The following is a 126492-nucleotide window of genomic DNA, read 5'->3' as shown; positions in this document are numbered from 1 at the left end:
ATCCAATTGATGATTTCCTTCCACATAAAACATTGTTGTTTCCTCTTATCTTAAAAAATAAATAATCTTGATTTCAATGCTCATCCAGCTACTGCTGGGGTTTTGGGTCCTCTTCACAACAACATTCCTCTGAAGAGTTATCTATGCGTCGGTCCCCAAAGTTCTTTCCCCCCACTCTTGGTTTTCTTTTTTATTGTGAAATGTAACACATAGACAAAAAAACAGGGGAGGGGGCACGTAAAAAGAGAAGCAGGCAGCTTAATGATTTATCTCAAAAATACCCTTGCTACAACCATGTAGGTCAAGAAACAGCAGGTTAGCAAGAGCACAGAAGCCTTCTCCATGCCCCTCCCACTGCGCACCCCTGTCTGCTCCACAGGTAACCACCATCCTTTTACAAAAATCACTCCCTGACTTTATTGTTTTACCATTTAGGCATGCATTCCTAAAAACAAACAAAAACCCCCCCTGTACTTTAGTTTAACCTGTGGTGGGGTTTTTTGTGTGTTTTTTACCTTTACTGGAATAATAAAAAAAACATCTTCTGTGGTTGGTTTATTTCACTCAATATTGTGTTGGTAAAATTCACCCATGTTGACATATGTAACTGCATTTCACCTATTTTCATTACTTTATAGAATCGCATCCCAGCACTAGTTATCTATTGCTGCGTAACAACTTACCCCAAAAGTTAGCAACTTAAAAATTACATTTATTTATTTATTTATTTATTTATTTAATATATATTTTTATGATTTCTAAAAGGAAGGGAGAGGGAGAGATAGAAACATCAATGACGAGAGAGAATCATTGATTGGTTGCCTCCTGCACACTCCACACTGGGGATCAAGCCCACAACCTGGGCATGTGCCCTGACCAGGGATCAAACCTCTGACCTCCTGATTCATAGGTTCACTCAACCTGGTTCACTCAACCACTGAGCCACTCCACACCTATACTCTGAGAGTCAGGAATCATTTGTGGCTTAGCTGGGTGTTCTGGCTTGGGATCTCTCATTGTAGTTGCAGTCAAGCTGTTGCCTGAGGTTGTCATCTCTGAAGACATAACTAGGAGTGTAGGATCTAATTCCAAATTCACTCACATGGCTGTTCACAAGAAACTAGTTCCTCACCGCATGGGCCACTCCATAGGGCTGCTCATGTCATAGATTCCCCAGAGCCAATAGCCCAAGAGAAAAAAGAGAGCGCTCTCTCTTGTGAGAAAGCTTCCCAGACGGAAGCTGCAATGTCTTTTGTATTTTACATTGTCACTTAGTCTTAGAAGCGACACGTCATCACTGGCTATATGCGATTGATCACACGGACCTTCCTGGTCCAGCGTAGAAGGGGACCATCCAAGGATGTGAGCACCAGGAGAAAGCGTTCATTGGAGACCATCTTGGAGGCTGCCAACCACAACCTTTGTATAAACACAGAAAAATGTATTTATCCATTCTATTATCAGTTCACATTTAGGTTGCTTCTAGTTTGGAGCTGTTATGAACAGAACATCTGTGAATGGTCTTGTACGTGTCTATTGGTTCACACGCGCACACATTTCTGTTGGATAAATACCCAGACATGTCATTGCTAGATCACTGCCTATGCATAATGTCAACTTCAGTAACTAATGGCAAACTGTGTAACAAGTTGATATACAAATTTATAGTCCTCCCTGGAGTAGATGAAATGTCCAGTTGGTATGTATCCTCAATACCAGTTGGTATAGTCCATCTTTTCAACTTCTGCCATTCTGGTGAGCATGGAGTGATAACTCACTGTGATTTTAATTGGCACGTTCCTGATGAATAAGGAGCTTGAACAGCTTTTCATATATTTTTTCGGCCCTTAAGGTATGTTTTGTGAAGTAGTAGGCCTGGACACACAGCAGTCAGACCCTCCTTCAGGGAGGTGGTCAGCAGAGAGCCTTAGGCAGCAACTCCTCTAGGATCATCCAGAGAACCACCCTGTCCCAGGTCACGCTGTTCCCGGGAGCCCCTGCCCTCACTGAGCAAGGCCAAGTCAGCCTGACACAGGACACGTTAACAAGCAACATCACTCCTGGCCACAGCAGATTGGCCCAGACATTGCTAGGCCGACATCGAAGTTCACATCCTACCTCTGCCCAATCCTGCTTCCTCCCCTTTTTGTTCAGAATAAACATCTTGCACCACAAACTCCTTCTCAGGGTCTACTGCTGAATGACCCAGCCACCTTTTAAGCCTATTGTCCGTTTTCCTATTGAGTTGTCTTTTTTTTTTTTCCTTACCAATTTGTCGGAGACTTTACTTAGTACGGATTCAAGTGCTTTGTCAATTACATGTGTGGCAAATATCTTCTCCTGTCTGGGTCTTGCCTTGTTCATTGCTTTATTGTGTCTCTGAAAACCAGAAGCCCTTCATTTGGATGTAATTTAATTAATCACATTATTCTTTTACCTTTTGAGACATGCTCTTTGTATCCCACCCTAAAGTCATGACATTATAACATAATACATTGTCCTGTATTATAGTCTAACAGCTTTTATTGTTTTGTCTTTCAAATTTAGACTTACAAGCCACCTGGAATTGTTGGGTAAGGTATGAGATGGGGGCCCTATGTCATTTTTCCCCAGATGATATCCCATTGTCCCAGCACATTTTGAAGATGCCTCCTTCCCCCCACTGTTCTGTGTGCCAACTTGTCACATATGTCAAGTATGTGAGTCTGTCCCCACGTGTGGGTCGGTTTCTGGATTCCCACTGGCCCCTTTGTCTGCTCTTGTCCCAATACCATAGTCATAATCCCCATTCTCTTTCAAGCCCACTCAGAGTGGGGCTTTTGTCTCCAATTGTTCCACTGAAATTGCCCTTATGAAGATTAGCAACAACTCCTCTTGGCAAATCCAATGGTCGATTCTCAGTGCTCAGTCCGCTTGCCTTCTCAGCTGCAGTTGATACTGATACCCACTTCTCGCTGTCACAGGGTCTTCCAGACACCATTGGTTTTTCTCCACGGGTGCAACTGGGAGTGCCATTCACTTCAAATCAGAGCTGCAGAGAGGGCGCCGCACCAGTTTTCCACACACTCATACATGTTCTCCACACACACACACACACACACACACACACACACACACGTTCTCCACTCACACACACGTCCTTCACACACACGTTCTCCACATTCACACACACACATTCTCCACTCACACACACATTCTCCACACTCACACACACATTCTCCACACTCACACACACACACATTCTCCACACTCACACACACGTTCTCCACACTCACACACACACATTCTCCACACTCACACACACGTTCTCCACACTCACACACACAGATTCTCCACACTCACACACACGTTCTCCACACTCACACACACACATTCTCCACACTCACACACACGTTCTCCACACTCACACACACACACATTCTCCACACTCACACACACGTTCTCCACACTCACACACACACATTCTCCACACTCACACACACGTTCTCCACACTCACACACACACATTCTCCACACTCACACACACGTTCTCCACACTCACACACACACATTCTCCACACTCACACACACACATTCTCCACACTCACACACACACATTCTCCACACTCACACACACACATTCTCCACACTCACACACACACATTCTCCACATTCACACACACGTTCTCCACACTCACACACACACACATTCTCCACACTCACACACACGTTCTCCACACTCACACACACAAGTCCTTCACACACACACACACGTTCTCCACACTCACACTTCTCCACACTCACACACACATTCTCCACACTCACACACACGTCTCCACACTCACACATACAAGTTCTCCACACTCACACACACGTCTCCATACTCACACATACAAGTTCTCCACACTCACACACAAAAGCTCTGCACATTTACACACACACAAGTTCACACACACACTTAACTTCCCACGACAATTCTACCCCATGGCAGTGGCCTGAGGACTAAAATCCAGGAATTTTGTTACTACCCTCCATTTCAGCTCTGCTGCTACTAGGTTGCAGAGGGGGTGGGGGAGGCAGGCACTTGATTCAATGGGATTACAAAAGTACCTACTAACAAATGCAAAGGAAACTGCAAACCACACTGAGATGGAGGAAGACTTTCCTTGCTAGTGATTTTGTTCTCACTCTAGAAACTATTCTTTTTAACACACTGACACATTCACAATCTCGGTTTTGGTATTAGCAAACCTAAACCCATCTGAAATGCACTGTGCTTGCAGTGTCACTCCTGACATTTTGTGAGATACCCTGTCATTAAGTCAGCGCACTAGAAGGATGTGGGGGTTTCCGTGTATAAACGATGCTCTGAATCCTAACATGACTGTCTCACTTCCAAGTCTCAAAAGCATTTTGCTGAAAATCACATCCTTATAATTTCCATAATAGGCCTCGATCAGTGTGTTGTGAGGAGGGCTGGGGTAGATAGGGCAGGATCCTTTGGATCTTGAGACAAGGAAGAAGTGCAGCGTTCTGAACCAAGAGTTGGGGGAACTCCAAGACACCAGGAAGGGGTGTCTTGCCTCCCTTCAACCTGGGGCCCCTCCGGATGCTCCCCATCATTCTCTCATGTGTCGAGAAGAGGAATTGTAGGCTTTGGGAGAAATTTGGAAAGTGATGCACATGATAGCCAGTGACTGGAGTCCCAAGAACGTGGCACAAAATAAATGAAGTTGGGGAAATTTGGATGTGATTAATAAAGGAAGAGGACTAGTTTTGCAAAGATACAGATGCAGACTGATGTAGAAATGCGAGAGTCTATCGTACTCCAGAAATATTAGTGAATATTGCCTTGGGAATCTGCAATATAATTTAGAGGTCATGATTTTTTAAATCTCATTGAATTCTAGTCACATGCCTAATTTTTTTATCAAAATATCAGCAAATTTGATTGCCCTTTCTATTCACCTGCATCATCTCTAAATAAATACATTTTCACAGCTAGAAACAAATTTCCCCTCAAAGGATGATCAGGTGCCAGCATGACTGTTCAGAAAAATATTTCAGAGGGTCCTCAATTATTTCAACCAATGGGGGTTCCAAACACTCCCTGGCTTGGCAGCGTCTCAGGAAGGACACGGCTAATGGAACGGCGACTCTCCGACCAGGACTCAGACTCACTGGAGGCAGACAATCGGTTTGTTGGGAAGAGTGTGGAGGGTTGTTGTCTGGGGGAAGGACAGGCTTTGGGGTTGAGGTTTTGGGGAGGGATGCAGAGAGCAATAAAAAAAATCTTTTATGGTTACAATATACAAGAGTGTTCACTTTTTACACACCCTTTTTCCATGGTCATGCTGGACCAGTTTCAACTTGGAAAATTCTGGGTATTTTTCAGTTGGTGAGCTATCTTCATTTGTAATATAAAACTGTCTTGACAACAAGATAAGAGGCTTACATGCACATTATTCTCCAGGACGATGACCTCGCTGGTCCTCATGTTTGCTAAATAGAACTCACACCCTTTGAAAATATGTGCTCTGTATCTCTTTGTAAATACAGGTTCTATATATTTTGAACTCCAACTTTTGAGACAATTTCCGTGGATAGCTCATGTTTCTGTACACAGCTTTGCTTGCAGATCCTTTAGATTAGGTTTTCTGAGCTCAAAATTCTTCAGCTGTGACACAAACACACTGCATGTGCAGCGCCCGCCTGGGCTAATCCACACACACACCCCCAATGGAGCCAGGGGGACAAGAGGAGCAGATGGGGAATGAAGCTCCCTCGGCCTTCGGTGCCTCTGACCTGGGAGTGCCGTCTTCTGCCAGTGTCCGTGGCCCTGTGGTGGGTTAACTCATTAGCTTGCACAGAGTAAAAATCGCAGACCTTTCATAGTTCTTAAAAACATCCAAAAAATTTAAATTTGTAGAATAAAAGGATTTCTTTGTCCTACCTGACTTCTTACCTCTCTCAAGTAAACAATCTAATACAGTTCTGACACAATGAACAAATATGGATTGTCTCCTGTGGTTTGTTGCAAAGGGACTTAATGTTTCCAGCCAGAAAACCGAGGAGTTGAATGTATTAAAGGACACACATAGGAAAGGAAACAGTTATATAGGAATAACAGAGATTAAAGGAAAAGGAAATAATCCTAGAATTCAGAAATATAAATGCATTAGGAAGCATGTCTTAAATTGTGGTTCTTAGACCTACAAGCTAAACCATTCTCTACTTCTGACAAGTGCAGCCATAGCGCCCTCTACTGGAACCACACTGAAAACTACAGGTAACCATTTGCAGATGCTTTGTGGACTGCACTCCTCCGTGGCATCCATTGCTGCCATTATCCAGATTTTAACCTCAAATAGACAGACCTCGGAACCTCAGGTGTTCAGAGGTGAGAGGAACACAGTTCCGTTTGCAGACCCAGCTTGACAGGTTTTGCTGAACCACTTAGTGCTGAAGAGAGTGGATAGCCCTTACCACACTCACCTTTAATTTGTAGCAGCCACTGATTGTGGGGACCACTAACAGAGCTGCAGCCTTTGCTGGAAATCAACCACCAGCCCTTCTGCCCTTACCTGGCCCACTTCCATTCCACGGGCCTCTCCCTTCTTCCAGTAACCCCCATCACCAAGCCGGCTCAGTTCCATCACCAAAAGCATCGCTTTGCTCCTGGGCTACTGTAGGGCGAGACACAGTGAATGCCAACCCTTCAACTCCAGCAGAGCAGCACAACTGTGAACTCAAATGGTGATTTGCCAAAGGTCCAAACCTTAATTTTAGCGTAAATGTCACCCTATCAGTACTTCAGAGTCTCCAAATGTTTTTACCATGCATTGACATCAGAAGGAATAATACACCAATAAAATGTATTATTTATTTATAAATTATAGAAGTGTACAATTGAACAATATATTGTATACATTATAAAACACACAAAAATAGAAATTTTAAAGGATGAGATTAAATACAAATAACCATTTTAACATTTCCCCAGTGGACGGATCACCCCATGCCCTGCGATGTGCACCCCCACCTGAGACCACAGCCCTAGAGCCTGCCAATGACTGCTGCATTTGGATTTTTAGCTCAGGTTACAAAAATGTACAAGATCACAGCTTTTTTTTTTTTTTTTTAAGTTTTGCAAAACAGCCCTAGCATCAAGTTTAAATATGTAAAGATGCTTAATGTTAACTTCTTAAGACGTATTTGGATTAATCACAACACAGCTGGTAAAATGTCACATTATGGTTCACTGTTAGGCTGTTTCACTTTAAGGCAGACTATAATAGGGGATTTCAAGGAGTTGAGTAAGAATATTTGGGGAGAAAAATGCTTTAAAGAAAGGTCGAGGATTTGCTTTCTTTTTTAAGCCAATAAACAGCTAGCACCGAAAAATATAATCCCTCTGCCTACAGACTGAAAAAAAAGACATTCCAAACAATGGATATTAGCTAATGCTAAAGGATTAAAATAGATTGCCACACATCTGCCCTGATACTAGTGAGTCCTTAGGAACACAAATTCTTGCCCTGACTGGTTAGAGCATTGTCCTACACACCAAGGTGGCGGGTTTGATCCCTGCTTACAGGATATACTGCAATCAACCAATGAATTCAGAGGTGGAGCAAATGAATGTTTCTTTCTCTCTTTCTCTCTAAAATCAATCAATAAATAATTTTTTAAAAAAGAAAATACAAATTTTTTTTTCATAGCCCCAGTATCCAATCACAGACCCGGGCACATAGACACTCAGTAAATATGCAATGAATGATGATCAACAATCCCCAAAAACTATCTGAAGTGCTGAATTCCATTTGAAAGGATTGTTGCTAAAGAACGTTCCAATATCTGGTTTTGATTGGCTGAAACAAGTAACCGGATAAGGATTGTGGTCAAGAATAATATGCTCAGCCCCAGCCAGTGGCTGTACACCAAAAAGGCTGTGGGTTTGATGCCTGATCAGGGCACATACCGAGGTCACGGGTTCAAACCCTGATTGGGGTGTGTACGGGAGGCAGCTGATTGATGTTTCCCTCTCTCTCAAATCAATACACATGTCCTCGGGTGAGGAATTATAATATGCTCAGAGCCTCGTTGCATTCAACACCTCTCTCCCTTCCCCTCCCCTCCTCCAGCTCTGCTTCCCCCCAGGGTCTGAGCTTCCCCCCACAGAGTGGAGCAATTCGGATTGACAGGCTGGTCCTTCACCTCTCAGTGCAAGCTGAGAGAAACACAACAGAACATTTATTCTATACAACCTCATTCAATGTGCCCCTTAATTTTAAAAAACTGACCAAAAAATTTAAAGGACATGAACATCTGACTTTGAGATTGAGTTATGCACATAGAAGACAGCGTGGGGCCTCAAGTTTTGTAACCCTAACATTTACAACTGCTAGACTTTTAATTGTGGTTTCCCCTTGGGAGAGTTTTTTGTTTTAATAGGAACTTCACCAATTACAAAGATAAAAATATTATGCAACTTAATTTTATAATGTTTCACTTTGTATACCCACACTGTTTTCACCTATATGTTCATGTATCCTGTTGACAAAATGTCACTTCTTGATGGGAACAAAAACGGGAACTACACTCAGTAAGGGTTCCATTAGATTAAATGCAAACCAGGGTACATTTAAGTCAGTTCTCACTAGTAAATCTCAGTTAAGGGAAAGAAAAATGGGATGCAGTTTCCAGACTTGTTGGAAAGATGAACCATAACCCAAAGGCTCAAGGCTTTCATTACTGTGGTATGGAAAGAGTTTACTTAATGTACTCATTAGAGAAAAATGTACTTATCTTATTGGGAAGTACACATACAGGGTGGGGCAAAAGTAGGTTTATAGTCGTGAGTACATGAAACAGTTTATTATTGTATTATTTATTAATTATTGCATTATTTCCATATGAACAGCTGTAAGCCTACTTTTGCCCCACCCTGTACATCACCGGAAGGGCAAAGGAAAACGAGTGGTGGGTTGAGGTGATGCTGTTGTGCAGCACTGTGGGGAGTTACTGGGCTGTGAAATCATCCTTACTGGAGTCAAACAGAAAGAAGCCAGTTATTTCAATAAACTGATAAAGCCTCTTTAAGAGAAAACAGCCAATAGAATAGACATTCCTTTCTTGGAAGAACTTTTCACGAGAATCATGACCTACGCATGTTACACACTGTTTGGTTTGCTCACTTTGCCTTCATGCCACACGCGTTCTCTAGCCTCCCCTTTCACTGATGCTACAGGCTGGCTCACTCCCTTCCACCACCACCAGCTGCCTCCCCTGCCACCGGAGCTTCCCAGGAAAACCTGACTCAAAAATTAAACCCACTCCTGACTTGTAAAATGAAACAAATCCTCAATGGCACTCCTGCCTTCCAAGGAAGGGTCTCACACCTTTAAAAAAGAAAAACAGGTGATTAAAGTTCCAATGGAAAAACTACTTTCACTGTATCTCAGAAAAGAATACATCCTCAATTTAGAACCCCAAAAAACATTCATGTTTCTGGTAATTTTCAAGTTTTATTTCCAATTACTGCAGTGACAAAATACCAGTACTAATTCTGCATGGAAAGTGGCAAACTTTTAAATACACAAGGTCACAAATTAGTATTCCAATAGTACTTTGGCCTATGAAGATTTTGATAGGACAGTATTATTACAATCAGTCCTATAATATTAGAAACTTATGCTGCCTCCGTACCTAGTCATGAGAATATTCATCTTGCTTCAACGATTCATCACGTATACATTCCTACTCTTTATGAGCACTCTCCTAGGATGTAGTGTGAGAGGGAAAATCCTCCCGTTGGTGGTTTTTCTGTGTTATATAGGAAGAGCAGTCACTTCAGCAGTAATGTACAATATTAAATTTTTAGTTGGAAAATATAAGGATTATCCTATTATATCCTTTCTCTGGGAGTAAAAAGACACACACCATTACAAACGTAAAACGAGTCAAACTTCTATTTTATTGACAGGAGTCCAAAATGAATACAAAAAATGCCTCCTCTGCATTTATATATATTTTTCCTTAAAAGGCTTGTGATAAAATCAGGTAGATTAAAAGCTATGAATGTGTTTCAGCTTTTATAATGAACCTTTAAAAAAAGGTTTAATAACGTAAGTCACCACATCAGAGAACATATGGTCCCACAATCATTTTTAGATCTATAGCTTATAAAAGAACTAGATCCTGCATTGATCTGCTCAAACAGAGGCTTAAAAATGTTTTAAGCCATTAAAAGCCATTTTAATAATCTGTCTATTAACTCTGGGAAATTAAGAAAGGAAAATCCCAAAATGTAGCCCTCTATTTAATGTGGAATGTGAGAGAATGCCAACTTATGATGATGACAGCTAAAAATAAAAAGTTTAAAGCTATAGATGGAACTGTGATAAATAATCTTGTATCACTGCAAAATGTCAATAAATGATAGCGCTTACCAAGATGAAAACTTGAGCAGATGTTACTTAAAACAGAGTGATGTTTATCATACTTTGTTTGCTAAAACTAAAACTGAACAAAGAAGTTGCTCATTTATAGACTGTTTTTCTTGTACTTTTTCTTTTACTGGGACCATAAATTGATCAGATAATACATAGCCCACACTTCTGGACATTGTAACAAAGGGTTTATTATCATTTGCAGATGAAGTAAATGCACCCTCCCATACTTGAAAGGCTTTAACAAGCCTTAAGCATTTTTCAGACTGTACCAAGGCACCAGCACTGCCTATGTTATATTATGCATCCATTTCTAGGAAAGAATACCTCCCTCAACATCAGTTCTACACTGTTTCTGGTTTATTATACACTTCCAAAACAGCAAAAAAATTGCAAACATGTGCAAATATGGTCCATTTGTAGTCTTGCTTAGTCATCATCTTCCTCTTCTTCTTCCTCTTCCTCAAAGCTATCTTCAAAGCCCTCGCTGTCCTCCTGGTCTTCATCCCCCTCTATTGCTGTATCCCACTGTGGATGATTTTCTGGCACAGGCTTAGCCTCATGAACTTCCAACTATAAAGAAGAATTAAATGTAGACAACAGAAATGTTGATAGATATAACTGATTAAAAAAAAAAAAAAAAAAAGGTTTTCTTTGACCAAAGCAGTTATAAGTAACTAGAGGCCCAGTGCATGAATTCGTGCACCAGTGGGATTCCTTGGCCTGGCCTGTGGGACTGGGCCAAAACGGGCTCTCTGACATCCCCCAAGGGGTTCCGGATTGAGAGAGAGCACAGGCCAGGCCGAGGGACCCCACCGGTGCACCATCGGGGCCAGAGAGTAACGTAGGAAGTTGGCCAGTTGGGGAGGGACTGCGGGAGAGCTCCAGAGCGTGTCCAGCCTGTCTCGCTCAATCCCGATCAGCCAGACCCCAGCAGCAAGCTAACCTACCCGTCAGAGCATCTGCCTCCTGGTGGTCAGTGGACATCATAGCAACTGATCGACCAGTCGACTGTCTGCCCCCTGGTGGCCAGTGCACGTCATAGCGACTGGTCAACTATCTGCCCCCTAGTGGTCAGTGCATGTCATAGCGACTAGTCAACCAGTCAACTTTCTGCCCCCTAGTGGTCAGTGCATGGCATTGCCAGCGGTTGAGCAGCCTTAGCATATCATTAGCATATTACACTTTGATTGGTTGAACGAATGACCGGACAACCGGACACTTAGCATATTAGGCTTTTATTATATAGGACTAGATTTTATGGTCATAACTCTAAATTTGAAGTATTCATTTAGAACAGATGTTCATCCCAGAAATAAGAAGGTAAATCTATTAACATGTAAATATAGTTAAATTTCTGTTTGATAGTTTGATTTTATAGAAGCTATACTATTTATTCTGTGGCATGAAAGATTAATAACTGTAATTCCTGAGCAAGAACAATGAGTGATGTCTTCATGTCTTCTGCTGAGGGAAAAAAACTCAAAGAGGTATTTTGTAGCCTCCAGACTCGTGAAGCAAAATTCTACAGCCAAGGGAAAGACATATGGTACCCTTGTGGGAAAAGAGGTGTGCCTTTACTGGCTCCCTTTACTCTGGGACTCCAGTCCACATGAAATGATACTGTAGCACAATCTTCCTAAGCCAACAGAATGCTTTCACAAAAATCCTGCAGCGAAATAGTAAACACTAAGGGGAGTGTGGTTCATATGACACTTACACAGAGTATATGCTCTAAAATGCTAAAGAGTAAATTACTTTCAAAATTAATAAACAGCATTTTTATATACCAGTAATGAACCATCAGAAAAGGAAACTCAGAAAACCCCATTTACAATTGCATAAAAAAAAAAAAAAAAACCCCTAGGAATAAATTTAACCAAGGATGTAAAAGACCTGACTCAGAAAATTATAAGACACTGAAGAAAGAAACTGAAGAAGATACAAATAAGTGGAAGCATATAGTATGTTCATAAATAGGAAGAATTAACATCATTAAAACGTCCATACTGCCCAAAGAAATCTATAGATTCAATGCAATTCCTATCAAGATACCAATGGCATATTTCACAGAACTAGAATAAATATTCAAAAAAATGAATATGGAACAGCTGTCCATGAGGAAACTCCTAGCGATGGGGTCTTTAAAGGGTAGCTTTTACTCTTCTGTTTATTCTAAACAACTGTTGTCACTTAGAAGTCCCCACTATGAGCTCTAAGTCTCTGTGCTAAATGTTTTACATACTTTATTTTGACAACGTTGACCTTTATCTGAGCAACACCAGTTGAGAAATTTCCCCATTCTTTTGTGTTCTGGGAGATGACTAAGTGTAAAGGATCCTCTGCCCTCTTAAATGCAAAGGTAGGACCATCTCCATCTTTCCTCATGACCCCCATAAAACTTGAGGATGACACCCTTGTTTATCGAGAGCCCCTTCCTTTGATACAATGAACCTTTTCCCTATTACAGTAACCTAAATAATCTCCTTAAAAGAAAGAAAAATTAATAAACAGGCCAACAGAATCTGTGGGAAAACACATTATCCTTTTCTAAAGAAAACAGAACCCCAATAAAGTTACAGCACATTAAAAGGTATCACTTAAGTAATTTATAGTCAAGATTCTAAATTATTAGAGTAATTTATATTTAAGATTCTAAATCGTTAACACCCCTTTAACTCAACAAATTTGGTTTATTACTGAAAGAATAGTCCATCAAATGTATCATATAAAGTATGAGATGAACTCTTTTTCCATTACTCTACATTTTACACTTCTTCAAATAGATAACCACATTTACTGAAGAGTCACTATTCTTACCTTCAAAGGTTTTATCTGATCCAAACCCATATAGGAGTCTGATCTCAAAAACACTGTATACTGATAATTTCCAGGCTTGCCTGGTGCAGGAAACTTCAGTTCTACCTGGAAGAAAAATTAGCACTTAAAACCTGTATCTTGAGGAGTGGAAAAAACATCACAGCACTCCTAAAATTCCTTCACCAGAGTATTTAATAGCTAGGTGTTTACTCAGATGACAGCCTAACAAATGCTACAAAAGTTCTAACAACAGCAAATATGTATATGATATTTATGTCATACATTATATATACTATACAAAAGGAAATAAAATTAGGCAGAATTGATAGGGTTAATTTGTATCACCATAATTTAAGAAAGTATATTTAAAGCAACAAAGTTTTTTGTTGACCATCACACCCTGACAACTTGAAGAAATGAAGCAGGTAAGGTATAAAAGTAAAATGAAATGTTGAAATAAAATAGACTTCACCAGAAAGGTAATAATTCTTGCCAAATTTACTTATTTCTAAAATAAATGCTATGAAATAATAGAATATATATATATTGGTCCTTGCTGATGGTTCCTGGCACAGAGCTCCTCAAATCCCTATAACTCTCTAAGTGACAAGCACACTAGGAGCATCTTTTGTTCTAATATTGCTCTCTGACCCTGGTTCGTAAATCCTTTGAAATTTCCTGGGTGATAGGAATGTTTTATTCGAATGAGGTGACTCCTGGTGGACTCCTAGATAAGAACTGGTCACCAGAAAGACAAGCCATGATTAGAGAAGCTTGGAACTTTCAGTCCCCCACCCCATTCTCCAGAGAAGGGCTGGAAATTGAGTTAATGATCAATCACACCTATATGATGAAGCCTCCATAAAAATTCCCAAACAAGGGGTTCAGGGGAGCTTCTGAGACTGTCAACACATGGAGGTGCTGGGAGAGTGTATACTCAAAAAGAGCATGATAGCTCCATGCCCCTTCCCACATACCTTTCTTATCTATCTCTTGCATATGGATGTTCTTTATATTCTTTATCATATTCTTTTATAACAAAATGGTACACGTGTTTCCTTGAGTTCTGTGAGCCATTCTGGAAAATTACTGAATCCAGGGAGGGAGTCATGGGACTCTGATTTTTAGCCATTTGGTGAGAAGTACAAGTGACAACCTAGGACTTGTGAGTGGCACCTGAAGTGGGAAAGTGGGGGACAGCAGTCTTGTGGGACTGATCTTAGCTGGTGAGATCTGACACTATCCAGCTATACTGGCAGCATTTAGTTAAACTGAAGGACACTCAGCTGGCATGACAGAGAATTGCTTGGTGTGGGGGCAAACCACACATCTGTGTCAGAAGTGTTGTGAGGATGTTAGTAATGTGAATGAGTAAAGCAGAAACACAGGAGAAGTTGTGTTTTTCCTTTACAAATGCCCAATGCCTTAAAAGGTCAAGAAGATATTTTATTTCCTATCAAATCATAGCCTTCAAATACAGAGTTACAAAGTCTTAGAAGTTTTAATTCTACTTGGACAAAGGAAGAATACATATTTAAAATAACATTTGGAATTTCTGGTTATCTGCCTCCAATCTCCAAAATTCAGATTTTGTAGGCAAGATTATGTATTACAATATGCCATTAAGCCCCAATTGGGTAGCTTAGTTGGTTAGATCATCATGAGGATACATCAAGGTTGTGGGTTTGACTTCCTATCAAGGCACATACAAGAATCAACCAATGAATGCTTAAATAAATAAAACAACAAACTGATGTCTATGTCTCTCTCTCCCTCTCTCTCTCTTTCTCTCTAAAAATCAACTTAATTATTATTTTTTAAATTTTTAAAAATATGACATTAATACAAACTAGAAAAATATGATGGGAGAATCTCTTTTTTTATTGATCTCACAGTTTGGTCTTCCTAACAACTAACTAAAATACAAAAACCTAAAAATCATAAAAGAAAAATTACTTAATCACATTATTAAAAAACTCCAAATAAATAAATGGATAAGCAAATATGTATAATTTTGCTTGGTAAAAACAATCGTTAATAGTAAAACAAACTGGGGAGAAACATTTGCTATACATATAACAAAGGGCTATTTTCTTAACATTAAAAAAAAAAATCTAAAACCAATTAAAAGACCAATAACCTGACAAAAAAGAACAATAGTCACAAACACATACAAAATGAAATACAATTCAAACACCCTGATTTTCAATCTTCAGATTCACTCATTAAAACTACACTGAATACAACCAGCAGAGTAAAAATTGATGAAGGCAAGAATCATCAATGTATGCTGAAATGAGTGGCTAAGAGATTGTTGAAGAACAGGATAGTCACATGGTACCCAAGTATCACCTCCCCCGCCTCCCCAGGTTAGGGGGAAAAAAATAGCTTTCACAAGAGAGAAAAGCTGTAACTAAATGATCAACCATGATATCAGCAATATGGGAAGAACTGTTACATTTATGCCCTTGATGTAATACACTAAGGTTACAGCATCTGCATAGTATTTTGGCCAAAAATATTTAAGATGAATACAACCATGAGTAACTAATGAGAGAAATTCAAACAAAGGAATATTCTACAAAATGCCTTGCCTAGACTTGTAATATGTGATCTTTGATTGGATCCTGAATTTAAAAACAAAATTAGCCCTATCCCACGTGGTTGAGTGGTTAGAGCTTCAGCCCATGCACTAAAGGGTCCCAGGTTTGATTCCCAGTCAAGGGCACATACCTGAGTTGCAGGTTCAATCCCAGACCCCAGTCAAGATGTGTGCAGGAGGCAACCAATCGATGTGTCTCTCTCACATCGATGTTACTCTCTCCTCTCTCTATCCCCCTCTGCCCTCCCTTCTACTCTCTAAAAAGCATGGAAAAAATATCCTCACTCCTTGGGTGAGGAGTAGAAAAAAAAAAAATCAAGAATAAAAAAGAAAAGCGTTCCCAAGGGGTAAAATACGTTCATCACAACAGTGGCCAATGCCACATAATCAAAAATTCCACACTAAAAATCTAATCACCCATTCTTACATTTTTAGGAAAGGTATATAACTTAGCACTAACCACACATTTTTGTACAATGCAATGAAATTCTAGACACAGTGAAAACCTCCAAAAGTAAGTTGAAAACAAGTTTTTTCAAAGACTGACCAAGTTGCCTACCTTAGCCATTCAAACTTTATAAATTTTAAATGACCTTCCCCCAGGAGACATCAGAGAATAGTTTAAAATGTCTTAAAATGCAATAAGCCAAATATGATAAACTGTTTTCTAAAGACAAATTTTATGAAGCAGCATGATGATGAGATGCTGTACATTTGTAAAAACTAAAATACTATTGTTGGACAGTTACCTCTTCTGTATCTTTCAGTGTACACACATGATATGGCATAGATATTAGTGTCTGTTCCTTCCTATCTGCAATATAAAGCCACCACCATTCTTGTTTTTCCTGCAAACAAAAAAAGAGTATAAATCATCAGAAAGAACTAGAGAAACAGTTTTGCCTTGTTTCAATTAAGAGGTATTATCCTTGTTTTAGTCATTGCTGTATTGTACAAAATAGATGTATAAGAAATATTTACTGAACAAATAAATTTTTCTTATCCATTTGCAGATCTGCTCTCCAAAAGAATTTTGTATCGAACTTTGGGGTTTCCAATGGCCCCTTAGGCCTTATCAGTGGGCCTCTGTATTAAAAACCCCTGATTAACCTTAAGAAAACTAAAAAAGAAGATATTCTAAAAAAAGAAAACAGTATAAACTATTACAATAGCATCTAGCAAATAATCTTAGTAATCTCAGCTAGTAATAAGCAAAAGCCAGAAAGTAGGAGTGGAAGAGACTTGGGCAACCAAATGAGAAATCAATAAATTGAAACACATTACTCATAAGAGACCATCTTGAAATCTAAGAGTCTATACCTTTCACTGCACATGATTTTTATATTAATAAGTTCAGCATTTTTAGGTGTGCTTCATAAAAGATTAGAAACAGAAAAGGAGCTGGTTAAAAACAAAACAAAAACACCTGTCACCAGAAAGCACAGCAGGGACATCAGGGAGAACCAACAGAGACAGAAAAACTAAAAAAAAAAACAAAAACAGATGACGAAGCAGCCTGGAAGCACTGAACTCCAGTCTGCTTGTTACCATCACTACATTACAGTACATCAGTGGTTGTTTAGTCATCTGTTTAGGACAGATATCTTTATAAAATTGCTTAAAAAATGTTTTGGAGCCAACAATAAAATTAACTCTAGAATATTCTAAATACTTAACCAAAACAACAACGGACTATTCTAAATAATCATCAAAAGAAGGTTAAAAAAATAACTTTTTACTGAAGTTTCATAGGAAAAATGTTTGTGTTTAAGCTAAAATCACTTGCACTTCCCATTTTATTTTAACCGTGAGGCATTAAAATTAAAAGCTCTTTTGTTTAAATGACTTAAAAGCAATTTTAAAAAAGTAATATAACATTAATAAGCAGAATAAATAAATCACAAGAACATGTTACATGATTAACCCAACCTCAGCTTCACCTGAGAGTTAGGACGACCACAACAGGTATATGTGTATGTATGTAAGTTTATCTGTGTGTTTTGCGCACACAAAGTGGGTAAAAACATAAGTGCCTGAAAGTGGAGTATTACTACCTGGGCTTTGTGGGCTATAGAGTCTGTTTTAACTAGTCAACTCTGCCATTGTAGCAGGACAAGAATTAATGTGGCTGTGTTCCAGTAAAACATTTACAATAAAACTTCATTCACAAGAGCAGGAGGGAAGCAGATCTGTCTGCATGCTGCAGTTTGCCAATTATGTTTTAAAGCCACACAGGCCTGGATTATTTCATTCCTCTAACCCAGGGGTGGGCAAACTTTTTGACTCGAGGGCCACAATGGGTTCTTAAACTGGACCGGAGGGCCAGAACAAAAGCATAGATGGAGTGTTTGTGTGAACTAATATAAATTCAAAGTAAACATCATTACATAAAAGGGTACGGTCTTTTTTTTTTTTTTTTTTTTTTTTTTAGTTTTATTCATTTCAAATGGGCCCGCGGGCCGTAGTTTGCCCACAGCTGCTCTAACCATTGCTTTTCTCTTCTGTTCAATGATGAGTGCCTACCTCAGGCTGTGTAGTAAAGATGAACTGAGATCATACAAGTAAAATATGTTAGAATGTCTAGCATAAAGATAGTAATAAATAAGTTATGATTATTAGTGAAGTGAGGTAAAGGCCTCTGTTATTTAGGTAGTTGTGACATTTCACTGTCAGAACATGCATGTAACATAGGAAGCACAGAGATATGTTCAAGAACATGCATTTCTTCTTTACTTCTCCACTTGGAGAATGCCTCTCCCTCCCTTCTCCCAGGCTACTTATTAAAACGAGACTCATTCCAGAATATTTATTAAGAAGCATGGGAATATCAATCTGTGGCATGGCACCTGTGCCTAAACTCTGATGCACATCCTGAAAGTGGAAAAGATGCTCTACCCAGAGTTATTTGCACGTTAAAATTGTTTTTCTGTTGTGTATGATTCCCAACCATTCTTAACATATTAAATATAAATATAGTAAATGAGTTTCAATAACATGAAAGTCAATTATTAATATAAATCTTTAAGTGGGTAGTGTGGTAGTTAGGGTAGTTGGGTAGATACTTGGGAAGTAGACAGGTAAACATTAGAAAAGTCCTAAATAAATAGTATCTGATAAATGGTACTTTGAGATGCTTAACATGCAGATGCAGATTATATTGGGAAAAGGTATTTTTACTGCTAAAATGTTCTAAGAAAGTGAATGAATATTTTGCCTGTTAACTAAGCATGGTCTAAAATGAAACTGTTACAAGAATAAAAATTATGCAGCTTAAAGAATCCCATGGCACTTTTAAAAATAAATCACTGAGTGAACTTATTTGCTTGATTTCAGGAGCCCTGTGGTTGGCAGACGACCAATGCAATGGGAAAAAATGCCCCTAACAGATGGGCTAATGTTCAGGACATGCCACGGATCAGCGTGTGCATTAAGATGGAATCCTGGGCTGACGTCTCACCAAGTCACAACAAAAGTCTGTCAGAGCAACTCATTAATTATTAGGAAAGCCAAATTACTTAGGAATTTGCTTTTAGCAGCTCCCAGCAACTCTGCATTGACAGAGCAGAAAGCAGGGTTATACATAAAATCACCTGCCAAACATGAGTGGTAAACACAGGTTCTATGGCAAAGCTGTGAGGCAATCTGCGGAACGGCTTCCCTGAACTGAGGCAACTAGTTCTTAACCTCTAGCCACAGACAGAATCATCCACAGAAGTGAAATGTCAAGCAAATCCCATTCATTTGAAAGACAAATATAGCCTATCAAGGAGATCAAAAGTTGAGCAGGCCACAAGCACAAAGTAAACAAGGACAAGGGAACAAGCAGCATTGCAATGACCTGACCTGAGCCAGAGGCTCAGCCACACTCACAATTACTGACCTTTAGCTGGTCCCACAACTGCCAAAGTCTGAGGCAATTACTGGGAACACAGCAAGTTTAGTAGCTCTAGGTGGCCAGTACAGGACTCACAAAGAAAGCCCATAGGAAAAGTTTAAGAACTGTCATCCTATTTAAAACTTGACAGAAGTGAAAGATTCACAATAGCTACCTAGCTAGAGCCAAAATATGCATTTGTATGAGTAGCTGCCTGAACTGTTAATGAGAAATCATAAAACACAACCCTTAGTAATCTGCACACATGCACAGAGAACCACGAAAGTTCTTAAAAAGTTAACAATCCTCTTTTTAAACACATAATTCATATAGAGATAGATCCTTCATGGTTCAATACCCTATCAGGGCACAAGCCTGGGGTCTGGGCTTGATCCCCAATAGGAGGTGTGCAGGAGGCGGCCGATCGATGATTCTCTCATCATTAATGTTTCTATCTCTCTCTCCTTCTCCCTTTCTCTCTTTATAATCAATAAAAAACATACCTTAAAAAAAGAAATATATGCTTCAGAAATGAGGCCTATCAAGAACAGACCGCATTTAGCACATCTGAGCCAGTACCCACCACAAAAGGATAAATGGCAACTGAGAATATATGAAGAGAAAGTGAATGGAATAAGCAAAACACTAGGCCATGTGTAACTCACCTCGGGAAAGTAAAGACTATAAACAGGATGTGTTATCTTTGATTTGGTTTCCAGTAGAGCTCTTTCCTTTCGCTGTATACTTTGTTGTAATTCTTGCCACTCCTAGTAAAATAAAAATTAAATGAAGTCAAGTATGTTTTCAATCATTTTGAGGAGCTTCCATCTTATTCTATACTAGAGGCCCGGGGCACAAATTCATGCACAGGTGGGGTCCGGCCGGTCCGCCCCAGTCAGGCTGAGATTGGCCCAGGCTGGCCGGGGGGAGAGGCCACAGGTGGTTGGCCAGCCGGCCTCGCCCCCTAGTTTAACTCCTGGTTGAGGGGACAATTTGCATATTAGCCTTTTATTATATAGGACTAGAGGCCCAGTGCACAAAAATTTGTGCACTCGGGAGGGAGGGAGGGTCCCTCAGCCCGGCCTGTGCCCTCTCGCAGTCTGGGACCCCTCGGGAGATAACGACCTGCTGGCTTAGGTCTGCTCCCAGGTGGCAGAGGGCAGGCCCAATCCCTAGGTGCAGCCCCTGGTCGGGCTCAGAGCAGGGCCAATTGGGGAGTTGGAGCGCCTTCCCCTGTCATGCACAGAGCAGGGCAGATTGGGAGGTTGCAATGCCACCCTCAGTCACGCTCAGGGTAGGGCCGATTGGGGGGTTGGGGCACCGCCCCCTGTCACACTCAAGGCAGGGTCGATGAGGAGGTTGCAGCGCCACCCCGTCATGCACAGAGCAGGGCCAATCAGGGGGTTGGGGCACTGCCCCTGTCGCGCACAGAGCAGGGCCCATCAGGGGGGTTGGGGCTCCATACCCTGTCATGCACAGAGCAGGGTCAATCAGGGGGTTGGGGAGCTCCCCCCTATCATGCACAGAGCAGGGCCGATCAGGTGGTTGAGGAGCTCCCCCGTCACTCACAGAGTAGGGCCGATAGGGGAGTTGGGGCACCGCCCCCTGTCACACTCAGGGCAGGGCGGATCAGGGGGTTGGGGCTCCGCCCTCTATCACCCACAGAGCAGGGCCAATCAGGGGGTTTGGGCGCCGCCACTGTCACACTCAGGGCAGGGCCGATGGGGAGGTTATGGCTCTACCCCATCACACACAGAGCAGGGCCGATCAGGGGTTGGGGCGCCACACCCTGTCACACACAGAGCCACAGGGCGATCAGGGGGTTGAGGAGCTCCCCCCTATCAGGCACAGAGCAGGGCTGATCAGGGGGTTGGGGCACCTTCCCCTGTCACGAACAGAGCAGGGCGGATAGGGAGGTTGTGGCCCCGCCCCCTGTCACACACAGAGACACAGGGCGATCAGGGGGTTTAGGCGCTGCCCCCTGTCACGCTGATCCTGGTGCTGGGAGGCCTCGCGGCTCTGCTGATCCTGGTGCTGGGAGGCATATTACCCTTTTACTATATAGGATAGAGGCCTGGTGCAAGGGTGGGGCTGGCTGGTTTGCCCTGAAGGGTGTCCTGGATCAGGGTGGGGGTCCCCACTGGGGTGCCTGGCCAGCCTGGATGAGGGGATGATGGCTGTTTGAAGCTGGTCACACACCCTTCAGGGTGGGGGTCCCCACTGGGGTGCCTGGCCAGTCTGGGTGAGGGGCTGAGGGCTGTTTTCAGGCCGACTGAAGCTCCTAACTTCTCCTTTTTTTTTCTTTTTTTATTCTGGGCCAGGTTTAGCTCTGGCTCCAGCTCTGAGGCCTCTGATGCTGAAAGAAGGTATCTGGTTTGTTTAGGTTCTATAATCGAAACTCTGTATCAACTCCAGCTCTGAGATCCCAGCCGGCTGAAAGCTGGTTTCTGGGGTTTTGTTTAGCTTCTATATTTGTTACAATGTTTCTTAAACTGCAAGCTCAGAGGCTGGCAAGTCAGGCGGGGAATGTTGGAGTCCTCCGTCACTGAAGCAAGCAAGCCTCATGTTAGTTTCAAGCTGCCTGGCTGCCGGCCACCAACCTGGCTGGCAGTTAATTTGCATATCACCCTGATTAGCCAATGGGAAGGGTAGCGGTCGTACGCCAATTACCATGTTTCTCTTTTATTAGATAGGATTATTCCTGAAAATGCTAACTACTGCTAAGTTCAGTCCCACCAATCTGATCATGTCCCTGCTCAAAACTTACAACACTACTTTTCATGAATCAAATCTAACTCGTTTAGCATGACCACAGTTCCATTCACAATCTGACCTGGCCCATCTCTCCAGTCTCCAATCACTGCCTTCCTCCTTGCACTCTTTATTACAGTCATTTCAAACTACCTAGACTTCTCTCAACTCACAAAGCTATTTCACTTCTCCTAAACCAGCTGTGGGCAAACTACGGCCTGCAGGCCGGATCCGGCACGTTTGAAATGAATAAAACTAAATTTAAAAAAAAGACCGTACCCTTTTATGTAATGATGTTTACTTTGAATTTATATTAGTTCACACAAACACTCCATCCATGCTTTTATTCCGGCCCTCCGGTCCAGTTTAAGAACCCATTGTGGCCCTCAAGTCAAAAAGTTTGCCCGCCCCTGTCCTAAACTCTGTTTCCATTTTTGTTTTCCTCTTTCTCTACCTGAAAAATTCCTACTCATTATTCAGGAATATCTAAAGCAGTGGTTCTCAACCTTCCTAATGCCATGACCCTTTAATACAGTTCCTCATGTTGTGGTGACCCCCAACCATAAAATTATTTTCGTTGCTACTTCATAACTGTAATTTTGCTACTGTTATGAATTGTAATGTAAATATCTGATATGCAGGATGTATTTTCATTGTTACAAATTGAACATAATTAAAGCATAGTGATTAATCACAAAAACAATATGTAATTATGTATGTCTTAGGCGACCCCTGTGAAAGGATCCTTCGATCCCCAAAGGGATAGCGACCCACAGGTTGAGAATCGCTGATCTAAAGCCTGAAGTATAAGTCCCTAAGTTCCACCAATTTCCCTCTGCTCTCTCCTTGGTGCTATAACTGCACCCTGCTCTAAATGTGCATAATTTCTTTTGTACTCTAATGTTTTGTTTACCGCCTTGCCCACTACCCTACTATCATTCAAGGGCAGAAACTGTTTCACATTTGGCTTTGCCCTCCTGTCATCTAATGCAGTGCTTGGAATATGACAGATAATGGATAATTATTTGTTATTTGTATAATTTTTGTCAATTGAATGAATGCATTTTTGGTCATCTGAAGAGACTTGAATCCTAAGAATCTACTCTTCTAACCCTAATAAACTCAGAAAGGAATACGTAAACTCTTTCTCAAAGCAAGGCTGGGGATAATTTGATAGGTTTTAATTTTCTGACTATCAGTTTAATTCCCAAAGTATGGCCCAGCCTGCGTGGCTCAGTGGTTGAGTGTTGACCTATGAACTAGGGATCATGGTTTGATTCCCAGTCGGGGCACATGCTTGGGTTGAGGGCTTGGTCACCAGTGGGGGGCATGCAGGAGGCAGCCGACCAATGGTTCTCTCATCATTAATGTCTCTGTTTCTCTCTCTCTCTCTCTTTCTCTCTGAAATCGATAAAAATATATTTTTTAAAAAAACAATCATCGTTATTTTTTTCCCCACCACTCCCAAGAGCAGTACATTATTTCCTTTACTTTCATCCTTGCCCTTTATCTTTTCCTCTTTTTTTTGACTCTGCTTTTGCCTCAGAGATTATTCAGGGAATCTCTTTTTCTCTCCTAAACCACTTATTTTAGATAAATGGCTCAGTCAAAAAGAACAACACAAACATAAAGAAAACAGCTGATCAATTAGAGATCATTTACTGGGAATTTGTAATGACCATTATTTGTCCACCAAATATTCTTTTCTATTGTCCTCCCATAAATCATGTGCAACTTAATGCCATGCCATGAGATTTTTTTTCTATTCTCTATAACTTGACAATCTTATTAAGAAACTCCTCTTTCCTTAATGTCCAATATACCTCTTGAAATAAGGTGGCTTTCTATAAATGTTAGCATTTCCCTTAACCAACCTCTTCACATTAGAGTTAACAGTAATGTTTCTTTACCCTAACCATTACATTGAACTTCTGAGAGACTCTCCCCAGTAAACTGATACCTATTTCATAACCCACTTTTCTTTACTCATACTTCCAGACATCTCTAGAACTGAAAACTGCTTTAAGAGACTGAACTGACGTCACCTCAGACCCGGATCCTAATCTACTTAGCAATCTAAACTTTAAAAAAATTAGCCAGCCGGAACCGGTTTGGCTCAGTGGATAGAGCGTCGGCCTGTGGACTGAAGGGTCCCAGGTTCGATTCTGGTCAAGGGCATGTACCTAGGTTGCAGGCACATCCCCAGTAGGAGATGTGCAGGAGGCAGCTGATTGATGTTTCTCTCTCATCGATGTTTCTAACTCTCTATCTCTCTCCCTTCCTCTCTATAAAAAATCATAAAATATATTTTTTTAAAAAAGAAAATTAGCCAGCTGGTGTTGTTCAGTTGGTTGAGCATTGTCCCACAGAAGGTCACTGGTTCTATTCCCGGTCAGGGCACCTGCCTGGGTTGCAAGCGCAATCCCCTGTAGAGGGTGTGCAGGAGGCAGCCAAGATGTTTTTATCTATCCCTCTCTCTGAAATCAATAAAAACATTTTGAAAAATAGCAAGAAAATTAGCATTTCCAATCCTTGTTAGAAACTATTTTCTTTATAATTCTGACCACTATTCCTCAAATATATTCCTAAAAAACAATACAGGGTTATAAAATATACTGGAAACAAACTGACAAGCAAAGAAACAAGCAAATAAACAATAACAAAAACCAAAATTATCATCAGAGTTATAATTCCAATTATTTAAACCCCTAAGTCTTACTGCTTCATCATCTTTGTTTTGTTTTTCATCTTGCTCTCTATCGGAGTCTCTGTCACTACCATCCTCTTTTTCACTCTGGGAGTCTCTATTTTCTTCTTCTTCAGAATCACTGCCTTTGTCAGAAACTTCTTCTTCATCTTCCTTTACTGCAGCTTCCTAAAAGGAAAAAGCAAACACAAAGGTCCTGAGTGTCTCAATGACTATATGACTCCGAGTCCCTGAATGTCACTTATTTAATATAGCTCAAATCACAATTTCACTACTTCTGTAGAATTTTAGAGAATTATAAACATTCTTACTTATAAATATGTGGGAGTCAGGCTGAAAGGCTTTAACATTTGGCTTATCTGTCTATTGTTAGTCATTTCATTCATTTTTTATACTTTGTAAAGTAAAAATATTTTATTCCTATTTGCAAAGTATACTACCACAATGGCTAAGATGGCTCATACTTCAAAAACATACATTATGCAATATATTTATTTGAAGAGGGAAAATAGAAAGTTTATAGAAAAGTACTGTTTAGATAGTTCAATATTATCTTCTATTACTGATAGAGTATAATGCGGTAAGGAAAGCTAATATCCTAAACAAAATACTTACTAGTCTATTTCAAGAAGCAAAAAAAAAGAACAGCAAAATTAAACGCAAAAAAAGTAGAAATAAAACAGATCAGAAATCAATTAAAGAGGAAGCAGATATACAGAAGGGAAACCCAAACAAAACCAAGTTAGTTCTTTGGAAATATTAATAAAATTGGTAAGTGGGAAGCGGGGGCATGCTAGAAGGGGTCAATGGGAAACTATAGGGGATATATGTAATACTTTCAATAATAAAAGTTTTGGATAATCCATAACATGAATAATTCAAATACAGATGAGAGTTGGCAATATATCACAGTGATAATTTTGTATTTTTCATAAAGAAAACCAAAGTTCTCTTTAAAATAATAGTAAATAAATAAAATTGATAGGCATTATTAGGCAAGACTAACTGACCAGAGGGGAAACAGATAAAAAATACAAATTACCAACATTAGGAATAAGAGACGTAACTATAGATCCAAAAGACATTAAAAATTAAGGACATTATTACTAGCTTTATGTCAATAAAGTTGATAACTCAAGAAGAAATGGACAAATTCCTTGAAAAACACAATTTTGAAAATTGATATAAGAAAAAAGTAGAATATTTTGAGAATAAGAACTCTATAACTAAACCCAGATGGCTTCTCTAGATAATTCTTCCAAATAAGAAAGAAACAAATCCAATCTTACATATACTCTTCCAGGAAAAAGAAAGATAAACTACTTCCTAATTTGTTTAATGAGGTAAACCCAATACAAAACATGTGAAGGATATTACAAGAAAGGAGAATGATAAACCAATATTTTTTCATAAAAACAGATTTAGAAATCCTAAACAAATATTATCAAATCCAGATAAATATAAAAAAAGGATACTATGTTATGACAAATGAGATTTGTTCCAGTAATGCAATGATGGTTTAAAATTTTTTATTTGTTATTTTTTTTTTTTGGTTTAAAAATTTTTAACACATCGATATAATTCACCATATTAACAGAAAGGAAAAAAATCAAAAAAATTGTCTCATTAGATGGAGTTTAAAAAGCATTTAATACAATTCAGTATCTGTTCATAAAAATTCTCAGCATGGAAAGAGAAGGGAACACTTTCTTAAAATGATAAAGGATATCTACAAAAACTTTAGAGCTAACATCACACTTAATATGAAATAATGTTTGCTTTCTCCCCGAGATCAATAAGACATGGATAACCATCTTCACTTCTAATCAACATTACACTGAAAGTTCTAGCCAGTATGTTAACAGAAAAAGGAAGAGCATACAGATTTAAAAAGAAAAAAAAGCTAAAGTGTTATTTCCAGATGGCATAATTGTATACATAGAAAATCTTTTTAAAAACATCTACAAATGGTGAGAATTACTGTCAATTCATCAAGACTCTTTGATATAAGGTCAGTATTTAGAAAATAACTGTATTTCTATACATCAACAATTAAATATTGCAGAATGATTTATTTTTATTTTTATTTGTTTGGTAGCTTAAACCAGCAGAAGTTTATTGTCTTACAGTTCTGGGGGTTAGAAGTCTGAAATCCAGGTGCTGGCAGGGCCATGTTCTCTATGACTGTTCTATGCCAATGCCACACTATCAATTAATTAATTATGGTGGTTTTATGTTAAGTCTTGAAATATGGTAGTGTAAGTCCTCAAACTCTTCACTTCTTCAAAATGTTCTCGACTACCATATTTAGATCCTTTGCATTTCCAGCTAAAACAATTTTTTTTTTTTTGGTGAAAATTGATTTAGCTGGAAATGGCAAAGGATCTAAATATGGTAGTCGAGAACATTTTGAAGAAGTGAAGAGTTTGAGGACTTACACTACCATATTTCAAGACTTAACATAAAACCACCATAATTAATTAATTGATAGTGTGGCACTGGCACAAGAATAGATAAATAACCAATGAAATGATTTAAGAGTCCATAAACACATCTGCACATACACTGTTATAACCATTTGTTTTAAAACAAATCACCATTGCAATTCAGACAAGAAAGGATGATCCTTTTAACAGACGATGCTAGAATAACTAACTGGTCCATAATCCCTATCTCACACTACTCACAAAAATTAATTCAAGATGTATCACAGTACTAAATATAACAAGTAAAATAATAATACTTCTAAAAGAGAACAAAAATATCTTCATGTTCTTGGGATAGGCAGAAATGTCTTAAACAGGACACAAAAGAACTAATCATAAAAGACTGATGAAATAGACTTCATTAAAATTAAGAACCACCAAAAGCTACCATGAAGAGTAAAAAAGGACTAATATCTAGAATATATAAAGGAATCCTACAATTCCATAAGAAGACAAACAACCCAATAGAAAAAGAGGATATCCAAAATGATCAGTAAGCATATGAACAGGTGCTCAATATCATTAATCTGGCAAATACAAATAAAAACCACACACAGGGATACTATAACAGATCTACCACAGGTGGTTAAAATAAAAATAAAAAAAGATTGGTAAAACCAAATACTGGTGAGGATGTGGAACAAATGGACTCATTATTTGCTGGCAGGAGCATAAAACGGTACAACTTTGGAAGACAGATTCTTTCAATGAGTTAAAACACACACCAATTTTATGACCCAGTAATTCCACTGCTAGGTACCTATCCAAGAAAAATGAATGTCCACAAGAATAAGCATAGCACCTTTATTCATAATAGGCAAAAACTAGAAACAATCCACATGTCCACCAACTACAGAAGAAATTGTAGTATATCCATGCAATGGAATAACACACACACACACACACACACACACACACACACACACACACACACACAAGAATGAACTACTGCTATATATAATGCACATGAGTATCACAAATATGATGTTAAATCAAAACAACCAAACATAAGTCCACTTACATGAAGTTTAAGAACAGGCAAAACTCATCTATGGTAATAATAGAATAGGGGGGAGAGTACAAAGGTGGGTGGAAGGGTCACTGATTGAAAATGGGCACAAGGGAGCTTTCTAGGATGGTGGTAAGGTTTTATATCTTGATCTGGGTATCATGAGTACATACATATGTAAAATTTCAGGAGCTGCACACATAAGATTTGAACATTTTAGTGTATGTTATACCTCAATAAAGATAATTATACAGTAACAATAATAAACTTACATTCCCAATGACTCCATTTGCTTGCTTTTGTTTCTGTTGCTTTGATTGTGATAAGGGAATAGGTATAGGTTTTTTTTTTACAGTTTTCTTTTTTTTTGATTTAGTGGTTTTCTTGGGTCCTTTACTCTTCTGTTGCCATCCTCCTTTTGTCCTGTTCTTGTTAGTATCGCCTTGCTGTAAATCACATACACACTCAGAAATTATAGCAATAGTTTCATTTGGGAGTCATGGTAATTTTTAAATGGGAATGGCTAAAGTAAACGTTTTCATAAACTGAATGATTCTTCCACAGAAATGTAAATCAATCAGAAAACTAAACAAAGCATTCCTATCACCAGGAAAGAACTGTAAGAAAACTCAAGTTTTTACCACATCTTCTGCTGGCTGTTCCTCTGCGGCACAGATGGACTGCTCCTTTTCAAATACTTCCTAGAGGAAGCGAGAAGGAAAGTATAATCCATCAATCTGCACTCATCCTTCAGGTAAGCAAAACAATCTTTCAAATATATCACCAGTAAGTTTTTAAATTGGTGACAATCGAGGTGGAGGGAGGGAGAGAAAACAGGAAAATTAGCAATCACTAAATGATACTTCAGACATTACCTTCTGAAATATCTCACATCTGTCCTGAATATTTTTTGAAAAGTACACTGTACTGAAATTTATAAATGCAATGACTTAAGATATGTACACTCATTATAAACTCAAAAATATTTTAGTTTAAATTTTCACTTTTATTCTAATAGTAATTAGACATGACTATTTTAATGTTATGAAAATTTGAATATATTACATTATTTTCCAACATGAAAACTTCATGAGACTAATATTAGTTTATTCTTTATCGTCAGTGATATTGCTCATTGGGTCTATAACTAAGAAGTGGAACACCAAGAAAATCCCTAAAGACATCCATCCACCATACAATCCATTTAGAATCAGTACATTTAGCATTTAAATTCCAGTAAGAATCTACACGAGAAGATGACAAGTGATGTGGGTTGTGTTTCATAAATTCCTTGAAATTATTAAAGCTAACAAGTAAAAACAATGACAACTGTTAGGCTCTAAACTGTTTGCCTAATTTAGGGGTCTGCTTTTTAAACAGTTTATTGGAACACAATGCCCATTTGTGAGTTCAGTAGTTGCCACAGAGACTACATGGGCTATATCACAAAAAATACTTATTAATTGGACCTTTACAGAAAGATTTGCCAACTTCTTATCTAATTCTATCATCTCTGGTTCATTTCTTCATTTATTACTGGGTTTTAATTCTTAATTACTCTGAGGTACAGTTCACACAAAAACTGAATAAATAGTTGATTCTTTCCCTTCCTCCAAAGCAGTTTTGTTTTCTCTTCTACCAGTTATTCCAGGTACCAACAGCCCAAGGCCGATATTTTGTTCATTTCTCAGGCTGGGAACTCCAAAGTATGTAGGTAATATAAATTTGGATTCTAAAACCAATCCTGACCACTAACTTAGTTTCCTCTTCTCCCAGAAGGCACCTCTCATCCAGAATCTGTAACACAAATGCTTCCTTACACCTTGCTACTATAAAATCAACATATTTTGATTTGATATAGCTTACTACAAAAGATGATTCTCCTACCAGAGGTTTTAGACATAGAGTTTAAGTGCAGCAAATGTTTCCTACAGATGCTCACAGATCTCAGAGCAGAACAGGCTAAAATCTACCATTAGTTGAATAAACTGAGTTGAAATACTATAGTCTATTAAAAACAAATTACAACTAAAGTTATAACTTGGGAAGTAACATAAATGTAATAGAAACTGAGAAAAACAAGATGCAGGAAACATATTAATATGATCACATTTAATAAAGAAGAATGAGAAAAATACCAGTATATATGTATATACATATATGCACTGTAAAGATCCAGGTAGTAAATACAAATAGAACCAATGAAGAAACATATGAAAGGATATACACAAGACTAAATTCTAGTCATTGGAGATGGACAAGGGGTTTCCTGAGAGAAGTGAGAGAAGGGATCTGTGATATAAACATCATTTAAGCCCTGGCCAGTGTGCTAGGTGGTTAGAGCATTGGCCTGCGCACCAAGGACAGCAGGTTAAATTCCCAGTCAAGGGCATGTACCTGGGTTGCAGGTTTGATCTCTGGCCCTGATCAGGGTGCCTGCAGGAGGCAACCAATTGATGTTTCTCTCTCACATTACTGTTTCTGTCTGTCTGTCTGTCTGTCTGTCTCTCTCAAAATCAATGGAAAAAATATCCTCGGGTGAGGATTATAAAAAAAGAATTTAACTTTATGGATAGTCGTGCATTAGGATACCTAAAGGGGTGAGCTTCAAAACTGATAATATCAGAAGGGTAGGATTTTAAGTAATATTCACTTCTTCCTTTACTTTTTGCAGTGCCAAATTTTTCCTCAAACAGCATGAATTTTTCACATTAAAATTGGGTATTTTCATTACAATTTTTAAATTTTTTATTTAAAAAAATTAAAGGGAGTAAATTCTCTAAAGCAGCGGTCGCCAACTGGTGGTCCGCGGACTACTGGTGGTCCGTGAGGTCCAAAAGGTTGGTGATCGCTGCTCTAAAGAATGGACTGAAAAAGAATAGGTGATGAAATTCTCAACAATAATCAATAGTAAACTCTGTATTGCACTTAAAAATTTAAGAATTATACCCACATTACCGTTATTATAATGTTTTATAAGGAATTAAACCATCACATGAAGAATTAATTTATTTTCCAAAGTTTTCTTGTGTGAAAACTCATATGAAAAACTATGAGAGTTAATTTAAAATTTCAAAACAGCTAACATAACTTGCAAAATTAGATTTTGCTATTCAATAGTTTTAATCTGAGAATATATAACTTAAAATGAGAAATCTACACTAATAAAAGAAAAATGGTAATTGGCGCACGATGATACCCTTTTCATTGGCTAATCAGGGCTATATGCAAATTAACTGCCAACTATGATTGCGGTTAATTTGCATATGTAGGCACAATGCAGGGAGGCGAAAGGGAAAGCAGGAAGAAGCCCCCTGCCACTGACAGTGATCAGAAACCCAGGGGGGAGCTAAGAGCTGGGGGGCAGGGCAAAGGCGGCCCTGGGGCCGCCTTTGCCCTGCCCCCCAGCCATGATAGGAGAATCAGGCGCCTTTGCCGCCCTGGCCAGTGATAGCAGGAAGTAGGGGTGGAGCCAGTGATGGGAGCTGGACACGGTCGAAGCTGGCAGTCCCGGGAGCTAGGGGTCCCTTGCCTGGGCCTAAAGCGAAGCCCACGATCGTGGGGCCGCTGCAGCTGCGGGTCCCCGCTGCCCGGGCCGGACGCCTAGGCCAGAGGCGTTAGGCCTGGGCAGGGGCGGAGCCTACAACCGCGGGGAGCTGGGGGTCCCCTGCCCAGGCCTGACACCTCTGCTGGAGGCCTCAGGCCTGGTCAAGGGGCCGATCCGGTGATTGGTAATCAGAGGGTGATGAGGGTCAACTCCTCTGGCCGAGGCATCAGGCCTGGGTGGGGGGCGGAGCCGGGGATTGGGAGGATATGATGGTCCCCTTGCCCAGGCCTGAAGTCTGGGTCAGAGGCGTCAGGCTTGGGCGTGGGGTGGAGCAAGCGATCAGAGGGAGATGGGGGTCCCCTGCCCAGGCATGATTCCTGGGCCAGAGGCCTCAGGCCTGGGCGGGGGCCAGAGCCAGTGATCGGGGGGAGATGGGTGTCCCCTGTCCAAGCCTGACACCTCTGGCAGAGGCGTCAGGCCTGGGCAAGGGGCCGATCAGGTGATCAGAGGGTGATGGGCGTCTACGCCTCTGGCTGAGACATCAGGCCTGGGCAAGGGGCAGAGCCAGTGATGGGGGGAAATGAGGGTCCCCTGCCCAGGCCTGACGCCTCTGTCAGAGGCGTCAGGCCTCGGCAAGGGGCCGATCCTGCGATTGGAGGGTGATGGGGGTCAACGCCTGAGGGCTCCCAGTATGTGAGAGGGGGCAGGCTGGGCTGAGGGACACTCCCCCCACCCCCCCACCCCCGCCACCCAGTGCACGAATTTCGTGCACCGGGCCCCTAGTTAAATATAAAAACCTTAATACATAACTTTTCCCCCCTTTTATTATATTTACTAGGGGCCCGGTGCACGAAATTCGTGCACTGGGTGGCGGGGGGGAGTGTCCCTTAGCCCAGCCTGCCCCCTCTCACATACTGGGAGCCCTCAGGCGTTGACCCCCATCACTCTCCAATCGCAGGATTGGCCCCTTGTCCAGGCCTGATGCCTCTGGCCTAGGCGTCCGGCCCGAGCAGCGGGGACCTGCAGTGGCAGTGGTGGGTGCCGCGATCAGCGGGCTCCGCCCCTGCCCCTGCAGGACGCCTCTGGCTGAGGCATCCGGCTCAGGCAGCGGGAACCCGCAGCTGCAGCGGCCCCGCGATCGTGGGCTTTGCTTTAGGCCCAGGCAAGGGGCCCCTAACTCCTGGGACTGCCAGCTTCGACCGTGCCCAGCTCCCATCGCTGGCTCCACCCCTACTTCCGGCTATCACTGGCCAGGGCGAAAAAGGCGCCTGATTCTCCGATCATGGCTGGGAGGCAGGGCAAAGGCGGCCCCAGGGCCGCCTTTGCCCTGCCCCCCAGCTCTTAGCTCCCCCCTGGGTTTCTGATCACTGTCAGTGGCAGGGGGCTTCTTCCTGCTTTCCCTTTCGCCTCCCTGCATTGTGCCTACATATGCAAATTAACCGCCATCTTGTTGGCAGTTAATTTGCATATAGCCCTGATTAGCCAATGAAATGGGTAGCTCGTACGCCAATTACCATTTTTCTCTTTTATTAGTGTTGATTAGGGTGACATTGGTTACATAACACATAACCTAAAGCATAAAAATACAAATAGACTACTTACTGCCATTGTTTGCCTTGTCAATTTAACCAATACTGTAACTAGGGATCCTACTGTGATGTTGTTGCTGTCTTCATCATCCAATACTGTAAGATGAAAGAAAAAATTTGAGTTAAAAATTAAGCTTTATGTCAATGCAAACAATAAAACTTAACCTACCCAAATGAAGTTGATACTTCAGTATTTCAAATATGTTATATTTTAAACTTACTCAAAAAAATAATGTGATTGCCTACTTTGTATAAGGCCCTCCAATAGATGCCTTCAGCAATGTGCTCATTTAAACCCTTGAACTAGCTCTATGAAGGATTACTGTTACTTCTACTTTAAAGAGGAAACTAAGGTTCAGAAATAAAGTAAAATGCCTAAGGTCACATAATGGCTAAACTGGCACTGACACGTTTCAAACCCAGGCTGCTTTTTTTAAACAAAGTATAATGTGAGGACTACCATACCATAGCTTTCTCTCACAGTGATATTAAAAATAGGGTTATGTTACTCCATTGAATTGTGCAAACCTTACAGTCAAAAGATTTACCTGTATGATCAGTGCTGCCTATCAGAATAAACTAAAACTAGTATTATCCTATCTAATAAAAGAGCAATATGCAAATTGACCATCGCTCCAACACACAAGATGGCCACCCCCACATGGTCAAAGATGGCCACCACAAGATGGCCGGCAGAGAAGGGCAGTTGTGGGCAATCAGGCCAGCAGGGGAGGGCAGTTGGGAGGGACCAGGCCTGAAAGGGAGGGCAGTTGAAGGCAATCAGGCCTGCAGGGGAGGGCAGTTGGGGGCAACCAGGCTGGCAGGGGAGCAGTTAGGCGTCAATCAGGCTGGCAGGGGAATGGTTAGGGGGTGATTAGGCTGGCAGGCAGAAGTGGTTAGGGGCAATCAGGCAAGCAGGCAGGCGAGCGGTTGGGAGCCAGCAGTCCTGGATTGTGAGAGGGATCCCAGATTGGACAGGGTGCAGGCTGGGCTGAGAGACACGCCCGTGCCCCCCCGCCACCCCCCCCCCGTGTATGAATATCATGCACCGGGCCTCTAGTAAGCCACATAAAAAGGATTAATTTTTAAGGGAAGAACTTCAAGATATTTAAAACTACATTTTGCAATGCTTTTGCAATTAATTTTTTATATTTACTTTTTTTATTGATTTCAGAGAGGAAGAGAGAGGGAGGGAGAGATAGAAACATCAATGGTGAGAGAGAATCATACATCAGCTGCCTCCTGCACACCCCACACTGGGGATCGAGCCCACAACCCAGCATGTGACCTAACTGGGAATTGAACCATGACCTCCTGTTCATAGGTCAATGCTCAACCACTGAGCATACCAGCGACCTGCAATTAATTTCTTAAAACCATGTTTGCCACACACAGCCCCAAAAGTCTAATAATGAAATAAATTTTAATATTAAAGTAACATTAAAATAAACTAACAGTAAAATTAATATAACTTACCAAACATGATCCTGCATTCAAATGTATTCTTTTTTTTCCTACAGATTTTACCTATAAATGTTTTCTTCACTATGCATTTCTGCCTCCAGGTTTTTCTAAATTTGTCATGTGTATTTTACACAGCTTTAGATGAGCATACTCTGTTCTAGTCTGCACTGACACATCACCAGTTGGAAAAGAAGGCCTCCAACAACCTATAATTACTATCTAAATTACTGGCTGTGAAGTGCAATGGCTGGGCATCAAAAAAAGGTACAACATCGTTTCTTCTGGAAGTCTCCATTACCTCAAAAAAAATCTGGGCTACATATTCATCAAGATTGTAAAGCTGTATGTACATGAGCACTGCACATGAATCAACAGCTCTAACAGTGTCTACCTGCCTTCTGACACTTTAAAGCAGCGGTTCTCAACCTGTGGGTCGCAACCCCTTTGGGGGTCAAATGACCCTTTCACAGGGGTTTGCCCAAGATCATTGGAAAACACATATATAATTACATATTGTTTTTGTGATTAATCACTATGCTTTAATTATGTTCAATTTGTAACAATGAAAATACATCCTGCATATCAGATATTTACAAATCATAACAGTAGCAAAATTACAGTTATGAAGTAGCAACGAAAATAATTTTATGGTTGGGGGTCACCACAACATGAGGAACTGTATTAAAGGGTCGTGGCATTAGGAAGGTTGAGAACCACTGCTTTAAAGTAAAGAAGAGCTTACTCTATATATCCTCCAGCAATGTGGGAAAAGGGATCCACCATCTCCAACACTGGATCATGCAGATGCCCCTTTCTGCTTCTATAATTCTACTCTCTCTCCAGTAACTACACTACTCATATTATACATTTGGATCGCATAGTAAAAATATAAATCATCTATACAAAATACTATGGAAAGAAACACATCATAACGTTCTGCAGTAAGACAGAATAATCTTACCTTACCCATCTAATAAAGAATCTCTCCCATTGACCCATGAAACAAAGGGTCACGGGTTTGATTCCTGGTTAAGGGCATGTACCTCAGTTGCAGGCTCTATCCCCGGGCTGGGTCAGGGTGGATGTGGAAGGCAACCAATCATGTCTCGCTCTCACATCAATGTTTCTCTCTCTCTTCCACTCCTCCCTCCCTTTCACTCTAAAAATCAATGGAAAAATATCCTTGAGTGAAGATGAAAAAATAATCTCTCCAACATTCATTTTTTTAAAGCAGCATGTACTTTTTACAACCCTTGATTATTATCAAAGAGTATCTCTTCAGTCTCAAACTAGGTGTATTAATAGCTTCTAATTAAATTATTATAGTCCTGAATGAAGCTTTGTATGTTTAATGTTTGAAAACTCATGGGCCTACAAGGAAATTCTAACACCCCAACCCCATGAAAGCAGCACCAGTCTTCACTACATGTATCCTATACACCAGCCGAATTAAAACCAGATTGCAATTTAGCTTCCTTTCTCAAACACCCAATCTTTGAGAGCCTTCTATCTTGATTCCAATTAGAATGTAAACTCAGTAAGGCAGAATCTTTGTCATACCACGGCTTCCCCAGCACTCAGAAGTAGTAGTGTCATTCAATATTTGTTGAGTGAATAAATGCACAATGTCTGTGCCATTCACTTAACACTTAGCCCAAGATTCCTTATTTTAATCCTTGTTTATGACCTATATTCCCAATCCTATATAATAAAAGCATAGTATGCAAATTGTCCCCTTGACTGGGAGTTCATCCGGGGCCAGCTGGGGGAAGGGAGGAAGTACCCAGCCGGCAGCCAGTAGCTACTAGGGACCCTACCAGTGCACTAATTTTGTGCACTGGGCCTCTAGTTAGACTATAAGCCCTTTAAAGACTGAAACCATTCCTGATGCATGTTTGTATTCTTGGTCCCACAAGAATGTTAGCACAATAGTAGCTTAATAAATGTCAAAGCTCAGAACAATGCCATAATGAAGGAATGAAGCAGATAATCTCTAATTTGGTCATTTCACGATATTATTCAGCTATTGAAATGGGAACAAACAGGGCAATTATGTAGGTGAAATAAACAATCTCTATTTTTTTCACTCCAAGCACACACAGAGGTAAGTCAAGAAAAACACGTGCAATGTAGCACAGACTATGATAATTTTCAAGGCTTCATGAACATAAATAAGCTGGAGTTTTTAATTAATGTTTGAACTAAGCAATGTTTTTCACACTAATGGATACATTTTAAGTTTCATTACATCTGGAACTCTTTCATTCCCATCACGAGGATAATAAAAGTAGGACTCTGTGCTCTCAAAACTATTAAGTGTACATCATTTTCCATCACAGTAAATCTGACAGGTAAATAGGTAATTAGATTCTGTAAGTCTAATTACAAGTTATGTTATTAAATGAAGTGTTTGGAGCATCCTGAGTCAAGCAAACAAGAACCATTCTATCAAAAGGGAAGCAATATCCCACAAGGAAACCTCCCACTTACCTTGTGATTTTATGTCCATAGTTATATGTGGAAAACTCCCAAGGACAGCCATAACCTCTTCATATTTTTCATCTTCTAGGAAGTGCAATAGATATTGACGATCTGTTTCTTTTAAACTCACCAAATCCTGAATAGTCTTAATTTTGTACTGAATTTAAAAAATAAAAGAAAATAAATCCTAAAGTCATAAAACATTTCATAAAAGAAAACTATTAGCATGTTTACTAAAACACAATCCAAGAACTTGTAGAAAAATGTTAAGATTATATATATTTCAAAGCAGCAAATAACAGCTTTATAGCATTTCATGGCCTTTTTCTCCAAGGAAATTTAAATTTAGTATTTATTTATTATAGAGTTAATACAGGGTTATATTTTTTAATTAGAAAAAATAAAAGTTATAGGGAAAAATTAGTATTCATATAGAATCTTGACCCACGCAAGAACTACTGTCATTTCAGTGCTCAGTTTTCTGAACTTTATTCAATTTTAATGCTAAGAATATGACTTTATCTCCAAGTACAGCTGTATCCTATGGAATATTCTCATTTTTTTATTGTCTAAATATAGCTGTTATTACAGTAATATGTATCTTATCTAAATGGATACTTAGGAGTGTTCTTTAATTTTCAGGTGTTTAGTGCTAGTCACTAATTTTTATTTTCACAGACATGGATTAGATCACAAGGTATGTGAAATGCCTGCTTTTGGATTCTTAAATCTTCAATTGTAACCTAAAATGTGATCAAACTTATAAGCATAATAACACAATTAATCTAATGTACATCTTCTGCCTACTTTGTCTAATGCATACAAAGTAATGTTTAAAATCTACAAAATTACGATTTTGTTCAGTATTTTCTTGTGTTTCCTCAAGTTTTTCATTTATCTTAAGATTCATTATCATGTCTTTACTATAAACCGTGTTTTCTAAATAAGAATTATCTTGCCCAGCCGGTGTGGCTCAGTGGTTGAACACTGACTTATGAACCAGGAGTTCATAGTCAGGGCATATACCCAGGTTGCGGCCTCGATACCCAGTAGGGGGTATGCAGTAGGCAGCCAATCAATGCTTCTCTCTCATCATTGATGTTTCTATCTCTCCCTCTCCCTTCCTCTCTGAAATCAATAAAAAAAAGTATTTAAAAAATATATATGTATATTTTTAAAGCATTATCTTTATTTGATCTACTTATTTTTAATATATTTTATTGATTTTTTTACAGAGAGGAAGGGAGAGGGAGAGAGAGTTAGAAACATTGATGAGAGAGAAACATCGATCAGCTGCCTCCTGTACACTTCCCACTGGGGATGTGTCCACAACCAAGGTACATGCCCTTGACCGGAATCGAACCTGGGACCCTTGAGTCCGCAGACCGACACTATCCATTAAGCCAAACCGATTAGGGCTAATCTACTTATTTTGAACACTTATTCTGTTCACTCTAAAGTAATAAACCACTGCCCAACATTTAACCCACAAATAAAATTATTGCAAAGTATACAGTGCATTTTTACTTAGTGCATTTATTTTTAGTAACATAATATAAAGAACAAAGTGTTAACTGCTAAAAATGCACTGACCCCATACTAAAATCACTTACAGTAGTAAGATATTAAACAGCTACCTGACAGAACCACTTGAAGGAGTTTCAGAATGTTTAAGGTATTTTAAATCTAAGTAATTCATAGTAACAATTTCTAGAAAACTTTCATTCATGTTATCTTTAAGTGACATGACAAACTGCTTAAAACCAATTTTAAAGTAGCAAAGAATTACCTTTTTATGATTAGAAACCCTTCTAAGATTGTCCTCTTCAATGTGAGGGAGCTGCAGAAGGGGAGACTTGAACTGCTGAAGGCCTTGCACCGCCATCTGAGAAAGCTTCATGCAGTTTTCTAGGGATGCCAAAGTTGGAGCACGAAACTCCCTTTCTTAGAAAGAATAGGAAGAAAAGAAAAGACAGAGCTGGACTTTCTACATGTTGAGGAGTATACAATGCATGACAAACTAAGATTTACTATCCCTAACCCCTCAAATTTTAAAATCTTATTGTTGATTTTCCTTTAAACGTTATTGGATAAAATACCACACACACACACACACACACACACACACACACACACACACACGGTTAAATGCATATTATCCAGCAAAAACCATTGATTTAATAGAAACATTCTTGGCATTATCTCCAAAAACAGCAAGTTATCAGAAATTATCACTATCAAGAACATACTAACAGCATTCCAATAACTGACATCATCCATATTAACAAACAACAACCACTGCCTTCTTTTTTAAGGGCCTCTCTCTCCCTTTCCATTACAGACCACAAACTCCCTCATATTTTTTTTCCTCATGCAAAAAAAGCACTACATATCGGAGGAATCATCATTACATCACTTAAAGAATTATTTTAAACTCATTGTTAAAATACAGAATAACCCAACTCTAACAAAATCAGAAGAAAAGGATATTTTAAATTTTTCAAATAATAATAAAACATGAAAAAAATAAAATTAAAACATAAGTTGTGATAAACACTTACATGGTGGAAAATATAAGGAAAAAAATAAAAAAAAAACCATAAATAAATGTGAGAAAGCTGATTCAATTTATAGACAGAATTACGGGAAGTACCCATAAATCTTAAAACTATGAAGAGTAATCTACATATGCTTGCAAGAAAAAGTACGACATAATTAATTACATCTCCTCCTCACCTTCACGGCTCCGAGCCATTATTATTAGTTGGCAGATTACATTAACCATTTCTTGAAGTAGGGCAGGGCATTTTTTCAGCATAAATTGCTGATCTGCAAAACAATGAAAAACCTGACAAATCATTCTATCTAAAATTATAATTAAAACATCTTTATCACCTATAGTCCAAGACTAATACAAATTTAAGGTATCCTACAAATATTTCCCATGACCTCAGAATTTTACAGGTTGAACCTAATAGTATCTACTCAATATATCATCACAATCAGTCAGAAAACCGAAACTCAGATTAGATGTTTCAAAGACCAAATTTTAATATTATGGTATTAGGCTTTATCAATCAACTCCCTGCCCAATTAATCTTTAGCTCAATCTTACTATATTTAAGAACTTTAAGAATTTCCTTCTTCTATGAGTAGAATTATGGATAAATCCAAAGGCTAAGATTGAGAATAAATGCACAGAGAGGAAGAGGAGAAATGAGGGGGAGATGCTTTCATTTATCCTATATAATAAAAGCCTAATATGCAAATAGACCGAATGGCAGGATGACCAGCGGAATGACTGGTCACTATGATGTGCACTGACCATCAGGGGGCAGACACTCAACACAGGAGCTACCCCCAGCCTGCAGGCCCCAACGAGCAGCAATGGTGTGGGGCGGGGCCAGCAAGGGGGCAGCACCATGCCAGCCAAGACATGTGCAAGCGGGGGCCCCAATCATCCCACCGGTTGCCCCATAGATTGGCCCTGATTGCCGGCGAGGCCTAGGGACCCTACTATGCACGAATTTCATGCACTGGGCCTCTAGTACTGCATATAATAGTTAACCATTAAGATCATCCATTGGATTAATACTCAATCTAAAAAAATTTTGTTTCCTACTTCTTAGGTATTTGGTAAAAATGGAGATGGTTTGTATCTGTACAAAATATTAGAAACAGAATTATTATTTAACTTGCAACTCTAATAACAATGCTTAAATAGTGCTCCCTCATGCCATCATAAGCAAACTATCCTATCACCAATCACTGAGCATCAACTGGCCTTGTTTTCAGAGGCATTTGATTGCATTACTGACTTAAAAGGATCAATCAAAAAGAACATTTATTCCCTGAGAATAACTCTCTTTTATAACTTCAATTGAGCCCTTGTGTGGCTCAGTGGATAGAGCATCGGCCTGTGGACTGAAGGGTCTCAGGTTCAATTCCAGTCAAGGGCAAATGCCCGGGTTGTAGGCTCGATCCCCAGTGTGGGTCGTGAAGGAGGCAGCCGATCCACGATTCTCTCTCATCATGGATGTTTCCCTCTCTCTCTCTCTCTCTCTCTCTCTCTCTCTCTCTCTCTCCCCCCCTCTCTCCCTGTCCCCCTCTCTCTGACATCAATAAAAAAAATATTTTTTTAATATATTTTATTGATTTTTACAGAGAGGAAGGGAGAGGGATAGAGAGTTAGAAACACTGATGAGAGAGAAACATCTATCAGCTGCCTCCTGCACTGCCCCTACTGGGGATGTGCCCGCAACCAAGGTACATGCCCTTGACCAGAATCGAACCTGGGACCCTTGAGTCCGAAGGCTGATGCTCTATCCACTGAGCCAAACCGGTTAGGGCAATAAAAAAAATATTTAAAAAACAACAACAAAAAACTTTAATTGAAATGATACAAGTGAAGAAGAAACAACACTTGAGTTTATGACAGCCCTGGAAACACCACTGTCTCAATCTACTGCCTTTCTTTTAAGTAGAATAGATGGCTTCAAGTATTTATGAAGCTTTAACTAGAGATTAACCATTCTTTGGTAACCACTCCTAGAGAGTGGTGGGTGGAGCAATGGAGTTGAGATATGTATTGTGAAATCAATGTTTTCTCATCCCCTCCCTGCAAAACCTTACAAAATCCTTTTTTTTAAAAGTCATTAGGAATTATTACAAAATCTGCAACTGACTAAACATTTCTCATATATTCTCACTTTCACATTTTAACATTTGCTCTAACATCTGACTTACTTAGACCTTCAAAGTATTTGTGAAGTAATTATGTACCATGTCAATTTCTTTTTAAAAAGCCCTTGAGCAATTATTTGATTGAGCAAAAAATAACAGTGACTAAAACAGTGCACCATGAAGTCTAATTAAATCCGCATATCACAAATACCTTCTTCAAGGGTCTCAGGAATTTTCATTCTAGCAAGATGACACAGTAAAAGAACTCTCGCCTTCAGGCTATATGGACATGTAAGTGGAGGTTCATTCTTCTTTAAATTAATGCTGCCAATTTCTCTGATTAGCTAGAGTAAATAAAATAATTATTCAAAAATACACATCTAAAAAAAAGCATTAACTTTAATATGTAAATGCTTATCAAGGAATGTAGGAGATAGGACTAACCTGAGGTATTAGAATATTATCTGTTGGTCTGCTTGTGGCATCTTTATTATACTGAGGATCAAATTCAGAGGCTCCAGCCAAAACCATGATAAGACCTAAGGAAACAAAAGACATAAGAAGGTACATACATATATTTGCTCACTTATTAATTTCCCTGCTATGATACTTCATTAATCCTATGGTGAGGCAATGCTTACCATACACAATGCTTAAAAGCCATGTGAATTCCATTACTAACAAGTATTAATTTATTCCATAAAAAAAGCCTCACTTTTTAAAACATGCACGATGTTACCTATCGCAAGTGAATAGAAATATAAATCAAATTAAGGACCCCAAAGCAACTAGATGCATTAAAATCACTTCAAATAATGTCTGTTTCTAGACCTAACCATGTGTTCCACAGAAACTTTCTTTAGAGCATTAAATATTCCATGTGATATTAAGAAATGTTATGTGAAAAAAGGGGGCTCTATGGTTAAATATGGGAAATAATGAGTTAAAAAGAGTTACATGTTTCTTTGCTTTATGACTTCTCAGAGCCTTCAATAAACTAAAATATACTGTCATTTACAGAAACGTTTATTATAGAACTCTGGAGGGTTTGGGAGAATAATGTTCCTTGAAAAACACACGATTCGCAGCCTCATACAGGGTGGGGCAAAAGTAGGTTTACTGTTGTGAGTGGGTGGAACACAGAGTTTATTCAGTTTTATTATTATTTATTAATTATTGTATTTTCCATACAATTATAAACCTACTTTTGCCCTAGCCGAATATTAGCATTACTTTTGTAAGCCTATACAAGCGCTTTCATGACTGGCACTAGAGTTATCAATCTCACCTTACAGCAGAAAATACAATGTGTTCACGAAAAGCAGGACAACACAGAGGTTAAGCGCCTAAAACTCTAGAGCAGGGGTGGGCAACCCCTGGCATGTGTGCCAAACACGGCACACCAGTAACTTTTGCTGGCACGCAAAACCCTCTCTTATAATCTTCCATTTACAATTTTTTTCTTAATATCGACTTTTTTATTTTTCAGATAAATTCAGTGAAGGTGCATCTTAGATAAATAAATAATTTTACATAACAAGTTATCTTAAAGACCATAGACATGGATTGACGAGAAAGGGGAAGAGCAATTTCAATAGTGTCGAAAACTAACTATTGAGGACTTGGAATGCCATTCCAGAAAATTTTTTATGTTTAAAAAACTTTGCAACAGAGTTACTCTCCATGTGTTCATCCACATACGCTTGTGAATCTTTGTTCTCAGTGATGAATTTTGTTAAGTCTCGTAATAGGAGTAGCCTGACGGATGAAAGTAGTAGCTCGTGCATATCTCTGAAGGTCACGAAATATAAACCTGATGTAAAATCTCTGTCATCAGTGATGCAGCAGCAAAAGTCCCACTGATAATATCAAACGGAGTCATAAAGTTATCTGTCAGACTATCAGTGTACATGTATACATTAAAAAATAAATGTATTTTTCATTATCATATACTGTGTTTTTGTCGCTCGAGTGAATTTTATTATTTCTTCAAGGTTCTCCACATACGTACACCTTAAGAGATATCAAGTAGACATAACATGTTCTCAAAAAATTAGGGTTGGCACGCAGAAGAATTTTGAGTCAGAGATTCAGCTGGTTTTGGCACGCATTCACAAAAATGTTGCGCACCCCTGACCTAGAGTTTCTACTTCCTAGCTAAATGACCTAGATCAATGGTCGGCAAACTGCGACTCGCGAGCCACATGCGGCTCTTTGGCCCCTCGAGTGTGGCTCTTCCTAAGCCTTAGGAGTACCCTAATTAAGTTAATAACAATGTACCTACCTATATAGTTTAAGTTTAAAAAATTTGGCTCTCAAAAGAAATTTCAATCGTTGTACTGTTGATATTTGGCTCTGTTGACTAATGAGTTTGCTGACCACTGATCTAAATAATAGTCTTCACCTCTATGGGCCCTAGTTTCTTCACATGAGCCTGTACACAATAAACACAGTAATATGTGAACTATTACCCTTACTACCTCCAAATGTTTTCATGAAATTGTTCCTAAGATGGCCATATAAATGGTGCCAATGATAAAGTAACAAAAGATATATAACCAAACCCACCAGCTAAATAATGCTTTTTTAACAGACCAATTGTATAAGTCTAAATACCACCCTCAGAAATGAAACAGAAAAAAGATTACTGATGCAAAAAAAATTAAAACAAATAAAAAACATGAAACATCGACATAAGGAAATAGTTCTATATTAATATTTCAAGCCAGCATAAGGAAGAGTGGCATGTGTGCATAAGGGAGAGTAATGTTCACTTGCTCCTCAGAAATAAAAGATATGCTCATTCCTCAGGAATATAATCATACAGTCACATGATCCTGAGGAGTCTCTTTCTGATTATCAAGAGATAGTAAAATGGCAAATCCAAAATACAGAAAAGTCCACTTAAGTTTTGAAACAAAAAAATGCATTTTCCAATGAGGCACAATTTAAAACTTTTATCTTTCCTTTTTAAGGAGGGGAAGCAAGCAGGATGTCTATGATTTCTGCATAGCAGTGATTGTGAAAGACAATACTATATTACAGGGATAAAATTTACAATATTAGCTTTATGAGCTCACGGAAAGTATTTAGGCTGGTATCTCTTTTTTTAAGAAACTAGAGGCCCGGTGCACAAAATTCGTGCACTGGGGGGAGGAGGGAGAGACGATCCCTCAGCCCAGCCTGTGCCCTCTCACAGTCCCGGAGTGGGCCTAAGCCGCCAGTCGGACATCCTTAAGTGCTGCCACGGAGGCGGGAGAGGCTCCCGCCACCGCCACTGCACTCGCCAGCCATGAGACCGGCTTCTGGCTGAGTGAAACTCCCCTTGTGGGATTGCACTGACCACCAGAGGGCAGCTCCTGCATTGAGTGTCTACCCCCTGGTGGTCAGTGCACAACACAGCAACCAGTCGTTCCACCGGTCGGTCGATTTGCATATTAGTCTTTTATTATATAGGATTTTAAAGTAAGACTCTGAGAATGAAATATCCTGACAGTTTTCTTTCAACACACCCAAGACCTCTACTTATTTTATTACAATTAATACAGGATAATGTACTGGTTTATGGCTCAGGAACCAAACTGCCTGGGTTTGATGCTGGCTCTGTCACCTACTATGCATCCTTGAGTTCAGTTTTCTCATCTATAAAATGTGCTTACAAACAGCACACACTAACAGGGGCGTAGCAAATACTAAATGAGTTAATGCATGCCTGGCACATAACAAATACTCAAAAAATGTTAGCTGGTATTATAAAATTAGTCCACATAAAGCTTAAATATAAAATTTCTGAGAAAAAAATACATATATAGCTGAGTAGATGGAAATAATAGCAATAGATCAAGAAATGTGGTAAGGGTGTTAGCATTTTCCTCCAGTTTTAGGTACACGAATTAAATATCTATAAACGTAAAATAGAATTTCTCTATTTGAATGTGTATCAATTCCACATAAGTGACTCAGAAAATAATCTATTGTCATGGTTATTTAAATTTACTTACGTTTCATATCCATATTTCGAGTTTTATAAACAAAATATGTATAAATCTGTGTGGTGCGTATTAGAATCTGGTCTCCACTATAGCGTATTGAGCGATACCACCAAGACCCCTTAAACACAAATAAAATTAAATAAATAAAGCATAAAAACTATAATAAATGCTAGTTTAATAAGAAATATGTTTGTGGTCAAATTTTCTAAATGCTCATAAACCAATAAAAATTCCTCAGATTTAGAACAAATACCTTCAACACATATTTTAAATTATTTATTTTGCAAATATGTATACTGCCTGATGACTACCTAACTATAATTATACCATTAAGACATTTAAGTTTCAACTAGAAATTGTTTGAAGACAAAATAGAAATGAACCAACCCACTACTATAAGCAACAAACTGGTTCCTGATACATAATATGCCTTCAATAAATATTTAATAAATAAATAAAGAAGCAATTTTACTATTTTAATTACATTATTCCATACAATTGGATCCTCACACAAAAATCCTATGAAGAAGGCACACAGGTTAATTATTAGCCTCACATAGAACTCAAAAACTGTAAGAGCAAAAAGAACACCACCAGTCATAAAAGTAATAAACAGTAAAATCATAAACTTTATGGTATCTACATATTGAGGTACCATGTAGCTGTTTTAAAAATGAGATCGCTCTAAATGTCATGCCCCTTATAGTTAAAGCAAAAAAGTCAGAACAATACATATATTTTGTAATGTGTGTATAGAAAAATACAGGCTGGGGCAAAAGTGGGTTTAAGATGTTTCTATGGAAAATAATACAATTAATAAATAATAAAACAAGAATAAATTCTGTTTCATGTACTGTAAACCTACTTTTGCCTGAAACTGTATTTAAAAGGGAAATCACCAAACTTAAGCAGTGATTATCTCCAGCAGAGATGTGGAGGGAGGTAGTGAAGGAAGACTCATTTTAAACTCTAAATACAACTGTAGTATTATCAGTTGTGTCTAATTTTTGAATTGGGAGGAAATATACTTTAGCATACTCAAGTGATGTCGCCTTTAGAAGACCTTTAAAATATTGAATATAATAAGATTCTTAAAATTCAAGGATCAATGGACCATTGATCCTTGAATTTTAAGAATCTTATTATATTCAATATTTTATTCTGATACAAATATTATATTCTAGAATATACAATATTATATTCTAATACAAATTACAATCTAACAAGGAGACTCCAAAGCATACCAACAATTCCCTTTCCAAAAATATGTTAAAAAAAAAAAAAAAGAGCTAGAACTTACCACAACAACTGGAAGGATGACCATGAATGCCAATCCATATACAAGTAAAACCTAGAATTAAAGAGAAAAAAATTATGGTCTTCATCAGGCAAATTATAACAATATCCATGAACACTTATTTTGAGGCTTACATGGAGGAGGCACTATTAAAAGCACTCCTCATGTATTATTTTGTTTAATTCTTATTTTCAAATCCTCTGAGGAAGGTACCATTATTATTTTCCTTTGAAGATAACCTGCAGCATATATGTTTCATAGCTTGTCCTAGGTCACACAGCTAGTAAGTAGGTGAGAACCAGGATTGGCATTCCACCTACAGAAACTATGTTCTTTGCCACTACTAATAAATTACCTTTTCATTTGCTCTATAGATAACACCAGCAAAACAAATTATATTTCCCTTCCAGTCAAGTACTTACATAGTCACACCTTGGCAAGCGGTTAATGCCTTGGAAATAAATAATAATAGAACCCTGTTTGGTTCCTTTGTCTAAATATTGAGGACTGGTGCGGCGTTGGTGGTATAGTTGGTGAGCATAGCTGCCTTCATAAATATTGAGGAGTAACTTCATAATGTTCTGTTTGAAGTCTATTGGTCTCAGATTTTTCTCCCACTGCTTGATCCCTAATCTGGTAGCTAACTATGTTTCTCTTCTTTAGTATTCCCAGAATAAGCCTAGGCATGATAAGCACACTTACATACAGCAACTATATACCACTGAAGAAAACAAATGTTAATCTGCCATAGAATAACATTATAAATAGCCATTTCAAAACAAATTACAGACTATATGGATTTTAGTTTTTATTACTTCAAAGATAGCTCCTAGATCATTATTTTCAAGAAAGCGGGGAATCATCTATTCCTAAACAATAGGAATTCCTGACATCTTAGAGTTCAGAATCTATATGATTGAAGTCTGTATCCTACTGCCTCCTGAAGTACCATTTGGAATATATACCACTAATTTAGCATATATTATAATTAATTTAGCCTGGGTAAATGTGAAATGAAGGGTAATTTAACATTTGAGTACAACTTAGGATAAATACAGATACCATAAAAAAAGAGTAGTTCCAGGACTTCCAGTCAATACAGCGGCATAGATAAGTGCAGTATTTGAATCCTCCAACTCAACTACAGAACCATCATTCAGAGCCACCTAAAATCTAGCTGAATTTAAGACCTAAAAATAGGGATTTAAAGAAGCTACATAGAGACTGGTCAGAGGGGCAGAGACTTGGAATGGGCTAGTCCCACATCCACATGTGCTAGATAAAAATCAGGAGGAGTACCTCAGTCATGGTGGTCCCCCTAAGAGCAAGGAATCCCAGCCCCATACCAGGCCCCCCCAGCCCAGCATTCCAGTGCCAGGAGGAGAAGTCCCCATAACTTCTGGCTGTAAAAACCAGTGGGGATTGTGGTTGAGTGATAATGAGGGCTGCTGGAATCCCATGCAGTTCCTCTTAAAGGGACTGCACATGGATTTATTCGGACTCACTCCCTCTGAGCTCCAGCACTGGGACAGCAGCTCAAAAGGCACCAGGGACATACAGGGAGGAACTGAATTATCTGGCATCAGAGCAAAAGCTGGAGGAGCAGACAAATGTGCTGGCAAAAGCCATTGTTCTTTTTCTGAGACCCCCTCCAACCTCAAAGACCCAGCAAGTGGGTGTCATATCTCCATCAACCTGGCTCACACTGTTCATCACACTGTAGTGATTGCCTGAGACCCCATCCCAACTTGAGGGCCCGACCAAGCCATTTCCAGTGGTTTTTCCATACAAACCACTTTTCTTGGCACCTGCTACAGACTTTCCTAAAATCTCTCAAACAAGCAGCATCTGGTCTTGGCACGTCCTGTACCTTTCGCTAAGTGGGCCCAGCCCCAGCACTAGTGGCAGCCAGTCTTAGTTTGCAGCCTGGCCTCTCCTGGGCACTTCCAAACCCAGCACAAGTAGGAGCCATCTGCAGATTGCTCCGAAGCTCATGCCGGGTGGTCCCAGACAGGGCAAAGGCAGTGGATGACCTTGCACCTCCTGGGAGTCCCCAGGGCCAGTGCACCTGGTGGATAGCTTTAGACCATGCTAGATTACAATCTTACCACCTTCACTAGCAAGAAACTCTTTGGGCTAACTTGGTGAGCACAACAGCCCCACTGAAGTTCTATAAGGTTGGCTCCTGAACAACAGCTACTCTGCTGTAGTCACAGCAGGTCCTCACAGCCAATTGGCCTGGGGGTCAATCCCTTCCAGTGATGCCAACAGAAAAATTAAGGCTCAACTACAATAGGACAGTGCACACAGCCCACACAGGGGCGCACCAGAGTTCCCAGCTGGGGTAACTGGGGAGGCTGTGCCTCTGTGCCCTACAGAACACCTACTACACAAGGCCATTCTACTAAGTCCAGGAGACATAGCAGCTCTACCTAATACCTAGAAACAAACTTAGGGAAGCAGCCAAAATGTGGAGACAAAGAAATAGGTCCCAAATAAAAGAACAGCAGAAATTTTTAGAAAAAGAGCTAAATGAGCCCTGGCCAGTGGGACTCAGTTGGTTGGGTTGGAGTGTCATCCTGTACATCAGAGGTGACTGGTTTGATTCTTGGTCAGGGCACATACTTGGGTTGTACATTTGATCCCTGGTCAGGGCGTGTGTTAGAGGCAACCAATCTATGTTACTCTCTCACAATAATGTTTCTTTCTCTCTCTCCCCCTTACCCTCTTAAAAAAAAAAAAAAAAAAAAGAACTAAATGAAATGGAAGCAAGCAAGCAAACTACCATAGAGTTCAAAACAATGGTTATAAGGATGCTCAAAGAACTTAGTGAGAATTTCAACAGCATGAAAAAGGACACAGAAATCACAAAAAAGGAACCAATCAGAAATGAAAAATATACTAACTGAAATGAAGAATAATTTACAGGGAATTAACAGTAGATTTGATGAAGCCAAGAATCAAATCAGTGATTTGGAACATAAGAAAGCCAAATTACGCAATCAGAAAAGAAATCCAAAAAAAGGTAGTATAAGGAGTTTCTGAGACAACTTCAAGTGTACCAACATATGCATCATGGGATCACTGGAAAAAGAGAAGAAATTGAAAACTTCTTTGAAAAAAAATAATGAAGAAAACTTCCCTAACTTGGTGAAGGGAATAGACATACAAGTCTAGGAAGTGCAGAGAGTCCCAAACAAGGTGAACTCAAAGAGACCCATATCAAGACACATCATAAATAAATGCAAAAGATTAAAGACAAAGAATCTTAAAAGCAGCAAGAGAAAAACAGTTACCTATAAGGGAGCTCCCATAAGACTGTCAGCTTATTTCTCAAAAGAAACTTTGCAGGCCAGAAAGGAATGGCAAGAAAATACTCAAAGTGATGAAAAGCAAGGACCTATAACCAAAATTACTCTACCCAGCTATCATTTAGAATCAAAGGACATATAAAGAGCTCTCAAGACATGAAAAGGCTAAAAGAGCTCATCATCACCAAAGCATTATTATATGAAACTAGTGGCCCGGTGCACGAATTCATGCACATTGAAAGGAAATTAATTAGAAGAAATATTTTAATAACGCTATTCACCCTTTCTCTATAATAGAAGTATCAACCAAATTCACAATTGACAATGACAGATCAAAACACACACATGCGACTGGTGCCAGCAAGAGTTTTGAATGCACTACACATGTGCGAGTCAACTTAGCCTTTTATATATATGGAATATAGAATAAACTTGCTTAATTAGACCTGCTTTCTGATTTAGCTAAACTTTTTCCAGCCCAGTGAAGCATCCCAACTTCTCTTTCAGGTAATTGTCAGCAACACAGCAATAAATATCAACACAAAGCAGATTATTATTGTAGATCACGCAGAGAGAACAAAGGAAAAAATATTTAACTGCAGCAGTGTTTGACTATATTCTGCACAGTGAGAAAATCTGAAGTCATTTTCAAGTTCCACCATTTCTTCCTTCTTTTCAGTTGGGTCAAGTTTCTAAACTTTCTAAATCTTGTTTGCTGGCCAATGAAAAAAAAAATAGAATTCCACCAAGTCTCCAATCTACCTACTCCAGGACTTCTGTGAGGATCAAATGAGATGAGGCATGGGAAAACACTTCACAGACATTTGGTTAAAGTGTAAAATGTTTCCACCTGGCTATAAAGCAAGTCGTATTTCTGGGCTGAAAAAACTCCAAGGAGGCTAGTCACTAGGGAGAGGAAGCCGGGCATTGCTACATGACATCATTACCCGGCGCCCACAGCCACCGTTTTCGGGCTGGGCTGGGCTGTGGGCTGAATTTTGCACCATAGGGTCTCGGCAGTGTTAGCTGCAATTTGGTGGGGTGTCGCTCCAGCGTGGTGGCAGGGCCTGTGTTCCACTTGGGGAAGCCAAGTGTAGCTTTGTGGGTGCCAGGTCCCTGGTGCCATTTCTTTGTAAATGGCCAATGTGCATCACAGCAGCTCCTGCGATGAGCGTCTATCCCCTGGTGGTCAGTGTGTGTCATAGCAACTGGTCGGAGGGACACTGAGCATATTAGCCTTTTACATATATAGATGTTAAAGGGTCTTCTTTAAGAAAAGGGGATATAAAAATATGAACAATAAAATGGCAGTAAATGCATACCTATCAACAACTGAATATAAAAACCAAAATAAACAAACAAGCAGAAGAGAAACAGATTCATAGATGCGGAGAATATTTTTACCGCTGCCAGATAGGAAGGTGTTGAAGGGGTGGGTGAAAAAGGTGAAGGGATTAAGAAGTACAAATTGGTTGTTACAGAATAGTCATGGGGATGTAAAGTACAGCATAGTGCAGTGATGGCGAACCTTTTGAGCTCGGCGTGTCAGCATTTTGAAAAACCCTAACTTAACTCTGGTGCCGTGTCACATATAGAAATTTTTGATATTTGCAACCACAGTAAAACAAAGACTTATATTTTTGATATTTATTTTATATACTTAAATGCCATTTAACAAAGAAAAATCAACCAAAAAAATGAGTTCGAATGTCACCTCTGACATGCGTGTCATAGGTTCGCCATCACTGGCATAGGGAATATAGTCAATAGTATCCTAATAACTATGAACGGTGTCAGATGGGTATGAGATTTACCGGGATCAGGTCTAAGTTATATGTCTAATCACTGGGTATACACCTGAAACTAATATAATATTGTATGTCAACTGAATTGGAAAATAAAAATTAATGGCAAATAAAATTTAAAAAGCAGTAGTCGCCCAAACCAAGGGTATGACCTGATCTGAAACTGACTCCAAAAGAAAATCACATCTTTGTTTTAAGACTACAGTTAGAACACACTGTCCCAAACCAGCAACCTAATCATGGGAAAGAATTCTTTTCTCCATCACATAAAAAGTTTCACAATACACAGTTAAATTAAAAATAGCATACCAATATTTTCATTGTAATAGCTCTCTTTATGTCAAACATATTATAATGTGATATAAATAGACTCACCAAAATTGAATTTTTCTGGTCAACTATCCAAGCTGGCAGGGCTATTCCAAAGCTTGTGGCTAAAATAGAAAGAACATTTCTATACTTCCAGAATTTATATCCCAAAATTCTGCCTCTCATTCCCACCCTCCCCCCCCCCCAAAAAAAAACAACTGAGAAAAATCATCTGATTACAACGTATGTTCTCATTACACAAATTAATGGAAATAGTCTATATCTGAAACTAAATCTTTCCAGAAGGAAAAAAAAAATCAAAGTACATAAATTCCTTCTTAAAAAAAAATCTAAATCCTTTTATATTTCCTGAGTTTATGTAAACACTGTATGTGAGAAAATATTTAAAGTCAGCAAAAAAAACATTTTTGTCATTCAATTTTTATGAACTACTAACTGAATATGTGAATGACAGTGACTACTCTTCTCATCAAATCAATCTAAGTTTTATCTTCTAAACTATTTTCTAGAAAAAAAAATAGTTAAAAATTAATTAAAAGGAACTCAACTGACACATCTGTTTAACTCCCTGTGGCTGTTAAAATATTCTTTTCTATCTAATTAATATTTTAATAATATATATCATATCCCCAGTGTTTTTTAATAATCATTTACCCCACCTTGAGGTCCATCTGGATTTCCAAACTCTTCCCAATTTTTCCGGGACTCTTCATCAGTTAAACTAGCATCAAAAGAACAAAGTTTAATAGTTAGAAAGCCCCACCTGAAAAAAGTACTCATATATACAAATTCCATTAACCAACCAACTCATTTCTTAAAGATATTAATTTCAGAGAATCAAGGAAAGCCTCTTTGAAATCAGAAAAACAGGGAAGCTAGAAATTCTGGATTAACAGAAAATGTCAACTATTGAGCCTTGATACAAATTCCTGGTTGCCCCATGGGTCTTCAAATTTATCTACTTTAAGCCAGGAAGTGAAACTTTAAAAGCTAACACATTTTCTGAGAGAAGGCAGGAGGATTATTGGTGCCTTTTTTTTGTTCTTATATGCTCGTACATTTCCAAAATTTCTTCAATAAGCATGCTCACACTTCAATAATAATATAACCTATTTTCTAAATATAAAATTAATTCATAATAATCCCTCCAAAACTGGTACCATATTCTCAACAAAAAGAGAAGAAAAACACCTATAAAAGTCTATTGCTGTGTAAAAGGTCATTAGCACTGTACTGAGATCACAATTTTCTTCCTAACCCAGGCAATATGAAGTGACAGAGTGAATATATATTTTTAACACCTAAATATAAATATTACCTATGAGCTGGGCAATAGCTAAAGGCACAGAGTGAGAGTGGTTTTATTCCAGGTTCCAGTGTAGATGCTAAGAAAACATTAAAATAAAATTTTATTTCCTTCGAACACTTTATAATGTTGTTAAGGGAACAAGGCAGAAATACACCAAAAAAAAAAAAAAGACTAATAATAAAATAAGAAAGGCTTTCTTGTAGATTAGTTTTGGCAAAGATTATGTTTATGTCCAAATCCAATTTTGGTCCTATTTCTATTTCCCAGAATATATGTACTTAAGATACAATGTAGGTTCTAGTCAACCAAGTTCCAAGTTGAAAGAGAGAATGCAGAAGTACCTTTATAAAATAGCAAAAATTTTCAACAATTTGAAAATATTTTAGAACTTATCGATTTGATAATTTATAAAAATAAGTATCCTGACATCCTTAGCCCTTATTTAACTGTATCTCTACTTACACTATTTGAACTAAGGTCACAATAAAATACAGGAGCCAATGGAAAGCATAATTAGAGAGATTTCAAGTTAATAAGAAATGGCGCTAAGATTCTTTTCTGTTGAGAGATGTTTCTCAAAAAAGTTTGCCCCAGTTTCCTTGTACAACTGTACACCCCACCTAAAGCTTCAGCTATTGTTTCTCTCAATATTCTGTCTTCTAACTAGATTCTTTTCCACAAAATAATTATCTCTGACCCCTCTGCCTTTCTGTTGATGGCAGCACAATAAACTGCTCTGTTCTTTATTCAATGCCCTCAGATTTTGCAAAATAAAGCACAGCTCACATGATAGAAGCACTTGATTTTTAACCTGCAACCATACCTGATTATAATTCTATTAATTCATTCATTAAACCAACTTGTACAACCACTGTGATAGGCACCATGCTGGATACTGAAATAAAAGGATTCATCAACTTTTTAAAAAGTCAGTGATTTCTTTGCCACTTACTAGTGCTTTAGTATAATACCATTCCTAAGACTTAGTCTCTAGTAAAGATATAAACAAAGAATCATAAATTTTCACAGGAAAAAGTATAAATATGCTAAAGAATATGAAAGAACATGCTATAGGTGATTTGTTAATTCATATAAGTTTAAACAAGCCCAATAATGCTAACATAATGTTTTTTAATTCAATGAGAATAAAGTTTCCTAAACATGATTATATCCCCTAACTTTGGAGGGGATAGAAGGTTGTATCACAGATCCAAGTATAAATTTAATGGAATCTGTGCCTCTTTTGCTCTGGAATATATACACATTTAAATATATACATAAAGCCCTGGCCATTGTGGCTCAATTGATTGGGTGTCATCCTGGGCACCAAAAAGTTGCAAGTTCGATTCCTAGTCAGGGCACATGCCCAGGTTGCAGGCTCCATCCCCAGTAGAAGGCATACAGGAGGCAGCCAATCGATGTTTCACTATCACATCAATGTTTTTCTCTCTCCTTCTCCTTTCCTCTCTCTAAAAATCAATAAAAAACTTATATATATATATATATATATAATATTCTGTATACAATTTCAAGGACCCCAGATTATAAATCTGATCTAGAGAATGCTTTCACTAAATTATATATTCGTGACACTGAGTTGGCTATGTAAAGCTAAGTTACATACTCATGTGTACAAACACATGAAAACATATTTTTAAAAACTGGAATAGCTTTAAGGTTACATCTCTGCTGCCCACTTGTTAGAAAGTAGCTTGATCCTAGGTTTTATACCTGAAAGTCAAATCCCAACTGTATCCAGAAGAAAGAAACAGAAAATTGAATAGTTTCTAACTCCTCAAAAATAACCAGACCACCTTTTTTCCTCTAAGTTAAAAATCTGGTATGAAGAAATAGGAATGACCCATCTAGTTTATTATAATAGACAAATAAGGGAAGAGAAAATATCCTGAATAACCAAAGCAAATTCTAAAAAGCTTTATAGATCGAAGCCTATAACTTTTGCATTCCAAAAGCTGCTTGAGTTATACTTAGGCTGCTAGAGTTATACATAAGATGGGAGCTTCAATTCAATCAGTCAGAACTTATATTTGGTAAAATGTACAGTTTTATCAAATCTAGTTATACTTGTACAAGTTACAAGATCTCAAAGTCTGGGTCCCATAATCATTTACTTCTCAATTTGTGTTATATAGACCATCAACTAAGACATCTTACATACAAAACATTCTGTATCTCGATCATGTAACTGAGTTAAAATGAAAGGCCACATTTTATTATTCTGTACTTTTTAGAATAGTGATACATAACAGTCAGATTTCCAGTAACTTCAGAACAAATTCAGAAATTTGAACATGTTACAATACCTGAAGACTAGGGCAGAAAAAAAAAACTACACTAAAATTAAAACTACTAATTAAGTAATACTGTCTATCTGATTTCCTCTGAAATCTTCAGTTCTGAAAATGGCAACTAAGGCACCGCAATACTTGCACAATTAAATTCTTGAAGGAGACACAATCAAAAAAAGGGGGAAAAGGAGACACCAATAGAAAGACAGTAATTTGAAGGACATTAGCTGTACAGAAAAGAAAAAAGTGGTACGGACTTCAGATGCTCCTGAATTACAAAATCACATTCATACAGATAACAAGCAATCCACAGGAAAGGGGGAAGAAGAGACACAGTCAATGTATTTTTACTGAGAACATAAATAAGATAGTATGTCCCCAACTTTTATCAGTTTGTTATTGTATCTGAGTATCCTAATATTTACTTATATTTTATGTCATTGAATCCTCAAAAAACAGACATCTTGTTTGTATTTTACTCTTTTTTTATATATATATTTTATTGATTTTTTCCAGAGAGGAAGGGAGAGAGATAGAGAGTTGGAAACATCGATGAGAGAGAAACATCGATCAGCTGCCTCCTGCACATCTCCCACTGGGGATGTGCCCGAAACCCAGGTACATGCCCTTGACCGGAATCGAACCCGGGACCTTTCAGTCCACAGGCCGATGCTCTATCCACTGAGCCAAACCGGTTTCGTCTGTATTTTACTCTTTAATTCAACTTAAGAGCTATGTAGAGATATACCTATCACAAGTCCTAAAGAATCCAGCTAACCTTTAACTCTTGTAATAGTAATGCTCAAGGAATAACTACTTCTAATTGTATATACTCTATCCTGTTTCCCCAAAATTAAATTGGTCTTGTAAAGAATTTAAATGAGACAAGCTACACTGCCAAAACAAGAGAAATAAATCTTACCTTATAAAAAAAAAAAACTAGAAATGAAAACGGGAATAAGTATATCCTCTTTTAATTAGGATGCTTAGAAAAAGGTCAATTAACACATCACTACTTAATCTAACCAACTTCATATGGCAAATGCACTACTCTAAGTTACTTAAAATTAAGGTTTTAGTTAGATTACCATTTTAGCTCTGCCAGGCAGTTCTATAAATGACAGACTCTGCATATGAGGTCAACAAATAATAAAAATGTATGACAACTGTTTTATTTACTAATTTATTCAAATAGAAAACTATCTTTACCACTCTTAAAAATATGTAATGAATCCTATGATACTTACGCTGCATAAGCTTTTGCTATCCTCATGAACATAACTTCATCACCCCCTTTATCTGGATGATATTTAAGTGACAGCAAACGATATTGTTTCTTAATTTCTGTTACTGTTGCCCCCTAAAAGGAAAAGGTTTGTTTTAGTAAAAGCAAGCACAATGCCATAAAAACAAAACCCATCTCATTTGGAACTTAAGATATTAAATACTCAATATTTTCAGAAAGAGAAAATGAATTTTTATCCTATATATTTTGTGCCATAAATTCCGCCCCATGTACTTTTTAAATAAAAATATATTTATTTTGTCGGATATATTTATTATATTGAGCACCTACTATGTGTCATGCAGTACACTAGGCACTGATGATACAAGAATGAAACCATGAACAGCACAGATTTGAACTACACAAGTTCATTTATGTATACATGGATTTTTTTGGTATTCAAGGATTTCACATTGTGGAATCAATTAACCGCAGACTAAAAATACTGTGATATGAAGGACTATAGAGTCAAAAGCTATACTTGAATTTTTGACCAGGCAAGAGCAGCACCTCAACCCCCATGCTGTCAAGGGTCAACTGCAATGATGTATTTAAATAAAATAAAAGGATTGTCACATTTAAATACCAAAGAATGATCACGGTAAATCAAGTCTGGCTGAAAAAAACCTCCAATCAAAGCTTAACTTCCTAAGAAATAATCTGAAGAATATCTGGTTTCATCTGCTTGTCAATATTTTAATATTAAATTCTCTCTCTCTCTCTCTCTCTCTCTCTCTCTCTCTCTCTCTCTCTCTCTCTCTCATCTTTCCTATCTTGTATTTCATGATTTTCTCTTCATAATATCTCTTGGAAGCAACCAATCATTTGGCAAATTGCATTGGAATATTAAGCGCATGATATTTTGTGGTAGAGTGTACTGTGTTCAAACAAAATGTTTCTCATTGTATACCCCCCACTTTGTCAGCAAAACTTTCATTCAAAAACCACTCTCCTGAGCACCTTCTGGCCAGTGGGCACCATGTATGTGCTATAGATTTCAATAGCAAATGGGGGCCTTAGAAGCTATTCAATAAGTCTGTGAATGAATGCGAAACCTCAGGCAACCACTAATGCTGATAGTTTTGGGGAAGCATATGAGATGAGATTAGACATCATACCTGTAAACCCCTAAAGATAACATGGAAGCATTCCACAGAGGATGGTGGTCCCTGCCATAGCAGCCCAGATAGAAGCAGACTAAGTGATGGATAGCAGGTCTTGAGTAGCTTTTAGAGATAGTGGATAAAACAAATTCACTCCCAAGCATGGCTCTTTGATGATGAAAAACCTTTTGGTTGGAATGGCCACCAAAGAGGGGATTTTTCCAGCTCCAATTAAACATGATGAAATTATCCAAGTGAGCTGGGAGTACTAACACCATTTTGAGATGATTGGAGGGGTCAAACGTTAGCTCTGTAAAAAGACCATTGATATCGTCATCATAGAATGTTATAATTAATTTAGAAATTTTTGAGAAGATATATTGCTGATACAGCATGTGTAGTAATGGAAACTTTTGGCTTAGTTTCCAGAGACTATAATTTAGGCCTGGTTCTGCCACTAATTTTGTGATCTTGATCAAATTAATTCACTTCCCTGAATTACTGAAAGAGATCTGTTTCCTCCACTAGAATGAGAGAGCTGATTAATCTCTAGGTCATGCCTGTATAATTCTCTGAGTCTGTTAGCTCAGTTGCTTTTTCCTCCCGAGTGTTTCATGCCTTTGCAAGACTTGGACAGGATGGTTTGGGTCAATCTACTTATCACAATGGCTATGTTCTATAATATTAAAATATGTTAGATGAGAAAATGTAAAAATATATATATATTTTAAAATTAAGTAAATACTTAATAAGCTTACTTTAGTTGTTTCCTATTAGATTCACTTTCTATTAATAAGTTTTTCATGACTTTCATACCATCAAATTGGCCCCAAACCTTTTAATTTTTAAAATTTCTTGATGACCATGATCATCACAATCAAAGAAAAACAAATTATAGAAATACTTTGCTTCTAACAAAGCAGAAAACTGGAAGATAAACACATTCCTTACTTTGTATTATATGAATCTCTGGGTCAAGTCATCTACTAGTACTGAGCAGAGACACTAGAAGTAAAAGAACTGGTTTGGGGAAAACATGGAAAGAGCACTAGATTTAGTTTGACTCCTAAGAAGTTATAGGATCCTGGACAATATACAAATTTTTCGGGTCCCATTTTCACCATCAGGAAAAAAGGCTAGCTGACCTCTAGCATTCATTTCAGTTCTAACTTTCCACTGATAAACCTAAAAGACTAATTTTCTGTTGGGACCCAATAATCAAGTTCAATTAATCAATCAAGAGATCACCCAATGGGTCACCCAAAGTTAATGTGAATTTCTATGACAATGACACCAGTTCTTTAAAATACATAAAGGGTTAACACTCTACCTTAGTGTCAACTAACACAGGGACATAAGATTTTAATCATCCAACTAACATATATAAATCTCCTGGTTTTAACTTTGCATTAACCCATCTTACACATGTGTTTAAAAAATATACCCACTCACTAACTTTCCACCTGATCTTCAAATATTCTTACATTTTAGTAATTACAAATCAATTCTTAATAGGATGGCAATCATCTGTAGCTTAAAAAACATATGTACATTAGAATAATAAATAATGGATTAGATAGCTCATTTTAATAAAAATTTTAACTGACCACAGTTTTACTTTTAGGCACAGTCCAATTTCTTTTAGGATGTGGACTTACAGTGTTTTTATGGGATCATTAAACTAATGTGCATTATATAAAAATACTACTTACAGGATCCAAATTTAATACTTCATAAGGATTATATTCCTGATATTCTCGGTCGGTTTTAGAAACTTTGTACGCAAGGAATAAGAATAATGCCCATCCTGCAAGCAGAATTATTTTCCTGTTTAGAAAAAAGATAAGTGAAATATAAATAAATACATCTACATGGTTTTCCTTTAACAGTCATTATGGCATGATCAAGGCATAAAACAATCTGAAGTGGTCTCATAACACTATGCCACTGACTCAAATTCTAAACTCCTGTTATAGCAAGAACAGTGTCGTTTTCACCTTTGAATTCTCTAGAATATTGTATAATGCCTGTCATTTCATATTCTCAGTTACTACTTACAAAACTGTAAGTACCAAATTCAACTTATTAACTTATTGGACTATTACATTCAATCAAAATACATGAATGCCAAGAATTCAGTAAACCATTTAATATAAAAAAGAATTGTTCTTGACCTTGCAATAACACTTTTAGAAAAACAAACTACAAAAAATAATGGGTCAATTGTGCAAAGATGAATACATAGCCATGTTTATAATGGTAAAACTCTGGAAACAACTTAAGTGTCCTTTAATAGGAAACTAAGTAAACAAAGATAGAACCACACAATGAAACATTTTTTAGCCAATAAAGATATAAAAAAATGTACATACTAGTTTTTAAAAAGATATAAAATAACATTTAATTTGGGAAAAAACTAATTTATTCTCTCTGATATGTTCTATTTAGTGAAAATATTTTAGAGATTATTACCAGTGTTGGAGAGACTAAAGAAAAAAGGAGCTCTCACACACTCTATACTCTGAAGGAATATCTGGCAATAAGGTATCAAAAGACCTAAAGAAGTACATACCCTTTTAACTGTCCATCTACTTTACTTCAAGAAACTTAAAAGGAAATAAACTAGAATTAAATACATAAAATATAAAAGGGTGGTTACAGATATAAATAACAGCAGAAAACATATATGCACATAAATGCCTATCAACAGAGTACTAGACAAATAAATTAACAGTGAAACACTGTATACCTATACAGTGAAACACTACCTGGCCACTAAAAACTTGTGCACTGGAAGATTATCTACCTTGTGTTATTAAATTTAAAAAAACCAACAACACAGCTTTCAAAGCTGTATGTACATGTAATATAATCCTATTTTTGTAAATAAGTTTATTGCAAATAAAAATATAGAAATGTAAATCATCTTAATAGTGGCTATCTTTAAGTGATGAAATTGAAAGATTTATGAAATATCACAATCTGTTACACTGAATAGAAATTGTTAAACCAAGACAAAAAAAATCATAGGAGGCCTAATAAAAAAAAAAATTGGGGCCGAAACCGGTTTGGCTCAGTGGATAGAGCGTCGGTCTGCGGACTGAAAGATCCCAGGTTCGATTCCGGTCAAGGGCATGTACCTGGGTTGTGGGCACATCCCCAGTGGGAGATGTGTAGGAGGCAGCTGATCGATGTTTCTCTTTCATCGATGTTTCTAACTCTCTGTCTCTCTCCCTTCCTCTCTGTAAAAAATCAATAAAATATATTTAAAAAAAAATTGGGGTGGCCTGTCTTCAAAGACAGAAAGAAAATGTTCCATGTGTTTAATCTCTCTTGTTAGGAACCTAGCTTTGGAATGAGACTAATCTAGTTCCAACCCACCTGCTTACCTCTATCATGCTGATTTTTCAAAATCCCCTAAGCTTGTCCCACCATCACATTTTTGCTCTCTTGGATCTTTCTATCTAGAATTCCCATTTCACATCTCTGCCTATCCAAACTCTATTTCATTCTTCAAGACTCAACTCAGCTTATTCACCCTCCAAGAAGCAGTCCTCATCAACGGGGAGACTGTAACTACTGTCACAAAAAAGTAGAAACCGTGACTTTCCTCCTCTGACTCGATGCAAGCTCCTTGAGTCCTGGATATGATCTTAGTTCAGTTTTAACTAACTTCAGAGTAGCTTAAACTGTTAGCACTGAGATGCAAATTTATTTCCATCTGGTCAAAATAACGCTATACTCTTTATTAAGAGCATAATAAGTACTGCAAGCTGCTTTCCACACTATCTATAGGCCAAAAGAAGAAAAGGGAGCCCTATCTGGAGTGCTCCCACTCTTACCTGGCTATCTAGGGAGAGGTACTTATGAATATAGGCTCTGGAACAAAACTACCAACTAAGGCCAAATCCCTGCTTCACCACTTATTAACCAAGAGATCTTAACAAGTTGCTTAGCCTTTTATATCTCGGTTTCCAACTTTTAGGGTAGGTTTGAGAATCAACTGAGATTAGGTATGTAAAGCACCTAGAAAGTGCTTCAGATATCATAAATAATTCATACTAGCTATTGGCTGTTACCAGTAACTCCACCCAAATCTCAGCTCAGACCTCATTATTCAGGGACACTTCTCTGTGTAGAGCCAGAGTTATAAGCCATTCCTCTACTCCTTCATGGCATCCCCCTTACTAAACTCTATTATTACTTGTTTACTTAACAGTATCCCCCAAGACTGTAAGTAGCTGAAACATGTCTACTTATTAATCACAGTATATTGGCACCTAGCATAATACCTGACATATACATAGTAGGTGCACAATAACTATTTATTGAATTAAAATAAAAATAATTTAAAATAGTAATTTTAACTCAACTCCAAAGTTTGCTAATTACCCCAATATCCAAAAGAACACATGAAAATATACTTTATTCCCACACAAATAACTCCGCATTGTCTTTCTTTTTTTTAAATATATTTTATTGATTTTTTACAGAGAGGAAGGGAGAATGATAGAGAGTTAGAAACATCGATGAGAGAGAAACATCCATCAGCTGCCCCCTGCACACTCCCTACTGGGGATGTGCCCGCAACAAAGGTACATGCCCTTGACCGGAATCGAACCTGGGACCCTTGAGTCTGCAGGCCGACGCTCCATCCACTGAGCAAAACCGGCTAGGGCTCCGCATTTTCTTTTACCAATTCTCCCAACAGGCTAACAAAGGTCAGAAAACAAAGATAAAGGTGAAATTGAAAGCCAGATTTAAAAGCAAACAAGGGCAGAAGGAAAAGGAAACAAAACACCTAGGATATGTTATGCCCCTTGTTAGATGCTTTACTTGTAGCATCTGACTCTATAAGCCAAAGGGAGGAGAGCAGAGGCTCAAGACAGAACCCACCAGATTGATGAAAAAAATTACCACAATCGATAAAACCCTGGTCTAATTTCCCGAGCCAAAGCAAAGGTGGAAACAATAAACTGCATCATGCTCTGTGACCAATTTTTTTAGAAAGCATGTTTGGTTCCTCTAAAACAGTGGTTCTCAACCTTGGCTGCACATTAGAATCACCTGGGAATCTTTTTAAAATCCTGATTTCTGGGCCTCATCCTCCGGAAATCCTGTTTCTCTGTTATGGGGTGGGGGCACAACATTAGTAACAAAGAAACAGAATTTCCAGAGGATGAGGCCCAGAATCAGGATTTTAAAAAGATTCCCAGGTGATTCTAATGTGCAGCCAAGGTTGAGAACCACTGCTCTAAAAAGATAAGCATTTTCACTACAGTGGGGCCTTGACTTACAAGTGTCCCGACTAACGAGTTTTTTGAGATACCAGCTGTCTCTCTGCCGATTTTTTGCATTGAGTTGACAGAGTAATTTGAGTTAACGAGCTCCTTATCGAGCTCGGTCTCGTAACGAATTAAACTCGTAAGTCAAGGCCCCACTGTATATATAGACTCAGTAATTAGTTAACTTGTGAAGTCTTGTATTTTTCTTAAGCACACTTTAAAAGTTATTTTGGAAGCAACTTTCAGAAATTAGAGTATTACACAATGACTGCTTAATTGTAAAAGAATACTTCAGGATTAAGTAGCAAAAAAGGTTTTGATGTTTCTGACCTTATCTAAATTGTTACCAGTATCAATGTAACCCTTCCTTACTTGAACATACTTTAATCTGTACTTCCAGTTAAGTAAATCAGTTTATTAATCATTGAAGAGAATTTCATAGAGTTGGTCTGCTGTTTTTTTCTTGAAAACTAAGGTTCAAATACCTACAAAGTGTTGACCAATTTTATTATAAAGGATTGATGACTTAGGGCAGCGGTTCTCAACCTGTGGGTTGCGACCCCTTTGGAGGTCGAACGACCCTTTCACAGGGGTCGCCTAAAACCATCAGAAAACACATATATAATTACATATTGTTTTTGTAATCAATCACTATGCTTTAATTATGTCAATTTTTAACAATGAAAATACATCCTGCATATCAGATATTTACATTACGATTCATAACAGTAGCAAAATTACAGTTATGAAGTAGCAACGAAAATAATTTTATGGTTGGGGGTCACCACAACATGAGGAACTGTATTAAAGGGTCACGGCATTAGGAAGGTTGAGAACCACTGACTTAGGGTGAAGATCCAAAGCCTATGCTCTAAACCGGCATATCCCATAGCCCAGTGGTTGGCAAACTGAGGCTTGTGAGCCACATACGGCTCTTTGGCCCCTTGAGTGTGGCTCCTCCACAAAATACCACGTGCGGGCGCGCACGTACAGTGCGAATGAAACTTCGTGGCCCATGCGCAGAAGTCGGTATTTTGTGGAAGAGCCACACTCAAGGGGCCAAAGAGCCGCATGTGGCTCGCGAGATGCAGTTTGCCAACCACTGCCATAGCCTCACAAAATCAAATAGGCCGACTCTAATTAAACATGGTAATGGCCTGTTTAAGCAGATAGGCCTGCCAAAACAAAGAGTAACTAGGTCTCCAATCCACCACTTCCAGCTGTATGATCTCATTCAAGTAACCTCATTTTTTTAGTCTCAGTTTCCTCATCTGAGAAAAAGCAAACACATCTACCTTGAAGTTAATATAAAACTAATGAGATAACTTACAAGGCCCTAGCACAGCACCTGGCATACAGTATGTGCTCAATAAACTGTACAACATGAAATTCAAACTTGATCATGTCACTTCCCTGCTTTTTTTATAATCTTTTAAAGTTCTTCTATGTCTTTAAGACAAAAATTCAAATACTGACACAAGATGCACAAGGTTTTCCTTTAAGATTTGACTTCTCTTTCTCCCCTTCTCCTTTGAGTCAGAAGCACACTCTCTCCTTTCAATTTGTAAACAACTCTGTTCAGACACCTCTCAAATTTACTATTCACATCTTAACCATACTAAGGTCACAATTTCTTTACAGATACATGTTTTATTCATTATTATACACCTATTTTAGATGATACCTAGCAAAAAGTAAACACTAAATATTTTTTTATTGAAACCAATTACTTACTTTATTGTAGGAATAATATTTGGCTGGGGCTTTAATAACCGTAATCGATACCACATACATCTTCCATATACTTTTCTGATATTCTTTAATCGAATTTGCTCTGTCAAAAAAAAATAATAAGGGGATAAGTTTAACCATTTTTCACAGTAAAGGCAAAACCAGAGTTAATACATTACTAACCTTCATTAGCATGCTAATACTTTATTGGCACAAGAAAATACTGCCTACTTAAATAACATTTAGGAAAATTTCACAAGATAGGTTAAATTTTCTGCCACTTAGAACAAATGATCTATTTGGGAAATTTTATTCAACTACCAGGGAATCATTTTCCACGTGAGACCTAAATACTTCTAAATGAAATATGTAAAAACTAACTTGAATCCAAAATACTTAGTCACATAATCAGTAATTTCTGAGATATTCTCTCCTCCTTTCCCTTCTACTATAGAAAGAATAAAAAGTATAAAGTAGTTGAAGTATGTGATTTATTAAGGAAGCTAGGCAGAAATTATATTCTTCAAACATGAAAGTAATTATATTAAATTAGAAAAGTCACCCAAATCCATAAGATGTTAAAATGAGTCCATATAAGTTATGACAAAAGGCATTATTTTAGTCCCCAGGAAAAAATTGAAAAGAAATTAAACCAAGGCCAAAATATCATGTAGAATTTTACTATAATAAAACTATAATCACTTGATTTGGATAATGCTCCCACCTTAAAAAAAATGTTTTAAGTTTTAAAATAAAATACCCTTTCACAAAGATGGCATGCAGAAAGCAAAGAAAGAAGCCAAGGCCGAGAAGGCAGGTGCTATAAGGCATCCACAGCCACACACAAAAAATTATCCACATGTTATTCACCTTCTGGTAGCCCAAGACATTCCAAAAGCAGCCCAAGTATCCTCAAAAGAGCAACAAGCTTGACCACTATGCCATCATTGGGTTCCCCCTTAGTGCTGAAGTCAACCATGAAAATAGAAGACAAAAACACACTTGGGTTCATTGCCAACGTCAAGGCTAACAAGCACCAGACCAAACAGGCTGTGAAGAAACTCCATGACAGCCCTGGCTGGGTGGATCATAGTTAGTTGGAGCACCATCTCATACATCAAAATGTTGCAGGTTCGATTGCCGATCAGGGCACATATAGGAGGCAACTGATTTATGTTTCTCTCTCTCTCCCTTCCTCTCTCACTAAAATCAATAAAAACATATCCTCAAGTGAGGATTAAAAAAAAAAAAAAAAAAAAGCTCTATGACAATGACACAGCCAAGGTCACACACTACTCAGGCCTATTGGAGAGAAGGCATATGTTCAACTGGGTCCTGACTATTTAGGATGCTTTGGATGCTGCCAATAAAACCAAAGTCATCTAAACTGAGTCCAGCTGGCTAATGCTATTAGGAAACTACAAAACCACAGTCCTTAAATGAGATGTCAAATAAGTAAAAGAACTTTATAGATAATAGAATGCTTCAAAGCCACCATGTTAAGAAGTCCAACTATCCTGTTAGCACCATGCTTTGAGAAAAGCATCCACAAGGCAGCTTAGCTATATGGCAGGAGCTACCAGAACCAGATATGGTAAAGGAGGATCCATGTAGTTGAAGGGGAGGTGGCAGAAAGGGAAATCTGCAGGAAGACTGACCAAATAATATAGGAGTGAGCAAACGTGGATATACAGTTGTTAGTATACAAAACACAGTTTATTCTTGTATATTATTACTGTTAACCTACTTTTGCCCACCCCTCTAGAGGTAACTGGAATCAGTTTTTCACTGTCAGAGAAGGCACACACACACACACACACACACACACTAGAGGCCCGGTACACGAAATTCATGCACAGAGGTGGGGGGGACGGAGTGTCCCTCAGCCCAGCCTGCACCCTCTCCAATCTGGGACCCCCTCGGGGGATGTCCGACTGCTGGATCGGGCCTAAACCAGCAGTCAGACATCCCTCTCACAATCCAGGACCGCTGGCTCCTAACCGCTCGCCTGCCTGCCTGCCTGATCACCCCCTAACTGCTCCCCTGCCAGCCTGATCGCCCAACTGCCCTCCCATGGCGGCCTGATCGCCCACAATTGCCCTCCCCTGCTGGCCTGATCACCCACAACTGCCCTCCCATGCCGGCCTGATCACCCCCAACTGCCCTCCCCTGCCATGATCCACTTCCTCTGCCAGGACCAGCCTCCTCCGCGCGAGGCAGCGGAGATGCCAGGACCAGCCTCCTCTACGTCACGCAGAGCCATGGTGAGCCAGGCCTCACCATGCAGAGTGGCCGCTGGGCCCCACTTCTGCTGTCCGCACAGCCATCTTGTGACAGCCACCTTATGATGACGTGAGGGCTATTATTAGTATAGATGTGTGTGTGTGTTATTCGAGTAGAATTGAAGGTCTCAGTATGAACTAATATTTTTTAATACAGAAGTAGCTCAATACTCATACATACATATTCCCTAGCTCTATCTAATAAGTGAGGCTAGAACACTGACATCTCAATAGTAGTGAGCACACCTAGCACTCAGATCTTGGCTTCTAAATATCGTTCTCCATTAAGAGGAACCAGGGATCCAAGTATCTTCCCACAAAAACATTACAAAAGAGAAAAGAATGATTTCACAGTGGGGAAATAGGCTGAATAATTCCCGTCCCCCCGCCCCCGCCCCCCAAGATGTCTTCATCCTAATACCCAGAAATGGGACTCTACAGATGTGATTAAATTAAAGATCTTGAGATGAGGCAGTTATCCTAGATTATCTGGGTGGGCCCAATATAATCACAGGGGTCCTTATTAGAAGGAGGCAAGAGGACCAAAGACAGAAGCACTGATAGGGCCTCGTGCAGGAGGCAACCAATCAATGTGTGTCTCTCACATCAATATTTCTGTCTTTCCCTCTCTTCTACTCTCTCTAAAAATCAATGGAAAAATATCCAGGGGTGAGGATTAAAAAACAAAACACACCAGACATTCCAAATTCAGGTTCATTCTACAAAATAATCTTTAAAATCAAGAAAAAAGCTGAAGAATTGTGCTGCACTTAAAAAAACTACAGAAACGTGTCAACTAAATGTAATGTGTAAGTCTGAATTGGATCTTCTACTATAAAGGACATCAGTAAGATAAGTGACAAAACTTGAATGGGATCTGAAAAGGAAATGGTAATAATGTTAATTTTCTGAATTTCATAATTAAATTATGGACACTTCTGAAAATACCACTGGTGATTTTTTTTATCTGTATTTCATTAAATTAAGGCTCCACAATCTCCCATTTTCAGGCACAAAACCAAGGAAACAATTGATAAGATTATAAGAACAATGCTGAAGTCTATTAGCCAGACAGCCTGATCTATTCAAAGAAATGATATTCTCCCAATGTCTCTGGCCAAAAGAAAAAAGTACACATGGTTTTCAGCCTCCACAGTCTTGTACAATATGTACATTATGTTTCACTCTTCCAATCCAAAAATTAAAATTCTTAACCTTTTAAGAGAAATTTAAATTAGTCAATAAGTATTACAAGGTATGGTTTATCCCACAGTACAATGACATAGACACTTAAAAGAATAAAAAAAGCTGTTCACTTTTTAAACTTCCAGTTTATGAAATTACTAATTTCATGGTCAGTAAAAATTATGTTAGTAATATCATTAACATATGATATAGTTTCTTTAAGAAATTATCCATATTTATAGAAAAGGGAAATTACAAGGTCATAAAACAATTCTGTAGTTTAAAAAACAGCATAATAACATAACATATTATGATTGTTCTCAGCAGTTGGACGTAAGGTTATATGTCTGTGGGAGTAGTTCAGGTTTGGGGGAGAGCCATTATGGTTGTGCTATACAGTGCCTTTGCTAAAACAGTCACATCCATCTGGTCATGCCATGATAATCTGCCAAAGTGTAGTATAACTGAATGAACTCAGAGCACCATATTCCTAGAACCCAAAGAGCTGAAAGAATGGTTAGCCAGGTCTGAAGCCTTCAAACCTGCCTGCCTGTTTACCACAAAATTTCATTAAAATCATGTACCTTCTTATAGATCTCTAATTTGGCATAAAAAATGTTTCATCGTAAGTTTGAAGAGTTGCAAAAGATGCCATTTCTGACATAAAGTTGACATTTTAAAATAAAATAGTTCCATTGCTGTTAAATGTACCAATGGCATCTAAAAATCATAGTAATTTCATACCACCATCATCCATTTATAAAAATTCATGAACAAGCCCATCATTCTACTTCCCCACATAATTGTATCCTAATGTACTTTCACCCTGGTAAGACATTTCTTATAACACTGACACATACTTCTAAAAATTAAGTTTTTAATCCCTGTGACTACTACGGTTTTCCAACTTTATATTTCAAACATTTTCAGGCCTTCAGCATAGCTAAAAAATATATATTAAAATAAACACCCTTCACCTAAATTCACAGATTTTGCAGCTTTTACTTTAACTCTAGCTCCCACTTTCCCTCCCCCTCCTTTTTATCTGAATTATTTTAGAGCAAGTTGCAGACATCAAGACATTACACCTATAAATGCTTTGGCACATATCACCAAAGACTATTACATATCATAAGTTTATATATCATACTTAAGTTTAATATCTATAAGGTTTTATGTGTTAAAATATCTGACATTACATTTATGTTATCAAGGCAACATAAATATTACAAATTGATAAATTATTAAAAGAAAAATATGTATGCTTTCATTAATAAGCAACTTGTAAATATTCTATATGTCCAAAAAGAGTTAAAACTGTAAATACTATAACTTATTTTTAAAAATAAAAAGTACACTCTTGCCCATATGGCAAAATATAAAGACAAAGACAAAATGGCTTTATCTTCTACTTTAACCATATTTTGCCAAAACTTAAAGTTGCAAATTACCTTGAATCATTCAATTTATAGAAAATATATACTGTGTAACCTAACTGGCAAAAGCAGTCCTGTTAAACCAATTAGGCAAATGAAACTTGGTCAGAAAAGTCTGACTTCATTTTTCAGTTCAGATAAATATGTCTATAAATTTTTATATTTTGAGGATTAAATTTTAGGACATGCCTTTTAACAAAGATTATTAAAATTAAAGCCAAATGATATACAGATAACCATTTATTTAAAAGAAAAAGATGTTCCACATTTCTCTTTCCAAAATTCAGAAACTCTTAAAACTATTCCTAAATCCTTAAAAGGATCCCAGAAAACAGTACCAAGAATCAAAAGTTATAATCAATATTCCTAAAAGTCTAAAAACATTATACATCAGTTTTCTAGCTATCCAAAGTCTATCTGCAGTTAGTTGAGAAAATCTCTCACCAATATGATACTGGTTCACTCATTGTTGGGACAATCAAGCTGGGGAGCTTGATAACTATTTTAAAAGACCAAAAAGCCAAGCAGCAACATCAACAAAACAAAAAAACAGCCCCCTCTTCCTCCTAAAATCTCAATGGTAGTTAGGCATACTTAGAGATCATCTGAAGGCAATAACAATAATAATAATTTCCATAATTATCCCAAGGAGGTATGTATATCTCACAATTACAAGTGTTATCTGTTACTGTAAGCAACCTCTGTAAAGACCACTTTAAAAATATAGCAAGTGGCTACATTATGGAAATTAAAAATGCTGTAGGTTATCTAAAGTATGATCAAAATACCTAATCTATATTATAAAAACCCAGTGGCCCTAACGCTGTAACGACCAAAGACCGGTCACCAAGAGGCTGCGTGCACAGCAAGGCACACGTGGGTGGGCGGGGACTTGACTGTGGGTCTCATGTGATTTCCCACGGGTCTGGGTCTCACGTGATTTCACACACTGTGTCACTAGTGTTACATAATGACACACTTGTGGCTTGGGGAAAAATGTCCAGTGATTGTATCATATTCAGAACCCAAGTCCTATATCCCAAGCAAATGTAAACAAAACATATACACTGAGTGGCCAGATTATTATGACCACCTGACGTTTGTAGGCAAATTAGCTATAATTTCATGCTGAGGTTGCTAGAGGGCCAGACCATTATTATAAATAGGGAAGCAGGTTGTTTACCACAACAGTAGAAGAGATTTTTTTCTGAAGATATGGGTAAACAACACAATTTAACAGTCTTTGAACGTGGGATATATATACAGTATAATGTATTCTGAAATTTTTGAAAAGAACTATTTCCTTGCCAAAACCTGAAGTTGCAAATTACCTTGAATCATTCAATTTATAGAAAACTAGAGGCCCGGTGCACAAAAATTTGTGCACTCGGGGGGTCCCTCAGCCCGGCCTATGCCCTCTTGCAGTGTGGGACCCCTTGGAGGATGTCCACCCCAGTGGGGACCCTCACCCCATGGAGGTTTGGCCAGCCTGGGTGAGGCGCTGATGGCTGTTTTCAGGCTGGCCACACCCCCTTTATGGTGGGGGGGTCACCACTGGGGTGCCTGGCCAGTCTGGGTGAGGGGCTGAAGGCCGTTTTCAGGCTGGCCAAGCACCCTGGCGACATAAGCTCCCAGCCTCTCCTTTTTTTCTTTTTTCTTTTTTTAATTCTGGGATTTATTTACCTTTTATAATTGAAACAGATACCTGAAACCTAATGTGTCTGTCCACCACCCTTAATTATAGATTTTGACCATATATATATATATATATATATATATATGTATATATATATATATATATATATATGTATGTATATATATATATTCTCCCATTCTTCATTCGCTGTCACATAATTTTTTCCATTTGAGATTTTACTGTGTTTTATACAAGTCCTTTATATGGCCTAGTATCCAATTCCCACCACCCCACCCTGCTGCATTTTACTCATAAAATTGGAAATGAGAGCCCTGACTGGTTTGACTCAGTGGATAGAGCGTCAGCCTGCGAACTGAAAAGTCCCAGGTTCGATTCCGGTCAAGGGCATGTACCTTGGTTGTGGGCACATCCCCAGTAGGGAGTGTGCAGGAGGCAGCTGATCGATGTTTCTCTCTCATCGATGTTTCTAACTCTCTATACCTCTCCCTTCCTTTCTGTAAAAAACCAATAAAATATATTTAAAAAAAAAAGAAGAATGTTTTCATCTCATTAAGAAATACAGTAGTGCCGAACCGGTTTGGCTCAATGGATAGAGCGTCAGCCTGCGGACTGAAGGGTCCCAGGTTCGATTCCGGTCAAGGGCATGTACCTTGGTTGTGGGCACATCCCCAGTAGGGAGTGTGCAGGAGGCAGCTGATCGATGTTTCTCTCTCATCGATGTTTCTAACTCTCTATACCTCTCCCTTCCTTTCTGTAAAAAACCAATAAAATATATTTAAAAAAAAAAAAAAGAATGTTTTCATCTCATTAAGAAATACAGTAGTGCCGAACCGGTTTGGCTCAATGGATAGAGCGTCAGCCTGCGGACTGAAGGGTCCCAGGTTCGATTCCGGTCAAGGGCATGTACCTTGGTTGCGGGCACATCCCCCATAAGGGGTGTGCAGGAGGCAGCTGATCGATTTCTCTCATTGATGTTTCTAACTCTCTATCCCTCTCCCTTCTTCTCTGTAAAAAATCAATAAAATATATTAAAAAAAAATACAGTAGTAAGTCAGACCTTGTCACTTCTCTGCTTATAAACTTTCAATAGTTTCCCATTGCATCTAAAATAAAATTCAAGCCTCTTACCCTGGCTTACAGATATGATGTATCCCAGCTACCTCTCTGACTTTATCCCAGATTATTCTCCCCACCCGCCACATCCCTGCCACTTTGGTCTCCCTTGTTCCTGGAATATGTACACTGTTTCTTGCTTTACTAGTAAAAGCTTTTGTACATAACTGTTCCTCAAGCCTGAAATAGGCTTTACTCATCCAATTCATGTCTTTGAATGGCTGACTCTCCTTTGTCACTCAGTTCGAAGAAACGTTCTCAGGAAGATTCTCTGAATACTCTACTTCTCTACACAGTATTTATCACTATCTGATATTTTTTATTGTTTATATGTTGTATGTCTCCCCCACATTAAGATGTAAGCTTCAAAAGAACAGGTATCTCATCTATATTATTCACCCCATGTTCCAGTGCCTAACACAATGTCTGGCAAATTGGAGGTGCTAATTTGTTGAATGTATGAATTATCTCATTTAGGACACTCCCCTATCACCCTGGGGGTATGTATGTATTATACTTTTTTTTTTTTAAACGCTCCGAGAGGTTCAGTAACTTGCCCAAAGTTACAGATGGTATCAAAGGAGTAGCAAGTAACCACTAAAGAAAAGAGATGAGAATTGTGCCCAGGTTTAAACTCATAAGCCTGTGTGATTAATCACTATTTTAACTGCCTTTCTCTTCTAAAGGAATAGCTAGATTGTCTAAAATACAGTGTCCCTGTTCTCATTAATTTAATCACACCTATCCTAACTATATATCCAAAGCAGAAAATGTAATATGTAAGAAATCCAAGTCAAACATTTTAAGAACGAGAGGTAGCTAAAAACAACTTATCAGATGATACCTCTAATAAAAAGTCGAAATAGAATTTTACAAAAAAGAAAGTGCAACAAATAAAACTGCTGCAAGGACTTCAGTTCTATTTGTGTGGGACAGGGCAACACAGCACATAAATTTCAGGGGGGAGGGGGATGGCAAACCAGTTCTTTCTCGTTTCTTTTTTCTCAATTTGCTATAAAATGTCAAAGTCCAAAAGAAAAGCAAACACCCAGTTTATTATAAAGGACTGTCTCCTCAGAAGAGTCCCAGAAGTGGAATTATAAATTTTTAAACATTTTTATAGCTCACTAAAAAAAAAAAAAAAGAACTATACATTCTGTTGTGCTCTGAATATAATAATTTGTGTACTTATCTAATTATAATCCTTCCACTCCACCCTGATTACAGACTTATCAAAACGGGACTATATTGCATTCATCTCTATAGGTGTCTGCTGCTCCTAGTACAGGCAAACAGTGAAATGTTCAACCAATAACTACTAGATTTAACTAAACAGGCAAAAATCTAAAGCCAAATGATTTGAAATCTATATGAGAAAATTCCTTCATCCATACCGACACAAACACAATTCCACAATGTTAAGAGAATGAACATCACTTTTCAAAGAAGCAATGTGATAGTGAGATGGCAACATTTCTTATCAATAGTCTGTTAATAGGAAACATTTTTAAAAAGGAAGTCCAGGTACAATATGGATATATTTGTTATGACCTTTATGTCTGAATAAAAAGTGTGATTAAGAGAACATCTGAGGAAACAAAAATAAGCCTATCTTTGTTTTTTAGATTCTCTAAGATCAAGCAAGTATGCAATATGACCTTTAAATAAAAACAATTTTACACAAAGCATTTACTAACCCAATGTTTGTCACCACATCTATAAAGCCTAAATGCTGTAATATAATTCATACTGCCAAGTACTCAGCTGGTTTCCTCTACTGTGTAGGACTTCAGTGTGTCTATGCTACCAGTCTAATACATACCCCTTTCTGTCAAGATGGAACACAGTGGGAATGACTTATTTTAAAACAACTCAAACTTCTCAGATCTCTAATATCCCTTTGAGATCTAAAGTCTTAGGAAGACTATATGCTCTAAATCACTGGTGGTCCGTGAAGTCCGAAAGGTTGGCAACAGCTGCTCTAAATTAAATATGCACACTCATAAAATATATTCCTTAGAACATAAAGCTGATACTAGCCAGTTTTTTGTTTAAAAAAACACACACACACAAATAAATCTATTCAAGAAATTGAGAAAACTACTGTAATTAGAAATCCCCTAAAGTAAATCAGTAAGACCAATATTTCATTTTAAATAAAAATGTTCATACCTGTCCTTTGCCCTGCACTCAATCTTCAAAACTGACAAATGTTAATAGGTTATTATTGGGCCAATCACCAAGTAGCTTTTAAGAAAAAGAGAAATAAGTAAAAACAGAGATGAGTGAAAATTCAAAATCTACATTCCACTCTCTCATTCTCTCTGATACTTATATTCCATAAATAGCCCAAGTTAACTTAGAATTCTCTTTCGAATCTGCCCATTCCCCTACATCCTGATATCTCAGTGGACTAATAAGTCTGTGAAATGGGCTCCTTCTCCATCTACTTTTTTCCCACCACCCCCACTTCTACGAAATCATTCTTCATACAATGCTCCACAAGAGCAAAACTATGTTGTTCCCCTACTTTAAAACCTCCACTGTTTATGCAATAACGTACCAAATAAAGTATGAACTTCCTAAAATGGCTGATATGCTCCTAAGTGTCAATGACATTAAATTTTTACCCTTTCTGAACATCATCTTGCTTTTGCATATGCTTTCCCCACATCTAGAATGTTCTTATCCCACTTACCTTTTAAGACCTATCATAAATCACCTCTCCTGTGCATTAAACACCTAAATCCCAAAACAAAATTATCCACTCCTTCCTCTGTCCTCCCAGAGCACTTTCCACTTGCCATTTTAATACTTATTATAATGTTATATTAATTACAGGAGGCAGTATAGATTAGTGGCTAATAAGTTAAGCTCTGGCATAAGACAGATTTGGGTCTAACACCCAATCTTCTACCTAGTACCTATATGGCTTTAAGCAAGTTAGTTACCTCTCTAAGGCTCCATTTTTTCATTAATAAAACTGAGATAATACATGAATCTAGCTCAAAGTGCTATTGTGAGTGCATTTAGTATTACCCACCTTGATGCTAGTACACACTCAATAAACAGCAGCAGAGCTGATGAGGAGGACCACAATTATCTCACTCAAGACTGGAGGGGATGTGAGGCCTATCCCCACAAGAGGAGGAATTATGTCTAAAGTCATCCCCACAGGGGGAAAACAATGGGGTTGCATACACCAAAATATTTAATTAGCCATGGGTAATTTTTGTTCAGTTCCCTTATGCTTCTAATCCATTATCTAGAAGATGCACCTAGCACAAAGTTAATGCTCTATAAACATTTGCTAAATGAAGCAATTTCTACAGTGCACAGTTTTGCTTGTTTATATGCATATATTTATATGCTTCTCATAATCACTTGTTGGGTAGGTAGGGCAGGTTTTTATTACTACCCCTACAAAATGAAGCTGTGAGTTCAGAAATAACTAAATAGGGACTAGGTTGGAACTTAAAACCAAAATGTCTAACTTTTCAAATTTAGAGTTTTCTTACTCTACTTCTAAGCACTAAAAGTGGACTCCTACTGACATTCCCAGGTCAGAGATGAAACACTTGACATTTGAGAGGGAGTAAGCAAAGAAGAATAAAGAAATGTAACCTTTTAAAAAAGTTTCATTAATCCTTCCAAGCAAAAATAAAAATCTGAGTACTTAAGTTCCCAATGAAGCTGTTCCAGAAAGACTATGTGACCAGCCCAGCCAGAATGGCTCAGAGGTTGAGTGTTGACCTATGAACGAGGAAGTCATGATTCAATTCCCAGTTAGGACTCATGCCCAGGTTTCAGGCTCTATCCCCAGTAGGGGGCGTGCAGGAGACAGCCAATCAATTATTCTCTCTCATCATTGATGTTTCTATCTCTCCCTCTCCCTTCCTCTCTGAAATCAATAAATATATATATATATTTTTTAAAGGATAGGTAACCAGCAAAAACAGAAGGCGCTAACAGCCCCACTATGTGCCAGACACTAACACTTTACATTATCTATTTGTTTAATCCTGACTTTAAATTCTATGAAACAGGTAACTACGTTCTCTTTTACAGATAAGTAAACACATAGAAGTTAAATAGTAATTTGCCTAAGATCACACAGTATTGAAAAAGATCAAGGAGTAAGATCAAAAAGTTTTCAGCAATTTCACCTCTACATATTTATCTGAAGAGATCCGAAAAACTAATTAGAAAAGATATACGCACCCCTATGTTCACTGCAGCATTATTTACAATAGCCAAGATATGGAAGCAACCTAAGTGCCCACAGGTTGATAAATGGATAAAGAAGATGTAGTATAGGCCTGCCGGTGTGGCTCAGTGGTTGAGCGTGGACCTATGAACCAGGAGGTCATGGTTCGATTCCCAGTCAAGGACACATGCCCAGGTTGCAGGCTTGATCCCCAGTAGGGGATGTGTAGGAGGCAGCCAATCAATGATTCTCTCTCATTATTGATGTTTCTCTCTCTCACTCCCTCTCCCTCTCTGAAATCAATAAAAAACATTAAAAAAAAAAAAAGATGTAATACACACACACACACACACACAAAATGGAATTTTGCTCAACCATAAAAAATAATGAAATCTTGCCTTTTCAACAACATAGGTGGATCTAGAGCAGGGGTGGGCAAACTTTTTGACTAGAGGGCCACAATGGGTTCTTAAACTGGACCGGAGGGCCGGAACAAAAGCATGGATGGAGTGTTTGTGTGAACTAATATAAATTCAAAGTAAACATCATTACATAAAAGGGTACGGTCTTTTATTTCAATAGTTTTATTCATTTCAAACTGGCCGAATGCGGCCCGCGGGCCGTAGTTTGCCCGCAGCTGATCTAGAGGGTATTATGCAAAGTTAAATATGTCAGAAAAAGATAAATACTGTATGATTTCACTTATATGTGGAATCTAAAAAACAATATAAACAAACAAAACAAAAACAAACTCATAGATACAGAAAACAAATCATTGACCACCAGATAGATGGGAGCAAGGTTGGGCAGGATGGAAGAAAAAGGTGAAGGGATTAAGGAGTCCAAACTGCCAGTTCCAAAAACAGTCATGGGGAGGTAAAGTACAGCACAGGGAATATAGTCAATGACATTACAATAACTAAGTATAGTGTCAGGTGGGTACTAGACTTATTGGGATGATTGCTTCATAAGTTATATAAATGTCTAATTGTTATCAAAGTGGGGTATCCACCAGTGGATGTGGAGAATCGCTTTTCCCAACTGAGTGCTAGGGGGGAGGTCCTTACAATATCAAGACAAATGATCTTCTGAAACTCTCACAAGAGGATGGGAGACTTATGTGGAGTTACATCCCTCTGTTTGCAAATGGAGATTCAGCAGAGCTAGAAACAAAACTAGTGTCCAATTTCCAGTCCTGGTAGTGCTGGGTCAGGCTAGTTACATTCCATCAGTCCATTGTGGGGGGAGGGGGGGGGAGGGACACATGGCAGTGGGCCATGTGGGCAAATGCAGGAGCATGAGAACACCACAAGCCAGGAGTCAAATACGAGCAAGCAGGAGAGAGAACTCCTCTGTCACAGGGGTGGGCAAACTTTTTGACTCAAGGGCCACAATGGGTTCTTAAACTGGACCGGAGGTCCGGAACAAAAGCATGGATGGAGTGTTTGTGTGAACTAATATAAATTCAAAGTAAACATCATTACATAAAAGGGTACGGTCTTTTTTTTTTTTTTAGTTTTATTCATTTCAAACGATCCAGCCCGCGGGCCGTAGTTTGCCCACGGCTGGCTAGGAGCTTAAGTATCTTAAATCTTCCCACACTTGCTGTAGCCACACCTACTCTGGCCAATGACTTGTTCCTAGGTGTGACTAACAGACAAAGTACCTTCCCTATTTCACCCAGACTTTATTGGGCATGCCTATAATATTTGGCCTTCTTTGCTCCTTTCCAGTTATTAATAACTGGGTTCATTACAATATTATCACCTTCAACTACTAAAAGGGGTATTAATTATAAGCCCACTTAACCCAAAATATTAGACAAAACATCAAGGCAAAAGGATCCTACTGATAATGTTTTGGATAACAGACTAACTTCAATTAACATGCCAAATATGCCAATGACCAAGCTATTTCTATTTCTCAAATCCTAGATTTTACAATCTGTGAAATGGTGCCATATTTTCTGAGAGCCCAATAATCCCAAATGAGCTACACTAAAACAACTATTAACCATGAAACTAAAAGCCCCAAATATGTCATCTTTTTAAAAAAAGCTAAACAAAAATTACTTAAACTAAACTTTAAGGTTGTATAATTGCTGGCAAAGAAAATCTTTTCATGCTTTCATACAGAGGATATCCCTGAAAAGTCAAGACTGCCATAAGAACTCTGAAATTCAGACTCATATGCCTAATTTTTTGTACTGGCTACTTACAGTTTCACAGGAAAATTAAAAAATGTAAGCTTAAAACTCAAATATTAAAATATCCTATTGTGTTATTCAAAAGTACTATTACAGGTCCACATCCTTTATTCAAAATCTTTGAGGACAGATATACTTCAGAATTTCTCAGATTTTAGAAAGACAGTATATTTCTACCCTAACAAGCCCTGGAGGTCTAAAACAGCGCCAATAAACAAACGAAGAAATACTACAACAGCAAAATATGATTTTTTAAGTGAGATGAATAAATATTATAAGTAGCCTCCTGTCAGTACCAGTCACCAAATTATTTTGCTGCAAAAATATGAAAAACTATTTTTTTTCAGAGCTTTGGTGAACCTATAATTCAAGATTTCTCTGATATTCAAGACACTTTGGGGGAAATGTCACTATGACAAAAACATCCTTTTAATACCACTGCAATTCTAAAGAAACGACTCTATTCTAAAGATACACACCAATTTTCATGATTAGAATAGAATTTAAGTATCCACCTTAACTTTTATAATGCAATGTGAGGCAAGACCAAACAAACATCAACATAGGCACACTTACTGGCTAAGGCAAAGGTGTGAAGAAAGGGCAGATAAACATCTAACTTTCTATCTAGCAATATGGAAATAACAGAGGGACTGGAAGCTAAACTGACCTGGCTCAACCACACCACACAGGAAAGTTACTTAAGCTCTCTAAATTCCAGTTTCTGCATGTAGGAATAAAGGTGATAATAATAGTACCTACTGCCCTAACCGGTTTGGCTCAGTGGATAGAGCATCGGCCTGCGGACTCAAGGGTCCCAAGTTCAATTCTGGTCAAGGGCATGTACCTTGGTTGCGGGCACATCCCCAGTAGGGAGTGTGCAGGAGGCAGCTGATCGATGTTTCTCTCTCATCGATGTTTCTAACTCTATCCTTCTCCCTTCCTCCCCGTAAAAAAAATCAATAAGATATATTAAAAAAAATAATAGTACCTACTTCATTGTATATTTTTGAGGATTAAATAAAGTAACATTTGAAGTCCATATTGACTTAGTCAATATTAATTCCCTACCACTTTTCCAAAGACCAAACTATATGAGGGGGCTCAAGTATGACCTGCCTATGATATGTTATCAGGCAAATTTTATCATATAAAACCCATCACGAAAATATAACTTTCAAGCCCTAGCTGGTTTGGCTCAGTGGATAGAGCGTCAGCCTGCAGACTGAAGGGTCCCAGGTTCGATTCCAGTCAAGGGCACATGCCTGGGTTGCAGGCTCAATCCCATGCAGGAGGCAGCCAATCAATGATTCTCTCTCATCATTGATGTTTCTATCTTTCCCTCTTCTTTCCTCTCTGAAATCAATAAAAATATATTTAAAAAATATTATATATATATATATATATATATACTTTCAAATTTCAAAAATTCAATGTAGACTAAAATGACTAATTTCTGAAATCCGGGCAGCTTCTTGCAGCACATTCAAACCAAACCTACCTATTCTCCCAATACCATTTTGTCTTCCACACAACCAACTACACATACAAATGGGTGATAAGTGAAAATAAACTCTATACTGAAAAATGAACTCTTTTTAATTGAAATAAAATTACCAAAATGGCCTAGGATTTGAAGATAAAGGGAAACAACAGACTTTACAACTTATACACAACTACTGTCCAAAGAACCCAGAAATTTAAATAAACTTAGGAAAGAAAAGGCACAAAAGATCAAAATCCAAATTTCATAAACTACCCACTGAATGAGAAAACTGGTAACTTTGATTAGTATTCTGCACCTAATGGATATTTTAATTACTGCTAAATGTACCAAAAAAATGGAACCCTTTGCTATTATTTATCCTACATTCAATTTTAACTTCTATAACTCAAAGAATTTTGGAAAGCAATAATCAGCCTTAAAGCATAAGTTCTGGACATATTCAAATGTTTGTGTTAACATTTACCCCAAAGTACAGTATATAACCTGGACAACCTAGACCTCCACCACACCTAACTTAGGGGAAAATTTAATCAAGTTAGCAAAGCTCTTGTGAAGTAGAAACTTTCCCTAAATGTTAGTACTCAAAACCTACTAGTCACTGTTAACGCTTCCATAAATAACCTATTAGGGCCTTACAGTTCCATCTGCATTAAGAATAGCACCTGCCATATGCCCTCAGAGAGTGCAACAAATGGAATGCACGCATCGCCCACACATAAAATACCTTGACAAGAATCTATATTCTGTGTTCTAATCCAATGGTCATTTAATGTGAAAAGATTTGGAACTAAAGGCAAATGAACCAGCTACCTCATAACTACCTACAAGACGGACTACCTCCAAGCCTTAATCCTTCGCACTCGCACTTTTTCCGCCACAAACAGGAAACGCCAGAAGAAAGGGAAATAGAGAAAAGCCTATTTTTGCTAAGGGGAATGAATAACCACCGCAAGTGTGAGTTAACAAATGGAAAAGCGAGGGGGGAAAGGGACGGGGGAGGGACGGCTGGTGAGCTCCGCTGGAATCCTAAACACGCCACCCAGCTCAGACGGCACCTAAAACATCTGTACCGACAGCTGCAGCTGGGAAACGGGGGTGGGGGCAGAGGAACGGGGCTGGGGGACTGAGAGTTGTGCCTGCACCTTCGGCTACCGCCTTTGCCAACTCTTCTCTCACTCCCCATTCCCACCCTGCTCCCTCCATAAAGAAAAATAGACAATAAAACCAGAGGCCGAGAAGACAAAGAGACAGGAGGAGGCTGCCGAGTGTCCAGAACAATGGGGAGAGGGGGAGAAGCGAAACTCCCCACTGTAGGAGGACAATGAAGGCTGGTGGAGAGGAGCCCGGACGGGCACCGAGATGAACACCGCCGCGCCCGGGGCCCGCGAGCGGCGGCCGCCTGGACGCCAGACCGGGCCGCGCGGGCGGTATCACCCGGACGCGGCGAGCTGGGCTGGGCCCGAGCTGGCGGGAGCGGCGCGGCCCGGAGGGGCCGGCGGGGCCTCAGCAGGTCCGCGGGCAGCTGCAGGAGGAACTTACCGGCATTCTGGTCTCGGGGCCAGAGGTAGTATGTGGCCGGGATCACGATGAGCCCCACGAAGGAGGTGAGGAAGTAGAAGAAGGTGTTCCCGCTGTCATCGTACTGAAACTGCTGCCCCGCCATGGCCCACCCTCCTCTGCCTCCCTCTTCTCCCCGCCGCCCCCACGACCCCGCTCAGCGCTCTGACGCCCAGCGCTCCTGTCCGGTGTGGCGTAGCTCGGACGCCGACGCCGCCTCTCCTCCCCGCCCCCACGCTACTTTCACGGACACGCCGCCGCCGCCGCCGCCGCTGCCGTCGCCTACTCTCGCGAGAAGAGATAGTTCCCGCCCCGCTCGGTTTTTCCCTCCCCCTGCCTCTGCTTCACACGCTCGCTAAGGGAGACGTGGCGCGCGCAGCCGTGGAATTCTGCGAGGCCCCGCCCCTTGCCCCGCCCCCGGAGCTACAGCTCCGCCCCCAGAGCTCCCGTGGGCCCGCCCCCAGGACCTGGCTCCTGGTCCTGGAGTCCCTCCACCCTCCTTCTTTGCCTCCTGTCCCAAGACCCACTCCCGGCCCAGGGGCGGTGAGTGGAGCCCCAACGACGGCTTCCGCGCCCGCCGAGCAGTGGGTGCGGGCTGGTCACGTGGTGGGATTGGGGGCGCAGAACGTCCTTGTCTCTCCCTCTCTCCTACCCCTACCTCACCCAGTTCTGCCTTCTCGCTTTTTAATTTCCATGGCGGATAATCATTTTCTTTAGGTTCCGGATCCGCTCCTCCAGCCCCAACATTTTGGAAACAAGGGCCACTCAGAACAGGGCGGACAAGGTTTTGTTTGCCATGTAGTGCTTGTTATTAAAAGACTGGGGTCTTCCATGCGCCCATTTTACAGCTGGACATTCCCCGAGCCGGAGAGGCGGCGACCTGCCCGTCCCCGCCGCCAAGCCAACCGCGCTTTCTCCGACCCAGGCAGTAGGCGAAGACCGTGATTTCTTTATGTCCTATTACATAGTACACTGTATTTTTAAAAAGCCACTTTAAGACTTTATATTCTATTTACTAAGTTCCTTTCCATATACTTGCCGTCGTTGGAAGAGAAATCTAGCCTATGTCATCTTTTATATCATGTCCTCAAAGCTAGTAGTATCATTATCAGTAATGCTTTCCTTTGCCATAGACTATGTTCACACGTATTCTGTCTTCCCTTTGAAATGTCCCATTTTGAAAGGAAATGTCAGGAAATCATTTTCTCTGTGTTTCCCTCCTCACTTTGTTCTGTATAAAGTTATCAAAGACTATATTAGAGGGGGGGAAATAAAACATAGACATGAGAGGAAGAGGACTGGACTATGAAGTCAGAGCAGTATTGTGATCACCCAGTGCTAAGATGCTCAGAACTATTGGCCTGGCTTCAGAAACAAAAGTTGGCTCTGCGGATATGGGTAGGATCCTCGTTTCTTTTGTTAATGTTGAATTTGTTATTAAGTCTTCCCAGCTATTAATAATGCTGAACTGGTTATTTTTTATTGTTCTGATTACATGTTTTACTCAGCATTTGTGTAAAGATAACACATCAGTTTTATAATCTCGTGGCAACGTAAATTGTTGATAATAAATACTTCATTTCTGACTTTTTTTCTGCGGTAGTAATCTTTTCACTGCAGCTTTGGGGTCATGCATAAGAGTGGCTTGAACAGAACTGAACCATGAAACAACATTTTGAACAAATCACATTTATTTACTAACATCCAGACCAGTCTAAAATATGATTTTTTTTTACCAAAGCAGATTAAAGATTTGAAAATGTATTATATTTCCGAAAGTATAAACACATTTCACCCTAAAACTTAACTTTATTGAACATAGATAAACTCAAATCATCCAAATTTTCTCCAAAGCAAATCTGAATTATACCTTTAATTAATCACAATTTTTAATTCACTGTGATGCTTTTAAGCCAACACAATAGTTCCTTTCAAGAGATCATTTTAATGAAATATTTAAAAGTAAATGAGTATGGTAGAACCAGAGCTACAACCACGGTTTCTTCTCGTTCTAATGGTACATGTTAAAAGGCATTTTTGTGTTGTCTCTATATGTGTCTATAAATGAATATTTAATTGCTAGGCAGATATTTCCTCTCAAGTGTAGAAAGCCTAACTATTTTTAGATTCCTTTTAATAATTTGCTTTTTCTTTAGAGTGACTCTTTTCTTCGTTGCAAGTCATCCTTGTACTACTGGTGTTGACTTACATTTATACATACCAAAATACATTTGTGTAGGCATAATCAACATTATTTAATTTTCTACTTAATGGAATTAGCCTCAAAAAGACTGGAAAGATTGGAATTACTAACTAGATACATACAGTGTTTCAGTCCTTTTTCCCCCCAACCTTACAATAACCTTCACTGCCAAAGCCTAGCAAATCACCCTTATTTTGTTTCAGAGTCCGGATTTTTTCCCATTAAAAGCTAAATCTTAGACTGATGAACAGGGACAGATCCAAAGACAGAGAAACAGCTATCAGGCTATTATTCCCCAGAGGGAAAGAAGGGGAGGGTGGGGGTAAGGGGAAGAGATCAACCAAAGGACTTGTATGCATGCATATAAGCCTAACCAATGGACATGGACAACAGGGGGATGAGAGCATGAGTGGTGTGGGGGGAGGATGGGGGTTAATGGGGTGGAATGAGGACACATTTGTAATTCCTTAACTAATAAAGAATTTAAAGATAAAGAAAAAAAAAGTTAAATCTGCCCAGATGGTGTGGCTCAGTGGTTGAGCATCGACCCATGAACCAAGAGGTTACCTGTTTGATTCCTGGTCAGGGCACACACCTCCTGGTTGCAGGCTTGGTCCCCAGTAAGGGGTGTGCAGGAGGTAGCCGTTCAATGTCATTGATGTTTCTATCTCTCTATCCCTCTCCTTTCCTGTCTCTATAAAATTAATAAAAACAAATTTTTTAAAAAAGAGCTAAATTTCTTCAGGTTAACCAGTTTCTTTTATTTGTCTCTAATAAAAACGAAAAGTAACCTCCATCATAATGACAACAGTAAAATCAACAAAGTAACATTTCTACAACACTTATGATTGACAAAAAGCTTTCACAACACTTTTTCAGTTGAAATTTCAAATTGTAGCCTACATGTGGAAACTTTGACTAGGTAAAAGGAACTAAACAATTGCAATTCTTTCATTCCCTATCCCCCTAAGGCCCTTAGGACCCAATGAAATCCCAATCTCAGACTTGGAGAGAATGTGAAGGGAGGTGTGAGTTAGAAAGACATTAGAACTTGTTTATGCTCCTCTAAAATCATGAAAGCAACTTTAAAAGAGGAGTTGAGGTCTATGTTTTTCCTTTAGTATTGGGAGCAGATTTGTATTTTGGCTCCTCAGTTTTCATTAGTATGTTGGACTTGTCAATACTTTTGCGATTACAAAGCTGAAAATTTATTGTCCTACAGCAAGTTGTCGATGAAGTATCAACAAACTCAGGTCATTTCTTTATGAATTAACTTTATGCATCACCAATACAGCTAAATTGCATGGTGAAAAAGTAATGATTGGCATTGCAAAGTAAGCCATAAAATAGCACTTAGTGAAATTTCCCACCCAGATTGAATTATAACCTGGAAGAGTGCCATAAGTCAACAGAAGAGTTCACTCTGGGCAATTTCAAAGGCATAGATATTTGAGTAAGAAGAAAAAAATCTCAGTAGAGATTAGAACTTCAGTAAAAACATAAATCATCTTGTTAAAAAGCAAATATTTCTGGGTCCTGAAGCTTATAAAATTGAAGATCTCTAATTAAGAAAAATACAAAATTATAAAGTTAGGTACAAAAGTTAATATTTACTATGGACTTTGGGTGGTAATGATGTGTAATGTGGGTTCATCAGTTGTAACACTTGTACCACTTTGGTGAGGGATGTTGATGCGGGGGCAGGAAGGATATGAGAAACCTCTGTACTTTCCACTTTATTTTTCTGTGACCCTAAATCTGCTCTAAGAAAGAAAGGTCTACTCAAAAAGTTAATATCTATATTATAAAAGCCTAAGCGACCGTTACGGCGGAACAACCAGAAAGACCGGTCGCTATGTCAATGCAGGAGCTGCCCCCTGGTGGTCAGTGTGCTCCCACAGGGGGAGTGCTGCTCAGCCAGATGCCAGGCTCATGGCTGGCGAGCACAGCAGCAGTGGCAGGAGCCTCTCCTACCTCAGCGGCAGGACTAAGGAGCAGCGAGCAAGTGGTAAGGAACAGCAAGCAGGTGGGTGATAAGGAGTGAGGAGTCCCAGACTGTGAGGGGGCTTAGGCCTGCAGGCAGACATCCACCAAGGGGTTCCAGACTGCGAGAGGGCACAGGCCGGGCTGAGGGACCCCTCCCCCTCCCCCCGCATGAATTTCATGCACTAGGCCTCTAGTTTATAATAATTGTGATTGCTGTAAGTTTGTATTCTACAAACAGAAAAATTCTGATAAATTCTATTTTGCATGATTCCCATCAGAATTTTTAAAAAATATGATACATTCATAATTGTATGCACTGCATATTGAGTATATTCTTACTAAAATAGATTTTCCTTTTTGACAAGGCTCAATGACAATCAAATCCTCTGCTTACAAATTTACCATCTAATGAGTAGAAGAATTTTCCACAGAATAGTTTCTGACTCCATACATTTTAAACAATGTTTCTCCTCCACTACCTACATACTTAAGGTGCCAGGCCTAGTGAGATATATTCATATTGTGAATCAAAATGTATCACTCTTGCCCTAGCCAGTTTGGATCGGTGGTTAGAGTGTCAGCCTGAGGACTGAAGGGTGTCAGGTTTGATTCCAGTAAAGGGCACATACCTTGGTTGCAGGCTCAATACCTGACTCCTGTTGGGGCGTGTGTGGGAGGCAGCCAATCGATGTCTCTCTCTCACATCGATGTTCCTCTCTCTCTTTGTCCCTCCCACCCTCCCTCCCTCCATCCCCCTTTCATTCTCTGAAAAATCAATGGAAAAATAAATAAATATGCATATATATATAAATATAAATAAATATATATATATCCTCTGGTAAGGATTAGCAACAACAACAAAAAAAGATGTATCACTCATGTTTCAATGCTGGGTGAGTTTGCTGCAGGGGGTGGAGGTGGAAGGGGCATTCCTGGAAGTGATAGCAACTATACATCAAGTAACTGTAAACCACGTAAAAACATCATCAACTCCAGAATGAATGTACCTCCCAACCTCCAAATATACAGATTATTATAGACTCAGTCACTCAACATTCAACATTCTCAGAGCTCATACACACTGTTAGCCAATGTGGGGAGTACAGGAATGTTTAAGACAGGGTCTCTGACCTCCAGAAACTCACCTACAATCTAATAAGGAGAACAAAATATTTCAGTAAGTGGACAAAACCCAAAAAAGAAATTGTAAATATTATATATAAATAAATCATTTATAAGTTCATAGGAAAGGGTCATTTCTTCTGACAGAATCAGAAGGCCTCAAAGAAGAGAGAAGGCAATTGAGCTAGGTCTTGAAACTTAACTAGAAATGAAAGAAAAAAAATCCAGGTGGAATCATCTCAGAGCACATTTGGAAAATAGCATGAAGTCCAGTCTGGCTGTGAATAGGAATAAGAGGTGGGAAAATACTTCTCAGTCCAGCTTCCAGGTTACAGTCTACACCAGTGATGGCGAACCTACGACACGTGTGTCAGAGGTGACACGCGAACTCATTTTTTTGGTTGATTTTTCTTTGTTAAATGGCATTTAAATATATAAAATAAATATCAAAAATATAAGTCTTTGCTTTACTATGGCTGCAAAGATCAAAAAATTTCTATATGTGACACGGCACCAGAGTTAAAGTTAGGGTTTTTCAAAATGCTGACACGCCGAGCTCAAAAGGTTCGCCACCACTGGTCTACACATTAGCAATACTTCCTTTAAAATGAACTTTATTAAAGGAGTACATGAGTGAGAGACATTGCAATCTCCTTTGGATGCTGAGAGAGAGAGGTGGTTTTTATGGCTTAAGTATGTTCCTGCAGTAAACAAGAGGGTGAACTAGCTCACCATTTCTACTAATTCCTTCTTTCCTCTTTACTCAGAATATAGTTTTCACTCTTGGATATCAGCCAAACCTTTTAAAGATCTAGTACAAAAGTTATATCCCGCCCAGCCAGCGTGGCTCAGTGGTTGAGCATCGGCCTATGAACCAGGAGGTCACAGTTCGATTCCCGGTCAGGGCATATGTCCAGGTTGCGGCTCAGTCCCCAGTGTGGACTGATAATTCTCTCTCATCAATAATGTTTCTATCTCTCTCTCCCTCTCCCTTCTTCTCTGAAATCAAGAAAAATATATTTTTAAAAATAATAAAATAAAAAGGCTACGTATCATTGGATTCCAACTATATGACATTCTGGAAAAGGCAAAACTGTGGAGACTCTAAAACTATCCATGGTTGCCAGGGTTTAGGGAGGGATGAACAGAACACAGAGGATTTTTAGGGCAGTGAAACTATTCTCTACTATAACGTTAGATACACATCATTATACATCGTCAAAGCCCATAGAATAGACAACATCAAGAGTTAACCCTAATGGGAACTATGGACTTTGGGTGATTATGATGCACCCATATAGGTTCGGTGGAATCAGGCCCAACCCAGTGACCTTAACGTTTCATGAGCAAAGAAGCCTTTGAGGACCTGATGAAAGCTCTGGACCTTTTTCTAATTTTTTGTTAAGAAAAATGCATATTTTACACCCCAAATTTTGCATACACCTTTAGGGGGTTCACAGGCACTCTGAAGCCACAGGCACTGGTCTCGGGCATGTCGCAGTAAAAAGTGGCCTACTTAGAAGGCCCTTCCTTCTCTCCACCGAGTGATTTGGGTGATTATGATGCACACATAGGTTCGCCATCAACTGCAGCAAACATTTCACTCTGGTGCCAGATGTTGATAGTGGGGGAAGCTGTGCATGTGTGGAGGCAGGGGGTATATGGGAACTCTCCGTACTCGCCACTCAATTTTGCTGTGAACCTAAAACTGCTCTAAAAAATAAAGTCTATTAAAAAAAAAAAAAAAGTGAGCAACTGGCCCTGCAGAGTGATGCTTGGTAGCTGTGCAACCGTCCTCCCCGGAAACAACTGCCCAAGGTATGTCTCTGAGAGGCGTGTTCTCTGGAACTTTGGCGTGATTCTCTGATATCATCATGGGCATTAGAATATCGTTCTCTCTGAGGTTGCAAGAACTACTTAAATCAAGCAATAGCCAGGGTGTTGCAATCTTCCTGGGAATTTTTACTTTCTAGTATGGAGAACCACCAGCAGATGGCAATCAAAGACTACAAAACCTGGGTTTATCCCATTCAAAAAGATTTTGATAAACAGATTTAAGAATAATAAGGTGATAAATTTAAGGTAAGCAGAATTGTGGTTCTTCACAGAGCCATAATTTCTGTTGCTCAAAGTAGGCAATTCTTCCACCAGTGACTGAAAGAAATGTCTAACCTCAAAAAGGCACCAGGGACAAATTCTTAGATTTTTTTCCTCAAATGACAACTTTGGTTAATGTATGTGAAAATGAATGAGAAGAGTTTGTTGTTTTTATTTAGATATTGTCTTTTATATTTTCTGTTTATATCATAAATGTTCTTTGGTATATAAAAATGACCAGTTGTGTTAATGATTTTCCAATGCAACTGTTGTAGAATAGGGCTGCAAAATCACCATAGGGAAGGAATTTGCTCAAAACAATCCAGTGTGTGTGCATGGGGGAGGGGAGTAGGAAGGGATTTCCACAGAGAGAGCTACAGTGTAGTAGAACCTGCAAAATATAAATATTGCTATTTTGTTAAGTTGAAACAAAGAAATTTCTACTTATAGTTTACAGTTCAGGCATATTTGATGACATAACAAGACTCCTTTACACATGGATGGTAGATCATTGTGGAAAATGATTTTTTTATGAGTTTTTTTTATTTTAATTAAATCTTTATTGTTCAGATTATTACATTTGTTCCTCTTTTTTCCCCCCCATGAAAATGATTAACCTGTTTTTTTAATGACAACATTTTTATGAGTCGGGGGGGGGGGCGGTGAGGGCGGGGACTCATAAGGCATTTTTAAGAAAACAACATTGGACCTGGAGAGTTTTGGAAATACTCAGTGTTTAAGAGGAGCTAGGACAGTAAGTATTTTTTGGACTCCTACTAAGCATTGGGCAATATTACCTCAAGTCAGGTAAATTATTTAGCACCACAGTTACACATGAAGGCATTCAGGTTCAGAGGGGTTCGTAATTTGTCAAGGTTACATAACTAGTAAGTAATTGGGCTGGGATTTGAACGCAGCCCGATTTGGGTAAATATAGGCACCGCACTGTCATTGTTGGTCTTATTCCAACCAGTGATGTTAAACAATTGAAACCTCCTAGCTAATTCAGAAATGTAACCACATCACCTGGGGAAGTTGTTAAAGATTCGAGTTCCAGGTCACACCCCTAGAGATTCTGATTAAGAAGGTGGGGGTGGGGGGAGCCCCGGAATCTGAGTGTCCAACACGCTCCCCCAGTGGTTCTGCTGGAGGTCCTCTTCCCTCAAATACTTGGAGAAAACGGGCCCAACCCAGTGACCTTAGCCTTTCATGAGCAAAGAAGCCTTTGAGGACCTGATGAAAGCTCTGGACCTTTTTCTAATTTTTTGTTAAGAAAAATGCATATTTTACACCCCAAACTTTGCATACACCTTTAGGGGGTTCACAGGCACTCTGAAGCCACAGGCACTGGTCTCGGGCATGTCGCAGTTAAAAGTGGCCTACTTAGAAGGCCCTTCCTTCTCTCCACCGAGAGATGTCACGCTTCAGCCTCAAACAGCCTCCCACAAGACCAGTTGTTTTCTTTTTTCCTTTCTCATCAAATACAAAGGGAAGAGTTTTCCAGGAAAACGAGTTCACTGTTTGCAAAGGAGCTCCCCCTTGTAAATGGAGCCCACTCTGGCATAGTGCTTCAAAACATTAAGCCGAAGCAGAATGGTAGTGTAATCTACAGTCACGACAAGAGTCCCTCTGGAAATAAAGGTGTTGTGACTCAAACCGACAGTGGGGACCACAGATTCACTGGGTACAATCAGAGCAAAGGAGCATGAAATTACCTTCCCGCAAACCCCTTCTCTAACTTCTTTTTCAATCCCTAGGTTTTCTCTTAGGTCGCCACTATCAAGCTAGCACTTGCATTGTTAAATAACTCCAGACTCCTGCGGCACATCATTTGAAACATGAACATACAGAAATAACATGGACACAGAGTCCTCCAGCACGTCCCTTTAATGAGTTCTGAATTCTGCAAGCTGGAAAGATGGAAGAGAACACGCAGTTCTCGCTGTAGGTCCTGGGTTGGGATAACCTGATGGCGAGGAGTCAGGGAGGAGTTCCGCGAACACCGATGCTATACATAAATGTCGCATGCTCATGTCGTTCTTTTCTCAGAAAAGAGTCCATGGCTTTCATCAAATTCTTAAAGGAATCTTGGGCTAGAATTTAAAAAGTAATTATTTATAGGAAGAGTCCTGTCTCACATGGGCTGACTAGACAAACAAGGTGGGCAGGGCCCAGCCAGCGTGGCTCAGTGGTGGAGCATCTACCAATGAACCAGGAGGTCACGGTTCGCTTCTGGTCAGGGCACATGCCCAGGTTGCAGGCTCAATCCCCAGTGTGGAACGTGCAGGCAGCAGCCAATCAATGATTCTCTCTCATCATTGATGTTTCTCTCTCTCTCTCTCTCTCTCTCTCTCTCTCTCTCTCTCTCTCTCTCTCTCTCCTCTTCCTCTCCCTCTCCCTCTCCCTCTCCCTCTCCCTTCCTCTCTGAAATCAATAATAAAAATATATTTTAAAAAAGAAACAAGGTGAGCAGGATTGTGCGGGGCAGGCAAGCTTGGGGCATCTTCCTCAGACATAAAGTGGGAGGCAACATTGTATATGTTGTGTATGTGTTGTGTGGATACAACATTGTCTGCCTCGGGTTTAGACCTGGAGCACTGTGCCAGAAGGTCCGCTCCCCGCTAGGCGTCCTTCCTGGTGTGAGAAGAGAAGCACATTAGAGGGTCTGCAAGACCTCTGTCAGTGAGAGGGCTGATTATACACACTGCTCTGACTCCTAAAGTGCTTGCAAGTTAATAATCTCACCTAACTTGTCAGGTTTGGGGGGCGGGGCGGGGAGAGCAGGGGCGTGGACATGAAAAACAACTGTAAAGCTCCAAGCACAGGGCCTGGCACAGAGTGGGCACTCAGAAGGTTTGCTGTTGTCCCTCTTCTTCACCACCACACTGAGATCCCCCTTACCCCCCACCCACCCCCACTCCTCCAGCCACCCCCACCCCCACCCCCATGGCAGCAATGCTGACCACTAACTAACTGCTGCTCAGCTGGGCTGCACCTGTCAGACTGCCTGGAGTCTGGGCTGGGCAACCTGAAGGAAAACAGGTTTCCTTTAGGAATTCCCATTCTCTAGTCTCCCCTCCATCTCTGTTGCAAAGGTGAGCAAGGACTTCAGGCACAGAACATGCTTGAGGATCACAGGGAGTCCCAAGGGATGAAAAGACACAGTCCCTTGTCCTTGGTGTTGCTGGGCCCTAATAGGGCAGATAATACCAAAACTCAATGAGCAGAAGTCACAGGCTGAGGCACTAACATATAAGCACAGATATTCTGAGACCTGAAAACAGGTTATAATAGAAAGGACAAAGCCACATGGAATCAACTTAAGAAACAGTTATTTAAGTTTACAGTCATGAGTATGCAAAAGTTTATTCTTGTATTATTTATTCATTATTGTACTATTTCCATATGAACAACTGTAAGCCTACATTTGCCCTACCCTGTATTTCTAAAATGGGGGAAGAGCTATGACTTGGGAGCAAGAGGGAGTGAGCTAAGAAAGGAGAGAGATGCCCCAGGTACTGGCTTAGGAGGGAGGTGGACGGACATGGCGCAGGTGTTCAGGGCAGCAGGGGAAGCCTTGCTTGAGGGCCTGTGAGAAGATGACAGCAGTTAGATGTGGGGGGAGGGAGGCAGCTAATTGGTAGAGACCCTTGAAACCCATGATTAACAGTTTTAATTTCATTCAAGAGGCAATTGGTACTGTAGGCTTCTAAGAAGGGCAGTGATGTGATCAAAATGCTTGAGGACAGTGGCTCCTGCTGCTGTGAGCAGGATGAATTGTGCGAAGACACTCAGGCAGGGAGGCTGGTCTGAGGCTACTTCATGATCCAGGGTGACAGGGCCATGGCCTAGCACAGGGCTCTGGGGATGGGATGGAGGAGCAGAACTGGAATAGATTACAGAGGATAGACATTCATTTGTTCTTCTTAGAACCAGGGACACCATGGGGAACAGGCACAGAGGTTGGGACAGGCAGAGACAATTAAGCATTTATCATGTGGTGTAATAAGTGCTGTGACCATTGAATCCGAGAAATAGGGGTGGGATATAGGTGGTCAGGGAAACCTTCCCTGAGGACATGCTGTTTAAACTGGGAATTTTATGAAGAATCAGAAATTAACTGAGTGAAAAAATCACCAGGTGATACGTTCTAGGCAAGAAGCTCCCAGGTGAAAGGGCAGGAGTGGAGCCGTGAGGGAAAGAATGGTTTTAAAAACTGAAGTTAGATTGAAACTCTCCTCTGTTGAAACATTTTAAACTCCCCATATCACTCAGTAAAATCCAAAGTCCTTATAACGCCCACAAAGTCCAACACCACCCAATCCCCCCACTCTCCCCCCCACCCACCCACCCACCCACCCACCCACCACCTCCTACCTCTTACCCTCACTCTGTTCCAAACACACTGACTTGCTCCTTGCCACCATGGGACCTCCTTCCACTGCTGTTTCCTCCAGCTGGTGAGCTCTTCCTCCAGGTTTCCACTTGCTTCTCTCCCTCACTTCCCCAGTCCCTGCTCAAAGTCACCTTCTCACAGAAGCCTGTCCTTTCCTGCCCAACCCAGGATGCACTGGCCTTCCCTTTCTTGCTTTCTTTTCTTTTTTTTTTAAGATATGTTTTATTGATTTCAAAGAAGAAGGGAGAGGGAGAGAGAGATAGAAACATCAATGATGAGAGAGAACCATGGATCGGCCACCTCTTGCATACTCCAGGAATTGAACCTTGACCTCCTGGTTCATAGGTCAATGTTCAACCACTGAGCCATGTCGGCAGGGCACGGACTCCCCTTTCTTCACTCCAGGTCCCCTTGCTGGTTTTTTTTCTCCCGTAGCACTTATGTACTTACTTGTTTATGTATTGTTTGTCCCCCCACTAGAATATCAGCTCCACGAGTGCAGGATTTTGGAGTGTTTTGTTCACCGCTGAGGTCCCAGCGCCCAACACAGTACGTGGCGCACAGTCTGTGCTCTGTAAATATCTGGGGAATCCATGAATACCTGTGGAAGAATTTTAAGCAGAGGAGACCCATGGTCATATTTGTGGCTTCGAGATAGTCCTCTTAAGGGGGCTGAGGCTGAAACAGGAAGATGGGCAAGAGGTGTGAAAGGTCTTGGCACAGAGAAGGACTAGATTCTAGAGGTAGTTATAAAAAGCACAGAGGTCAAAAGACGGTTTACAGACTGACTGAGATTAGAGATACCACTGAAAGGTAAGTTCCATTTGACCTACTGAGTATTTAGTATTTGCCGTGGGCAAGGGATCATGGGAGGGAGGCTGAGAACATGGACGGGGAAGATTGTGCCCAAGGTGAGTCGAGGGCACACGAGAAGTTTAGCGCAAGTGCTGGGACATTGGAAGAGGAAGACACTTGATTTCCATCAGAGGGGGAGAGGAGAGAAGATTCAGGGAGTGTGTAAGCGGGGCCTTGAAAGATGGGTACGGTTTCAAGGGCAAAGACTGGAAAGGTGATATTATAGATTGTGAATTTCACCATCTCTGCCATTACGGACAAAGCTTTTGATGGAGTTGCTAATGACTTGAGAAATAGTTCTTTCCATACCCCATAAAATAAAATGTTTTAGAAGAGGGTGAAGGACACTGAGAAGCAGAAAGGAAGAGTCGGGATAATTCACCACCTGGATAATTTGGTCCAGAACATGTGAATCATGCCAATAAGATTTTAAGAAAACAGGGACAAAAATCAATTCCTTGCTCAGATGCATCACAGAGGGAACAACAACAAAAAGTCCTCCAAGTGAGGAACTCTGCTGACTCCTGGACTTTGTCCTGGGAGAACAATTTTCTGCTGGTGGGATATTGTTTTACAGGCAATGTTAAGATCCTTGGTAAGCAGGATTCCTGCTTAAAGCTGACAGTCATGCTGGCTTGCAAAGCTTGCCTACATTTTTAATAAAACTGTGAGATTAAGCAATGCCTGGCTATAGTATATTATTAATACAGATTCTTACCTGTCAATTAGTTAACTGGCTAGTAAAAAGAACTGGTTTATAAGATTGCTGCTAATGAATATAATGCTTTGTTCTCCAGAAAAACATCTGCTTTGGATATGCATTTTGAAAAAGTGCCCCCTTTCTGCTCCCCACAGGGAGAACATGTGCAGCTGAAAAAAGGAGCTTATTATACCTGTGAGGGGTCAAGGCCTGTGGATCTGTGGCTTATGGTATTATGACAGATTACAAAATTACTCCATTATTTTAGTCAGTCTGTTCCCGAGCACCTAGCCAAGAGCTAGCTGGGCACTGGCGGCTCCGAAACAAGATTCCCATCGGTTTTCATCCTCAGGACTTGTGACGGGTCAGCTGTTGTTGACATCATCCCATGGCTCACTCACGTGTCAGAGCCTGTCTGTCTGACCTCTGCCTCTGCTGCAGCCACACTCTCCTGGGAGAGTCAGCCTGGGCCTCAGGCCTCAAGCAGCTCCCAAGAAGAGTTAGAGAGGATTGTGAATACATGGGCAGCCCCATCACTTGTGCTAACAAGAGGGACCAGGAGGCAGAACACTGGAACCCCATGTGTCCTTTGTTCTGACTCTCCCTCTCACCCTTCCTCCAAGCCCTCTCTTTTTCTCCTCTACTATTTCCCTGGTTCCCCATCCCATGCCCTCTTCCATAGGCATATGCCTTCTTATCCTATCTAATAAAAGAGTAATATGCGAATTAGCCATCACTCCGTCACTCCATCACAAAGATGGCGGCTGCTACAGAGATGGAGCAAGCAGGAGGCTTGGGTTGGCCCCGGAGACAGAGGAAGCCAAGCTTCCTGCCTGCCCTGGGCTCCGTTCAAGGCTACAAAGTTTCAATTATAGAAGATAAATAAATCCCAGGGGAAAAAGAAAAAAAGGAGAGGCTGGGAGCTTGGGTCACTGGGGGGCGTGGCCAGCCTGAAAACGGCCAACAGCCCCTCACCCAGGCTGGCCAGGCACCCCAACGGGACTCCCCCCCCCCCCCGAAGGGGCTGTGGCCAGCCTGCAAACAGCCATCAGCCCCTCACCCAGGTTGTCCAGGCACCCCAGCAGGGACCCCCACCCTGAAGGGGGTGTGGACAGCCTGCAAACAGCCATCAGCCCGCTGAGGGGTCCCAGACTGCGAGAGGGCAGAGGCCGGGCTGAGGGACCCCCCCCCCCCCAAGTGCACACATTTGTGTGCACTGGGCCTCTAGTAAGTCATATTTAGAGAAGAGAGCAGCTAGTTGCAGCCTTTATTTTGAAGTCTGTTGTCACATGAACTACAAAACCATTCCAAACTCCAGAGGTTAAGAGAATTTGCCTGATACTCCAGAGAAGTGGTTTTAAGGAACGTCAGAGGAATAATGACACTTAAAAGTTTTGCTTCTTTATACTTCCACTTTCCCAGGGTGCCCTGCCATTGGCTGGATGGTACTTGTGGGAAGGATGGGGGTGGGGTGTCTTCACTCCTACCAACTTTTTTTATTTTTTTACTCCTACCAACTTTAAAAAATACTTTTAAGTAAAACTGAACCACAAACACAGATATGATTTCACCACCATATGTTTGTAAAGTAAAATGGCTCATTATTTTCCTAATTTCTAAAAGTTCCATTTTGTAATTTGCCCAGTGATTTGTTTTCTAGTGGCTCCAGAGGTGGCAATGTCTGCTTACAGAGGTTGCTTTGGACTGTGTAGGCTACTCAAGTTATTTTTCAGATGTTTTCTCATGAAAACAAGATTGCACGCTAGGTCGGCAGTGGCACTTAATCACTCCTGCCTCCCAGAGGCTTATGTGGTAATTTACCTTTTCCTTTTCTTTACAATAACAAACTTTTTCTGAGTTAATGAGTGTAAAGTATTCTCTGAGAGGAAGCTACAGATTTTAAAGTTTTTCCTTCTTAGGAAATCAAGAGATTATCAAATCATTTATCCTTCATTTCACCTAAAATACTTTCCTCACAAATTGCTTACTTCCTTTTTTAAAAATTATTTTATTTTCTTTATTGGTTAAGGTGTTACAAATGTGTCCTCATTTCCCATTAACCCCCAACCTCCCCGCCCCCACCCCCCACCCCCCCAACTCATGCTCTCATCCCCCTGTTGTCCGTGTCCATTGGTTTGGCTTATATGCATGCATACAAGTCCTTTGGTTGATCTCTCCCCCTTACCCCCTCCCTCCCCTACTTTCCCTCTGGGGATTGATAGTCTGATCGCTGTTTCTCTGTCTTTGGATCTGTCCCTGTTCACCAGTCTATGTTGTTCTCTATATTCCTTTTAATGGAAAGTCTGTGAATAATCTGAAATAAACACAACTGATAGTGGCATGAGCCTTTGTCCATCATCACTTGTCATTATCTGCTGCAATTGGAAATAAGTGTTTGGTTCCTACTGATATACTATTCATGGATTTCAAAAAACAGATGGTGATAGTAGGTCTCATAAGAAATCTGTCTTAATCATTGAATCAGCTTTTCATTTGACCATCACTTACTAGTACTTCTCACTTGTATGCTCTGACAGGCGCTTCTTCTCCCTGTGGCGTGAAGGAATTCAGCGGTGAAGGCCGAGCCTGTCCTAAAGCATGTTTGAAGAGGTGACATGGAGGAAAAGCGGATGCTGGACTGCAGGACAGAACCGCAGAGCTGGCCTGCAGATTCCCTTCAGCAGGGTTACGCTTGCAAAGCAGCGCGAGACAATAAACTTCTAGGAGTCCACAGTAAATCAATAGAATGAATGCTTAACCAGATTGAAATCTAAGAAATCTTTTTTAGCAAACTGTGGGCAAATCAAAGGTGTTTGGCAGAATGTTGAGGAAACCAGTTTTGCTCATTTTCATTCTTATACTAGTAATTTTTGCTTTTATAATTGTAAAAGGAAGAAAAACAGTAAGATGAGCCAGTCAAGGCAGAAAGAATAGACTGAGAGAACAGAGTGATGGAAAGAGAATGGTGAGAGATAACAGAGCGTATCAGAGAGCCCCAGTCTGGGAGTCAGGGGACCTGCGCACAGTGCTGGCTCTGCCTGTTTGGATAAACCACTTTGACTCATAATTCCTACACCTGAGAAAAAGGAGGCCTGTAATAAAGGATGATTAAGGTGCCTCTTAGTTCTAACAGCCTATCATTATAGCACATCCTGCTTCTAGTAGGAAAAGGAAGGAAGCTAGGAGTAGGGTGCATCATTCTTGGATTCACAGCTGTCAAGAGAGTGACTTCAGATTTCCCACGAGGTCCAGCTCCGATGGCAGCTCAGATCATCGCATGGGCAACTGAGGCTCTGACTTTTCTCTGGGGAGTTAAAACATGGTCAGTGGTTATTGGGCCGGGGGTGAGGGCAGACCCAAGGCAGGGCTTCCTGTTTATAACTCATAAGTGATCTGATCTCCTAGGCAGAGAGAGCAGAGCCAACTTAATCTTCCTCTTCCCTCCCCACCCTCTTCCTGCCCTAGGAGGAATCCTGATCCGCACGAAATCTTACCCAGAACATAGCTGGAAGCCATCCAACCTAGCAAGGGCAGCCTGCCCAGCAGAGACCTGAGCAGACCAGTTTCACACAGGAAAATGCAATAGCCCAGTGATGGTGAACCTTTTGAGCTTGGTGTGTCAGCATTTTGAAAAACCCTAACTTAACTCTGGTGCCGTGTCACATATAGAAATTTTTTGATATTTGCAACCATAGTAAAATAAAGATTTATATTTTTGATATTTATTTTATATATTTAAATGTCATTTAACAAAGAAAAATAAACCAAAAAAATGAGTTCACGTGTCACCTCTGACACGCGTGTCATAGGTTCACCATTATTGCAATAGCCTGTTATTACCGCAGCCAGGGAGGCAGGGGAGGGGCAGTTCCACATATCAGGGCAGTGATTTTAGCAGGAGAGGTGAGACTGGGGGAAGCATGCTCCTGCTCAATAGTTGGGGTTGAAGGGAAGTGTGTGAGAAGAAAGTTTTCTTCTAGCTCTTTTCAACTGTTTTCCCCGTTTCTACCAAAATGGTCAGCAAGGATTTTCTCAGTTCTTAGAGTTTTGAGAAATGAGATTTGGCACATAGTAGGTGCTTAATATTTATTGAATGAATAAATCAATGAATGGATGGGCAAATCTGTTGGTCACCATGTTAACTCCGTTTCATAAACAACATGGAATCTGATCCACAGAAGAGAAGGCATAATAAGGTTTAGGAGCTCCCTGCAGGCTGCTATCCCCACTGCAGACGACTATCTAGGCAGAGTCATAAAGGGTCAAATCACACAGAGGGTATTTCCTTCAGTCAGGTGCTATTTTGGGCCCTTCTTATGGGCCCAGAATCATGTAGATGTTAGTCCCCGACTTCTGAGACCTTGCAGTCTAACTGAAGAGACTAGTGTTAGCCCATACAGAACAACAATATGACTCATATAAATCAATAAATAATCAGTCTTAAGTAATGTAGGGAGAACTATAATTGCAACTAGAGTTAGAGAGAGAGAGGTGTGTGGGGCTGGAACAGTCTAAAAAGCTCCACTGAAGTGGGATTTGACCTTGACTCAGAGAACGGGTGAATGTTTGTTCATTTGAGGGGAACTTGGATTGATTTTCTGAACTCTGATCCCACCTGAGTCATCACAATGCCATTTTCCAGATGCACGGCCAACCCCCTTCCGATTTTCCTTGCAAAGTCTGCCTGGCAGGCGAGAGTCATCACCATTACAGCAGAGGGGGGCTTCACCAAGAGCAGTGCAATCTGAGTGCTGATGAGGCCAACGGGTTTGATTCTGAATGTTGTCATCGCTGCCAGGCTGTAACCTACACATAGAGATTTGCTGCTTCAAATGTTCCATCAGGAGAATCCGCTGGGGAGCCCTAATCCTAAGTGAAACGGTCTTGATGACAAAGGAAGAAATGACAACACCGTATTGTTTAACTGCTGAAACCTACAATGGACACAAAGCAGCAGTGAAGTTCCCTGCCTGTAATGCCACGGTTTGAGCAGTTACATTTTATTTTAGCTGAAATGGCTTGTTCATTATAGCAAATAAATAGGTAATGTGTGTGATTACTGAAAGGTCAATTAAACCAGTTATGAGCATTCTGTTGTTTTTTTTAACTGATTTAGCTTGGTATTTTTCAACAGTTAGATCTAAAATACACTCATTTAGCGGAGATTAAGCAGATGGGATTCTTGCCCAGGAAGGGTATTGTATATGATTCGAGATGCTGGTTTTAAGGGCAGCAATCCATGATACTCAGCATTGGCCTTGCTGGATTCTTCAGTGCTTCAACTGGAGGGTTTCTAAATGGTAAAACAGCACTTTTCTCTTTTCATTAATTAGTGACGCTTTCACCATTTATGCTTTTCATGGGCAGCTGAAGAACTTTAATTCAAGGTTGCAGACATCCTTCTGCAATGACAGCTATGAAGACACCTTCCAACGCATTGTGTGGTTCAGGAGTGTATTTCATCTCATTTACATGTTTTCTCCAAACAAGTATTACTCTTGACTCCAAAAACCATTCATTGAACTAGGGATACAAGAGGAAAAGGAGATATAGTCCCTGACCCGGAGAAGATTACAATCTGGTCAGGAGGGGAGGGAGAATCATCACAAACATAGGAACCTGGGAGGCAGTGTGGGAGGGTGATCAATCAAGTGCCAAGTTGCACAGGACAGTTTGTGCACAATGCAGCCCACGAGGAGACGACGTCTTATGGAGCAGCGCGGGGCTCTTAGCATTGGCCATGACACTGCAAGCTCTTCATATACTTAATCTCATTTAATTTGCACAATAATCTTGAGAGGCTAGTGTTATTACCTTCGATGTCACAGGTGTGAAAAGGGAAAGCTCCAGTAAATTGCTTGTCCAAGTAAAGGGACAAGCAGGAGTGTAAACCCAGGTCAGACTTGAAAGCTCTGGCTTTGTCCTTTATGGTAAGCTGCTTCTTTAAGAAATGTTAGGAGTCAAAAGCAGAAGAAAGTCATTTAAAAAATGTCATGAAAGAAGTGGAATTGGGTCTGAGGGAGAATGTTCCTTCAATCCAATTTAAAAATAACGAAAGTCTCTAGCAGTACCCATTTGACAGTCAATTCAACTTCCAGCAACAGCACAAGAAAACCATTTTATCCAGACAGTGCAATGATCTTAAAACATTTTAACTCCAAGAATCTCGACTTTCATGCCATTGTTATGTTTTAAACCCCACAGTGCATTACTGTTATATGCTGTCAATATTTATTTAGATTTATCTATAGATTTTTACCCTTCTCATCAATCTTTTCTTCTTGCCCCTCTGATTTTCCATCTAGGTTCATTTCACTTCTGCTTGAACACCTGTCTTATTTCTGTTAATGCAGGCCTATTTGTGATAATTGCCTTGATGTCCAGAGATGCCTTTATTTCTCTTTTAATTTTGAAGAACGTGTTTTTGTTGTTGTTGTTTTTGTTTTGCTGGGTATAGATTTCTAGATTGTTACTTTCTTTTAGCACTGTGAAAATTTTTCATTTGCCTTCTGGCTTTCATACATCTTTTGAGAAACCAGCAATAAGTTTAACTATTGCTCTTTTGAAGGTAATGTCTTTTTTCTCTAGATGTTCTGTAAAATGTTTTTCTTTGGTCTTCATTTACTGTGAATGTGACTAGGTTTTTGGGGGGTTAAGTTTGGCTTAGGCTTCATAATCTGTGACGTTTTCACCAGTTTTTGAAAATTGTCAGCTATTAGCTTTTCAAAAAATTGCTTCTGTCCCATTTTCCTCTCTTCTTTGCTTCAGGGATTCTAAATACATTTAAATCATCTTACTGTGTTCCCTATTTCTCTTACACTTCACCTGTATTACTAAAATTATTTTCCTAAGTGTTTCCCTCTGGAGATATTCTAATATAGTCTTAATTATCTATCTCTATGTCTTATTTGCTACAAAACCCTTCCATTGAGTTAAGTTCACTACTCCCCTATCCTCCCTTGGGAACTTGATTCCTTTTTTGTTTTCCAAAGTTATCAATTTCATGTTGTTGTTGTTTTATCTCTTAACATTTAGAGGAGTAGCACAAAACCTTCCTGTCCCCTGGTGCCAGGAAAAGGTTGGCTGTGGTGGTGGAGGGGTGCAGGAGTCACCCCATTTGTGACCAGGATCCTGCACTGATACTGTTCTGCTGCCTATGAGAGAGGAACAGGGAACTCACTCACTTAAGACCCCCATTACAATGCAGAGTCTGACTGCCACAAGGAGAGGAAGGCCCACACTTAAAGTTTAACCCACTGTATGCTATAAGTGTCTGTAGACACAAGCGGCGGACCTTTCCCACACGCCATGTTTTCCCTAAATGGCAGCCCTGACCAACTGTAAAATCATTTTTCGTGAGAATTTTCAGCTGAAAATATTTAAGAACACCCGATTGTGAGTAAAATATTTATTTTTTATAATATTCATTGCAAGTTGATTTTTTAAATTAAATTCAAAATATCATGATGTGTGGGGATGGTTTCCATTTTGGATGTGTAGCAGTTAACTAGTTAAGAGCACAGGACCTGCATGAGACTGCGGCCCCAACTACAAGTCTTGCACAAAGAAGCAAAAGATCTCTACAGCTAGGAGGTAGATAGGATAAGTGAGAGATCGCACTTTTGTATAGATGTACAGCCAGCTGAAAGCTGAGGGAGAAGCAGGAACACTGAGGAAAACTCTGGCATTCCACACACTAAACATAAAGTAGCAGCAGCCCACCACTGAAGGAATTTGAAATCTGTGTTATATTGAAGGTCAGCAATAAAACTCAAATACAGATCAATTACTGATGAGAGTTACCTGGTCCCCCTGACATTAATGGCTAATAGGAGAGATTTGCCCATTTGTAGGTATATATATATATACTATTTATACCAGTTTCTACTGTTTTTTTTCCAAATGCAATGTCTGACATTCAATCACAAATTACAAAATACATTAAAAGGCAAGAAAAAATGACAATGGCCCATTATCAAGAGATAAAGTAGTCAATGGAACTAGGTCCAGAGGTGGCCCAGATATTGATACTATCCAATAGGAACTTTAAAATAACTGTTGATTGCCCTGGCTGTGTGGCTCAGTTCGTTGGAGTGTCCTCCTGTGCACAAAAAGGTCGCAGGTGCAATTCCCAGTCAGGGCACATGCCTGGGTTGCAGATCAATGCTCTCTCGTGTTGATGTTTCTCTCTCTCTTTCTCTCTCAATCAAAAAATTAAAATGACTGTGATTAGCCCTAGCTGGGTTTGCTCAGTGGATAGAGCGTTGGCCTGCGGACCAACGGATCCCGGGTTCGATTCCGGTCAAGGGCATGTACCTCGGTTGCAGGCTCCTCCCTGGTTGGGCATGTGCAGGAGGCAACCAATCGATGTTTCTCACACATCGATGTTTCTCTCTGTCTTTCCCTCTCTCTCTTCCACTCTCCCTAAAAATCAATGGAAAAATATTATTGGGTGAGGATGAACAAAACAAACAAAAAAAGGTAGTTCCAATAAAATGACATGTTAAAAATAAATAAGTAAAATAACTGTGATTAAATTTCTAAAGAATCTAGTGGAATGGATGGACAGCAAGCAAAAACTGATGGGAATTTCAGCAGAGAGACAGAAACTATAAAAGACTTAGAACATAATTTTTTCCATTTTAAAATGCTACATAGGAATCTTTAGGGTTTTCTATGTACAATATTATGTTATCTGTGAATAAGGACAGTTTTACTTCTTTTCCAATTTGGGTGCCTTTTATTTCTTCTTGTCTAATTGCTATGGCTAGCACTTCCACTACTATGTCGAACAGGAGTGGTGAGAGTGGGCAACCTTGTCTTGTTCCTGTTCTTAGGGGAAATGGTTTTAGTTTTTGCCCATTGAGTATGATGTTGGCTGTAGGTCTGTCATATGAGGCTCTTATTATGTTGAGGTATGACTGTTCTATTCCTACTTTGCTGAGGGTTTTTATCAAGAAAGGATGTTGGATTTCGTCAAATGCTTTTTCTGCATCAATTGATATGACTATGTGATTTTTAATTTCTGTTTGTTTATGGGATGTATCACATTTATTGATTTGTGGATATTGTACCATCCTTGCATCCCCGGAATAAATCCCACTTGGTCATAGTGTATGATCTTTCTAATGTAATGCTGGATCCGATTTGCTAGGATTCTGTTGAGGATTTTGTCATCTATGTTCATCAGAGATATTGGCCTGTAATTCTCTTTCTTTGTAGTATCCTTATCTGGTTTTGGGATTAGAGAAATGCAGGCTTCATGGAAAGAGCTTGGATGTATTCCTTCCTCTTAAATTTTTTGGAATAGTCTGAGAAGGATAGGTTTTAGTTCTTCTTTGAATGTTTGGTAAAACTCCCCTGTGAAGCTGTCTGGCCCAGGGCTTTTGTTTGCTGGAAGTTTTAAACTATTAGACTTAATAAATAAATTCAGCAATGTAGAAGGATACAAAATTAACACCCAGAAATCTATTTTTTTTATAAACCAATAATGAACATACAGAAAAAGATATTAAAAAAACAATCCTATTTACCAATGCAACAAAAAAATTTAAGATACCTAGGAATAAACTTAACTAAGGAAGTAAAAGACCTGTATTTGGAAAACTACAGGACATTGAAAAAAAGAAATAGAGGAAGACATAAACAAATAGAAGAATATACCGTGTTCATGGATTAATAGAATCAATATCATTAAAATGTCCATACTACCAAAAACAATCTACAGATTCAATGTAATCCCATTAAAATACCAATGGAATATTTCACAGACCTAGAACAAACTCTCCAGAAATTTATATGGAATTAAAAAAAAAATAGATGCAGCAATCTTGAGAAAGAACAAAGTAGGAGGGATCTCAATGCCAGATATCAAGCCATTGTCCTCAAAACTGCCTGGTACTGGCACAAAAATAGACATCTAGACCAATGGAACAGAACAGAGAACCTAGAAATCGACCCAAGCCATTATGCTCAATTAATATTTGACAAAGGAGACAAGAGCAAACCATGGAGTCAAGACAGTCCCTTCAATAAATGGTGTTGGGAAAATTGGACAGACACATGAAAAAAAATGAAACTGACCACCAACTTACACCATACACAAAAATAAACTCAAAATGGATAAAGGACTTAAACGTTAAGACGGGAAACCATAAAAATCTTAGAGGAAACCACAGGCAACAAAATATCAGACATATATCATAGCAGTATCTTCACCTATACAGCTCCTAGGGCAATGGAAAATAAGGAGAAAATAAACAAATGGGACTACATCAAAATAAAAAGCTTCTGCACAGCAAAAGAAACCATCAACAAAATAAGAAAATCCACTGCATGGGAGAAAATATATGCCAATGTTATCTCCAATAAGGGTTTAATCTCAAAAATTTGCAGTTGTCATACAACTTAACAAAAGGAAGATAAACAATCCAATCAAAAAATGGGCAAAGGCTCTAAATACACACTTTTTGAAAGAGGACATACAGAAAGCCAAGAGACATATGAAAGCATGCTCAAAGTCACTAATCATCTGAGAGATGCAAATCAAAACGACAATGAGGTACCATCTCACACCTGTCAGAATGGCTATCAACAAATCAACAAACAACAAGTGCTGGCGAGGATGTGGAGAAAAAGGAACCCTTGTGCACTGCTGGTGGAAATGCAGACTGGTGCAGCCACTGTGGAGAACAATATGGAGTTTCCTCAAAAAGTTAAAAATGGAACTCCCATTCGACCCAGTGATCCCACTTCTAGGAATATAGCCCAAGAAACCAGAAATACCCATCAAAAAGGATATATGCACCCCTATGTTCATAGCAGCGCAGTTTACAATATCTAAGATTTGGAAACAGCCTAAGTGCCCATCAGCAGACGAATGGATTAAAAAATTATGATACATCTACACAATGGAATACTACGCTGCTATAAAAAAGAAGGAACTCTTTTTTTTTTATTGCTTAGAGTATTACAAAGGGTATTACATGTGTGTCCTTTTTTTTCCCCCCGCCCTTGACAATCACCTGACCTCCCCTACCCCCCAGTGTCTTATGTCCATTGGTTATGCTTATATGCATGCATACAAGTCAAGAAGGAACTCTTATCATTTGCAACAGCATGGATGGGCCTGGAGAGCATTATGCTAAGCGAAATAAGCCAGTCAAAGAAAGATAAATACCACATGATATCACTTATTTGTGGAATATAATGAACATAAACTGATGAATAAAAATAGATCCAGACACAGAGAATCATCGAACTAGCTGTCAAACCTCAGAGGGAAGGCAGGTGGGGGTGGGGGTAAGATATCAACCAAAGGACTTGTATGCATGCATATAAGCATTACCAATGGACACGGACACTGGTGGGGGGGGAGGGTGAGGGCATGTGATGGGGGGTGGGAGTGGCTGGGGAGAGGTCAATAGGGGTAAAATAATATTGTAATAGCTATGTACAGGCTGGGGCCGGGGGAGTACTTGAAATATCAGGGGGACCACTCTGTAAACTGTATGATTGTCTAACCACTATGTTGTACACCTGAAACTAATACAGACTAATATGGAATGTGAAAAAATAAAAAATAAATATAAATAAATAAATATAAATAAATAAAGTGTTACATAGGTTACTACTATATTTTTGCATTCACAATTCATTGCTGGTGATGCCTATTATTTACCTGTAGTTGGGTCAGAAATGCAACCCAACTTCAATGTTGTTCTGGGAAAACATTTCATTTTATAAGGAGTACTAGAGGCCCGCTGCATGAAGAGATTCATGCAATAGGCCTTCCTTCCCCTGGTTGCCAGCACCAGTTTTCCCGGCACCTGGGACCCAGGCCTCCGCTCTGGCCGCAGCGGAGAAGCCAAGCCTCTTCAGTCTTCAGTCGTCTTCTTCAGTCTGCAGTCTTCGCTCAGGCCGGAGCCTTCAGTATTCGCTCCGCACCTGCATATGCAAATTAACCCCCATCTTTGTTGGGTTAATTTGCATACTCATCCTGATTGGCTGGTGGGCGTAGCAGAGTGACACCAATTTGCATGTTTCGCTTTTATTAGTGTAGATATTGCAGTAAAAAGTAGAGCTCATCCATAAAACATCACAAAATACTGGTTCCACCTGGCCAGTGTGGCTCAATGGTTGAGCATCTTTTCATGTACCAAGAGGTCCCAGTTCTCCCAGTCAAGGCACATGCCTGGGTTTCAGCCTCAATCCCCAGCAAGGGGGGTGCAGGAAGCAGCCAATCGATTTTGATGTTTCTCTCATTAATGTTTCTCTCTCTCTCTCCCTCTCCCTTCCTCTCTCTCTAAAATCAATAAAAAGGTATTTTTTAAAACAATCAAAATACTGGTCCAATTGGAAGTAATATTTACCAACTATGCCCTGGTGTTATTTATTGATTTAGAGTTACACTTTAAGGTAGCGGATGCTATTCCTACTTCTCAAATCCAACAACAACACAAAATCCAAAAGTACATTTTTATTTACAGCAAAATTATAAGATAGATGGTACTTTAAAGTAGATATTTAAACTCAATACCTGAAAAACTGAAATATGATGTTTAATTACAGCTCAAATTTTAAAAAGGAATTTAAAAAAATCAAATATGGCACTGCAATTTCCTTAAGCTACTTTGTTTATTTCAAAGTGTCAAAAAAACTAAAGATGTTCTTGTACACACAAATGCTATGTGTCTAAGAATTCAGAACTATGCAAAGAATTTCTCAATATGACTAAAAAATGAAATATTTACACACTTTAGTATAGTACTTAATACATCTCTTTCTGATGCAACTTCTAAAGAGCAATGACTCAACCAGAAAAATAGTAAAGGCTGCCTTTTCTTTTTTAAAGTGCTTATTAGCAAACATTTCCAAAAGCGATGGTTTTTAGAAATACATAATATTCAAAAGTGCTCCAAGTCACTACTTATAGAATCGAATATGCCATTCTGTACCTTTGCACATGTAAACTGGTTCATCTGCATTAATGAAAGATTGCTTTCAATGGCCCTCAACTATATGCTTCAAATCATAATAGTGCTATTAGTATCAGCAGCGGGAACAGTAACAACAGAACAAACCCAGCACATTTTTAATGGATCACAGCAGACTAGACAGTTACAGCTTGTGGATATGTTACACATCCAAGAATGAGCCTTCTCTTTCCCTCTGCCTATACGGTAAACATTTAAAAACAAAAACACCTTCTTGTCTCTCTTATAGAGTATTTTACAGTACACAAAGATATTCAAATTCTTATAACATTTAACCAAACTCATTTTAATACAAAGCTTTTTTCCACCAAGAAAGTAACTAGGAATTAACAAATGAAATACCTAACACTAAAAACCTGAGGGGAAAAATTGTAAACAACTCAGAAATGAAGCTTTTTAAAAAAGACAGAAACATTCCAAATAGAATGTTTTCTGAGAGTGAAGTATTTGACTTCATATCAATCATATCACCTTTATCTGATTTAAATAATTTAGAAAAAAATAAGCATCATCTTAACTGCTTTCTGTATCAGCTCATTCTGACTCATGCCCCTAGTATAAACCATTTCGTGGTCCTATTGTGAGCATCCCCACAGGTCCCTGTCTATTGTCTGAATCTTACGCTTCTTTTTACTGCTCCTGTATCTCCCTTCCAAAAATCCCCAAATATCCTAAGAAAATCTCCATTAAAAAGTCACAATTTAAATACAGTGTGATAATGCTACATTTGACTTAAAGTAGTAATAAATTATAAATTGCCAAACAACTTAATGTAATTCACAATGCAAAATCCCTGGTATAAAAAGAATCCATCTTGCCCTGAATATAATAAAGCAGTCCAATGATTTCAAATTACTTATGAAATAAAGGCAAAAATAAGGTGTAAAATAGTATTTATAAAAGTCAAGTAAGAAACCAGTTACCATAATTCTTTTTACAAAGATAAATGTAATGGGTCTTTCCACTTTTAAAAATTGTTAGGGAGGTCTATAATTAGTGGTTTCAAAAATGACTTTAAGAAAACTAGAGACTGAATTACTTATTATTTATAACATGACATATTTAATATATAAGTAACAATAATACTGCCATGGTAATGTAAATTAATCTTTGGATCTGCTACTTTTTGGCAAGTATATTTCTTTTTCAAAGTCTTTGATATAACTGATTAATTTTTAAATGTCGGTTTTCAAAAACTTATTAACTTATTGTTAATAAGATACCAGAAGTCACAAATAGTAATATGCCTACAAAATAAAACAAAGATTGTCCTTGCATATTTTGTTACTATAATAAATAGACTTTAAAATAGACAACATTGCTATGCCTGTAAATTAAAAATACCCAAAACCTTTAAAAGGGGGTGGAAAAGGAAAGAAAAACCAAAAACTCTTATTTTTTAAAATAAATCAGAAGTCCTTAAATTTCTTAAGAACTTTATCTTCTTTTGGACCAAGCTGTATCTTTCACCATTCATCCATGGGATATGATGTTAATTCTCCATTTTGTAGGTTTCAGTTTGAATTTTCTTGAAAGTTTGCAAAGCTGGTACTGGACTTGAGACGTTTGGCTATATAAATCAAAAGTATTAACTTAAACTTAATTCTCTAAATATGATTATTCATTATTTTAATGTAAACTATAGTATTTTTTTTTAAATATAGTACTCATCTATTAATGCTATATTTGAATCAGAATAGGTTCAATCTTCTAAGAATTAAAACCCAAGTCTATTTTTTCTATCAAACTCAAAAAACATAACTTTGTTAGAAGCAGTACCAAGTAAAAAAGACGTAATTTATATCATATTGAACATCACAATCTGAAATATGTAATATAGGTGAAAGTACTCACAAATGGAAGTGCTATAACGTATAATAAAATTACATATTCAAAAGTCTAAGTTAGAAATCCAAATATAAATTTCTCTTAAAAGAATCCAGTTCAGCCGTGGCCGGTTTGGCTCAGTAGTTGAGAGAGTCAGCCCAAAGGGGCGAGGGTTAAATTTTCAGTCAAGGGCATGTACCTCGGTTGCAGGTTCGATCCCCAGCCCTAGTGGGGGCACATGTGGGAGGCAACCAATTGATGTCTCTCACTTCCATGCTTCTCTCTCTCTGTCTCTCTCTGTCTCTCTCTGTCTCTCTCTCTCTCTCTCTCTCTCTCTCTCTCTCTCTCTCCTCTCTTTCTCCTTCCCTCCCTCTCTCCCTCCTTTCCATTCTCTCTAAAAATTAATAGGAAAAAATGTCCTCGGGTGAGAATTTAAAAAATAATACTTCAGTTCTTAGGCACAGACAATAGTATGGAGATTACCAGAGGGAAAGGGGGGACAAGGGGTGGTAGAATAGTGTATGGGGGTGGGGGGGAAGGCCTAACTTTTTTCTCCAAAAAACATTTTCTTTTTATAAACTAAAATTACTAAAAGAGAAGCTCTTACTTTCATTCTGAAAATAAACAAGCATCTCAAGAGACTTAGAGGCATTTTCCTTCAGCTAAATGGGATCTTCTAGTTAGTGCTTTTTCTGTTCTGCCCTATTTGATGGGAACAAAGGAAAGGTATTAATTTGTATTGAGTACATGCTATATGTCAAGTAATGTTCTTGCAACTGCAATTTCAATTTGTTCAGAAATAAACTGTGTGTAAACTATCATTTATCCTTGCCAGCTGCACTCTCAGGTGCTTCTGCCACGGCTCCAGTGGGCCTAAGAGCTGTCTCTATCTCCCCACTGTGGCCATTTCAGGTCTTCAACATCTTTGTTGCTTATTTCCCCGCTGTTGCCAACCTATTCCAGGGAATCTAGCTTTTTCAGTTAAAGCATCTGAAAGATACTGTATGTTGACTGTTGATGATCTGCACTTATAAATTTCTTATACATCTCTTTCATTAGTAAGCATAATTGTGAAATTGGAAGTAAAGAATTATCTAAGGTTAATAAACTTTGAGTTCTCAGAGTATATATCATTTTTAAAACAGGCCTAAATTTTTATTTTTATTTTTAAAATATATTTTTATTGATTTCAGAGAGAAAAGGACAGGGAGAGAGAGAAACATCAACGATGAGAGAGAATAATTTATTGGCTGCCTCCTGCATGCCCCCTACTGGGGATCAAACATACAACCTGGGCGTGTGTCCTGATTGGGAATCAAGCTGGGACCACTTGGTTCATAGGTCAATGCTCAACCACTGAGCCATGCTGGCCAGGCCAGGCCTAAATTTTTAAAATACAATTTTTTAACTAAATAAATGAACAATTATAAAAAGACACTTACGTAGAATGAGTTTTCGTTTCTTTTGTTCTGAGTGAAGAAAGCTACTAAGGTAGAAGACCACAGGTAGAAAAAGGATGAACACAGAAACAGCGATTACAGGCACAGTATCACTGCAAGGGACCGAACAATTGAAAGTTCGACTCCAAAGTTTTCGAGTAATGTTCATCTGGAAAAAATAACAAATAATATTACTCTATTTTATATTTAGTTTGTCTTCAATTTCTTTCTTTTTTTTTTTTTATTGCTTAAAGTATTACAAAGGGTATTACATATGTATCCATTTTATCCCCCCGCCCTAGACAGTCTGTCTTCAATTTCATACAATTATTTTGTTAATAACTAAACAAACACTTAGAATTTAGACTAAATATACATGGTAAAATAAATCTATGGATCGTTGAGTACAATATCTTTTGCTAGGAAATAAGGTGGTTCACAATTAGTCATTGTATAAATTTATATCCATACAAAAATTTCATATTCTAAATTCATGTTAACCTTTATGTCCAAAATAATGTCCTAATGTCCAAATAATGTTGACCTTTCACAGAGTTGACACAGAGAACTTGTGTCAATAAGAATATAAGACCATGCTTCATCCATTAAAAAAGATTTAAAAGGGTACCTATATGATGTGATGGATGTATAAATTAACTCGACTGTGGGAATCCTTTCACAGTGCATACATGTCAAATCATCATGTTATACACTTGAATTATATTATAATTTTGTCAATTATACCTCAATAAAATGTGGGGAATGGAGCGGGGAGAGACTCACAAAATTTTTTTCCCTGTTACATATGTAATCTCTAATCTAGTTGCAATATTTTTAGATGAAAATAAAAATATCAACTTTATAGGGCTTCTCTGTTTATGAAATGCCTAATATTTTATCTGAGATATATGAAAGGTTCATACTCATGGCAAATATATTTAAGTACATAATACCCAATGAGTCATGGAAACTTTCTTAGACAATATTAGTATCTTATTTAGTAGCATACAATAGATACAAGTTAAGGGCAGCAATATCTTACTTTCACTGAGCTCTTGATTTCTGTCAGTCTGATAATACAAGGAAATTATCAAATTTAATATAGAAAACTGTTCTTCTCTGGATTTTGTTTACTTGAGTTATGGTTTACAAATTATACATTGTATGTTAACTGTAAGTTTTTCTTATTGCAAGAAGGATGTTCTAAAATAGGTGGTCATGTTGATTTCTTGTGTAATTCCACTTATGTCACAGAACCAATATTCATTTTCCTTCTTTATTTTAAAAACAATGAAATAGACTATTGTTTTAAAAACATATATTTATTACTTATTGAGAGTCTACAAGAAACCAGGTACTGCCCTAGCCAGTTTTGCTCAGTGGATAGAGCATCGGACTGAAGGGTCCTGGGTTCGATTTTGGTCAAGGGCACATGCCTAGGTTACAGGCTCGATCCCCAGTAGGGAGCGTGGAGGAGGCAGCAATCAATGATTCTCTCTCATCACTGATGTTTCTATCTCTCTTTCCCTCTCCCTTCCTCTCTGAAATCAATAAAAATATATATATATTTTTAAAAAGGAAAGAAATCAGGTACTATTCTAGACATTGGTAATAAAGCAGTAAAAAAACCCCACAAAAATCCCCAGGGTGCATCTATTTGAAATGCTTTTTGCCATCCTGAATATTATTGATCCACTATAGTTAACTCTGGGCTGCTATGATAATTCATATTCATCATTCTCAATCATTAAGTTTATCAATTTTGACCCTTAGTTCTCTATGTTTAGCCAGTAATTACTCACTTTCCTCTAAGCCTCAATACTCAGACATCATATTCCCATAAAAAGGCATGATCGCCATCTCGTGGTGCCCCATGAAAAGGCAGGCTATACAATGGAGAAAAAGCTTTTTTGTTGACCATTCATTCCATCGATACACATTACTAAGGGCCTGTTATATGCCAGACCCTGTTCTAAATACTAAACAGAAAACAAAAAGGGGCATGAGGTCCTTTTATCCTCATGTGGCTTATACTTTAGTGGGGGAAGACAGACTGTAAATAAATAAACAAAGAAAATTTTCAGATAGTAATAGATATAAAGAAATAAAGCAATGGGGTAGGAAGTAAATGAGGAATGGCTTCAGAAATACATGACAGCAAAACTTCTTGAATCAGCAACACATGAATAAGAAACTGAAATGTAAACACATAACAAAGCCCACACAACTCAGAAAATGATACAAATTATCAAACTTAAAAATCAAAATGTACCAAAGTATCAACTCAGTTATGAAGACCTGATTGATTTCCATTTTAGTTTGACAGATGATATTCTAAAACTTTACTACTTTATAATTAGTTATTTCTGGTTGAAGACAAAATATGAAGATTCCAATATACCTCTGAAAGGTGTAATAATACTGAAGGCATATTCAACAACACTGTAAAATATGTATCTTATTACAAGCAAAGTACTTACTGCATCTTCCACATCAATGCATAAATGTGTTCCAGGTTCGGCCTTATTCTCATGTTCATTCCTTTTTTGCATTTCACTGTACATACTACTCAGAGTTTTGTACGCATTGCGACAGTTTTTGCATACTTCTGAATAATTTCTTAACTGCAGAAGACTGTGTATGCTCTCCTAAAATGTCAAAGGCACATATAATAGATACAATAAACATTACATCTCCTTAATGTAAGCTATTTGCCCTCCTAGAAAACAGGAAATAACAGAGTATGGTAAGTGCTGAGCTATGATGTTGGGCAGGTCACTAAGTCACTCTGAGCCTCGGTTTCATCATCTACAATGGAGGACTACACTACCTGTATTATAGGTCCCAAGGATTAGAAACCTGGCATGTAAAGCACATAGCAACATATTTTGGCACTTTCCAGTTACCTCTAAATTCTGAAAACTACTGCACTACCCTCTGTTAACTGAGGACAACAAAAATTTCCTAAATTATCTTACCATTTTACATATTTGCTCTTATGTATCCTACTTTCACCGCATAAATCAAATATGAGCTTGTCTATGTTGACTTCAACAGACAGGACTTTATTAATGGGAAAGGAAAAGTAACTAAAACTACATCCCACATTACAAACCTCTTACCCCAAGGTTTGTAATCCAGGCCTTTCTACTCAACAAAAAGGGACTAACACCAAAGAATTCTTTAACCTAAAATGAAGGTAATGGATATAACATGTAAGATAGTATGTTAGTGAATCTCAGTCTTTTTTACTGAGGACTAATGCTGTGTTTTCTAAAGAGTCAGTTCACTTTATTCTTCCCCTAGTGGCCTGGAGAAATGCTATGTTAACTGAATATCAGAATGAAAGAGAAAGGAATAATAAGAGGATTTAACATGATATAGCCCCCACATTAGCCTCACCATCTATTTGACAGAGAAACTAAGACTCTAGTTCTGTCACAAGAAATGGCCCATTGCCTCTTTTTCACAGAACAACTGTGCATTTAGCTAAAAGCATTCAATCAAAAATTGAGCACAGACCCTTGATAGGAGAGTGTAATTTAGGCATTTATATTAAAATTTTAACTTGTATACACACATATAAGCCAAACCAATGGACATGGACAACAGGGGGATGGGAGCATGAGTGTGCGAGGGGGAGAGGTTGGGGATTAATGGGGGGGATGAGGACACATTTGTAATACCTTAACTAATAAAAAAATAATAAAAAAATAATAAAAATAAAAAATTTTAAATGCACATATATTTTAACATAGCAATAAAAACCACAAAGATACTAAAAGAAATCATAAGAGAATTTTAAAAAATAATCTCGAAGTGGGAAAAGGCCTTCTAGTGTGACACAAAATTTGCAAACCATTAAATATTTTTATAAATCTAACATAAAAATTAAAATTCATTCATAACAAAAAGAAAAGCACAATAAAAAGACAAAAAACAAACTAGGAAAAATATTTGCAACTAACATTCCAGGAGAAATGCTAATTTCCCTAAAATGCATTCATGAGAATACTAATCTCTTAAAGTAAAGAGTTTCTGGGTAAATAGGTTTAATATACAAAAATTACAATTTAGAGTTTTGCAACACACATTACTCCACTATAATTATGAAGTCCTATAGTAAAGTATTTCCCAACCTTATTAGTACAAAGGCTATCTACTAACATCCTTCAGAACACAGTTTTTATTATTGTCAGGAAAATTCATAATTCTGTGTTATCATGAGGAAATCATACATATCTATATCCTAAATATGTTCACATCTACTTGTGGGGATTATTTACTTGTTAAGGGAGTTTCAAAATTATAATTTTATCAGAGTTCCAATCTCATCCTCATCACCACCAAGGAGGTTCCAATACCAACATTCAGAGATCAGAGTTGGACAAACTGAAAACCACTAGGGTAGGTTTCTTGAAGGCTACCTTTTGTATTATTAATTCAATACTCAAAGTTACCTACTAAACAGTGCCTTTTTAAGCAGGTAAAATATATGTAAGTGAATACTGACGCAAAGAATAAGCTTCCTATAAACACACAGAATCATATGCATTGCAAAATACCATACTGCACAAAGGCAAAGTAAATTACTGTCCGACAGAACATTACGTTTACTAGTAAGTTAAACAATCACACGTCTCAGTTAATGTGTTCATGTTCAGTATCTCACTGGGTCCTCACTACAAAATACTTGAAGGTAGGCTGGGTAGATCTTGCTATCCCTGAGGTACAAAAAGGAAACTAAAATTTCTGTGATTTGCCTAAGGGCTAGTAATGGAAAAATTCAGCAGACATCCAGGTCCGCTAACTTCTCTACATTGTGTGTATAGATTAATGCCATAAGAGTTGGAATTATTTTTTATTCATTTTAATTTCAAGTATCAGATATAAAATACCTGAAGGTTATGCTCAAAGCAGGTCAAGGTGTTATTAAATTGATTGAGGAAGTTTAACGTGCTAATTGATAATTCTTCACTTTTGTTCGTTAAACAATCTGTCAAAAAAAAAACGCAAAAAAGTATATTAATATATCTCAAGCAACAATTATATATTGCCATTTCTCTCCCTCAAGCTATCATCTTCTGTTTCACACTATAGTAATTCTTTATTTAAACAAGCTTGAAGTGTTCCATATAAGGGAATTTCCCACATACATAAAGTTTACCCCTTTTAGTTTCCAAAAATTATTTTTTATATCATAACCATTTTCATGAAAATCTTAAAATAATCACATATTCTCCTTGCTTTATAAAAATAATATACCAATCAATTTTTGTCGGCACGTCTTAATCATGAACATCAGTTATCACATGTTTCCTGAGTAGGATTTAGTGCTGTTTAGGTATAAGACTGTTTATCCTGCATTATTTTTTCCTAAATTCATCTGCTTTTTTATCCTTTTCTGTATCGAATTTAGTAGGTCTGTGTCTCATCATCACTAGTGGGTCATTTGTTGCCTCTAACAGGGTAACATTTTTTCATATGCCCTTTGGGAGACCAGAGAAACAAGCTGGTGGGAATTTTGCCTGAAATATTGATAAAGAGGCTTCAAGTATGGTAAAGCATGGGAGAGAAAAAACAGAACTGTTTACACGTCTTAGAAAATCTCACATAAATGATATTCCTCTGTAACTTGCTTCCCTTGCTTAGCATTAGCTCAAGTTCATTCCTTTTCACTGTTTTCTATGTTGAATGTAGCCCAATTTACCTATTCTCCCTTCTTCAAGAAACCTATTCTTTATCCTCACTTTGTTTTTACCTCTCCGTGTTCTCAGTTTACCCTCTCGTCTGGTAGGTTCAAGTGCCTAGCTTCACATCCTAGAACTCATGGTCAGCAGTTTCAATCTCACCCTCCTAGAATCCTGATCCTCTTTGTGTTCCACATACAAACGTTTTCAACCCTAGACAGACTCCATTTACCTTCTTGTCTCCAATTCTGGTTGTAGAATATTATTTTAGAAAATTCTAAAGTTAGAGTAAACGAACTCAATTCTAATTCTAATTCACAAAACAATCCTTATAGATGCCCTACCAATTACTCTACCAAGGATGTTCCCAATGTTTTCTATTCTGTAGCAATCAACCCCACTCTTGTCCCCCTTAATTTCAACTGGTAGCTGTATTATATACCCCCGCAGGGCCACCTATTATGATAACTCTCAACTGGGAATGGAGGGACAGAATAGCAGGCTATTGCAATTATCCAAGAGAAAGGTGGCAATGCAAATGAAAAGAATTCAATGGATAATAGAGACTGAGTAGGCAGTGAAGGGGACCAGGCTATGCCACCTCAAAATAAGCCTCTATAGCATATGGATTATTTTGAGCTAAAGGCCATTGAGAACCAGCAGATGCAGGAAAACTCCAAAAGCAGGGCACAAGTTTTAATTTTGTAAGTATTTATGAAGGAAATTTCCATTTGCAAAGATGTTTGCCTATCATGTAAAAGGAAGAAGAGGACTCAACAACTCTTACCAATGGAGAGGCACTAACTTCAATCTCTGTGACGAGCCTTACTATACAACCCTTGTTTACCATACCTTTCCTGGTCATCCTCCCCTAACTTGTCTTCTCCACCCAGAAGCCCCAAGTCCCTTTTCTTTCATTAGCCTACGATGGCATATAAACCCAAATTCTAACCATCCCTTTGGGTTACTCATCACTGGGGGCTCCCATGTATACAAGTGCAACACATATGTTAAAAACTTCTGCTTGTTTTCTCTTGTTAACCTGTCTTTGGCCAGTCTAATTTGCAGAGTCTCACCCAGAAAACCTAAAACAGAGGAAAAAGATTTTTTTCTTCCATACAGTAGACACTAGGATATGACACACTATGAGATATGCATGTAGTATGATAAACAACAATCATTACAATGAAAGCTAACATTAACTGAGTACTTGTGCTATGCTTGTGCTTTAAACACTTTTTTCCCCATTTCATTCTTACAACAATCCCATGAGGCAAGAACTATCATTATCTCCATTTTCTAAATAAGGAACTGGGGCCTAGAGGAATTAAGGAAGTTGCCCAAAGTCATAAAACTGTTAAGTGAAAACGAAATTTCTACTGTCTGATTCCTGAGCCTGCAGCTTCAAACACTAAAAAATAACTAAATATTTACAGATAAATTCTAACCATTAAAGTTCAATACTCAGAGTCAAAAAACACCTGCCACATTCCTCCCTCCACTGCCCATAGATGTCTTACACGATGCAGAGATTCGGTCACTACCAAATGATCAGTGTTGGTGCCTGAGATACAAACCTAAACCTGGTGAATGGGGCAGCAATAGCAATTAAGACTTCTTTGTGCAAATTTTAAAAAGACATCCCCTCTGGGTAAACTAATTACCAAAAAACAAACAAACAAACAAATAAACAACAACAAAAAACCCCACCAACACTCCTGCTTCCAGGGGCTGAGCTGGAACTGGGCCCCATTCACCCCTCACACAATCCCCTAGGTACATGGGTTGGTCTGCACCTTGTGTACATAAGACCCTGCTAGTGAATCTATTTCTACAGTCTTTCCTTCTCTCAACTCATGTACCTATCTATATTCCCTGCAGCCTTTTCTTCTCAAGAATGTGAGTTCCTTTCTAATTGTTCACATTATCATTTAAAAAGCTGAGGGATCACTTGATAAATTAGCAAATAACCAGAGAAACAAAGTGGCACATGGGGGAATTATACATCAAATTAGTAAGGCATTGAAATATAAAATATACCTTCTAGACCAGCCGTGGGCAAACTACGGCCCGCGGGCCGGATCTGGCCCGTTTGAAATGAATAAAACTAAAAAACAAAAAAAAGACCGTACCCTTTTATGTAATGATGTTTACTTTGAATTTATATTAGTTCACACAAACACTCCATCCATGCTTTTGTTCCGGCCCTCCGGTACAGTTAAAGAACCCATTGTGGCCCTCGAGTCAAAAAGTTTGCCCACCCCTGTTCTAGACCCTCAACTAAGTATCTTCTTAATTATGCCACATTTTCTTTACTATTTAAAACCTGTACTCCATCTGTCAGCTTTCAAAAAGTTCACATACTGAATTCTTTAAAATAGATATAACATAAACCTCCCCCCTTAATCCTGATTTAACATCATCACAAAGTTGCCTTGAATCATTTTAAGCATAAGGCAGAGTACATATAAATAAAAAGAAACACAATAACAAATATGCAAAATATTAGTATATTGGGCAAACAAGATTGAACAGGTTTTCCTATACAGGGAATACAATTGCATCCATGGCAATCTGTGTTATAATAAGCCAAGTCATGCAACTGACATACATAATATAGGGATAGATGAGTGTGTGTGTCCATCCCTGTGTTGCCTACAAAAGTAGTACATGAATAATTGAGAGCAATGCTTTCATTTCTTCCATATAAAGTATGTAAAATTTCTTTATAAAAAATTTGTAGAATTATAAAAGGCAAACAAAAGAAAAAGTGATTTATAAAGGAAGCTTCTCTGAACAACAAATTAATCTCTTCTATTTCACTGACAGCCATTCCTTTTCCCTTAAAATAACTGGAACATTAAATTAAAAGTTAGTTATATAGACTGGACATCTTGTTATATACTGTATTAATACAGTACCATCAAATTTTTCAGTGATCATTAAACAGTGGCATTATACAGCATAAATTCATTTATATAATGAGGCTAAAAATGTCTTCATTATTAATGAGCCCTGACTTTCTGATTTAAAATAAAGGAACTCCAGTAAAATTCCTTTTATCCTTTTATAGGAACTGGGAACATGAAGTTATAAACAATAAGAGGCTATATATTTTAAAAATTATTAAGTTAAGGAATATTGATGATAATAAAGCTTCCTATAAGCACTAAATGAAGTGGTCATTATGAATTTTCCTCATCTCAGATAATCAATGCAGCCTCATCAAGGTCACATTAGCACAGCTTCTTTCTCAGTGAGGGCTGAAGCATCAGCTCAAAAGGTATTCTTAAGGGTGTTAACAATTCAAGTTAAGACCTTCATGGAAACCTACTGAATTATGATAACAGGAATTATACATCTTTCGTAAAGTATTTGGCATCTAATAGGAATTTGTATAAAGTATCTGCTGTTTTTCAAAACTAGTTTTATAGAGAAAATAGAGACAATCACTAATTTCTGAAAAATAGGACAAGCTTCAGAAAATATGGTATAAACTAAAGGAATTTTGTACCTGGACAACATAAGTTTAATAAGTATGAAAACTAAGACATTTTAAATTATAAGATACAAATGAGTGAGTCTAGTGCTTAGTATATTACCATATAGATAAAATATGGGAAAAAGGGGTTCTGGTTAATTGACCTTCAGGCTAACCATTAAATTTTATTATTGATTTGTAAAGAATCAAGATATAATAAGCGAAGGGTATCAGAACATAGACCTTTCTAAAATATACCTCTTTGCCATAAGAATGATTTTGAGCTGAAGGCACTTGACACAGCAGATGCCGAGAGCAGCTTTTTGTGATTCCCCTTATCTGCCTAAAGACAGATCCTCCAAAAGAAACTCAATTGTCATAAATCCCTTCCCTGGGAGTTTGATCAACTAGGGAAGATTGACACTTATCACCGGAATAGAAATCAATGGAAGAGAATCAAGAGTCCAGAAATAAACCCTGACATACAGAGTCAACTGTGAGCTGAATACATAAAAACAGAGTCAACTGTGGTTACCAGGCGTTGGGGATGGGAAAAATGGGGAGATGTTGGTCAAAGGATACAAGCTTCCAATTATGAGAAAGTTCTGGGAATCTGATGTAGTAATTATAGTTAACAATACTGGATTAAGTACTTGAAAGTTGCTAAGAGACTAAATCGTAAATGTTCTCACCACAAAAAAGAAATGGTAACTATGTCATGTGATGGAGGTGTTACCTAACATAACACTACAGTGGTAATCATTTGCAACATATAAGTGTATCAAATCAACACATTATATACCTTAAACTTACACAATGTTACATGTCAATCATATCTCAATAAAGTTGAAAAAGAAAAAAACCGAAGAACGAAAACACTTAACCATAAAACAATTCATGGTCTCATCAAATCCAGTCGTTCTGCTAGTTATTCAAATGTCACATGCATGAGACAACCAAGAAGCATCTCAATAACAAAATTATCCCTATGTCCACAATGCACTTCTGTTAACAGCTTCAAAGTTCTGCACAGGAGAATTAGTTGATTTATTTTCTTTATTTCTTAGCAATCATTCTCCACAAGAACTAGTTTCCATGTTATTTGTAATGCAAATTGAAAGAGTTGAGCTCTTTCTGGTATACACTGAGTAGTCAGATTATTATGACCACCTGACGTTTGTAGGCAAATCAGCTATAATTTCGCACTGAAGTTGCTAGAGGGCCAGACCATTATAAATAGGGAAGCAGGTTGTTTACCACGACAGTAGGAGATATGGGTAAACAACGCGATTTAACAGCCTTTGAACGTGGTATAGATGGATGGATAGATAGATAGATAGATAGATAGATAGATAGATAGATAGATAGATAGATAGATACAGATTATGACCACCTGATGTTTGTAGGCAAATTAGCCGTACACTGCATCGTATAGGACAGGGGTCCTCAAACTTTTTAAACAGGGGGCCAGTTCACTGTCCCTCAGACCGTTGGAGGGCCGGACTATAGTTTAAAAAAAAACTATGAACAAATTCCTATGCACACTGCACATATCTTATTTTGAAGTAAAAAAACAAAACGGGAACAAATACAATATTTGTATTTGCATGTGGCCCGCGGGCCGTAGTTTGAGGACCCCTGGTATAGGATATGAAAGCCGAAGACCTGTTCAAACACCTTTGCTGTCTGCAGTTACCAAGATAAAATGTCTCCAATTCGCACAGGAACCCAAGGATTGGACAGTTCAGCACTGGAAAAAAGTCATGTGATCCGATGAATCACGTTTCCAGTTGCATCATGCAGATGGCAGAGTGAGAATTTGGCGGAAACAGCATGAAAGCATGCACCCCACATGCATGAGTACAACACTTCAAGCTGGTGGGGCCAGTGTTATGGTTTGGGGCATGTTTTCCTGGCATGATTTGGGTCCTTTAGTTCGTGTGGAACAATGTCTGAATAGCACAACATACCTAATTATCGTTGCTGATCAAGTTCATCCTATCATGTTGATGGCATATCCCAATGGAGATGGCTTCTTCCAACAGGACAATGCACCATGCCACGGTGCTCATATTGTGCAGGAGTGCTTTCAAGAACATGAGGGAGACTTTACCTTGCTTAGGTGGCCCCCACAATCACCAGATCGCAATCCAATTGAGCATTTGTGGGACAAAGTTAAAAGAGCCATCAGGCAGCTGGTTCCACAACCATCAAATCTCACAGAACTGGACAGTGCTATTCATCAGGCATGGTGTCAGATTCCTCGCATCAACTTTTTCCACATCTCATGGAGTCAATGCCAAGAAGAATCACCGCAGTACTGAAGGCAAAAGGTGGCCCAACCAAGTACTGATGGGGTGGTCATAATAATCTGGCGACTCAGTGTATATAGAAACATCCTCACAAATGAAGATTTTATAAATACAAATTTCCCTTACAAAATGTTACTTCTACTATTTTTCAGAACTTCTCCTGTTTCTCAAAATAATTAGCTCAAAATAATCCTTATGCCAAAGGGTCATATTTTGGGGTGGCATGATCTGGTCTCTTATAGTCATATTTTGGGGTAGTATATTTTGGTCTCCTACAATACAAAATGAGAACATCCTAGAAAAACTTCTGATTGGGCACAATTTGTTTAAAATTATAGTGTGATATGATTGCTTTCTTCCATTTCAATAAAAGAGTAAATATCCCTTGTATTCTCTTACATATTTCTTTTTAAATCATTTTTCAATTATAGTTGACATACATTATATTACTTTCAGATGTTCACCCCAATGATTAGACATTATATAACTTACTAAGTGATTGATCAACCTGATAAATCTCATACCCATCTAACACCATATATAGTTATTAGAATATTACTGACTATATTCCCTATGCTGTATTTTACATCCCAATGACTATTCTGTAACAACCAATTTGTTCTTCTTAATCCCTTCACCTTTTTCACCCATCTCCTCCAACCCCCTTCCCATCTGGAAGCTGTTAAAATGTTCTCTGTATCTATGAATCTGTTTCTGTTCTGTTTCTTCATTTATTTTGTGTGGTTTTTTTAGATTCATTTGTTAATAAATATGTATTTATTGCCATTTTATTGTTCATATTTTTATATACTTTATTTTTTTTCTTCTTCTTAAAGAAGACCCTTTAACATTTCATATAATACTTGGTTTTATGGTGATGAACTCCAGCTTTTCTTTGTTGGGTTATTCTTTTACATATTTCTATAGGCAAATGATTTCATAAGCAATGACTACATATGTAAGAAATGGGTTTTCTTTTACATGCAAAGGTAAAGAGAAGACTTTAGCATCTTTCAGTAATATAATTATTACTAAACAATTAACATTTCTTGAACATTAACTATGTGTCAAGTACTGAGTTAAGCACTTCACACAAATGATCTCATTTAATCCTCAAGACAATGGTATAACGTAGGTTTCATTATTATCATCAATTTAAAGATAAGGAAACTGAAATCCCAAGAGGCAAAGTTACATGCCCAAGGTCTGGCAGCTAGTACATTATGGCTAATAAGTGCTAAAGTTTAGAATCAAACCCAGATCTCTTCAGACTGCAAAGCTCATGCTGGTAACTGCTACTTTTCTGCCTTTCAGTATGTGCCCAAGTGGTTCCCATTAATAAACCCCGATGCCAATCACAGTTCATTAAACATAGTCATAAGAAGTATTCCATAGATTCAAAAATTTCAAGGTTCATTAAAATCTGACTCTATACTATTGAACCATAACTGCAACATGAACATGAAAGCATTACTTACTTGCACAATTTGCCTTATGCCATGTGGAATTAAAGAACTCAGACAGAATCACAACTATTTGCATTCTATCTGCCATTAAGAGACTTCTGGCACAACTATGACTCTCTGAAGTATTCTGTAACAAAAAAGAAAAGAAAAATAGAATGTGAATATTTTTAAGAGCTTCCATACAACTTTAGACAAAAAAGAAAAAAAACTTTTAAAATAATTAAAATATTTATTCTAAGCATTTTAACATTTTATTTGATATATTCAAATAATGTCATTATAACAATTGTAATAAAACAGTAGCAGCTAACATTTGTTGATACCAGGTTCATTTGCAAGGGAAGAAAATCTTTGTTTTCAAGTAAGTGTCTGCTTCTATAGTACTATCTCAACAATTTAGGCCCAAATTGCATGCATGTCATATTTCTTAAGTTTTTGTGCATGGGAAAAAATTCTGGAAAGTTGTTCACAAAATGTAGCAGTGGTAATGTGGGCATAATGGAAATATGCTGATTTTTATTTTTTTGCCTCTTTCACACTGTCTAAATTTTTCTACAATGAACATATATTATT

At 38.7% G+C, this 126492-nt stretch overlaps 2 protein-coding genes across 7 annotated transcripts in view; both read right to left on the bottom strand.

The window, feature by feature from the left end:
* Positions 1 to 9935: 9935 nt before the first annotated feature.
* SEC63 (SEC63 homolog, protein translocation regulator) lies at positions 9936 to 83542 on the bottom strand. 3 transcript variants are annotated; one of them, XM_059700789.1, is made up of 21 exons: positions 83333 to 83535; positions 66204 to 66303; positions 60897 to 61011; positions 58044 to 58156; positions 53838 to 53899; positions 53224 to 53282; positions 47736 to 47786; positions 46445 to 46553; positions 42888 to 42982; positions 42655 to 42787; positions 40497 to 40589; positions 39550 to 39704; positions 37770 to 37917; positions 33829 to 33911; positions 29321 to 29380; positions 28952 to 29125; positions 25197 to 25352; positions 20392 to 20493; positions 16602 to 16700; positions 13251 to 13355; positions 9936 to 11003 (listed from the first exon to the last, which is right to left on the bottom strand). In XM_059700789.1, exons 1-21 carry the CDS (start codon positions 83454 to 83456, stop codon positions 10860 to 10862), a joined length of 2280 nt encoding a protein of 759 aa, XP_059556772.1. In that variant the 5' UTR covers positions 83457 to 83535; the 3' UTR covers positions 9936 to 10859. The 3 variants fall into 3 exon arrangements, with proteins under 3 accessions (XP_059556772.1, XP_059556773.1, XP_059556775.1); XM_059700790.1 differs by lacking the exon at positions 13251 to 13355 and having other exon boundaries at positions 83333 to 83542; XM_059700792.1 differs by lacking the exons at positions 60897 to 61011; positions 66204 to 66303; positions 83333 to 83535 and adding an exon at positions 54497 to 54563 and having other exon boundaries at positions 58044 to 58155.
* A 24990-nt stretch (positions 83543 to 108532) lies between these two features.
* OSTM1 (osteoclastogenesis associated transmembrane protein 1) overlaps positions 108533 to 126492 on the bottom strand; it is a 25241-nt gene continuing 7281 nt past the window's right edge. The window contains exons 2-6 of one of the 4 annotated variants that reach the window (XM_059700786.1): positions 125932 to 126046; positions 117869 to 117966; positions 115451 to 115618; positions 112974 to 113139; positions 108533 to 108655 (exon numbers count right to left, since the gene is read on the bottom strand). In XM_059700786.1, the coding sequence (XP_059556769.1) occupies positions 108624 to 108655; positions 112974 to 113139; positions 115451 to 115618; positions 117869 to 117966; positions 125932 to 126046 (579 nt within the window). In that variant the 3' untranslated portion in view covers positions 108533 to 108623. Of the gene's footprint in view, positions 108656 to 109172; positions 111275 to 112973; positions 113140 to 115450; positions 115619 to 117868; positions 117967 to 125931; positions 126047 to 126492 lie in introns of those variants that run through there. The other 3 variants (XM_059700785.1, XM_059700787.1, XM_059700788.1) reach the window with 3 other exon arrangements.

This window comes from Myotis daubentonii, chromosome 6, assembly GCF_963259705.1.
Source record: "Myotis daubentonii chromosome 6, mMyoDau2.1, whole genome shotgun sequence".
Classification (NCBI taxonomy): Eukaryota; Metazoa; Chordata; class Mammalia; order Chiroptera; family Vespertilionidae; genus Myotis; species Myotis daubentonii.
Note: the sequence above shows the minus strand (reverse complement) of the source record. Positions and strands in the feature narration are given on the sequence as shown.

Coding starts and splice junctions, on each gene's coding strand:
- SEC63 (XM_059700789.1), bottom strand. CDS start 83,456: ATGGCGGGGCAGCAGTTTCAGTACGATGACAGCGGGAACACCTTCTTC. Junction 53,900..58,043: donor ATAGCAAAAGCTTATGCAGC/GTAAGTATCATA, acceptor TTTTGATGCTAG/TTTAACTGATGAAGAGTCCC. Junction 46,554..47,735: donor TCATCCTTCCAGTTGTTGTG/GTAAGTTCTAGC, acceptor TTTGTGTTTAAG/GGGTCTTGGTGGTATCGCTC.